This window comes from Strongylocentrotus purpuratus, unplaced genomic scaffold (genome assembly GCF_000002235.5).
Source record: "Strongylocentrotus purpuratus isolate Spur 01 unplaced genomic scaffold, Spur_5.0 spur5_scaffold_20, whole genome shotgun sequence".
NCBI classification, from domain to species: Eukaryota; Metazoa; Echinodermata; class Echinoidea; order Camarodonta; family Strongylocentrotidae; genus Strongylocentrotus; species Strongylocentrotus purpuratus.
The window spans coordinates 38,683,019-38,827,197 of NW_022145606.1; the positions used below are offsets into that span (position 1 = coordinate 38,683,019).

The 144,179-nt window shown below is 37.8% G+C and overlaps 2 protein-coding genes across 2 annotated transcripts; both read right to left on the bottom strand.

The window, feature by feature from the left end:
* Positions 1-30,838: 30,838 nt before the first annotated feature.
* LOC115927718 lies at positions 30,839-61,405 on the bottom strand. Its single transcript, XM_030993927.1, has 3 exons — positions 61,064-61,405; positions 58,805-58,853; positions 30,839-30,895 (listed from the first exon to the last, which is right to left on the bottom strand). Exons 1-3 carry the CDS (start codon positions 61,357-61,359, stop codon positions 30,839-30,841), a joined length of 402 nt encoding a protein of 133 aa, XP_030849787.1. The 5' UTR covers positions 61,360-61,405.
* Positions 61,406-61,447: 42 nt separating this feature from the next.
* Positions 61,448-76,770, bottom strand: LOC115927719 (protein NLRC5-like). The gene is made up of 4 exons (XM_030993928.1): positions 76,707-76,770; positions 72,979-73,284; positions 62,118-63,706; positions 61,448-61,558 (listed from the first exon to the last, which is right to left on the bottom strand). The coding sequence occupies exons 1-4, from the start codon at positions 76,768-76,770 to the stop codon at positions 61,448-61,450; spliced, it is 2,070 nt and encodes a 689-aa protein (XP_030849788.1).
* Between the last annotated feature and the right edge of the window lie 67,409 nt (positions 76,771-144,179).

Here is a 144,179-nt window from a genome sequence, read left to right on the forward strand (position 1 = left end):
GAGAGAGGGGGGGGGGGAGAAACAAAAGTAGAAGAGAGAATGATATACCTTTCAAATCAAAAGTTATTTCCCGGAGAAATTCTCGTTTTGAAAGGGGATGGAGAAACTTTATCGGGAGAAAGGCAGAAAACTTATTCGGAGAACTCCTCCAACTCTGGACTGTACAAAGATAATTCCGGAGAAACTGTTGATGTGAACGCTAAACGGAGAAGGTATTCGGATAAACATTAGTCGATGCAATGATCATTTTCGCCCATCACAGAGATTGAGAGAGAAACATATAAAGAAATATATGAGAAATGAGAACCGGAAAGATAGATACAAACCCTGGGGATACAACAAATAAAGAATAACATAAAGACATCTGACGACGGATAATCAACCTATTCGAAACGTCGAGCCCCCCCCCCCCCCTCCGGCGCTAAAGTTATCTGTTTTAGAACTACGGGAACAAGAAAGATAACCAACAGTCCTTTTCAGGACAACACACACTCAAGAAAGATTATCACCAGTCCTTTCCAGGACTCCTCAATCTCCCCGCTCCCACATGTTGTAACCGTAAATCTACTGTATAACATAAAGAAAGTTATAACAAAATGATGAAAGGAGGTTTAAAACAAAAAAATAAAATAAGGAAAGATGGAAATGGAAGAAAAAAGAAGGCTAAAAAAAGAATAATTTATATTTACAACATCTTTCCTACCTCAAATATAATTAAAGGTCAAATCAACAAAGTTCATATTTTCCCGGCTCTTCATTATGTGTAGCCATACACATGCATAGGCATGTATCAAACGAAATAATTACTAGGCAAGCTTGCCTAGTACCGCTTTGATCAAACGACATGGCGAACTTTTAAGAACACTAAAATTGTTAAAAACACTTTTAAAAAACGGATTCACGATACTTCATTGTGGAGAGGTACGTGTTCCAAATTTGGTGGTGGAGTAACGTCTTTAACAGAGGCTGTATTTGTCAAGGACAACATCACAATAGACGTTCGTAATGCAGACATGCATGTATTTGCTTATTTATAAATCATTATCAAAAGTATCAAGCCTAATAATGCGCTATGAATCATAAACAGGCAACCCAGACCAGGCGCGGATCCAGGATTTTAAGGGGGGGGGGTGGCAAATTTGAAATCATGCGAGTCAAAATTGGTACGTAATGGTGACCAGTGGCGTATCTGGCACTTGGTCTCGTTTGGGGGGGGGGGGGCACAAAATCATATCCCACGCCTGTCATATCGAACCATAACATCGACATCTGGTTTAGAACGTGGGAAGGGGAGGGCTTTCACCAGGCTTTCACTCCCGCTGGAAGAACATTCTGAGATTTTTAAGTCCATACAAAGCATTACAAGCCATAATGGCTAAAGTTTCTAAATTCCGAAAGAAAATGTATATTTACACCTATGGTGTCGAGGGGCTCCTTCTTCATGTTTTGTTCGGTAATGAATAAGGTTTCTGTGGGTGTCATCATGGTCATGTACGCTAACTCCCTCGAAACCCACCCTAAACACTGAGTTTTGTGAATCCTTATCAGCATACGTCGGCTCTTACAAGAGCCGTATAGGGCTCATTGTTCCTCGGCGATCATATCAAATAGTTATTTATCTGAGAAGGCTAGATACTGTAAACCAATAACCATTTTTAATACAATCAATAACCATTTTCAATAGAATCAGCCTAAATATTTTATGCGTGAAAACCAGTCATTGTCGTACGTGATAATAAAGATGTCGGACTCGGTATTAAGTTCCAAGGAGTAGACTTTATCGACCTGTAATATGATAACTATAATGTGATTACAAGTTGTGTTTTATACCCTTCAGAACCAGAGTGAAAAGGTTGTTTTACTTATATCACTTTTACAGATTTATACGTAGCAGGTTCTTTGAAACAAACATGCCAATAAAGACAGCTTGTAGTTTTTGTACTACTAAAGTTGTATAGGTGGATACTCAATCCACCCTCTCATACAAAATATAGCCTGCAAAGAACAACAACATGAAAATGGAAAGACACCTCAGGCCTTGGCCTGAGACACCTACGTTCGTTTCGTGAGAGGCTGAAGTATCCGGGCCAGCAATTAATACTATTTTATTGAGTAAGTTTTGAAGAAGAACAAAAACAAGTACTCACTCTCAAATCGTGTTGGTTATTGGGGAATTTGGAATGTCATCAAATATGTTTTTTTCTTCTTTTAAGACAATAATTGTTTTGCCACTCAGGCCTGACTAAATGTATATAGGCCTACGTTTTCGTAAGGCAACCGACAAGTTATTTTGTCATATAACTGATTAACATTTGAAGATTTCCTACACTAGTGCCTGGCCGTGCGTGTCCCATATTATTTTGATCATGTTTAGAAAGGTTGTGGTTGACATGATTAAAAACAAAACTGGTCGGCTTGGACATATCTGTATTACTGTATAAAAGGTTAAGCAAAAATAAACGAGTATTCGAGTATTCGACAAGCGGTCAACACAGTAAATTGCACCTGAAATTACGAATCCATGACACATGCTCCGCCGACATTTACTCCGCAAAACGCGACAATTGCTCCGCGACATTTGCTCCGCGACATTTGCTCCGACGTCATATGCTCCGCCGACATTTGCTCCGCCGACAGTTGCTCCGCCCAAAAAGTTCACTGGATATTCTTACTCGGAACATGCCTATGCTCTCTTTGAATTGATTTTTTAAGAGAAGATATGACATATTGTTTGCCGGATATTTCAAAACCTTTCTTAAGATGCCTGAAAATGTCTGTTCTGGAGATGCCGTTCAGTAATGTTATCCGGCTAACCAGTTGTTTAATACCTCCATATAGCCATTTGCAATATCAGTATATTTGTACTATAGTAGTGCATGTGATGCTGTATAATCCCTTGCTGTAGGTATGTTATACCCCCAAAATATGAAGAGTTTTGTTGCAAAAGGACCTAAATCCACTTTAGCTATTTTGGAGTAAATCCACTTGTCACCTTCTGCCCCTCTTTGCGGGATAGTACACCCTGCCCCGTGCATTGTACCCCTCCTGTGGATTTTTGAGCTCCTTGCCCCCTTTAGGGTAATCCACCATATACCCCCTTCTTTGGTTAATTTTATCCCTGCCCACCTTGCCCCGAGCCCTCCCCCCACCACCACCCCCCAAACACCCAAACAGCTGTGAACTCTATCCAATACTAAACACAACTTGGAGAATTAGGGCCTTTTGAAAGAACATTAATTTCATATATATTTTGTCCAAACTTCCTGAAACTTTTTTTGGATTGAATAGTCAGTTTGATACACATGGTGCAAGTCTATTTAGCAGTGTAAAAAATTCAAAATGATTTTTTTTTTAATGGATTTAGGGCCTTTTGCATGTAAGCTCTTTTGTATAATTCATAATTGCATGCTTGCCTGATCCAATTCACCTCGGGTTTTTTAAACAAAAATAACAGAAATAAGATTCTTTAAAGGGAAACAAATTATAACACTTTCAAAATGCAATCATTTTCTTCCTTAGGAATGTTATGAAACACCATATTTGTGAGGCCTTCATGTAAATCAGATCATTATCTAGAAGGTCAAGAGAAAGAAAATTTAGACATGTTTCAGAACATTAAAGTAATGTACATATTCCCTCCGGGAGGAGATATTACTTGATTGATGATTCACAGCATGATAGTCAAAGCCAGGAAGCTGGAAATATGTGGGGAATAATCAAGAAAAATGAAATGGGTATGCATTCTTACTTTGTAAACAAATTACCCAAAACATCTTTCCAATTTGTTTTCTCATCCACCCCGTTCAACGGTGCCTATTTATTTGTAAAGCTTATTTTTCAATCTTTCTATTTCAGAGCAGTTTGACACATGTATCATACGTTTCCTGTTTAAGCTGTAATTGCTTTCTAGATTTGTATTGTTATTAAGGATATTTAACATCCAACAATTGATAAGTAGGATTGTTTTTATGTTATAATGCTGCCTGTTGCATCACCATTTGAGAGTGTTTTGACTATTGTTCGGTTAGCAGGAGTAAGAGAATGGTTTCCAATCCTTTTTATACATATTTTGCAATATCAGCATAGATTCTTTGATATGTTAATAATTGTATGGTGCTCAATCCTATTGTTTTCGAGTTTGGTTTTTAAAAGATTCTTTGATCAATATCTCGGATGTCTGTTCTTTTTGTGTGTTGCCTAGTTTTTGAGACAATTCTGAATGACGCATAAATAGGCCTACTTTGTACTTGCATGATTATGCATATCCACAAACTGGTTAAAGACAACCTTAAGTCCTGGGAAAAGTATTTTTTGTGTGTGTTTTCGTATTTTTTCCCTTCTCAGTTACGAAGAATGTTATAACTTTTTAAAAGGTTCCCTGAAAGGTGTTGCTCGTCAAAGGCCTTTATAATTTATATTAGTAATGACAAGAAATAGCTGAAGTGTTCGGGCTGAACATTCATGCCAGAATTAATTGAGTTTGGTCCCATAAACTACTACTCGTTTCTGCATGCAGCGCAAGCAGTCGCGGATCCAGGGGAGGGGGCCGAGCGGGCCTTGCCCCCCCCCCCGCAAAAAAAGAGAGAGAGAGAAGGAAAAGAAGGGAAAGGGAAAGAGGAGAGAAAGGGGAAAAAAGAAGAGGAAGAAAAAAGAAAGGGGGGAAGAAGGAGATCGGGAGGGGGCCGAAAAGGCCTTGCCTCCCATGCTGTTACCCCCCCCCCCCCCCCATCAAAACAAATAAGAGAGAAGGAAGGAAAGGGAAAGAAAAAAGTAAAAGAGGAGATAAAGGGAAGGAAAAAAGAGGAAGAAGAAAAGAAAAGGGTAAAAAGAAGGGGAGATCAGCTGCGATTAATCCAGCCAACAACGTGTGAATCGGGGGGAGCCGAAAGGCCCTTGCCTCCCCCTCCCCCCCCCCCCGAAAACCTAAAAGAGAGAGAAGGAAGGGAAGGGAAAGGGAAATAGGTGAGAAAGGGAAAGAAAAAAAAAAGAGAAAGAAGAAAGGTAAGGGAGATCAGTTGCGATTTTTCCCGCCAACAAGGAGTAGATCGGGGGGGGGGGGGCACTGGCGTACTGATGGGGGCAGTTCCCCCCCCCCCCCAATATGATTCGAAAGTGATTTATTTCTATAATTCGATACCGTTGATTTACAAATGTTGCTGAATTGACATAATTTTCCGAGATTTTTCCTCACTTTTTAGTAAATTGTACTTTTTTATGCGTTTTTTGGAAAATGACAAATTCCTAAATTTACAGTCAGGCAAGAAATATGCTTATCTAGAGGCCTACATGTCATGGCCTGCGGAACGGCGGGGCTTCTTTTATCAAATATACAGCATGTATCCTGTGCTTTTCACTTCCAAAACATTCTCTAATATAGTTTCTATGGATAATAAACTGAGCAAAGTTTAAAATAAGATTGACAAGATTCATTTCTCTTTTCTCTATTTCATAACCTATTAAAAGAATTTTTCGTTCAAAAAAAATCTTAAATTAAACAAAGTATCAATTAATTTGGATACAATCTTCCAAAAAAGCGAAACCTTCTTACAAGTCAAGAGAAGGTGGTTAGTTGTATCTGTAGAAAATGATATTAGCATCATGGAAATTAGGCCTATACAGTTTGTAAAAGAATTAGGTTGAAACATAATGAAGATAACTGTGAAAACAGTTCTTTCAGAAAAGGATGGTAACTTATGATATAATATATTTGCATCATGGATTTTTTGGTTGAATATAATTATGATGTCATTTTTTGTAATTATTATTTGAAAAGGTAAGAATAAAGAAAATGAATAACACTGTTATTTTATTATCTTCATGGTTTAGTTCTTAACCTTACTGCTTATTCCCATTTTCACAAATCATTTTGTTGCAGTTTGATGTTAGTTCTTCATCCCTTAAAGTCATTGAAAACAAAATACTCGAATGAGACGGGGTGCTTTACTCACTAATATATATATATATACATAGTAAAGCTACAAACACTTAAATGAAGAAAATAAATCTTTAGAGAACGGACTGGATATTGTTGAAAAATCCAATCTAAACAAGAATGTACTACATGTACTACATTATGTTACAATTTCATGAGAGAAATAGAACTCGAGTGGAGGAGAAGAGAGAGACAAGAAAAGGGTGTAAGACAAGAAAAGGGTGTAAAAAGGAAAAGGAGGAGCAAGAGAGAGAGAGAAGAGAGAGAGAGAGAGTTTTGAGCTTTGAATCAGCTAATGTGCAATACATGAAACAGACTTTTAGCGGAGTAATTATCTTTCGGTGAAGAACTTGCATAAGGAGCTATAACTTGATTTTTTTAAATTAAACATTATGGAGTAGAGCAATAAACGACTGAGCGTTTGTCTTCTGTAAGGCACTTTTTAGGCAAAACAAATGACGGCAGAGCAATTTATTGTACTAATTGCCAGAGGAGCATTCATGTCTTCCACGAGGCACATTTGGATCAGAGAGCAATTTTATTGTCGGAGCATTTGTCTTTTACGGGGCACTCCTGATACGTCGGCGGAGCATTTGTCTTCAACGGGGTACTTTTGGGGGAGCAATAATTGTCGTAGTAGCATTTGTATTTCACGGGGCACTTTTTGGGCAGAGCAAATGTCGTCGGAGCAAATGTCACCGGAGCAAATGTCGCTTCATGCGGAGCAATTGTCGGCGGAGCATGTGTCGGGTTACCAAAATTACATCATGTGCATTATAAGTTCCAAAAGCTTGAATGCATACTATTTCACGAGATGTAATAAAACAATATGAATAATTCTAATGATACACTAACATACCAATGCATGATCATTTTTGCGTTTCTTTCTGCCTGCAAAAAACTAATATCCATGCTAAAGTTTATTGGTAACATGGATATTTTGAAGAGATGCTAGAATTTGAATTTCCCCTCTCTGTTGAAAATAGGGAGCCCTTTTATTAACAGTATCTAAACGTTATTTTGATTCATTCATGATATTTATTAACAGTGTCATGAACAGGTCATAACCGTCATTAATAGTTAACAGAATCATTCATGATCATCTAAATGTTTGATACATTCAATGTATAAATTCTATATTACGGTATAAGAAATATGCAACAACATTTCCTTAAAAAAAAATATATATCGCAACTCAACTTTCTCCCTATTCCCTTTCTTCTTCCGGGCCTGTCTTCTTCCTCTGTTTTCTATCACTTTTTTCTCTCTCTTTTTTTCTTTTTTCACTTCCCTTTCCTTTCCCTTCCTTTTCTCTCTTTTTTGTTAGTGGCGAGGGGGGAGGGGGGAGGGGTAATGACCACTCGCCCCCCCCCGATCCGCACCAGCGCACCTTGTTGGCGGGAAAAAAATCGCAACTGATCTTCCCCCTCTTTTCTTTTCTTCTTCTTCCTCTTCTTTCCTTCCCTTTCTGTCGTCTTTCCCTTTCCCTTCTTTTCCTTCACTCTCTCTCTCCCTCTCTCTCTCTCTCTTTTGGCGGGGGGGGGGGGGGGGGGAGCTCCCTCAGCCCCCCTGGATCCGCGCATGACCCAGGCCGACCAGAGCGGTCCACCGTATACTATCCAGTATCCCCATGAGTAAAGAGGAAAATGCAAGGCATGTTTGCCTCGATCCTGTATACTTGTCATCAAAATTGTAAAGAATACACCTTATTGTAGTTTCGAATTAATTTTGGTTTCCCATTGTAGAGCTATATTTTGAACAGGACATTGTACTGTAGCATGTATGAAAGCATCCTTTCTTCCCATATGTCTATTTGCATTCTTCTATCATCAAACTCCATTTTGCTCTTTCCATCACATTTAATCACCGTCACCATTCCCTCTACATGCTCTTGTGCTTTATTCACTCTCCCCAATTTTAGTCTCTTTTATTACTCCTTCCACGTTTATCCTTTCATGTTCATCCTTTGGTTTATTGTTCTTTACAGTATGAATGTATTGAATATTCATAGCAGCTCATTGATATGCACGGAAATCTATGGATATTCATGTATGCTCTGTTATTTGAATATTTATTAGTTACAGTTGCCATACAATGTACATGTAAATCTATGTAGATATATGTAGATATATGCAAATAAACCCATGAGGTTGCAAGCATGCATAATCCCAGGCAGATCCCCACATGCAAGCATGGAGTGAAGATGTGTTTGTTGTTCTCTGCAAATTAGAGCCCCGCCGCGCCTTACCTTACCCGTATAGGCCACCCTACACCATGTTATGATTTAAATGTTTATTAATAGCGATAGAAATTTGGCTGAGTTGATAAAAATCCTCTGGACGGCCATGCATTATGGCTCAAGGCATGGGCACACAGATTTTTTTTTTTAGGCATCGGGGTTAAATGCAATAAATTATTGAAAATGTATTGCATTTTCTGTTGTTTTTTTAATTTATGGAAACTGCCCCCTACCCTAGCCCCCGCTGCGTACAGTCATGGTTCAGTGACAAAGCAATAGCCTCGTAACTGTGAGGTCCCAGGATCAAAACCGTGTCGATGTGCTATATTAGTGCCCTTTTGTGTGGCATTAATCCTCATTACTGTCATTTATGACTTAAGGGCATAGGTCCCCTAGTTGATAAGCATAGTAGCATACACATGCTTTAGCAGTCACGCAAAAAACACATTGGCAAATTATTTTTCAATAAAATCTGAGAATGTATACTATTATCTAGATCTATTATTTTTAAATTATTTTTAAAATAATTCCATAAATTGGAATAAGAAAAAAATATTCCAACTTTATGAGCGACAGTGTAGAACCAAATTAGACGCATTTTCAGGCACTTCCTGGAGTAATATGACGTAAGATTGCTTTCTCCTACCCCTTCAAAGAGTAGGGGTCTTTTGCAATTCGGAGAACCACATTTGGCGCATTAATGTCCACCGGCCCTTCATGGAAAAAAAGAGGCCTTCTGAATGGAAGTTAGAGAAAAGTGATCTGTCACGTCATGAGACATTGATTAAATTATGCTTTGATGCTGCACAATGCACAAAGACGGTGGTCCGGTACTTCACCAGTAGTACTTGCAAAAATTATCTCGAGTGTATAAACTGTGTCGTCATCAGGGGCGTCGCTAGATCTTTTTCAGTGGGGGAGGTGGGGGGGGGAGGTTTAGAGGCCGCCGATTACCGACAAAACGAGCCACCAATATTATTACCGACAAATATAAAAATGCCAATGTCCAAATGTCCAAAAGCCAGGAACTAAGTTATTTTTCAGTTTTTCTCCCTCCCGGCGAAGCGCGGAAGCTTTGACACTTCATTAAATTATTAGAAAAAGAAGACGATCCGTTGTACTGTTCTTGACTCTTAAAGCTTGTTTCGCCCCTCCCGCGCAAAGCGCGGAAGCTAAGACGTTTCATTTAATTATTAAAGAAAGAAGACGATTCATTGTACCGGCCCGACTCTTAATCCTTGTCTGAATTCAGTTCCCCCCTTCCCGCACTAAGCGCGGAAGCTTTGACGTTTCAATACATTATTACTCTTAATCCTTGTCTGAATTCATTTTCGCTCATCCCGCGTGAAGCGCTGAAGCTTTCATGTGTCATTAAATTATTAGAGAAAGAAGACGATTCGTTGTATCGTGTTCTTGTCTAAATTAAGTTTGCCCCCCTCCCGCGCAAGGCGCGGAAGCCTTGACACTTCATTAAACTATTAGAGAAAGAAGACGATCCGTTGTACCGTTCTCGATTCTTAATTCTTGTTTCGCCCCTCCCGCGCGAAGCGCGGAAGCTATGACGTTTTATTTAATTATTATAGAAATATTACGATTCATTATACCGGTCTCGACTCTTAATCCTTGTCTGAATTCAGTCCCCCTCCCCCGCCCGCGCGAAATGTGGAAGCTTTGACGTTTCAATAAATTATTACTATTAGTCCTTGTCTGAATTCATTTTCGCGGAATTATTAGAGAAAGAAGACGAATCGTTTTATTGTGTCTTTGTCTGAATTCAGTCCCCCCCCCCCCCTCCCACGCGAAGCGCGAAAGCTATTTCGTTTCATTTAATTATTACTACTAATCCTATGTCTGAAATCAGTTTCGCGTTTCATTAAATTCATAGAGAAAGAAGACGATTCATTTTAGCCTACTGTTGAACCGTTCTCGACTCTTAATCCTTGTCTGAATTCCGCCCCCCCCCCTTCGCGCAAAGCGCGGAAGCTTTGACGTTTCAATAAATTATTACTATTAGTCCTTATCTGAATTCATTTTCGCCCTTCCCGCGCGAAACGCGCGGATTCTTTCAAGTTTCATTAAATTATTAGAGAAAGAAGACGAATCGTTTTATTGTGTCTTTGTCTGAATTCAGTCCCCCCCCCCCCCCTCCCAGGCGAAGCGCGGAAGCTTTTTCGTTTCATTTAATTATTACTTTTAATCCTATGTCTGAAATCATTTTCGCGTTTCATTAATTATTAGAGAAAGATTAAGACGATTCGTTGTACCGTTCTCGACTCTTAATCCTAGTCTGAAATTAGTTGCCCCTCCCGCTAAACGCTGAAGCTTTGCCGTTTCATTTAATTATTAGAGAAAGAAGACGATTCGTTGTACCGTTCTCTACTCTTAATCTTGTCTGAATTCAATTTCCCCCAATGGGCCCCTTAACGGTATATGTGCAGTGTTACATGATGTAAGTATGGAACGCTCGTTCGCAAATCTGTCCATTCTCAGCCCGAGTGGTGGGTAGCATGTTATCTCCCGGCAGTGCTTTGCACAGTAGCTTCTGGAAAGGAATTAGTGTTACTGTTCGTGGCCACTATAAGGCCCTTAGTGACTATAAAAAAACATATGCTCTTCCTGGCTATTTGGGAATAGGTCAGTTTGCAAGAAATAATGGAGAAATTAGCATTTTGTTGAAAATCATGTGATATCACGAACATTTATACATTACTTGTGAAAATAAGTCATGGTTCAATTTTATTTGGGGGGGGGGGGGGCTGGCGCCCCCCCCCCCCCAAGTCCTCTCTTTTCTCATACTCTTCTTCCTTCTCCCTCATCTTTTTCTTCTTTTCTCTTCTGTAGTTTTTTTATTTTATATTTTTGAGCACATATAAGGGGCGGTCGCGCCCTGCCCCTCCCATGTAGTGCCGCCCTGGTTTTGTTCAATGAACCTTAAGTTGCAGAGTATTTCCCCGTAAAATTGGGGATATCAAAATATTGTGTGAGAACTTTACCGTGTAATCGGGGATATTAAACATGTGTGAGAACTTTACCAAGTAATCGGGGATATCAAACATGTGCGAGAACTTTACCACGTAATCAGGGATATCAAAGATGTGCGAGGACTTTACCGTGTAATCGGGGATATCAAACATATGTGTGAGAACTTTACCACGTAATCGGGGATATCAAACATGTGCGAGAACTTTACCACGTAATCGGGGATATCAAACATGTGCGAGAACTTTACCACGTAATCGGGGATATCAAACATGTGCGAGAACTTTACCACGTAATCGGGGATATCAAACATGTGCGAGAACTTTACCACGTAATCGGGGATATCAAACATGTGCGAGAACTTTACCACGTAATCGGGGATATCAAATATGTGCGTAATTTTTTTAGCAAAGGTACCCTTACACAAAAGTGTTAAGGCAATGCGTATCAGAAATAGAAATGGGGGACTTTTTCCAAAAGACCAGAACAAGAGATGGCAGTATTATTTAATTATTTTTAAGCGTTTCTAAAAGCATTTCAAACGATTTGGAAATCGGGGATATCCCCGATTTACCAAATATCCCCGATTGGAAGGTGTGTTACGCACGATTGTCCCCGATTTACACCCGTCGCGAGAGCACACACGCGCACACACAATACACACAGCACACACGGTAACAATAATTACCCCTTTTCTGATTGAGCTTTGATTTTTATCAAGATCGCTGAATGTTTAAGTGGCATAACCCTAAAAACCTTTCCCTTTTGTAAACATTCACTACCACCATCATGTCATCATCATCATTATCATTGTCATCATTTTAATCTTCATCATCATCAACATCATCATTATCATCATCATGAAGCACAACATCCGCCAATACGCACCAAGAGTACAGCGGCCACTCAACTTTTCTTACGATAACAAGAATTCCCGACAAAAAGTAACAGTTTGGGTGGGCCTTGTCGGGAATGTAATGCTCATTTGTGTGCGTGTGCCTGTGCATGTGCATGTGCTTGTGTGTTTGTGTATGTGTGTGTGTGTGTGCGCGCGCGTGTTTGACTGCCTTTGTTCAATGCACTGTGTTATTTCTTACCCAGAAACTTGGAGCAAGTGAGATCTGACAGTCTTGTAAAGATTGTCTGATATTCAATTTCAATTCAATTTCAATTTAGTATTTATTGTCCATTTCTGGATATTTGATTCAGTGATGCATGCACAGATTCAAATAAAAATGGTACCTAAATGTACTGGGAGGATAACTCTATCAAGATATATCATGAAACCCATGATTAAATATTCATACTTCAAAGAATACAACTTTTAAAAAGTGGGACATTTTTTCTGACTCGCTCTGTAGTTCAGTGCACCGCACTGCACCCGGCCGGGCGCCTTGAAAACCCCGGCCGGGCCCCGGCAGGGCACCTTCCGGGAGCCATCGGTACACCTGCCCATCGGACGGAGCCCGTAAGGTTACCGGTCGGCACTCGGCCGGCACCCTGCCGGCACCCTTACGGGCGCCTTGCATTTCCCTCGACCAATTTTCTCCGGGCACCTCCCGGGCGCCGCAGAATATGTGACCACATATGCCGTAGAAATGAAAATCGGACGGTTCCCGTACGGTCTCTAAATCCACGCAAGCCGCCGGGTAGGGACAATCCTACGGGGCCCGGTTTATATGTGACCTAGGCATCAGGCGACGCCCGAATTTTAACTCCGCGCTAAAACTTCAGCAGCGACCGGGCGATGCCTTAAAAACGAGCGGTGCCTGGGCGGCCGCCACTCGGTGGCCGCGCAAAATTGGGAAAAAAAACTCGCCGCTCGGTCGCCGAGCAGGCTACTTTTGGGTAATGTGACCATAGCATAACCCTACAAGTCATTCAATGGGTAGGGTAATTTGACCACCAGTCTGCAACCAATCATCAACATGTGCATTGATGTGTGGGACTGATTGGGCATCCTTTCTCCAACCCCTCACCACCCAGTCGCCAGGTAAAATTTATTTTAAATTTAGTCCTCAGTAGTTGTCGATGTTTACAGCTTTTTTCAGTCGTCGCTGTTTAGTGACCAGTTTACGTACGATGTGGCCGAGGCTAAGGAACAAAATGATCACGACTCACTTGCTTTTGAGCATCTTGGGCATCTTCTTCGCGTGGTGCTTTATCACTCAGCTCCAAGTGTAGCGGGATAACAAGAATGTAAAGAGACCGCCACGACAGAAAAAGCTATACAGACAATACATGGAGAGAGTAGTTGAAAATGCTTGACCATCTATAGATACATGTATATGTGTGTCATATATTTATATAATAAATGTAAGATATACCACACCATGGTAGCACACCTTCAAAGTTCTCCATTACTGTCATCCCTTTTTGGACATTTTTCCAAGAATTAACAAGTCTCCACCAGGAATCGAACCCGGAATAGAACGCAAATGTCTTAACCACTAGACCCCGGAGATGGGCCTGTGGTTTGGGCCGCACCAGATTCCACTGACCGATTATTTGGCAAATCTTCAACTTTCAATTAATACCATTGTCCGTGGGCAAGCGAATTTTAAATATACATACATTACATTATAAATGCATTTCTGTTCAAAGAATTTTGAATTGTTATTCTGACGAATATTCAACTAGCCAACACCTGCATCTCTCCAAGATTTTCTACGACACATGCTCTTGTGATATTTGCTTCACATTGATTTTACTTCTCTCAGAGTTTGCGCATGTAGTCTTGATTTTGATAATGCATTTATTGATGCATTTGTATTTTGCATGTTTGTAAACATGAAAAAGACTAATGGGCGAACAATTGTTACACCGTGTATTTTTGTGTGTGTGTGTTGAGTCTCTCGTCCGTCGCAACGATACCCCCCCCCCCCAACTCCGACCTCTATAACAGGCCCATGGACTTACTGGATGTGTGATGTAGTAAATTTCTTGTCCTCCAAAGTCCCACATGCTGTAGGTTATGTTAAGTGCAGACGACCTCACCTTTGTGACCTCTTCACGAGTAATACCTTGTGAAATTTTAGCAATTGTAGGCAAAACGTTTACGCTACTTTTGTCTTTGGCTGCTTCAGACACATTTCCTTCGCCTGGTTTTGATCCGTTGCTGTCTGATTTGACAAAGCAATAAATAAAATAAAATGTAATTGTTGTTATATAAATAATGCATTGTACAAATACATATAATAATATTAGATTCTTATATAGCGCACGTATCGACCTTGTAAGGTCCTCAAGGCGCTCCAACATTACCCGGCTATGCTAGGCTGCCGATTTCGACGCTCACAGCATTTCAAGGAATTCCTTCCTACCGGTACACATTTAACACCTGGGTGGAGAGTGGGAAGTGTAGATCAATGTCTTGCCAAAGGACATTAGTGCCGCGGCGGGACTTTCAACTGTATGTGATTAACGAGGCAAAAAACAAGTATAAATGGAATATATTACCGACAATCAATTAACTGAGAAGTAAAAGTAGAACAAAACAGATAGGTATGGCAATGAAGTTGATTTAAAATTCCCCACGTCTGAAAGCACTTCACCAGCAATTAGGGCCAAAATTCAGCAAATGTGTCGTAAGTACCATTTTAGTGTGTGATTCGAAGTGAAACTTATCGCTAATTCTTTTGCAACTTTGTGTCTCCAGCTAGTCGTGAGTTGTCATAGCCCAGTGACATACTAGCTTTAGTGTCCATGATTATTCAGATACGTGGTGTAACGAATCATCGTATAACCGAAGGAGGCATACAGACTAGACAACAACATCGGATAAACATGTTGTTGCAACAGTTATACCAAATAACGTAGACAAGAAGTATCTAGCATGCAAATCGTAATGTTACCTGCATTACCCATAAAGATTTTACTTTACCTGTGTCTTGAAGCCTCTCCGATTCTCTTAGTTCGGACTCTGCAATCTGTGGGGATAAAAAACTCACTGACGCAAATTTGCATACTACAACATAGTGAATGGCAAATAATATTTCAACCAAGAACATGTATAAAAATACACAAATATAAGGTCTTCGTGATAAACATGTACGATACAAACATGATATATATACATGTATATATAGAGGAAGAGAGGGAGAGTAAAGAAGAGATATAATGAATTACGTAGAGAAATTGCTATTGCCTCAGATCAGGAAGAAATGTATAGGTTTTTATCTTTCTAATGGGACTAAATAAATAAATGTTTTGCTATTTATTCTAAAAACTTAGGAGATAGATCATAATAACAGGTCAAATCGTATCAAACACATATTATTAAAGTTAGCACTTACATGTCTATGATCCGGTGTCGAGGCCACATTTTCTACAAAGAAAAAGGAATACAATAAAGACTTTCTACAAAAAAGTAAAGGTCACAGCCTACCAACACGTACACCGACTCGTATCTTTGATCTTTAAAAATAATGGTGCAGATTGGTTGAAAGGTGTCGTTGAAATGGAATAGTGTAGACAATTAAAGCGGCGTATAACATTTCACCATTGATGATATTTACCTTGAACTGTGTTTTTATTTTCCACCTTCAAGTAAACAATTGCTTCAATCACATTTGCACTTGCACTGGTGCTTAAAACCGTTTAATATTTTTAATGAATCTATAAAATATAATGACAATGTATTATTAGAAAATATTATATAAGATTTTTCAGAATACCTTCAGTCATCTGTTGTTGTGATGAAGTAGAGGGTGTTTCTAGGGTCTATATCGTGATACATAAAATAGAAAAAGAGAGACAAACATCATAATATGGAGTGCAGTCTGGAGATCACCGGCCAGCTAAAGTTGTAACCGTGAACGAAAAATCAGTAGCCGATATTTGTTTTAAACCTGTATAACGCACCCTGCGCGGAACTGTGATTGACTGATTACTACATTTTCAACATAATACAAAGTAATATACAAACTAGGTACATATATTTTATCAACAAAAGTTAAAATACATATATAATAATATCATGATATAAATAAATTAAATAATTATACTTTTAAAAAGGAAAAACAGTTGACAAATTCCCCCCCCCCCAAAAAAAGGGATACTTTTGAAACTAGATGGATCTTCGTCTGCGTGAAGTCGAAAATGATGCCTCCGCCATATAACGATTTTAGATACCAGAACGGAAGAAATTTTTACAATTCAAGTTTGATTGTAATCCATTAATGTTCTCAGAATATCGTGATAACAAGCTATTTTTCAAATACATGTATAACCCTTTGATCTGTGACCTCATGACCCTAAAATCTAATCAGTTCATTGGCTCTAGATAACGCGATCACGAGAACGGGACGTCCAGATGTACGGACAACCCGAAAACATAAAGATATCCCATTCTATAATGTAAATATTATAGCTTATATACAGAGATGGAGTGAAAGAGGAGGTAGTTGTAAGCTTAACAGATTAGTATCATATTTGCAGTTAAGAAGGAAAGTATCACCATATTTAAAATGTTGAACCATGCTTGATTGCTTTCATTCTTCATTCTTAAAATCCAAGTTAACTGCTATGCTGAGATTGACATCTACCATGTTGAGACCTCTTTTCTCAACTTTATTGTATTATAACATTGCGTCTAACATTGTTCTTCCGTTTCCATAGAAAAGTATAAAATATAGTTGCAATTTTTTTCACAAACCAGCTGGGTATAAGAATTGATGAAAATAGGTAAATAAACTTAAATTTCTTTGTTTCCAAACATTTATTTCTCGCCTAAGTGATAACAGCATATCCCATAGTTTTTGTTCCTGATGATCATTAGCATTGAGTACCCAACTTCTGCTCCTAAGATTTTGATATCATCCATGATTCGAGCAGCTCAATGTTTTCCAATTTTCTTTTTTTCTTTGTTAAAAGTCAAGACTAGAACATCCATCGAATTGCTTTAGCACATTGAATAATACTTCAACTAAATTGCAATCTAAACAAAATGCACAACAATCATCTCCAATATAATGATGATTTAGATCCACTTGAGCCAAATTAATACCTCTAATTTATCTCGATTTTCTTTAACGAGAGGCTAACATTTCAATTGCAATCAGAAAAAGGTACACGGATAAAGGATTCCCTTGTCTTACTCCCCTGGAGATAAAATACCTGGAGAAGTGCCATTATTGAGTACTCATCATTAAATATTGCAAGAGAGTGTTTGAACTCATTTAATACATTTTGGACTCCAGTGCTTTACACATAACTTCATAGTCTATTGAATAGAAGGCTTTTCCAAAAAATCAATTGATACGATAAAAATATCCTTGTTTTCAGTATTTAAGTAATGAAACATATCCTGTACATTTCTAGTAGCTTCTGCAATATTTCTACCCTTGATGAATAATTAAATATATCAATTTTTAAGTGTGTTGCAAGAACCTTTGAGCAGATGGTTTTGTGGCGTTCATTCACATTGAATATATACGCCATAAATATCTTCAATTTTATAAGAAAATCAGTTATATTCTTCATAAGAAAAATGAGAATAAAGATTTGTAATGAAATAATTAATTAATCAAAAACGCAATTTAATAGGAGTCTCTGGATGGTTTGCAACTTCGTGTTTCTGCTTTTTTAAAGTTTAATCTGGTCAGCCCGGTTTCGATTGCATGGAAACTAGCTTTGCCCGATTTGAAACAGGCTTCTCGGCTACTCGGCGTGCGTGCGCATTGATCTTTTTATTTTGTAACGCACGGTGCCTAGACCACTCAGAAGCACAGAAACACTAAATTGAGACAATTTTCAATTTTTTGAAGGTGTAATCGCCGAGTGTGTCGATATGGATGGAATAATACTTAAATCTGATACAAAACCATGACACTCTGTTGGAATAACTAGTTAACCAACCTACTCTGGCTGTTTGCATCTTTCCTTTGCAAAGTTTATTTGGATCCAGGATTTTGGTGGCGCCACATATCAATCAAATCAATTATAATGTACAATAAATCATTTCTACTTGCTTGGTAGGAGTCAGTGGTATTTCCTAGTCTAACTAAGTGAGGTTTGAGACAAATATTACAGTCTCCCCCGATAATAGAACTGAATCCTGGATATTCTCAATGATTTGTAATTTGTCCTGTACATGAGACCAAATTTCCTTTGCTCTGAAATAATGTTTGGTGCATAAATATATACCAAAATAAATGGCTTCTCCTCTTATTCAATCTGAACAAGAACATATCGACCATGTGGATCCAAAACTGATTCTTTTAGAACATAATCAAAACCATCTAGAATGGAAATTCATGTTCCCTGTCCACAGTTTGATCCATGTCAAAAGTAAAAATCTCCTTTCATTTGATTTCTCCAAAATAACTAAACCTAATGTGTGCTATGTGTGTCTTGTAGGCACAGTACACAAACCTTGTTATTACGTAAGTACTTAAATATTTTCTTCTGTTTAACGTAATATCTTAAATCACATATTGTATATACACTGAGCGATAAAAGCTTAATTCTCATCTTATCTCGTATTTTTCAAACTTAGGGAAGAATGAGACAAGTTTTAATTCTAACTTTCACACAAACTAAGATTTGCATTAGTGTTAATGGTTAAAACCGTACCCACCATGCTTATGAACTTAATTGGCACGCGGGAAGCGCTGAGATCTAAGCGAGTACATCCAATTGCTATTAAAATGTATGACTAAATGCTTAGATTGGCCGGGAAAACTTACATCACGTATATATTCACCCAAAATTCACAATATGTTAATTTTACCAAAAGCTAGAAGCATATTGTAAAACAGAAGGGCATATAGCTCCGTTTAGTCTCATTTCACAACGCCCCCTATCGTCAGAGTCAGCAGCCTAACATGTTAGCCTATGGAATTTTACCAACAAAAATCGTTAAAAATTCAGTTTTTGTTTAAACGAAAAGCACATCCACCCCGACGTACGTTATCACTAGCTCTTTCATTGGAACCCTCATGTCCCACTGACTTTAGAAAGTTCACCCACCATAATTTGATCAAAATACGTTGCAAGCTCGTCATTGCCTAAAATAACACATGTGAAACAAGTCGAACTTTGGATTCAGTTTGCCAAGCGATTTTAAGATTATAGGTCAAGCACACGAAGGATAAGAAGCATGAATTAACATAGATCACTTCTGCTTGGTTCATTATGTCCATTTCATCAAACCCCCCACCGTCATTTTTCTATTTAGTAAAAGCAAACATTTTGCCGAGGTAAGCAAAAACATGAATATTCATGAACGGTCAGACAATGCAGCCTTTTAGTACGTAACATATAGTGAATGGGAATGGGCGATGATCCGTCCAGGAGGTAGAGGTCAATGGTTTGTGCTGGCAATGTTCCAGCGAGCGAAAATGAGATAACCGGAGCAATATGAGAACCATTATTCTTAAAATAGTTGAAAATGTATTACTTACATGAGGACTTTCGATGGTTTTTGTGCCTATGTACAAGTTGAAGAAAAAGGAAAAAAAACTTAGGAAAATATATTATATAAAAGCCTACAGATATTATCGTGTGCGTTGAATTCGCTTATGTTTGATAAGTACTGTGTTTTTTAATCATTTCTGATGTCTTTTATGAATATCTACAAATTATTATTTGGTCTTATACATTTTTGTTTTCGCTTTTATTCATGCTCCATGCAAAATTAACCAAGCATAGTACATTTTACATAACATGAACATTTCTTTCAGTAATATGGAGAAACAAATGTATCGTGGATCATACTACTGAATAACATGATCAATTTTTTCTTTAAATCATTAAAATAATATGGAAATCAAACATTGAATCTAGTTAAAAGCTAGACTTGTTGCGTATAGGTTCTCTCAATTAAAATACTTAATTACATATGCAGGAAAACAAAACACACACACTAGACCGAGACAAAAAGAGAAATAAAACAAAATAAAACACCATGGCTAAAAGTGAAAGAGGTAGAAAAGAAGAGGGGAAAGGATAGAAAGATAGATTTATAGTAGGGTATATGGATAGAAAGAGAGAGGGGGTATGGGCAGAGAGATAAGTAAAACGAAGGAGAAAGATAATAGTAGTATAGAGTAAGATGGGACTGATAAATTCTCAAGACATGCTAGGCATGGGTGAGAGATGAAAAAAGCGAACAGCAATAAATTGACAAAAATAATCATTACAAAGAGCTGTCTAATTCCTAAGCATTTTGTTGTAAGAACCCTTTCACTAAGAGTGTTATCAAGAATAGCTTTCCCAGGTAAATTATCTATTATGTTATTATATATAAAATATATTAATATTGTGTTTTTATGTGTCTATAGATAAGAAGCTAATATCTAATTCTAAGAATTCTCTGAAACAGTGAAAGTATGTTTACTGGTTGTCATTAGGGACTTTTAGATTGAGTGGACGAGAACACGACGAACGCCGGCTGATCTTGCGTGTCAACGTACTCAACTGCCCATGTTGACTACAATTAGAAATCTTTTAGATTGCACTCGATGATATACATACATGCAGGTAGTAACACTATGAACATGGCGGACAAAGAAAGAGGACAAAATATACAGTTCCTCATTCTACCCTCAACAATTGCTTTGTAGACGAAAGAACATCCCTTCACTGCTATTATGTAAAAATGTGTAGAACAGGTGCATGTGACACCTGTTCTACACATGCATTTTTACATAATAGCAGGGAAGGGATGTCCCTTTGTCTACCCGAGGAACTGTATATTTTATGCGCACATATACTAGTAACGTACTAGATTTAGGAAAATCAAGGTTGACGCATTCTCGATCGCCGACTGAGACGACGTGACGCATGCGCAGTGCCTTAAAATGACGTCACACGTTGCAGTCAAAACTGTCGACGTGCAAATCTAAAAGTCCCTATTATGACGGTTAGGTTACCTTGACTGTTTGATCTCCCTGCCACTTTCGAAACGGAGTCCACTGACTATAAAGGAAAACATATATATATACATAAATTAATACAATTGCGCCCTGGTATGGGATTGAATATTACCTCTTGTATTACCTCTAGCGAAAGCTATCACACATTTGTTAAGTCTTCATTCGCAAATGCCTCAACGACATACACAATAATACAATGGTGACGTACATACTATACTCAGCACACACACAATTGGACACTCATTATTGTTCAAAAATCTTCATTGAAACCGTCAATAAAATATCATTTAATATTTATCAAATTAAAGAAGAAATAATACACTACTAAGATAAATTTAGATCAAATTTAGATCAAAATTATCAACATGTATATATATATATATATAATGTAAAAATAAAAGGTTCTGCGTCGGTGCATAAAATGAATAGGACACAAGGTAGATAAATAAAAACACCGGAGAAGTGAATATTCCACTGACGTTTCGGGCATAGCCCTTTATCGAAGTGATTCAAGCATGAACAACAATATACAAAAACAAAAATATAGGCGACGCTTGGTAGTCAAGATGCAAAGGCGCGTGAGAGTACGCGAAAGAAGAGAAAAAGAGATAGAGAAACGTCACAAAGCTCAAAAGTTGGACCATTGTGACGTGAGAAAATAGGAGAAAATTAGAAATATAGGGAGCGTTAGAAGAGCGTATCTCCAGGGGAGATACGCGGAAAGCAAAAGAAAAGGAAAAGAAGAGGCGCACAGAAAGAAAAATAAGCAATTGAAAAAGCATTATGACGTAATAAAGATATTCAAGTTCAACAAAGTTCAGTGTGAGTTAGGGAAAGATCTGAAAGTGGCGTTCATCCCGTCCGGGTGGAGAGTGCCAAGTTTGAAGATTATCCTCTCCTCCATCAGCTTCCTTTCTTTCTCATCTCGGCAAGATTTCAGCACACATACTTGAAGGTCATCAGCATTATGATCTCCGATGTTGAAGTGGTGAGCTACAGGTAGTCCGGCTGTCTTCAGGCGTATGGAACGCAGATGCTCCGTGATTCTATCGGCTAGGCGTCTCTTTGTCTCCCCGATGTACACCATGGAACAGCGGGTACATGTCAATCCGTAAATGACATTAGTGGTGGTACATGTGAATTCTCCTCTGATATGCCAAGTTCCTCTGGGGCCCACCACATCATGGGATGAGACATGGGCGCAGGTCTTGCAACGAGGACGCTTACACCGAGTGGTACCAGGATTAGTGATGCTGTGGGGTATCTGACTGGGAAGTCTTGAGCAGACAAGTTCTCCTATTTTCTCACGTCACAATGGTCCAACTTTTGAGCTTTGTGACGTTTCTATATCTCTTTTTCTCTTCTTTCGCGTACTCTCACGCGCCTTTGCATCTTGACTACCAAGCGTCGCCTATATTTTTGTTTTTGTATATTGTTGTTCATGCTTGAATCACTTCGATAAAGGGCTATGCCCGAAACGTCAGTGGAATATTCATTTCTCCGGTGTTTTTATTTATCTACCTTGTGTCCTATATATATATATATATATCGTATATAAATATGAACTTACAGTCACTTTGTCATGTTGAAGCTCAACTCCTTTCCTCTCTGTTGACGATAAAACCCAAAACAGTTTATTGTGAAACAATCTAACATGATAAAGCATGAAGCAGACATGATACATAACAAAATTGATTACTCCTACAGTCATGTATCCATAAAAGCTGACGCAGTACCGTTACACAAATGTTCCTTTTTAAGTGCAATCACTTCTACTTATAACAAGAAATCTTTGAATAATACCAGAAATTAATGAAAACATAGTACTATTGTATAAGTTCCTACCTAATACTTTCGTACAGTGGGCCTGATATATTGTAACATTTATGTTTTTTTTAAGGGAATTGAACGAAGCCATGCTTATCCAACCACGACATGTCAAACTCTGAATCTGTATAAAATGTGTAGTTTCGAGCATATGGTGTATTTTCATTTATCAATCTGACATGTTTCATACAGTTCTTTAAAAAAGTGAATTAATAGGTTGCATTACAGACTATTATTATGATTTTATCATGAAATGAAAACCATCGTCATGAAAAAGATAAAAAGGAAAATAAAGGAAAACAGTTTAAAAAATGAAGATAGAAAGATAATGGCGAAGGAAGTAGGAAATGCACAAAAAAAGGATGGGATTTGGCAAGGGTAATGTAAAGGCAGGGGAAAAGTATCTTTTTCACAAATAAGAGCAGAAGTCATCTTTTTAAAATCTATTTCTCAGGTGGCTGCCCTGCAAGAACAAAGAGTGATTTCTGACTCTTCTGAATCCGGGCTATAGAGTGGTTAATCAGATATGATAATGTCCTTCATGACTCACACTTTTGATAGTACGCTATATTTTTGTGAAAAAACATTACACATTTTATTGAAATTAAATGAAACCAAATGTAAGTGGTAATTTCATATAACAGCCAGTATCATAATTATGTAACAATGAATAGATTGTATTTATCATTTGAACTGACATTTGTTCTTTTCACCAGGATGCTGCAGCAGGGAAATAAATTGATATCAATAAAACGCCACAGGATAACATGATTAATTAAATTAAGAGTACATCATAGCTTCCGTTTTCCCCCTCTGTCTCTCTCTTCTTTCATTGGAAAATAATAAAACAAAATAAATTCATAAACAAGCAGTCGAAGGAACAACACAATTTTTGAAGTTTCTAAAGTTAAATTCCATGCTGGTTGTCGACGGTCGGCTAACATTTTGATATAAATCAGCAACTGAACGTATATCACTCGTCGATCAGCTGTCACCCTTTTTTTAACCACATACAGCCAGGTAATATTCGGCAAGCTCTGGTGATCTGTCAGCGATCGTCGGCGATCCTTGATAGACCTTGAGAGACCAAGAAATGCATTTCTATGACCAGTTTTGTTGACAAAAGGTTTTTCATGCAGTAGCGTAAACCTCCAAGCGATCAAAATGATCCGGATACCAATCACAGATCACTGAAAAAAACATTTAAAGACTGCCACAACTAACTTCCGACCAGTGGTTGTCAAGAGTCGGTGACCGGTTGTAGCTCTAGTTTTATTTTAATAGGCTTGAGCTTTCTAAAGTTTCAAACGTTACTCATGATATAGCTATTGGAAACTAATTATCGCATTGCATTTTGAATTGCACTTTGGAAAAATCGAAACTTTGAAAGTGTCATCATGTATTTAGTGTCCTGAAGAACAAAAAAACAATGACCGTAATAAACGTACCTGTGATTGCTGTATCACTTTGGTTTGCTTCCCCTCTTGAAGAACACTACAAAAAAAAAAGATTTGATGGTTATCAAGCAATTTTTTATTGTGATTAATACTGTCTAAAAGTTATTGGGAAAGGTTTATTTCATGTAATTTATACAAATCACTGTGCATTGTGGAAAATGATTGTATCTGAGATTATACACACATATGGTTTTCAATATAAAATGAAATTGGAAATGTAAGAAAATTCGGAGAGCAAACATTATTATCTTTTGTACTATGACTGTCAATGTATATATAAGTTGTTGCTCTTCTGGCGTGAAGTTTTCGCATTAAGGAAATATATAGATTTCTCAAATGCTATGTTCTGGTAGTGTTAAATCAACAAGTTACAATTGTTCCCCTGATATGTATTTATCACCAAATAGACTTTTCATTTGTTCAGGTATGGTGTTCCCGTATTGTAAAGTAAAGGTTTTGTTATTGAATTAAAAGTCTTTCCAACTAAAGTTTGTCATCTTTTTTGTAGTCACATTATGTTTCTCTTATTTGATATCAATCAACATTCAATTCTTCAAACGGGGATATCTCACAATAGAACCCACCATGATAATATTGTCACTATCTGAAACTAATAACGCTCACATGGGGAATATTGATTTCGAACAAGTCAGATTACTTGTACTAGTTGTTTGAATCATTCAATTCGATTCAAACTTTTAGTTCAAATATTGCGCGCTTACCGGTCTTTTGTTCTCGAAGTTTGGGTCCGTTGCTATGCATTGTAATATGACTTCTTTGGCTACAAACATAAAGCAAGAGAAAATGTACCTATCATTAATAACCAAGCCTTAGTATTTTTATAAATACATTTATAAGTTTTAATGTATTTTGTAAAGTAGACATCCATTGAACATTAAACAGGAGGGCCAATAATTCATCTCTGGAAACCAGGAAGCTGGCAGGTAGCAATCTTAAAAGTTTAAGGTTAAAATAAAAAAATAAAAAAATAAAAGCACCTCTCAGGATCTGATATATATGAGCACTTCGCCATGAAATTTAGCGGGGTTTTTATGATGTAACGTCATCTTGAGTAAGCAGACGACGTCCTATAACTAATGAACATAATTATTTGTATTGCAATTATTTCTCAATTATTAGAGTTCGATTCATTTAGAATATATATGACTGTATTTCACATCATTCTTAAAGGTAGTGTATCCCTTTTGCAGCTATCATCAATTTCTGTAGAACTTTGCAGGAATTATGAAATTTAAACGTTAGCACTAGCAGTGTCCTAGTAATCAAATTATGCAAGGAAACCCGTTTACTTTCTAGACTTCACTGCCAGACATATGGTGGCTCCTAAAGGACACGCACACGCAAGATTTGACGTATACCTATGCAACAAATTTTTAGTTTTTTACGTCCAAGACGTGAAAATCCACAAAATTGACGTATACCTTTGCTTGGTAATTTTTTCGTTTTTCTGTACTCATTGGCCCGCAGACATGAAAATCTGCGTCCGATATTCACGTCTGCGTCCGATATTCACGTCTGCGTCTCCCAAAAGGGACACGCAGATTTTTTTTCTTTACGTCTTGGACGTAAAAAGACAATAAAAACCTTGCATAGGTATACGTCAATTATTGACGTCTGCGTCGGCCCAAAAGGGACACGCAGACGCGAATATTGGACGCGAATTTTTGTTCAGTAAGCTGAGCGCCAGGAAGATAAGCGCACATGGGTTTGTCTGCCCCTAGTTACTGATAAAGGGATTACCAGCTGGTATCGAATACTCTGTCCAGATTCACAGTCTTCTAATTGCAGACCCTACACCTATACTTATTCAGTGTAGTTTGCAGGCACAAACCCTGGTCTGTCGTAAAAGAGAGTCTGCACTATAAGACTACCTTAGGCCATGTACTATAGCTGCTTCTGACACAACCAGTAGGTAGCTGGGCTAGGCTTCTCTCAAGGCACAATGATTTTTTGATAAAGTGTCAAATTAGGGTCTGTGCTTGCAGACTATTTTCAGTGTGTCTAAAGACCTACTTGTTATTGTTTTCAGCAAGAAGAGGACATTGATGCGCTTAATGGCAATGGAATTCTACAGGTTGCAATGTACATGTCATTCATTATCAGTATTATTGTTTGAGGACAATCAGATGACTAATAGAGGTAGTTCTGAAAGAGTAACAATCAAAATTGGTACCATGTGGACTTAATTTATTTCATTGATTTAGTTACCAACAGCAAATAAATACGGTAGGCCTACAATTTTTTTTTTATAAAACCATTTTCATGACGAAATCGATTGTCCTCAAACAATAATACTGATAATCAGCACAATCAGTGTCATAATATTATCAAATACAAGATGCATATCCTGTTCGAAATTCATCAAAAAATTTCCGCTGGAGTCCCATTTACCTGTTTGATCGTCATTAACTAATTCCCAGCTGCAAACTGCGCTCTTGGTCACAACGTTCTGTTCCGCTCCTTTAGTACTTTTTTCCTCCGGATTAAACCTGTAATGAATATAAAACGCATTCTCACACAAATTATTTATATACCAAAAACTATTAAAGCTGTAAGGTTATCATCCCAACATTTTCTTAAAAGCTCTAAAATGTGGAAGGCACTGTTTCCACAGCTCCTTTCCATGACCCTCTTTTTTCCGGTATGTGGACCTTACACAGGCGACCCCTTTGTTTGGCTCCTCCAATACCTTCTTTCACTATTTTGTTGAGGTTTTAATTTCCGAGGTTTTTGTGTTGATTCTTGTGATACTAGGCTGGCATTCAGAGATTCATGTTATCTTAGATCGTATCTGACGGATAAATTAATCAAATGGATTTTTGTTTAAATTATTTACATTCCTAGCTAAATTAAGCAACTGTAAACAAATTGTTCAAGAGACAGCAGCCCCCTTAGTGTTTTGTTGCCTTTATTTTATTGATGTCACGTTATGTAATGTTGCAATTAAAAGGATCATTATTTAAGTTTTGTGGGGATATATGATTTAAAGACACATAGTAGTAATAGCTCTCATATGGGATTCAACACCGTTCGAGTGTTTACCCAATAAATGCTGTCAATCACCAGAATTAGCCTTCAGTTTTATGACCAGCAGGCCTTATGTAATGTACTGCATTTTCCGCCCATTATCTCACTTTTCCCTCACCCGAAGACTCCCTTTCAAACTGGCCTGATTTTCATCGGATGCATCCGGACGCATCCGAAAAAAAATGCAAGTATGAATGCTACAGAGGAGAAAAAGCTGATAGAATAGCCGAAAGAAAAAAAAGAAGAGAAATAGGCGATTAAATTTTCCTGCTCAAGAGCAGAAGAAATTTTCATTTTAACGGTGTGACACCGATGAAAAAGCCACTGTGAATGCGTTCGGGAGAAAACAGCGATTAAAACACCGATTAAAATGGTCAAAGGTCGCAGTGTACGCGCGCGTTATCGTAACCAGCTATGTTTGTAGACTTATAGTTGAACATGCTGCATGTTAGCTAGATGGAGCGCGGGCTTAATAATTGCGCAATAATTCTTCACTTCCGGCATTTTTTTTTTCACGGGCAGTATGAAAGCGACAGCAGGGAAAACGGCGGTTTCACATTTGTTTACATAAGGAAAATTTAATCGGTATTTTCATCGGTGTGACTCCGATAGAAGCCAGTTTGAAAGCGGTATTTTCTGGGTTGGCCTACGGGTTTGCTGTGTGCAGACCTAATACCTGTACACACGTTGATGATTTTCATCCACCAAGTCTGGTGTCAACGAAATATGGCCTTCTGCCCATGAAAACTGACGGGTGACCCCCTAAACAAGTCAACGCAAACCGAAGCGTCCCCTTACATGGTACAAATTACCTCCATTAGACTATACTATTATATTACTAGGCAAGGAAGTTAACCACATTTTCGCAATAATTATAATTAGGTATTTTCACATTTTTAACGAGCTATGACCTTTCACCTTTGACCTACATACTCCGAAATCGAACTTAGGCTGTGTTTTGATACCATGTACCTTCATGTCAACTTGCATAATTACATCCGCCAAACGTTACTACAGGTTTCGAACGGAAACGAGATTCGCATTATTAATGAGCAATGACCTTTGACCTACATACTCCTAAATCGAATGTATAAAATACGGTAAATTCATTATGCTCAAAAAATGGTGTGTAAACGTGCTGTCTGAAAACAAACAAAAAGAAGAAATCAACACACACAAAATAAATACAAACAGATAGTAAACAACAATTAAATCTGTGATTTATGCCTCAATCAATTTTTCATAACGTCTTCCTTTCTTCTTCTTCTTCTTGTAATAACTTGTTAAACGTTGGACAAATTATGTATCTCATGATAGATATTTTAAGTGATTACATTTAAAGAAAAAGTACAATCGTTAGTCCAACATTTCACTAATACCCCGTTCTCACTCATTCCTAGAACGATCCAGGCTAGACCGATCCAGTGGATCGCTCCAGATGTTCGCTTCGTTTTGTGTACACACTCATGAGCTAGACCGCTTTTGTTGCTATAGTATAGCGCGAATGAGCTAGACCGCTCCCATTGCTGGGGGTTGCAAAGATCAGCGATTCAAATGTTTTGCGTGCCATACACATAATTTCCCGCGTAACACACACACCGACAAAAACGTACTTCCGGTTGAAGATCGCTTCCTGGCACGGTTTGTGTACACAGTACACAAGCTAGATCGGTCTGGGGCGATCTAGGAAGGGAACCGCTTGTCTGTACACACTCGCAGTTAGACCGATCAAGCCTATATCGATCTAGCCTGGATCGGTCTAGGAATCAGTGAGAACGGGGTCTGAGGCTGTTCACACCGGCAGAGATAGCGCGGTCTAGCGCGCGCTAGACCGCGCTATCTCTGCGGTGTGGATGGTACAACGTCGTTTCGGTGCGCCCAACAGCGAGCCTTGGCGAGCCAAAACGGCGTGCCACTGGAGCAACCTCTTGGGGTGGTCTATGAGGCTGTTCACACCGGCAGATATAGCGCGCGCTAGACCGCGCTATCTCTGCGGTTTGGAAGGTACAACGTCGTTTCGGTACACCCAACAGCGAGCCACGGCAAGCCAAAACGTAGTCCAGCCTCTGTACCGTTTTCGTTTAGCGCACCCAATCAGCTGATAAAATAACACACCCTCAACGTTGAAAGTAGACCTAGCCATTCCTATAAACCCCAGAGCTTACGGGGGCTCCGCCCCCGGACCCCACCAAGGGACCTAAGGTGGGCCCCTGGATGCTCATCTGACCGTAATTAAATACCTAAAACCCCTGAGCTTCCGGGGGCTCTGCCCCCTGGACGCCAACAAAGGGCCCTGAGGTGGGCCCCTGGATGCTCATCTGACCGTAATTAAATACCTAAAACCCCTGAGCTTCCGGAAGCTCTGCCACCTGGAACCCCACCAAGGGCCCTAAGGCGGGCCCCTGGATGCTCATCTAACCGTAATTAAATACCTAAAACCCCTGAGCTTCCCGGGGCTCAGCCCCTTGACCCCCTGCCGAGGCTCTTGCCCTGGACCCCACGCCAATTTACGTTCTACCTGATCGATAATACTCCACTTTGAAAAACGTTCTGCGGGACCTGCATGTAACGTGTAAGACTGGTTGTGATGCAGATTTTTCGTCAGCCCCCCCCCCCCTTCCGAACTTTTTTCTCATTACGTCACTGCCCCTGGAATGTGAGCCACCTGGAATGTTTGCCCCCCCCCCCCCCATCCCTAACTGCTTCCGGCGCGCCTGCTTGGGGGTGGTCCACGAGAAATAGCGCGGTCTAGCGCGCGCTAGAAAAAAGAGGGTGCTACGATAGACCGCGCTATCTCATTGCGGTGTGAACAGCCTCCATGAGAGATAGCGGTGGCTATCTCTGCCGGTGTGAACCCGAGCTACGATAGCACGTCGGAAGTCATCGTTCTACACGCGGGGAATGTTATACTCATTCTATTTGGTGCGATCTGAATCTGAATCGGTACAACTCAACACTCCTAGTTCGTAATAGCGCGCGAAATCTTTGACCGCTCTGACCTCATGACGTCACGCGTCATGGCAACAGGACCTCTCAAAAAATGGGGGTGCTACGATAGACCGCGCTATCTCACTGCGGTGTGGATCCGGCGAATGCCAATGGCGGACCCCCCTTGCGGTGTGAAAACGCCCTTACTTACTTCTGTCCTGTGAGTCGACGGATTAGGCTTGTCTTGCCAACACCTGCAGGACCAATGACCATTATTCGAGATCTGTTCCACGGGGCCGCTCCACTCCTAATCGCTTCTTGAATGACTGTGTCAATAACCGCTGATACTAAAATTAAAGGAAAAGGATGAAAGTTAAAGCATTAAAACTACCCCGAAAAGGAAAGAGTGGTGGTGGTCTCTGTGTAATTTTTTGTGAAATTCCTTCTCTCCAAAAATGAAGCCACGTGTGTTTGACACATTTGAATGCCTTGAGGTAACTCTACGCTCTGGGCAATCCAATAATCAAAGAATTCTTTCACTCTTCGTAATCTATAGACCTCCATCATGCTCAGGGGGCCAGGCCAGACCTGTTCCATTGTCGGGCAACTGGAAGGGGGAAAAAAGACCCATCAAAAGGGCAAAGGAACTCTTCGAGTCAACGGCCAGCTAGCTACAGATGGTGTCTCGATAAAAACACCCTGGAATGAACTGACCACCCACCATCAAATTGGTCGAGTTTGTCATCATGAGAATACACCATAGAAAGAGCAAGTAAGGATAGTCTCCAACGGTGAAACCTGCAGACTGAAGGATTCTTCAAATTTTAATGTGAAAGCGTAAGGTAAAACTTGTTCTTTTCAAATTTTCGTAGCGATTACGATCATTTAATGTTCGCAACTTCATTACCTTCTTTCCACTATATATTTATACATATATCAGGGTTGATCTTATTTTTTTCCCTTCTTTACATGGTCCAATATACCGTTCAGCCTGCACCACACTGAGTTGTCATATTTGATGGTGGGAATATTCTTTTGTGGGCAATTTTTGAAATATGTTTAAAAACTTGTCAGAAATACAGACGGGACTACAAAACAGGGTTTGTTGGCTCGTTTGCTGACCAGCGGACATTCTACGTTTTGGTGGGGTACTGGTATTATAAAATTAAGTCCTTCACTTTCTTGAAGTTTCAAGAAGGGCTTTCAATCTGGTAGTCGATATGATTTGGAATATCTTTCTCTTGTTTTTCGTGCTGCCGTCACAAATATTTAGGAGCCTAGAAATAGCTTTCGGAGCGTACGTACGTACGTACATTGAGCATGTGAATAATATATGTACAGCGCGCACGCCGCTGTACACCAGAATTATGTTAGTACTGGCAGTGGCTTGAAATTTGGTCCATGAGGCTACATCCCGGCATTCTGTGTTAACAAATTGTTCAATTCTCATAAAATAGAGATACTTAAAACAAGTATTTTGTTCCCTTTGTTTGCCTTTTCTCTTCCATCTCACTTTCATGACGGGTTGCTGTCCAAAGTATATATTTACTCTAAAGAAAACAAAGTATTACTTTTATCATTAAATATGTCTCCTTTCCTATATTTCCCATTCACCATGAAACACCTTGTTTCTTGGGACTTGTGACTTTTAAGATAAATCATTAACTTAAAGAAGAAAACATGTAAATTCTAGGATGTCTTCCTGTCGCAGTAATCAATAATTCCAACACTATCCGGACAAAAACGGGAAGATAATGGGGGCAGTGTCATATATCTAGCACTGCGTTATAGCTAGTGTAGCTCGGCCGTCAAGGACCAGGAAAAAATGAGAAGGGGCTGCAAAGATAGATTTAGGAAACCCTGTCTTGGGAGGATACCACCCACTACATTGATCAATTTCTGGTTATTCCACTAGGGGTGTGTACAGCTAGGTATAAGGTTAGAGATCAAATGATTGTTCAAATGAATTATTGATACTTAACAGAAAACATGTAATAAACTGCCTGATTTGCAGGTTGATCCAATCTAAGGTTCTAAAAAAAAAAATCGCATTTGTTTTCTTTTTTTAATTAGTCTGTGCTCACTCAAACGTAAAGTATATATGTATATATATATATATTTTTTTGTTGTATTTTTTGTTGTGTGTCTTCAGATTTTAAAGACCCTCGCCAAAAATGTCAGTAGAAACATTATGCAGATATCATGACATTTTTATTCTGGAGGAGATTTTTTAAAGTGTGTTCAAGTACAACTAAATATTACAGTGACCTAAATAATTATAACTTAAATATTATTTGATGTTGAATGCCAAAGAGCATCATAAATAACTTGTAAAACAAAAACAAAGCATCAACTTACTAGATAACACTTCCTCTGTCCTTCTTGCGATCCCTTCAGGTATCTTCTCATGCTCATATCTCGTAAAGTAAAGACACTGCGATACAGAAAGATGAAAAAAGAATGGTTTATTATGGTAGGTGTCGAGGTAGAGGTGTCATGGTCGACTGGATACGTCATCGAACTGTAGATCAAAAAGTCCGCAGTTCGAGTCCCGCCGCGGCACTAATGTCCTTTTATTTGGCAAGTTATTAGTCTACATTTGCCTTACTTGACCCGGGTAATGGATACCTGGCAGGATATTATTCCTTAAAATGCTAGAGCGCCGTAATGGCAGTGTGCGGTGTGCATAATATGGGGTCCCTCTTGCCAGGCGTGTAGGAGAAAGGGAAACAAATGAAAGAGAATTAAACAACGATAAAAGAGAGGGAGAGGTGCGAGAGCATAATGAATTGCATTTCTTCTAAGGCGAGGCGTCAAAAATATCGATACCAGCTGGCTACCGCCTCACGTATTGGCGGATCGAGGCTGCAATTCCGCCTGAAGCCTGGCTGGGGCAATTAATTTTCACTAATTAGCCCAGCCGGCTTGCACCAGGCTGGGATCTGAGTTTTTAATCGGCCCATCCACCTCCCGCCTGGCGGCACGTCTATAATTGGCTCAGCCGGCCTCCGCCAAAAATAGGTTGTTAAAGTTGCAACTTTAAAGTTTCCAGTTGGCGGCCGCCGTACGGAGATGCTTAAAGTTTTAGTGGCGGCAGCCAGGCGGAGATGCTTGTAATCCAGAATCTGCACGGTCCTTGTTAATTTCCCCACACTTGATCCAAGCCGTCGAAGATGGCGTTATCAACAGACTCATAATTATGCTCACCAGCCCAGCCTGAGTTTCGCCGGGCGTCTCAATTTAATGATCACGCCATCATCGGCTGGTAGCAAGTAAGTAGGAAGAGGTAGCGTTGGTGCGGTGGAGATCAAAATTAAATAGGCCAGATTCTGGACTAAGATGCTTGAAGTTACAACTTGTTGAAACGTGTAACTGAGCTTACCCTAAAAAATGGCGCTCATTTTCCGATTGTGACGTCATTTCAAGCTATGTTTACATTTCTATTCACGCCGGCCTTTGCGTACAAAAAGGGATGGACGTGAAGCAACGAGGGGAAGGATACCGTGATAGACCTTGACAAAAACTTAGCAACACCCAACAAATCTTTAATACAGAATGTTTCAGGCAAACGTGGCTGCCGTGATGCCGGGAACATAGTTTAGACGTAGCTTTGAGGGCGATTGTTATCGCGCCTGTTCACAGCGAAACGCACCTGTTTTTAAATTGCTTGGATTACCAAGTGTGCGCTTGTAAAAATGACGCTTGGCTGGAATGCTCCCCCAGGGAGTATGTGTGCGGCAAAGCCTGAATCCGATGACCGGGGTAATAATATATATAATTGTGAAGCGCTTCGAGAAGGCCTTCGGTCCTGAAAAGCGCTATTATAATAATATAAGAACTAGCTATTATCATAATTATTGTTTACAATTTAAGTGTATAATTTCAAATATTTAATGTAATTTTATGTCTTTATATCCACTATCTTACACCATTTAAATTTGGTGTCCACTCAGGGGCGTCTCCAAAGGGGGGGGGGGTGCGGGTGCGATCTGTCAGGATATTGTCGGTAAATTGGCTGCCGTCGGGAAAAAAGAGAAAAGGGGGAGGGAAAAAAAGAGAGGGAAAGGGAAAGAAAAGAAAAAAGAAAAAGAAAAGAAAAAAAGGAAAAGAAAAGAAAGAGAAAAAAGAAAGAGAAAAAAGAAAAAGAGGGAGGAAAGGAAAGAAAGAAAAAAGAAGAAAAAAGAGAAAAGGGAAACAAAAGAAACGGGGGAGGAAAGAGAGAAGAGAGAGGGGAGGTAAGGGTCTGAGAGAGGAGGAGTGGGAGTAAAAGAGAGAGGGGGGTTGTTGGGTGGAGTCGTCTCGTCGAGGGAGCAAGAAAGACACGGGTAAAATATATTGCTGTGTCGGGTCAGCTGTGTCGGTATGCTTGCTCGATCCTCGTGTACTATACCAATGCAGAAGTTTGAGGTCGGTGAGATGTATATTGTCGGTCGGCCGGCAAGTTTTTTTTCCCTACGAGCTGTGACTTTTTATCCGCTGGCCTTCTTTTAGTTTAGTCTTTTGGTTAGTGATCGCGAGGAGGCGCGATAGCTCAGTCGATAGAGCATTGGTCTCGTTATCCGGTGACCCGGGTTCGAAACCAAGTCGATGTGCTAGTGCCCTTTGGTTAGGCTTAATCCTCATTACCAGGTCCCTCGGAGAGGACTTAAAGCCGTCGGTCTTCTGTTTGCTTACTAACAAGCATTTATTGCTTTCTTAGCTGTCAGGTAAAATTACCACCACTATCACCTATCACAACCCCCCTCCACTGAGCGAAAATAACGGTCTGCGCGATTTTCAAATTTCCGGCGGCAAAAATAAAACAAAAATTATACTACTACCACTACTAATAATAGTAATATTGCTGCTGTTGCTACTACTAGTCTACCACTGCTGCTATAAGGCCTACTACTATTACTACTACTACTACTTTACTGTTACTGCTATTTCTACTGCTGCTGTTGTTACTACTACTACTACTACTACTAGGCGCGGTCCAGAATTAATTCTTAAGGGGGGCCCACATTTGAAATTATGCGAGCCAAATATTGGTACGTAATGGTGACACCGGCACACAGTGGGCCAGGGAGGAACCAAAGTGCGCCAAAACTAAGTTTGGGTGATTTTTTTTTTTCAATTTTTTTCTTGCCCAGTTGAAAGGTAATACATAGAGGAATACCTCAGTGAAATATTTAATTCCGTTATGCACAATAAGGGTATAAATTTACTACTTCAAACAGCAAAATCCTACATATTCACAGTTTTAATGCAAAAGTGACTTATTTTATAAATCTTTCAATTCAACATGAAGTTTTTAAGTTATTGATATGAAATTGCTCTCACATATTCCTGATAGTTCATTTCGTTGAATGAATGGGTTAAAATTAATAGAAACACAATCTTCATGATATATTATAGGGTAATTCACTGAAAAATGGACTAATTATCCTTGTTTTTTTATAAATCCAGAAGAAATGTTTAGATCTCCGCAGTGTACCGCCTATATTTTAATACCACCATTTCCTCTGATGTCTAAGCTTTAAGTTGATACCAAATTTGGCTGCCCGATCTTGCCCGTTGTTATGTTAGAGCCGATTTCCCTTGCCACATTGCCCCGAAAAATGTGGGTTTTGGGGGTCCGCGGCGGAATCATGAAGGATTCGTGGTCATAAATCACGGCGCGAGGGGGCGCGTGACACTTATTCTGACACCGCGGACCGAAATGAACACATTTTCGGGGCAATGTTGCAAGGAAAACGGCTCTAACATAATAACGGGCAGAATCGGGCAGCCAAATCTGGTATCAACTTAAAGCTTAGACATCAGAAAAAATGTTGGTAATAAAATTTTAGCGAAAATCCCTGGAAATCCAAACATTTCCTCTGGATTTATAAAAAATAAATCCCCAAACATGAGTTTTGGCGCACTTTGGTTCCTCCCTGGCCCACTGTGCGGCAGTGGCAAAAACTTTTTTTTTTTTTTTTTTGGGGGGGGGGGGTAGACAAAAAATGCCTATCACCCCACTCTAACATGTAGGCCCCGCCGTTGAACGTTTCTCAGCGGGGGTCAAGGGGTGGAGCCCCCAGAAGCTCAGGGGGTATAGGCATTTAATTACTGTCAGATGAGCATATTTTGATACCTTATTTGTGACACTGGCAGGTCATAAATTTGTTTTGGGTCCAGAGGGCGGAGCCCCCAGAAGCTCAGGGGTTTTATACATTAAATTATCGTCAGATGAGCATAATTTTATACCTTATTTGTGACACTGGCAGGTCACGAATTGACGTGAGGACCAGGGGCGGAGCCCCTGGAAGCTCAGGGATTTGGGGCAATAAATTACGATCAGATGAGCATATTTTGATACCTCATTTGTGACACTGGCAGGACACAAATTGGTGTTGTGTCCAGGTGGTGAAGCCATCAGAAGCTAAAGGGTTTTATAAATCAAATCATCGTCGGATGAGCATAATTTTATACCTTTTTTGTGACACTGGCAGGTCACGAATTTGCGTGGGGTTCCGGGGGCGGAGCCCCCAGAAGCTCTGGGGTTTTGGGCAATAATTTACGGTCAGATGAGCATATTTGTATACCTTATTTGTGACACTGGCAGGACATAAATTGGTGTTGGGTCCAGGGGGCGGAGCCTTAGGGCCCTAGGTGGGGTCCAGGGGGCAGACCCATCGGATGTCAAGGGGTTTTAGGCATTTAATTACGGTAAGATGAGCATATTAGCAAATTGAATGACGCAATTAGCTTTTTGAATGTTGATCTACATAGTCATTCAATTTCGCACGAACTTTAATGAACGTAACATTAATTGGAATGCTTAGCTAGTTTACGAAGTTTGGCCGGAAAACCTATAGTATCATTATCATTGAGATTTAGATATTTTTTTAATTACTATAGTTTACACAAAAATTATATTTCTGTAAATGTAAATGGGTTTGTAATTGCAAAAACCAGAGAGTCCGAAATAATATGTAAACAGTTTCTTAATTCCGAATATGAAATGGACCGGGCTATTTATTATTGACATTTCGTTCTCATTTTCTTTATCACACGTTTTGTAATCTTGACACAGTTCATTCTTTCCTAATCGCTTTTTAAAACACCAATTTAGATTGGCCGCTTTTCAAAGACATGAACAAATTATTATGACGTGCGCTTACCAGCCAATAATTGATTTGTGTTCTTTCTTTTTGTTTATCCACGCACTGTAGTCCTGTAGTCTCTTTCTATTCTTTACGCGTTTTAGAAGAGGAAAAAGACGAAAAAACACACCTGAAAACAATGTGTTTATTTAACACCTTCTCGTTCTCTCAAATTTTCTCAATGTCTAGCCATGATAACTCCAACAATAATAACGCCAATATAAAGATCCTCTAATGCCCCATTGTACTACTTGTAGCTACTCCCTTATAAAAAAAACCATGGTAACCATGGTAAAACCATGGTAAAACCATGGTACCATCATGGTACCTGTGGTACTCGTCTCTAACCATGGTACTACCATCAAAGAACCATAGTATTACCATGGTTATATGACAAGTACCATCGTATATCATGGTACTTCCAAAATTGTACCATGGTACTCTATGGTACCTGTGGTACTCGTCTCTAACCATGGTACTACCACGCAAGAACCATGGTATTACCACGGTCATATGACAAGTACCATGGTATACCATGGTACTTCCGAATTTGTACAAACAAAAATTGTTAAAAAAATTGATAATAATCAGAAGAATCATAAAAAACATAATTATTATGATTAATTTTGTTAAATAATTATTATTATAATTTATAATATTAAGAAATGCATTTATGTAGTTTAAGACTTGTGCAATTTTTATTACGGGAAAACAGGAGAGGAAAAGTCAACTTTCATTTGGCCATTTATCAATTGTGTGTAAATGTAGAAATTGTGCAACAGCTTGAAATATCATAAAGGACTGCACAAGTCAAGACTATATACCTACAACTACAAGCCCCAACCCCATACAGCTAGCGCACACAGCTACTGTCTATACACACAACCAGCCCTTGCAGCGCACTGTGAGCATTCCCGCATTTATGAATGGTTTTGGCAATGTGCCGAAGGGATCGCTGTATCATACTACAGTGCAGTGCAGTGTATACTGTGGACATGCAGCTACATGTAGCTACATGTATAGTAGGCCTACGCACTATTCACAATCCAGCTTCATGATCGTGTGTTTCTTGGTGTTTTAGATCTGCAAAATCATGCTGAATTCTTTTTTTACCGGCTATTCTACAACAGTATGGGTAAGTTTAAGAATCATCTTCTTTATTTACAATATGTAGATAGATCTAGTCGATGTCTAGATAGTTATTTATGACATTGTCAACTGGGACTTCAAACAGCTTCGACAGGATAACAGTTAAGACTGAACATGTATGATCCCATGTACGTAATTTGTTGTAGTATCCTGATGGGTTTATGGGGCATATCATTCAAAGCAAAGTTTGTCCATTTACATACACATTGTCATTCACTCTACTGTTAGTATGTAGTGTCATTGTTCGCAGGATTGAATGTTTTATTCTTTTTAGAAAATAAATATAATACTGCATAAAAATCCAGCAAATTAACGAACTAAGCTAACCGATGTCATGTCTGCCTCTGCTCTGTGACTGCATGTGTGATTTCATGTTGACAGTTGTTGATATTCATATTTGTTTTTGTTATAGACTCTAATTCAAACTTATCTTTTTTAAATTACAGATATATACGCAACATGATAAATGACTAGTTTCCATATCGACGTTCTTTATCATCATCTTGACCAAAACACCAACGCCACCATCACGTCTTCGTCGTTGACCTCCGTTTTGGGGTTTGAACTTTGAAGTTTGTTGCGAACTCTAATAATGAATTGGACATTGGCATTATCAATTTTTGTTCTGTCTTTGAACACAGTCAACGTCGAACTTTGATTGAAGGTAAGAACCTCCTTTTTACCTTCTTCGTCTTCGATTTGCGTTTCGTCGTTTGCAAGTCTGATCCTGACTCCGGCTAATGATGAATTTATAAACTTTCGATCTGTCTTCGATCACCGCCGACGTCAAACTCTATACCAAGTTTCACCATCACCATATAATACATGGACTTCGCATCCGATCGACATTGCCGACTCTTGGCTTTCATTCATCATTCATTTTTGAACTGTATTATGATTACCGACGTCATCTAGCTACCATAGCAAGTAGGCCTAGCTACCAATTTTTTCTTCAAACTAAATTCGGGTACGACATCATCAACGAATCTCGCACCTCCGCTGGAAGGATAGTTTGTAAAATGTACTATGTAATTTGAATATGAGCGGCAGTCTTTCGCTATAGAAATAGACTAACAACTTTACTTATAATATTGCTGTGTGCTGAAAGTGTCATGTATAATGTAATGTATAATGTAACAAGCGGCAGTCTTTCGCTATAGAAATAGACTACAGTTTTCGACTATAAATTGTTTTATATATTTTACGCGAGCTAGATTTTAGCTCGGTTGAATAAACGCCTTTAAAAAAGTAAACATACTGTTTCCATTGTTTGATGTTTGATACGTCATATGATCATTTGACATTAATGATCAAAATTATTGTGATGTCTTTTGTTCACAGATCATGTTTACGAGAGTAGTGGCTGAACCTTGAGAAAATGGATAATTGTGCTGAAAGTGGATTTCATGCCAGCTCCTGTCATTTTTGTGTCTACATTGCAGACCAGCATGTTATTTCAAAGATAAATGATCAAGGGCTGGCAGATATTATGAGGAATACTGTGTTGAAAGTGCTTAATGTATGTAGTAGATTTGTAAATGATAACAAAAAACCAATCATGCAATGTAATCAATGCTTTCTTTTTATTAAGCTACATGCAGAATGGAAAGGCGACTGGGTACGTGCAGTAACATTATAGTACAAGTACCATGGTAACAGGAGAACAATGGTAACGAAAGGTATGGGAGAACCATGGTAACCATGGTACAGAGAACCATGGTAACCGAGAACCATGGTAACCATGGTTCTTATGGTGGATGGTAATTTGGACAAAGAACCATGGTAACCATGGTACTGAAAATCATGGTACTGAAAACCATAGTACTGAAAACCATGGTAACCATGGTACTGAGAACCATGGTACACGGAACCATGGTTACCATGGTTTTCAGTACCATGTTTTTAGTACCATGGTTTCCAGTACCATGGTTACCATGGTTCTATGTCCAAATTACCATCCACCATGAGAACCATGGTAACCATGGTACTGAATCCATGGTTTTTACATGGTACATTTTTGTAAGGGCTTGCTCCCTCTGTATAGAAGACAAGCCTATAATAAATCGGTGACCATTGGTCCCCATGATCCTCTCTTCTTATGTTAATCGAGAGCTGAGTTAATGAGATAGCCATCTGTCAGTGAGCACCCTGGGCGGTCTATTCACTCCTAGCCAAACTAGTACAGTCGGTCTTTAAAGACAACATTACATCTATGCCTAGGAAATGAAGGCCTATTTATTATCCGCTACTTTACTACGCCTCTGCAAGTATCCTGATGGTCCTTTGCCATTTGGGTCCGATCGTTCACGAGACCCCCATCCTCACACACACATGCCTTGCCGAGACATCAACATGGTATCAAATGTACACCTATTCTACTGACCAAATATTTAATTGGGCGATTCCCAAATCCTTAATCCCCAACCCGAACGATATAATCTGGCAAACCGCAAATCTGGACAAAAGCGATCGAACAATAACGTTGAGTCGCTGAGCGCCCGACTACATAGTAAAAGCTATATGACAATAGATGCTTAGAGCTCGCCGTTGACTTGTTTGTAAAATAGGGACTTTTAGATTTGCGTGGACTGATACGTGTGACGTCCATTCAAGGCAGTGCATTAAAAGGACGTCGACCGTAGCAATCCACATTGTCTTCGTGCAAAATTAAAAGTCCCTAATAACCGATAAAGGTGTACGTTAGATATAGTATTTGATCGTGAATCCTAACTTTTCCTTTTCTTTTCGTATATGTCTGTTTAACTTTATGTTTTCTATTTGTTTCCATGACGCACCGCCCCACGAAAAAGCAAGAACAACAACATAGTCAGGAGTAAACAGGTACTATATACAAAAGAAAAAGAAAATGAGAATGATAATGAAGAGAATGAATGTACACATATTTGAGAACATTACAGTTAACTTTAAAAACATTACGGAAAAAAAAAGTGCAATGCGATGCTGGTGTATCGCATTGTGCATTGTCTGCCTTCAGAGGGTTAACAGAACATACATGTATATGCTTTAGTTTTTATGTACGTTCTGTGATTTTATGATTCTTCAATACCAACATTCTGAAGATTACAAACTTAGTCGTAATGAAAGTCATATCTTAAAATGGGGGATTTGGAAAAAGAGCGACGTTTAATAGAGCAGATACAATAACAACACATTCTGGCTTTGCAATGCATATTGTCTTCTAGGACTATACAAAGTTTGTTTGTGCAGTTGCATATAGGCTACATTTTTCTATGTACGGTGTTTGTTACTTTATAACCAAGGCTTGGCTAATTCCAGAACCTTGGAGTACACACCAATACGTATTTGTTACATGATCAACCTAAACTAACTTTGCGCCCCCTAAGTTTCAGAACAATTTGCGGCACCTCAATAAAATATAAATTTCTGCACCCTAAGTTTCAGTTCAAATTTGCGCCCCCTTAGTTTCAGTTCAATTGTGCGCCCCCCTCAATAACATATCAACGTCCCCCCCCCCCCCCCCCCCCCAAGTTTCAGATCAATGTGGCGCGGGCCCTTCAATGTAATATATACATTTTGCGCCCCCTACGTTTCAGAACAAGTTGCGGCACCTCAATAAAATATAAATTTCTGCACCCTAAGTTTCAGATCAAATTTGCGCCCGCTTAGTTTCAGACCAGTTTTGCGCCCCCTTAAAATATAAACGTCCTACCCCCTTAGTTTCAGATCAATTTGGCGCCGCCTCAATAAAATATAAATTCCTGCCCCAAAGGTTTTAGACTCAATTGTGCACCCCCTCAATGAAAGATCCATTTTGTGCCTACCTTAGTTTCAAATCAATTTTGCGCCCCCTCTTTAGTCTAAGATAGATGTTGCGCCCCCGAAGGTTAAGATAAATTTTGCGCTACCTCAATCGAATATAAAAATGCCGCCCCCTTAGTTTCAGATCAATTTTGCGACCCTCCCCCCACCCGAAGTTTCAGATCAATTTTTCGCCATCTCAGTAAAAGACAAATTTTGCGCCCCCGGTCAATAATGTATATATTTTCCGCCACCTAATTTTCAGATCAATTTGCAACTCCTCAATTAATCAGCACTGTCATTTTTCTGTTCTTTTTTCCAAGTTTAATATTTTTCGTTATATACTTTCAATTATTTCGCTCTATATCTAACACCATCACTTTAATACGGCACATAACATGTGAACGCAACGTTGTCATATGATGGAAGGCACGTTTGAAAGGGAGAGAAGAAGAGAGAGAGAGAGAGAGAGAGAGGGGGGGGGGGGTTGTTACACCCTCAAATGTAATAACTCCCACAAATGTAATAACACTTTACCCACAAATGTAACAACACCCACAAATGTAATAACACTTTACCCACAAATGTAATAATTTCACCCACAAATGTAATAATGACTTTACCCACAAATGTAATAAATTTTAAGTGATATTTTGAATCACCCACAAATGTAATAATGACTTTACCCACAAATGTAATAAATTTGAAGGGATATTTTGTCGAATTTAAAACTATAACCCTGTAATAAAGCATGGGTATAGCGCGCAGTCTTTGCTCCAGACCCGGTTATTTCAAAAAAAATAAAAAATCTTCAAAACTAAGACCACACCATCTTCCAAACTAAGACCCGGTAATAAAGCATGGGTTTAGAGCGTAGTTTTTCTTCCAGACCCGGTTATTTCAAAACTTTTGAAAAATCTTCAAAACTAAGACCCCATCATCTTATTCCTATGGAAGAACATAAGTATTGAGCGTAGTCTTTCTTCCAGACCGGTTTTTCAAAAGTTAAAAAGCAAACAAAAAACAAAACAAAACAAATCAAAACAACAAAAAAACCTTTTAAACTAAGACCCCTCTATCTTCCAAATTAAGACCCGGTAATAAAGCATGGGATTAGAACGTAGTCTTTACTTCAGACTCGGTTATTTAAAAAAAAAAATCTTCAAACTTAGACCTCACCATCTCATTCCTGTGGAATAACATGGGTATAGAGCGTAGTCTTTCCTCCAGACCCGGTTATTTCAAAGGAAATAGAAATTTAAACAAATCTTCGAAACTAAGCCCATCATCTTATTCCTCTTTTTTTTCATTTAAAAAATAAATTACATTATTACATATGTGGATACAACACGTCACAAATAAATGATTGGTCGGCGGTCACACGAACTGACGAATCAGTCAAAATGGTCCATATATATAACACAAAGAGGAGGGACCGATTCGATGGTTCGTTGACCGTCGACGATTTCTTAATCATGTAAATATTCTATTGTAAACAAACAAAAGGGTATCAACTGGGTTAGGGGAGCCTTCCAAAGTTGCGACTGTGCCCGGACGCGTCGGGGCGCGATGAATAGAACAGTCGCGTCCCAAGAGACGCATTGAGGCGCAAAGGGGCGCGAAGGGGCGCAATAGTCACCCTCACCTGATTCTTGCATATGAAAAGAAACCGTCTATTGTTAGTATAAACCCGCTCTATTCTTCTTGCGCCCTTTTGCGCCCCACCAGGCGATGGAAGATTATCTCTCCCGTCATTGTTCTCGCTCGTGATGCGCGGTACAGCTTAAACTTGATATACAGAAAGTATTTGTCGGCCAAAGCCTGACTTCCCCTCCTCCGGTTTTCGTTCTGATAAACTTTCCATTGTTTGTACAAAAATGATGTATTCTTCTCGCGTCGCGATCTATTCTTCTCGCGCCGTTTTGCGTCGTAACGGGCGGGGTATTACCTTTCCAATCATTGTGGCGAAGCTTTGCGATGTACATTACTACAGCACAGCATGAACTTCTCTGGTGGGATCGTCTTTTTTTTTTGGGGGGGGGGGGCAATCAACACACTCGTTCATCTTGATCAGAATACATTATGATTTATTTTTGTTGGGTTTAATACGCCTCCTTTTAATTTTTGTGACGACTGTATGAAATGTGAAATAAAGATGACTATGTACGATTAATGGTTGTTTAATTGCGAGCTTAATTGTCCCCAACAACAAAAAATAAAAGACGAATGATGTGAATGACCACATGTATGCGGTTATAGTCGGCAAATTGATTACTGTTTGGGTCGCTTGTGTATGTTTTTAATTTGAATGATTATCAACATATTTGTATAATTCCCACATCGCGATATGATTCTAGCGTCGTATAATGGACAAAGGAATTATCTTTCTCTCCCGTCATTAATATTCACGCTACGCGTTGCACATCGCCACAGCCTGAGCTTGGAAGAATTTATATTTTGTCAGTCAAATCCTTTTTTTTTTCTCCTCCCATGACTTGGTTCTAATAAATTGAAGGTTTGCTTATTAGGGATAAGAAGGATAACATCAAACAAACGATTTACTCAAGATGACGCTCTTTTCATTTCACCTCGCTGTTTGATAAAGTAGAGTTTTACGGAGCGAATACAAAAGAAAAGTTCGCTCTAAGGCCAAATAAAAAAATGATTTATTAGTGTCCTGTTTTTTCGAAAACTAGGAAGGAGGAGGCCCTCTCTTTTCTTTTTTTTTCTTTCAAAATGGCCGCTCAAAATGGCCGCTCGGTACATTTTCCCTGACAGTCGGGCTATTTTTCAAGATGGCCGCCGAAATCTTTTAACTTTTTAAAAAAATCAGTAATAGATCCATTTTAGTATTGTTTTTCATGTTTTTTTTTCAATTTTTTTTCAATTTTTTTTAATTAAATAAAAAAAAAAATTAAAACAAATTTCCCCAAAAATAAAAAATAGGAGGCGGCCCCCAAAAAGGAAGCAGGCGGGGACGCTAAACATGTATATTTTGTTAAGTGGCCTCAGGGAAAAAAAACACATAAAATGCCATGGCAGGATTTCACGCCCGAGATTTGCCTTCGAAAATTGCCCGTCCAAAAGGCGTTTTAAATCATAATAATTCCATAGCTCTTTTTAAAAGTGCAATAAATAGAAAAAAGAGTCCGGGAACTATATCGAGATTATAAAACACGTGTGTCATGAAGATGTAAACAAAAAAGCGAAGCCTGATGGTGATAAAGTTGAGCAGCAATTGGAAATGCAATACAAAACATTAATCAGTTCATGATGATAATTAATCATTCGACACAAATGCAAACATTGATTTCTGCTCTAACATTCGAATCATTTATTCGTAGATTTGTATAATTAAGTGGCGAAAGTGAAATTTTGAAATCTTAATGCACAGATACAAAAAACATACCAAACATGTTTTGATTCTTATCCTAAAAAAAAAAAAAAAGGGCAAATTTTAAAAGATCTTTTTAAAAGGAGGGAGGCGCTATAGCCCAGTGGTAGAGCAGAGCAGCTCGTAACCGGGAGCTCCCTGGTTAGAAACCAAGTCGATATGCTATTGTAAGGCATAACTCAACATTACATTTCGTTCGGAGAGGATCTTAAACCCGCCGGTCCCCTATTTGCCTAATTCAGAGCATACACATGCTTCATATAGCAGTCAGGAAAAAAAGCGAACGGTACAGGAAGCTACCTTTTATGGATAGGCCTAAATTGAAGGTTTGGCTTTACTAGGGAGAAGAAGGATAACATCAAACAATAGATCTACTCATGATGACGCTCTTTTCATTTCACCTCGCTGTAAGATAAAGTAGAGTTCTATGGAGCGAATACAAAAGAAAAGTTCGCTCTAAAGGTAAAAACATAGAATGCCGTGGCAGGATTTCACGCGGCCGAGCAAGACTATTGTTTGATCGCTATAATTGTCCGACTTGCTATAGATTCTTGTTTAGCTACACATTAAGGTTGCTCGCTAGTTATAAGGACCGCTATTCATTGGACAACTATTCATGAAGACCGCTATTCGTAATTTGAGAACATGGTCATTATGTATAAGGGTCATGAATTCGTAATACGACATCCCCCTCCCCAAAACTAAATAAATAAATAGAAAACATGAATAGATTAATAAACTTAACTAATGATACAATAACAAATAATGCCCGGTAATTGGGAATAGCCGCCTATGAGCGCAACAACTATTAGCTGCTCAAAGAGCTGTCTTTTGTCATTGCGTTGCAAAAACAAAGTGCTTTTAAAAGTTACATGTACTATAATATCCGTATGTTATATAACACCCAATGTGAACATGACGTGTTCAGGCCTTATAACTATATACAGTGCACGTTAAAACAAAAGACTTTACTAGCGCTAACTAACAAATATGCAACGTCAAAACGTCACGAACATTGAAGATAACAAATTGTTAAAGGTGAAATTCAAAGAAAATCACAAATATGTCAACTAATGTATTACTAGAAACTGGTAAGCTAACAGATGGCCATCGTACAAGTTTGAGGTCAGCTACATATCGGGTGATTTGTAAAAATAAAAATACAACCACCTCCATAGCAGCTGGGATATACGAGAGATTCGCCAGAAAAATAACGATGTTTTAATGACGTCACAACAGGGACCAATACTGCCCAAGCAGACGACATCCCATAAAGGATGAACATAATTGCAAAGCTATTATTTGTCAAATTATAATGAGTTTAGTGTATATATGTACTGGCACGTCAAACCGATCAAAAGGGGACATGACCCGATTCTGATAACTCAAATCTTTTGCTTGTAAATACACAGGATAGGGGTTAATTAACAATCAAAGAAACCAGACTTTCAAATTGAAAAGCCCCCGGATTGATATTAAGGACGGCATTTGTTCCCTCTTAAAACGCCGAACATACCGCGGTGTCTGCAGCTGAATATACAATGGCGTCTTATTTTGTTTACAAGCGACAGATTCCTTTATTTTTGTATCGCTGCATTTGTCATCAAAATAAAACCATGCGCGGGGTTTAGAGTGAGGCAATAGATTACACATTTAGCCTGACGGTAGTGAAGTAAGAGAAAGAACTCAAGAGAAGATGAAAACACAGGCACTGAAAATGTGTGAGATGTCATGGGACATCGTCTGCTTGTGCAAATCATGTCCCTGCTGTGATCTCACACATCTCAGCAGCATTCGGAGAGCTATTCAGGTGCTATGCCGGGGCTGTATTTAAGCGTTTTGTAATTTATAATAATCATTACTTCGAATGTTTCCAAGCATTGAATTTTGATAACCTTGTCGAATCAAAGTTTCAACTTTGCAATAAAGAAAATAAAGCTAGATTTAAAATCAATAAATATCTACTTTAAGACAAATGACACCACCAATAAAGTTTCTTCGCGAAGAAATATTCGATCGAATTTCATGTTTGGAACAGATAGGCGATTTCGAATTGTTCCATCTACCGAAACGTTTTGATGATGCAGGCTCCCGACAATACGACTATCATTTTTGTAATATCTTTAATTTGCAGATGTTTGTTTGTTTTGTATGACATATTTATAAACGCCCTATAATCTTATTTCAAGCAGAATCTTTGAATCTCTTTGATTATAAGTATCATTTTTTAAATCACGGGTATTTAAATACAATAGCTGATTTTGCGAAGATTTAGAGAACCTACGTTTCTATTCTTTAAATCGATCTTGCATGAGAAAGAACAGAGTGATGATATAGATATATGACCTATTTTGATCGGATGACAGAACAAAATAAATGTAATATGAACCAAATAATGTGTCAAAACATACAGAAGGAATACAATTATACATATCGTTTTTGTTTTGTTCGTGAAGAAATTAATATAATACAAGTATATATTGAACACATTAATGAACAGAAATGAACAATCATAACAACGTCAACGCCTACACAACTTCGATGTTTGGGAGGAATATAACAATCAGAACAACAATCTAAATCAATGTCTTGTACGTAAAATAATAATAAAACATATCAGTAGCCAACGTGAAAATTTTAGAGTCAAATCTTTCAAGACGAGAGCGGACACACACGCGAGGATTACATGAATAACTAATGCGTAGGAATGGGCGCGAAAGCTTTTCAAATTCACAAATTCACAATTCACAAAAAGCGCTTCGCCTTTAAGCGCACCCCCCCCCCCCCACCCCGAATGAGTGTTATGTAGGGTACGCATATGCATTTTCCCTCCTTTTGAAAACAGTCCCCTAAGTCCGGTGTGTAAAGTCAATACGGGCCGGATTTGTGTGTACTAGACGAGCCGGACTTTGGTGCGTGAAAAGTACCCCTTTACCAGACAGTAACAATGAGTCTCCAAACAATAGCCAGATTTGATATTCATATTGTGAGCATGTGCTTAGTTATATCGGGATTCCCTGGTTATATTGAAGACGTGGGCTAATATCTGTTTGCCCAGTATTTCTCGCTGATTGTTTGACCAACATTAAATTGCTATTGTCCAGCTGACTTTTCTAAAGGCTTTTCTACCCTCGGCGCTAAAGGGATTGCGGAAAATTTCAACACTATTTGTGTTTCTTGATGACCCAGTAGAAGAAGAATAAGGGCTCCCTGCCCCCCCCCCCCCCCCCCCCGAAAAAAAAATGTCCCAAAACAACGCAATCATTATTAATTCCGTTTACTACTTGATACCAACACGTGCATGATGGATCCCCCGGATGGATCCTTATTTAGACGGTGAGACAGTTCTGTTACGAGAAGCAATTCAACGAATTGCCATGGCTTGTATTTGTTCTAGAACGCACTACGCTCTTTCGATAACACGTGGCCCCTATTCAGCACAATATATACGTATTTTAGTTATTCTTAACAATGACCTAGATCTAAAACTGGCCGCGGATGTAACCCCCCCCCCCCCCCCCTTCGTCGCAAAGAAATATTCGATAAAATTCTTTGATACGGGCACAGTGTATTTAATTTTGTTCGTAACATTAGTGTTTTGCAAAGAAAGAACATTCTGAAAATGAGCGTCTTCCTTCTAACGAAACATATTGATGATGTTCCCGACAATACGGATATCATTTGCATTAAAAAAACATCGTAATACAGATAAAACGCTTTTTAAATCCAATTCATGGAGAAACTACGACATTCTGGATTAAGTATCATTTTCAACATCACGGATTTAAAAATACGTTCTCTAATTTTAAGAAGATTCAAAGGATCTATGAAATAACAGACTGATGATATAATTATATGATTTATAATGATCATACGACAGAACTGTTTACAAGATGCAACAAAAATTGTTTAAAAACAGAAAAGAAAATCGAAACATGCGATAACATCGCTATAAGGAAATATAAAATTACAATTAAAGTGTCAAAACATGCACGAGGAAAACAATGTCAGAGAGAGTGGGGTAAGTATAAAATAAATTTGTTTTTTTCGTGAACAAATCAATTTGTATTAAAATTGATACAGTATATTGAACACAATCATGAACAGAACAGGAGGAGATGAAAAAATGAAAAATCATGCCAACGTTAACGCCTACAGAACTCCGTTTTTGAGAGGAAAATAAACAATCAGAACAAACATTGTAACCAATGTCATGTATGTAAAATAATATTAAAACAAATCAGTAGCCAAAGTAATGCTTTTCAGAGTCAAATCTCGCAAGACGAGAGCGACACACAAGCGGGCACTACATGAATAACTAATGCGCCGGACCGGGCGCGAAAGGGCGCGAAAGCTATTCAAAGTTTAAGCTCCATTCACAAATGTCAAGTGCTTCACCGGGGCGCGCCCGGCGGGGTAATTTCGTAACAATGAGACTCCAAACAATAGCCAGATTTTAATGAGCTGGCAACCAACTGAAGTCCTCTCCTATCCGACGCAAAAAGGCGCTAATGGGCGCATAAAGGCGCCTCCTTTGTTCTCATATCCTGCTCTGCGCCCCGACGCGTCGCGGCACAGTCGCAACTTTGGAAGGCTCCCCTTAAAGAGCTTCCCTCTTATACAAAACTCCTAAACGAGGACCCGAAAAAGGTCCTTGGATGGCAATCTCCTTTCGAGATTTTCTTTAGTAGGAAACCAGAACAAAATTATATCTCCCGTCAAAAAACAAACTATACTATCCATGGTTGGGAAAAGAATGTACAAGCTGTTCGAAGAAAGGCTTACAAGGCTTTGCAGCGTGTAAAAAAAAGAACGATTAGATCCCAGGAAAAAAAACTTAATGTACCAAACATACCAGATCAGGTAAAGGTTGTTAATATTCTTTATCTCATTGTATAATTAAAATAATTATTTCCTTTTGATCAGTCATACTTCATTTCAACTCCGTCTACTCTTAAAGCATCTGAAAAGTATTACTGAAAAACTTTTGGAGTTGTACGTGTTAAGTAGTTTTATATGGACGAATACTAAGTTACAGAAAGCCAGGTACATTTAGTATTTCGGCATCTTGTTCTCTTGTTTTTCCTAGCTTAGAAGAATTGTCACGTGTTAGGTTGTTTGCGTTTTATATCAAGTTCAGTTGATGTTATCAGGTTCAATATTGCCCAAATTATAACCTTGTTTGCTTGTAAAAGACATGTGAGTTACTCCACCTTTTTATACGTAATAATTATTTTGGTTCTGTTACCGTCTGTATATTAATGAAACAACCTCTTCATTCGTTTGGAATAAAATAATCTTACAAAATCTATGTATCCATCATTGCATTTAATACTATAAAACCATAACCTCTGCAATTTACTCACATTGATTGAGAGAGTATATAGATATTTTATCAGTCAAAGGGTTCTGCAACCGTTCATCCAAAACATGCAAATATGTTTCGCGCGATCTCGTTATACAGCGATTTGTTATATGAAAGTATGCGTTGTTATTTGCTTGTTAACCGATTATCATCCCCCCAAAAAGAAAAAACAGGGTCATAGTACATAATAAATATAAGGTATAATGTGTAAATCATCAGGGATAATTATGTTATAATAATTAATCTCAAGGAAGATATGCTGCCGGCGAAGAAGCAAATGGAGGAATAGAAAACATTATAAAAAAAGCTGAAGATGGAAAACGACATTGCCAGATAGACAGAGAGACAGACAGGGAGAGGGAAAGAGAGAGAGAAAGAGAAAAAGGGGGGGGGGGGGAGGGGGCGGGAGAGATAGAAAGTTGGACGTAGTCCGTACTGTATTTATTTATATGATTTTTGTCTCTCCGATCAACGGTCAACGAACCATCGAATCGGTCCCTCCTCTGTGTGTTATATATACCATTTTGACTGATTCGTCAGTTCGTGTGACCGCCGACCAATCATTTATTTGTGACGTGTTGTATCCACATATGTAATAATGTAATTTATTTTTAAATGAAAAAAAAGAGGAATAAGATGGTGGGTCTTAGTTTCGAAGATTTGTTTAAATTTCTATTTCATTTGAAATAACCGGGTCTGGAAGAAAGACTACGCTCTATACCCATGTTATTCCACAGGAATGAGATGGTGAGGTCTTAGTTTGAAGATTTTTTTTGTTAAATAACCGAGTCTGAAGTAAAGACTACGTTCTAATCCCATGCTTTATTACCGGGTCTTAATTTGGAAGATAGAGGGGTCTTAGTTTAAAAGGTTTTTTTTGTTGTTTTGTTTTGTTTTGTTTTGTTTTTTGTTTGTTTTTTAACTTTTGAAAAACCGGGTCTGGAGGAAAGACTACGCTCAATACTTATATATGTTCTTCCACAGGAATAAGATGATGGGGTCTTAGTTTTGAAGATTTTTAAAAAGTTTTGAAATAACCGGGTCTGGAAGAAAAACTACGCTCTAAACCCATGCTTTATTACCGGGTCTTAGTTTGGAAGATGGTTGGGTCTTAGTTTTGAAGACTTTTTTTTTTTTTTTAAATAACCGGGTCTGGAGCAAAGACTGCGCGCTATACCCAGCTTTATTACAGGGTTTTAGTTTTAAATTCGACAAAATATCCCTTCAAATTTATTACATTTGTGGGTAAAGTCATTATTACATTTGTGGGTGATTCAAAATATCACTTCAAATTTATTACGTTTGTGGGTAAAGTCATTATTACATTTGTGGGTGATTAAAAATTATTACATTTGTGGGTAAAGTGGTTATTACATTTGTGGGTGAAATTATTACATTTGTGGGTAAAGTGTTATTACATTTGTGGGTGTTGTTACATTTGTGGGTAAAGTGTTATTACATTTGTGGGCGTTATTACATTTGTGGGAGTTATTACATTTGAGGGTGTAACAGGGGTGTCGAAGACCAAAAGAGAACCTTTGACCCATGTATTGTTCGTGAAATGCATGCAATACTGTTTAATGCACCCATAGGCTTGCAGGGATGGGGCATAAATAGTACCCTTTAATATACAAAGAGTTGCGACACGAAGCGCCCGTTTTGTTGCGTTTTGTTGGAAACAGATATGGCGTTTGAATTATAATTTGGACATGCATGAAGTAATCAGTTGATTGAGTGAAACAAGTCCGGATGCGTGTGGCATGGAAAATTAAGGCATGCAATTAATGGCGTGCGACCTATGCCTTGGACGTGTCGGGCAGCATGCTAAGACATTTTCGACGTCATGCTTTACTCAATATATTTACAGAACATTCATCAAACATTGAACATTAGACAAATCTAACATTATTAAAAAAGAATCACCCCTCACTCCACACACATAGCCTATACCATGCCGATACTTTGGGTAATTCAAGTTAGGCAGCCTTAATCCGTGCCAGAACAATAGAATCTGGCAAGCCGGACAAAAGCGATCAAACTAGTGTTGAGTCACCGAGCGCGCGACTACGTATAGTAAAAAGCTACTAGTATATGACAACAGATGCTTATAGTTGTTGAGCTTGCCGTTGACTTGTTGTTTATTATTTATATTCATATACAGTCCCCAAATAACCGATAAAGGTGTACGTTAGATAGAGTATTTGATCGTGAATCCTAACTTTTCCTTTTCTTTTCATACAGTATATATTCAGACAAATGTCTGTTTAACTTATTTTGTTCTATTTGTTTCCATGACGCACCGCCTCACGAACAAGTTACAACAACAGCATAAGGCAATTAACAAAAATATATATGTTTAGCGTCCCCGCCCGCTCCTTTTTTTGGGGCCCCCTCCTTTTTGTTTTCTTTTTTAAAGTAAAAAAAAAACATAAAACACTGTTAAAGGTACTATGTCCCATTTGCAGGCCAAAAAATGAAAAGGTTAAATTCCAACGGCATTTGAAAGACAATGCTAATTTAGAACTTCCCTAAAAAATGGGAGCTTGAAAATGTCTTTAAGTGGGAAAATAAAGACTATTAGTCGTCGAATCGACTTAGGAGCTATAGAGCCAGTAAGTAATAGTCTGATTTTCAGACCATTGTACCGAATGGTCGTACGTTTTATGCTTCGCAAAGATTCAATTAGTTTAATTTTGGCCATTACAAGAAGTGGGTTATTGATGTAGACAAATGCTCATGTACCCTTTACAGCTCACTTATTATATATGTTATTACCAAAGATGAAAACAGCCAGTCAGTCACCCAATAGTGTCTGACAGTGAAGTCAAGCAAGTAAACCGGTTTCATTGCATAATTTGAATATTAGGACACTGCTCAAGTTTAAATTTCACAGATAGGACATACATAACATATTCATAAGATAACATTTTGGCAGGCATATTTAAAAACAGTTCATTTTGGCAGGCACAGTTAAAATCACGACTTCACTTTCAACCAATCAGATGGCAGGATTAGGAAAGATTCTTAAAGTAAGGTATATAATAGGATTTATATCATTGAAGCATAACAAAAATAAACACAAAGATATGATTTGGATTCAGACAAGGATTAAGAGTCGAGAATGGCACAATGAATCGTCTTCTTTCTCTAATAATTAAATGAAACGTCAAAGCTTCCGTGCTTCGCGCGGGAGGGGGGGGGGGGACTGAAATAAGACAAGGATTAAGAGTTGAGCTAAGGCGGACCCCTGAATGCTTATCTGACCGTTATAAAATGACTCAAATCCCTGAATTGTATGGGGCTCAGCCCCCTTGACCCTCTACGCCAATTAATAAACCGCATGAAAGAGAATGGGGTGATGCCGATTTATGTCTGCCACCCAGGTGTTTTTTCTTATTACGTTGTTGCTGGCCACCATTACATCCGAAAATTTGGCTCGGAAATTTGCCCCCCCCCCCCCTCTAAGAACTCCTGGATCCGCGCCTGTCGCTGAGGCTCTACAGCCTGCTCGACTTCTCTACCGAGACCGAGCAGGCTACTAATCGGTTGGTCGCCGCTCTGAGTTGTGACCATAGCTTAAGGTAAAGCGTTTGTGTATGATTCTTATATTTATAATAATACTTGATCAATGAACAGTGCAATGTTTGTATTCTACCAGACCGTCGAATGAAACTGTAATAATCCACTAGGCTGCTCTTTAAGAAAATTCCCCTTGACATATCTCTATCTATATTTATCTACACATTTCAGAAATCATATACGTATTGATTACATTTTGTGTGTATTTCACGTTAACAAATCAAGATTTCAATTTTATCTTGATATCGAGGATTCAGTTATTTCTTACTATCCCCGGTTACTATCTCCTGTATATTCCTGTCACTCTCTTTTTCTCTATTTTATCCTTCTCTCTTTCTTTTTCTATTTTCTTTTTTTATCTCTATGTGTCCTTCTTTCACTATCTCTTTCTCTATATCTCTCTCTTATCTATCCATCTCAATCTTTCTCAACACTCGCGTCTTTTCTTCTCTCTTCATGTCTCTTTAAAAAAAAAAAAATCCCTTTTCATTGCCGTTTGTTTCTCCTCGCTCTCCCTCTCCCCTTCATCCTTGTTGTATATTTACTTTTCCCTCTATCGTCATATTTTACCTTATTTCGTTCAACATGTCTCATTGATTTGATGCCTTTTTTGTTCTTTCTATGCGGTTGCTTTATTCATGATACTTCAATAATGCATTTTTATTGCCAATGTCCCTCTTGAAATGTCCATCTTGTAAATCTTCGCGGCCGCGAGGAAAGTATTAGAGTAAACTATTTTCAATGAATGAATGAGAAAAAGGCCCATTATGAAATTGGAAATGGATTCTAAATTGCGAAATTAAGAAAGAGTTCATAATTATGATCGAATAAAAATGTAAACGTTCATGATTTTTACGGTCCATAATTTAGAAAACGAAATAGTCCGGGCTATTTATTATTGATAGTTTTTCTCACTTCCTTCAGACACGTTTTGTAATCTTGATAGAGTTCATCTTCTCTTTCTTTAAAGGCAGGCTTTACTACTTCAACCAGAAGGGATTAGACCGCCCAGCGAGCCAGCGAGGTCACTGTGACAGGTGGCTATCTCATTAACTCAGCTCTAATTTAACGTAAGAAAAAGAGGATCATTGTGGACCAACGGGCACCGATTGGGGAAGTTTTCTATATAGAGGGAGCTTTGAATTTGGCCGCTTTTTAAAGACAGATAATTAAGACGTGCGCTGGCCGGACAATTATTGATATTTCTATCTTTCCTTCTAAATCACGCACTTGTGTTCTCGACATAGCTTTTGTTTTCTTTTTCTTTTTAATAGAGCTATAGAATTTCTATTTTAAACGAAAAAAATACACTCGAAGAAAAACTGTTTATACTTTCTACCCTTTTCTATTATCGACCTATTTACTCAATATATTTACAGAAAATTCATTTAATAAAAAGCTATATGACAATATATGCTTCATTGCCTTGCTTGCCGTTGACATGTTTGTTTTTATTATCTATTCAGTCCCCAAATAACTCATAGAGATGTACGTTAGATTTATATTTTCTAAATTCTTCGAAAAACAAAGTACCCCTGATTTCTAGACTGAACTCTATCTTTCAAACGCAACTCATCAGAACATGACGGCGGCATATTATAATATAATATAAATATTGTCTGTCTCGCCTCGACTTGACAAAGATAATATTATCTCCCTCACCTCGACTTGACAAAGATAACATTTTGGCAGGCATATTTAAAAACAGATCATTCTGGCGGGCATAGTTAAAATCACGACTTCACTTTCAATTAACCAATCAGATGGCAGGATTAGGAAAGATTCTTAAAGTAAGGTATATAATAGGATTTATATCATTGAAGCATAACAAAAATAAACACAAATATATCATTTGGGTATTATAAACAATAGGCGAGCCAGTAATTGAAAATAGCAAATCTTATGTTGTTACCAAAAAAAAAAAATTGAAAAGGAAAATACAAGGCATCTAATCCATTTACAGGCAGGATGCATCTATATGAAGTGAGCCAACATATATCCACGGTACGACTGGTCTCTTTATTGAAAAAGGCATATCAGAAAAGAATGACCACATATTTGTCTCTAGTGACAAGTTGTTATTGTTGTTTTGGGGTTTATAAGGCTGTCCAATCTGAAAAGATTATTTTCGCAAGGCTATACTGTTTTTTCGAGTTATTTATCAGTGATGATAAGATGGCGCTGTTTCTTTTGCTCTGACAAATTAGATTCTGCTTTATGAAGATATCGTTTGGCAGGATGTGGCGGTGAACCAGGCGGCGGGTGGCTGGTTCAATTAGGCCGGCGGGGGCCCAGGCGACCTCATTAAGAAGAGGCTCGGCTTCCATGCGAGAGGCTGGAGTTTGGCGGCATATGTCAGGAGCAGCTACAGTACATGGCCTATGGTAGTCTTATAGTGCAGACTCACTTTTACGACTGACCAGGGTATGTGCTTGCAGACTAGCATATCCCTGTCCTCCCGTCGGCGGCAGCCAGGCTGAGCTCATGTTTTCTAGCTTTTTCCGAGGCTCGGGTTCCATTCGATAGGCGGCAGCCGGCGCATGCTTTTAGATGCCATTTCCTACCGCCTGCGCTAGCCGGCTGAGCTAATTTAAAAAATGCAGCCGAGACGCATAATTGCAGTTAGCTGCCGCCGGCTGGTATATTTATTTTTGACGCCTCGCCTAAACTAATAATGGGATAACAACCAGGGTGGTCGCTAAAGGGGGTCGTGGGGTGCGACACCCCCCCCCCCCCCCACCTGTCAGGATATTGGCGGTAAATTTGCGCTGCTGTCGGAAAACCTGAGAGAAGAGGGGTGGGAGTAAGAGAGAGGGGGAAATGTTAAGTGGAGTCACCACGTCGAGAGGGCAAGAAAGATACGCATAGATAATTATGTTGGTGTGGCTGGTCCGCTATGTCGTTATTCTTGCTCAATCGTCGTGTACTATATCAATGCGGAAGTTTGAAGTCGTGAAATGCAATATGTCGGTCGGCCGGCAATGTTTTTTTTCCCCTTCGAACTGTGACTTTGTATCGAAAAAAGGGAAAGAAAAAAATACATATTCAGACAATGATTGAGAGTCGGTACAACGAATCGTCTTATTTCTCTAATAATTTAATGGAACATCAAAGCTTCCGCGCGAGGGGGGGGGGGGGGACTGAATTCAAACAAGCATTACGAAAAGAAAACAGTACATAGAATCGTATTCTTTCTCTAATAATTTAATGAAACGTCATATCGGGAGAGGGGAAACTAAATTCAGACAAGGATTAAGAGACGAGAACGATACAACGAATCGTCTTCTTTCTGTAATACATGTAATTAAATGAAACGTCATAGCTTCTGGGATGAGCGGGAGGGGCGAAACAAGAAGTAAGAGTCTGAACGGTACAACGAATCGTCTTCTTTCCCTTATAATTTAATGAAGTGTCAAAGATTCGACGCTTCGAACGGGAGGGGGAACTGAAGGAAAAAAAATGGCCCTGGTTCCTGGCCCCGGAGTTATAGGGTTAAATTTGTAGACATTGGGACAATTGCATTAACATATTTGTCGGTAATTGGTGGCTAGTTTTGTCGGTAATTGGTGGCCTCTACACCCCCCCCCCCCCCCCCCACTGAAAAAGTTCTAGCGACGCCCCTGATAATAACACAGTTCATACACGTGAGATAATTTTTGCAAGTACTACTGGTGAAGTACCAGACCACCGTCGTTGTGCATTGTGCAGCAACGAAGCATATACACAGATCACTTTTCTCTAACCTCTAACCAATCAGCAGGCCATGCTTTTTTCAGGAAGTGCCGGTGGACATTAATGCGTCAAATGTGGTTCTCAAATTTCTAAAGATCCCTACCTTTGGAGGGGGTAGGAGTAAGCAATTTTGCGTCATATTACTCCAGGAAGTGCCTGAAAATGCGCCTAATGTGGTTCTAAAGTTGCAAATGCTTCCTACTCAGGGAGACCCACCGCCGCTTGGTCGCTCCGCTCCCTCAACGCTGACGACTCGCTCTATCTTTTTTCATATATTTTACTCCATGAGATTTTGTGGCCCCTCTACCCCCCGGTAAAAAATTCCTGGGTCCGTCACTGATATTATATGTATTATATTATTACTTGTCATTTAATATATTTCCTTACCTGAACATCCGACTGTCTATCGTAGCCGAAAGACTCATCATCAGTAGACCTATATTATTTATAAAAGACATTTGAGTGCAAAAGAAAATTTAAAAAAGACATGGGAAATATTTATGCTTTAAACGGGTAACATTCATGCCGTAACATTGATATCCGTTCCTGCTAGTTAGTAAGCAAATAATTACCGTTGATGAAGGTGATGGGACACATTATCACTTCCGAGGCGATCTGGTTGTAGCTATCTTTCCGAAGCGAAACTGAGGAAAGATAACATATACCTTCAAATCGCCGAGGAAGTGATAGTTTACCATCGCCTGAAACCAAAAGGTGATTATTTGCTTTATATTCCACATCGGAAACATTTCACTTCTTCCGTCATTTTAGAGCAACAAATCATCAATCAACAGCTATGAAACGATGTACGATAAGTGCATGCAGTGCTTACGTTCGTACGTACGTATACGCAACGTATACAAGAAAGTGCGTTGTACTGTGTAGATAGTACACTGTCGCTCATAAAGGTGGAATATTTTAGTTTTATCCCAATTTATGGAATTATTTTAAAAATAATTTTAAAATAATAGATCTAAATAATAGTATACATTCTCAAATTGTATTGAACAATAATTTGCCAATGTGTGTTTTGCGTGACTGCTAAAGCATGGGTATGCTACTATGCTTATCAACTAGGGGACTTATGCCCTTAAGTCATAAATGACAGTAATGAGGATTAATGCCCCACAAAAGGGCACTAATATAGCACATCAAAACGGTTTTGATCCTGGGGCCCCACAGTTACGAGGCCATTGCTTTGTCACTGAACCATGAATGTACGCAACGGGGGCTAGGGTAGGGGGCAGTTTCCATAAATTAAAAAAAACATAGAAAACGCAATAAATTTTCAATAATTTATTGCATTTTACCCCGGTTCCCGACATAAACAAATCTTCTGTGTGCCCATGCCTTGAGCCATAATGCATGGCCGTCCAGAGGATTTGTTTATGTTGGGGACCGGGGTAAAATGCAATAAATTATTGAAAATTTATTGCATTTTCTGTATTTTTTTATATTTATGAAAACTGCCCCCTATCTAGCCCCCGCTGCGTACAGTCATGGTTCAGTGACAAAACAATGGCCTCGTAACTGTGAGGCCCCAGGATCAAAACCGTGTCGATGTGCTATAGTAAGTGTTAGGCGCTATATAAGCACTGTAATTATTATTATTATTATCATAGTAGTGCCCTTTTGTGAAACATTAATCCTCATTACTGTCATTTATGACTTAAGGGCATAGGTCCCCTAGTTATTAAGCATAGTAGCATACACATGCTTAAGCAGTCCCGCAAACCACACATTGGCAAATTATTATTCAATACAATCTGGGAATGTATACTATTATCTAGATCTATTATTTTTAAATTATTTATAAAATAATTCCATAAATTAGGGTACAACTAAAATATTCCACCTTTATGAGCGACAGTGTATTTCTCTTATCAGTGAAAATGAGTTGCACTGTGTAGATAGTATTTCTCTTATCAGTGAAAATGCGTTGCACTGTGTAGATAGAAGTACTATCTACACAGTGCAACAAAATTTTCTTCTCCCATAAATGATGGGCGAACTATCTTTCATCACGTGATTTACTTTTGACCAATCGTAGCGCAAGAATATTTGTATGTGGAATATAATAGCGCATAATGCAGAAAGTCCTGGTAGCTCCTAGTTACATGCATGTTTCAAATTTCAATAATATTTTGGGTATTTAAAATGACAAGCCTTACAAGCCTAATACAGTTTCAATTTGAAAGCTTCTAAATTATACACTTTCGGTAAGGGATTATATGATTAGGGTTATAGAAAAATGATGTAATGATAATGACACCCCTCCTGCGATAACATGAAGAGCTGGCGGCTGGAGGTAGAGTCAAATGATATCCGTGGGAGCCTTATAACGTTGACTCTTCTATGTTTCTCACCCCATCAATGTCCTTGAATCAATTCCAATGTTTCTTGCTTGCAGTTTATATTTCACACACATTACTAATCTGTAATTCATATTTTCTAATGACACATAAAATTAAATTAAAAAACAGAACCGTCAGTTTGGAGTAAGAAGGGTGTTAAGTAATATACTTTAACACACAGGCAAAGCCCTTTTGGATTCTGATAACCATCACTTTTTTTGTTTCTTTTTTGTCGATTTCGCATTTAAGATAATTCTTTACTTTGGTTTATTTTCATTACATCCAAACTCACTTGAAACGCAGACTATCCGATGCTTTAAAATCTGTTGAAGACTCGACAAGTTCAACAAAGTCTTCTCCATCCAAGGACTTCATCCCGGACAGACCTAGCCACTGTAGGTTCTTGGTTTGTTTTCTAATCAGAAGGCCCAGTCCTCTCATCGTCTCTCTCGATACACAGCTCTTCTCTGATGGGAGCGATGGTGGTGCTACAAGTATGATGTGTGTGAGCTGCTGTCCTCCGGTCCGACGAAGACCAGCCGTGATCTGAGGTATGTCTCTCTCTGCATCATCGATAGTGATATCCATATCTCTCAAGCCAGGAAGCGATGAGAGCAGACCTTCGTAGCTTTGTGACGTCACTCTCCAGGCTGATAGCTTTGTGACGGATGGAAGCTCAGGAGCAGATGGGGGGAAACTGAGAGAGGAGTCTGAGATGGTGAGAGCATGTAGCATCGAAAATGATTTGAGGCATGACCATAGTCCACTCGTCACGTCGGTAGTTAGACTAGATCCCTCAAACAGTACAATCCTCACCTGGTGTTAAGATAGAGAGAGAGAGAGTGAGTGAATTAAAGACAGATTATACAAATAAAATTAATAAGATCTTGCTTTTTGCGGTAACCAATAAAGAAATCAAGGCTGTGTAGCCTGACCTTATCTCAGAATAATATCCAGGAGGTAATGGGAGCTCTCTCCCCTACTCCTTAACATTAATAAGTAATATATTTATTTTCTTCCATGTTAAATATACAGCTCTTTTGTTTTATATAGGCTTCATGCTTATATTGACTGCCCCTTCGTCAAAAATGATTTTTTTTCTTTTGTTATGGAGTACCTTGATTGAGGCCGCAGTTGGGCAAACATAGAACAATAATGAATATGAATCATTATGATCATTATATCATGCAGTGTGGTTTATCAAGATGCGGTTAATTATGAATAAGAATAAATTGAAAACACCAATTAGCTCTTTGACTTATAGTTACAGCAGAGTAATGAAAACTTAAACAATCTTTATGAACTCATTATTATACACACATTTTGTCAACTGAAAATGTGCATACCTGACGTTTAAGTTGCTTTGGAAGATTTTGCATCCCAACGACGGTGTAGACAGTCGGTGACTTTAGAAAAATACTCTGTGCAGTTACACATCTTTGAACCAACGAAGACACATTTCCTTCAGTACCCCTGGTCTCCGATGAGCAGTTAAGGAGAATGCGATAGCGCTCGCTCTCATTCAAAAAGCTGTTTGTAAGGAGCACCTCCATTATTCGTACAAAGATGTTGTTGTCTGTGCCAGCAGCGAATCGGATGAGATTCTCGTAGTCACCAATGTTTTCTTTGATCTTGCGCAGTACTATGTCTAACTTAGAAATCTTCAAACGTAACTGAAAGTTATTTGTTTGATCAGCGAGATATTTCCCAGCCGAGTGTTCTTGTGCGAGTTTGTGATAAAACTCAATGGTAGTGGACGTGGTCATGTGAGATCGTGGGAGCCATGTCGTTGCAATAGTTGTCTTGAATACTATCCCAAGTTCACAGGCTTTATCAAGGATTGCGGGAATTTTACGGAAATCATGTGACGTGAAGACCAGTTTTTTAGCATCGTCAAGCAGACCAGTAAGGGCAACTTCGCCTAATTGAGAAACGATTGTCCTTAACTGTTTGGGCGTAATTTTCATTATTGACTTTTGGCGTGCGTTTGCATGGTGCACCAGAAAGACGTTAACGCTGTCCAGCAATTCTGTTTGAGTTGTAGTATCAATGTTCAGTAGGCCCTCACTCCATAAGTGACAGATCATGAGACAAAATAGAGGCGTTTCAACAAGTTCATTAATAAGTGGTTGGTCATCAAGGTAAACCTTCAGACCACGCCCACTACCAGGACTCAAAGTCAAGGCAAAGAACTTGTCGATGTACTCTCGTGAGCTCTCTTGCGAGAAGCCTTCGATCCACAGTTTTGTGTATACTCTTGAAAGTTCCGCTTGGTCGAAGAAGTTCTCTAGGTGAGGGCGTGTTGTTACAAGAACTCTACACTCTGGAAATTCCTCCCAGCGGATGACACTGACAATGTTGCTCCCTAGGCTTCGGTTTGAAGAAGAAATACCGGCATACTCATCTAGCCCGTCTAGTATGATGTGACAGATTCCCTGATTCTTTCTGATGAAACTCTCCAGACCCTCTGGTGTGAGATCATGAACATCACTCAAAAGCTGCGATTTGATGGCTTCTCCGATCGATGTCAGCTGATTTGTGTTACTGAATTTCAAAACAAACAGAAGTGGCAGAAGTTCTAATGCTGACCCTTTTTCTCTGTTAACCCAGTCGTAAGCCATCTTAGCAACAGCCGTGGTCTTCCCTCGTCCAGCTGGGGCCGAAACGAGGATTCGAGCTGGCAGTCTTCCGTTTACTTTCGTTGAAAATATTCCAGCAACAGAACCCTTGAGTATTTCCTTCTTTTTCGTGTCCTTTCCATGAGCGTCCTTCTTCACCACTGTGACAACCGTGTGCAAATCTTTGAACTCGACATAATCACTTCGATCCCAAGGTTTTATTTGAACTTTGCACAGTTGATTTCGGTACTTGTTCTCCAACTTTTCGCGACATCGCAGAACAGTCAAGGATTCCGAGATCTTCTCACTGTAAATATCTGAAACGATACAAGCAAACAAGACATATTTCTTATCACTTTCCCACAATCTCAGCTCTTTCCCACTCCGACCCAATTGGTTTCGGTGAGTAATTGTTTCTTGTTAAAAAAAAATTAAGTTTCATTGTCCCTACCTATTTCCTCTTCCCCGTGAGACAAAAAAGCTAAATAAAATAGACAAACGGACAAACAATAAGAGCTTGTTTTAGTTTCTAAAAATCGCAACTACTGTGTGTACATTATGAGGTAAGAGCTTGTCCAAATTGGCCAAATCGGTAATGCTATAATGCTGTATAATGATTGACAACTCTTCCATTTGATCCGACACACGGACAAAATGTCAATTTGTTGAAATGTGTTACTTAGGATATTCCCTTTTTTTAAAGGAGATATATTTAAATGCTATTCTTAATACATTGCGAGTATTGCCACTAGGGAGAAGGTGAGGTTGTAGGACATTTACCCCCTGAAAAAAAACCTCCGAAAAATTACCTCCAAGGACACCCCCCCCCCCCCCCAAAGACAATTACCCCCGGAAAATTACCCCCTTAAAACAACCGCCCCCTCCCCCAGGAAAATTACCCACTACGATAATCAACCCAAATGTGTGTATGTGTGTTTGTGGGTTTGTAAGACGTATGAAGTGGGGATAATCAAATAGTATACATAACTTCCTTTTTTTTTAACTCTCTTTTTTGCTAATTTTGGTAAAAGTTAACCGAGAGGAGCCTACTACCCATTGCCTGCAAGAGTTTCAAGACATCCACATTTTCATAGTAAGACGCCACATTTTCGAGCGCTACTTTGTGTATCATCTGAGTTTTTAAAATTCTGATAAATGAACAGCGCCTAGTAAAAGCTCTTACATAAAAATAGGAGGCTAAGCCATGTTATTCTTTGACAAAATGTAATTGTATTCATTTTTCTGGCCGCCAGATAAATGAATGAATTTAGATAGATAGATAGATAAATGGTATTTATTGATTCATTACCATGTATCACAGTAAAAAGTAACTGAATTGCACATGAGTAAATTGTTGGAAAAAAGCAAGTATACATTTCAAGATGTCACACTACAATCTACATAATTATGCACATCAACGATTTACCCTTAGTACTAAAAAAGTGTAAAATAAATATGTATGCTGATGACACTATTTTATATTATGCTAGTAATGACTTTTCTGAACTGGAAAACAAAGTAAACGAAGATTTAGTAAATGTGAAAAAATGGCTTGATGTCAATAAGTTAAGTTTAAATATAAATAAAACAGAATACATTGTACTAGGAACAAACAATCGTCTTAAACTAGCACGTAATACAAATTTGAATATTAACATAGATGGAACCCCTCTGAAAAGAGTTACTACATGCAAGCATTTGGGAGTGATTGTGGATGAAACTTTATCATGGACAGACCATATTACATCTGTACAAAAGAAATGTAGTAGTGGATTGTATATGTTAAAATCAATACGTAATATTGTTGGTAAAGATACATTGAAATTAGTATATAATGCATTGATTTTATCCCACCTCTCCTATTGTGATGTAATATGGGGAAACTGTGGAAAGTGCCTTCAAAATGATCTCCAGAAACTTCAAAATCGGGCAGCTCGAATAATAAATGATACCCCTTGGGATTCATCGGGAAGCTACAACCTTAATAAACTTGGATGGGATACGCTTGAACAGAAAAGGAAGGAAAATATCGCTTTAATGACTTTCAATATACTTAATAAAAAAGCCCCTTCTTATTTAATTGATAAATTTTCGTTCAGAGACAGACCACATAATACGAGAAGTGGCAATCTATGTATTAAGACAATCCAGCCTAAAACGGATAGTACCAAACGCACATTTGTGTACAGAGGCGCTTGCCTATGGAACTCACTACCACACGAAGTGCAAGCTGCACAAACCAAGTACAGTTTTACAACAGGTCTTAAAAGAATAACCAATTTATAATAATATACAATATACTATGCTCAAATATGTCTATGAACTTTCGAATGTTTCCTTTTTATTTTTGATGTATCCATGTTTGTGTTGTTTGAATTTATATTGTTGTGTATGCATCTACTCGGGTATTTTTAAATTTCCATATGATGTAATAATTATAGTTTCATTTCATTTTATCCGAAAATGATCAAATAATATAGTTTTATCTGCTGTGCATGTTATTCTAATTCACTTTTAAGTGTTCCTTTACTGACTTGAATAAAATAAAATTGTAATCATATCCTTATTTGTAATAATGCAGTATCTTGACCAGCCACATTTGATTTTATTTTTTTAATATATCATTTCTGGCAGTTTATATGCACTAGTAACAATTTGTATTACCTATTTTAATGTGAAGTATATTTACAGTACTCTTGTTTGGACACTCATGCTTATTGTTATCCACATACATATACTTTTTCGGCAGTACTATTCTATCGTTAAATTGTTAGATATTTATCTTGATTATTTATTGTTTGTTTTAAATATGTCATTGATGTACCATTATCATTTTTATGTTAATTCGATGTATTTACATTGTGTCACACGGCCCCAATAGAAATCAGTCTTGTAACTGTTTGGGCTTTTTTAACCGTGTATAAATAAAGATATCAATTCAATTCAATTCAATTCAATAATTATGAAGAGCGTGTATATACTATATACCATTAATCTTATACAATATTTCAATTTAAAAATTTGAGTTAAAAAGAAAGAGAGATGGGAAAGCAGGAGAGAGAGAAAGAAAGAGAGAAAGAGAGAGAGAGAGAGAAAGAGAGAGAGAGAGAGAGGGGAGAAGGGGGACAGATGGACAGAGAGGGAAAACAATTATGTACATGTTGATAAAATACAAAGATACATTGCAAGACAAATATGAATATTATAAGGTGAACATTAGAGATATTAAAATATAAATATAGATATGCATCGCATTCTTCATGTCATAAAAAATACATTGACTAACTTGGTAAAAAAAATCAGACCTCAAATTTATGAATTAATTATATACTAAGGAATATGAAATTGTAATTTGTTTCAGAGTATATTAAATACAATCATAACAAACTTTTGTTATACAAACGGATCAAATCTGGGATTGGGCTATTCTACATACGTTTAGTTTTGCACCTGGATTCAGGGATCTTGTTAGTTCTTCGCAAAGTTCTATTGTGTGCTCTTTGGGGTATAAATTGTTTGAACTGGTCTGTGCATGAAAGAGTTTTTTAAGAAGGTAACACATAAGTCATTTCGACGACTTTTCAATGTTTGTAATTTCGATTTAGTAAGAGCGTTTGCGTAACTATGATAATCCTTTCCAAAGGTAATCCTCAATGCACGTTTTTGTAATCTTTCTATGCGTTGTTTTTGTGCACTAGTGAGACCTCCGCTCCAAAAAAAAATAGTAATCAGATCTTCATGTGAAAGACCGAACTTCCCCAAGGAACGGAGCATATATAGTTTCGCATTCGCTCTTTTTTCAATATCTCTGACATGGGCTTCCCACTTCAAGTCGTTTTGTATCGTGACACCAAGTAATTTCACCTGTGAAACAGTTGAAAGAACACAATTTTCGAGAATAATGGAAGACTGATTGACTGGTACTCTTGAAAAACAAATGTCCATTTTAATACACTTTGTAGGATTCAATTGCATTTTATTAATATCAGCCCACAAAGATAGACATTCTACAGCTTCTTGCATGTTTGAAATTTGGTTTGTTTTACGACACTCAACTAGGGTTAGATCATCGACATATTTAAACATATGTATACTTTCAGAAGATTTGAAATCATTTATCATCACAAGAAAAATTAGGGGCCCAAGTTTAGTACCCTGGGGCACACCTGCATTTATTTGACACCATTCTGAGAGATCGCTGTGATAGCGAACTCTTTGTTTACGTTCAGAAAGAAAATCAGTTATCCAGTAAACTACCGCTGGTCGTACACCGATTTCAGTTGACTTTATGATGGCAACTGTATGATCTATTCTATCAAACGCTTTTTGAAAATCTGTGAGAAGTATCTTCGATGACGTTTTTGGTACCTCAGCATTTAAAAAAACATAATGAAGAATATTAATCAAACAGTGTGAGGTCGATAAACATTTCTGGTTTCCAAACTGACAGGGGTCAATATGTTGGGCAATGTCCTGATACATCCACTTTGCGATGAAACCTTCAATGACTTTAGCAAAGTGATCTGTTAATGATATAGGTCTGAGTTTGTCAATACGTGCAGGATTCACCTTTGGGATCGGTACTACAATAGCACATTTCCAGAAGGCCGGAACTTTTCCTTGACTAAAAGAAGCATTAATTATATAGGTTAAAGGTCCCGAGAGTTCAACAGAAAAAAGACGGATTAGGCGTGCTGAAATAGTATCTGGGCCATTCGCCGTCGAGCATTTGATTTTAGAAAGAACTTTATTAACCTGCCAAGGATAAACCTCGGGTAAACTTCTAAAAGGTAAGTATTCAGGTAAAGCTGCTAAATTTAGTGGTTGTAAATCAGAAGAGACAGATATGAGATGTTCGTTTATCGCATTCGCAATTTTATCTCTCTCACTTATATCAACACCATCAACTGGGATATTGAGTGATTGACGATTTCCCTTTGTGAGGATGCGTATTTCTTGATACCATCGTGAAGGATTACTTTTCTTAAGTTTCTGAATACGTGACCTGTAATATTTAACTTTTGCTTTCTGAATTGATGAATTTACTTTGTTTCTTAAACGTTTCCACAAAATTCCCTTACCCTGATGAAATGCAATTTGTCTCTCATGAATCAGAGATTTAATTTCACCTGTCATCCAGGGCTTATCTCTAAAGTGCAATAATACCTTACGAACTGGAAAATAAATGTTAATTGCATTATTTAAAGTACTATAAAAAGAACCACATCGAACATTTACATCAACATCTTGAGTCACTTCTGGCCAATCATAAAAATATATCCACTGTCCAAGCGCCCTTATTGCACTATCTGTCATGGGTCTGTTGAATACATAACGAGTAGTATTTTGTAATTTAGGTTTGATTTTAAGAGGAAACCACATAATTGAATTGTGGTCAGACATTCCAATAGGAGAACAAATCTGTGGTTTATCATAAAACTGATGAATATTAGTGATAATCTTATCTAAAATGTGAGCCCCTCTAGTAAGGCAATCAACGACTTGACGAAATGATTGGGTTAAAAGCACCGGATCAATATTCATTCGATTAAAATCTCCCAATATTACAAAACCTGCATCCGTATGATTAGACAAAATAACATCAATAGTTGTTTCCAAATGATCTATGAGTTCTGTCTCAAGTTCAACATCAGGCTGAGGGTAATATACGACTGCACAGTAAATGCAGGAGATGGATCTTGGAAGACGAGGAGGGTGTATCTTCACCCAAGTCACTTCAAGGTTTATAGAGACTTGGACATCGGCTGGAGAAGGATTAAAAAGTTCTCCCACGTAGATAGCTACTCCACCGCCTATACGATTAGTACGTAATTTAGTGCAGAGATAATAACCTGATATAGAGAAGTTATCGAGTGGGCAGTCATTCCTAAACCAGGTCTCGGTAATAGCTGCAATGTCTACATGAAGATACGAGATGACAGCCGATAGCTCATCAAACTTATTGCATGCTGATCTGACATTGCTTAAAAGAAAAGAAGGCAAATCGCACCCAGCCTGAGGGGCGACTGGGACAGAAGTCAAGCATCTTCGGCGAGGGAACCTAGGGTATTTCTTAGGGAGCTTGGTATGGGCCGTAGGTAGAATAATCGGAATGGGATGCTCGAAATGTTTCAATTTTCGAACACCAGCTCTGCAGCCGCGATGGGTTTTAAACTCTTTTCCAATTTCGAGCTCGGATAGTGTTTTCCATGTCTGGACTGGTAGTCGTAAGCTTTTCCCACAAGAATTTGAGTTAATATTAACCAATTCACCTCGCGTATATTTATATCGTTTATTTGTATTGCATGATGTCAACTCGAACGGACCTGGGTTAGATTCCACGTCACCGCAACAAATGATAGGTAAAGTGAAAGTTGCACTTGCATTAGCGTTATACTTAATTGGTGTTTTGTGATATCCGCTACGATGAAACTGTTTATGAGCTCGGCTAGGAGCACGAACGGGAACAAACGCAGTTTCATGTTTAGAGTAACTCGAATGTCCACGGAGGCCGATAATTATACATAGGGCAATGTAGAAAAGAACGTATACTTTGTAAGTATCCATCAGTGCGTATCAAGACTATTCATTGTATGTAGATAAATGAAACACCACGGATAGGCAAATCAGTCACACACGAACGACGTTCACACATCCATGCAGTATAGTACATATGTGTAACAGCCCAGTGTAAAATGGCTTTACTTGCATGTACTGTGTACACATCCGTTGAATCAGAATTTAGAAAAACAGTTTCCAGTATCTAATATATAAATACATCACCTCAAAAATGGCATGCAGTGTCACAAGTACATAAGATGACAGTTGATCAACAATAAAACAGCATACACTCAGATTATCAGTGGTAAAACACGGTAAAATTCAGAGCAAAAACAGAGACGGCTGCCTGCTAGGCGCACGTATGCATGCATTTTGTGAAAGAAAGAGAATCTTTATAAAAAAAAACACCTCAAATTCCAATATTCCCATTGTCATAGTTAAAAATAGTTAAAGATAAATATCCTCAGTTGGCACGTTTTACCTGTATGTGTGTTTGTGTATGTGTGTGTGTGTGCGTGTGTGTGTGCGTGTGTTTGTGTATCTTGTATCTGGGGTGTGTGTGTGTATGTGTGTGGGGTGGGGGTGGTCTGTCCTTCAGGTTGATTTTCCGGGGGTGATTATCAAGGGGGTAATTGTCCAGAAACGAGAAGGTGCTTATGGGAATAACATGAATATTGTGTTCTATATTTTGATAGGACAAACGGAAAGGTTGTCATTGACTACGTCACAATTCACTGAAAAAATTGCCAATTTAATCTTCAAATATATATATATTTTATATATAGTGATGACATGATTCAAGCATTCAAAACTTTCTTGATTTTGGTCTGATTTTTTCAAAAGTTTTGCCATTTATTCTGTGTAATTTTTTTCCCTTTCACACAAATGAACTATTACAAAGGTTGAAATGTTCTCAATCGGAAAAATCGTTTCAATGATGGAAAGTGGGCTCCTGGTCTCCTGGGATGACCCCGTACTTAGGGATGACGCAAGAGGGATGGGGAGGGTTTATTGGAGTATTACACCCCCACTCATAATGTTTTGGGGCAAATGTGCAACCTATTTCGGAAAAAAAGTGTAGGAGAAAAGGACGAAAGAGGGGGAAATGAAGAGAAAGAGAAGACAAAGGAAATAAGATAAAGAAAAAAGGATAGCTTAAGATGCTAAAAAAAGAAACGTAACGAAAAGGAGGAGGATAAAATGGATGGGAGGTGAGAGATTAAAAATATTTAAAAATAATAGATCTAGATAAAAGTATACATTCTCAGATTTTATTGAATAATAATTTACCAATGTATGTTTTGCGTGACTGCTAGAGCATGTGTATGCTACTATGCTTATCAACTAGGGGACCTACACCCTTAAGTAATAAATGACAGTAATGAGGATTAATGCCCCACAAAAGGGCACTAATATAGCACATCGACACGGTTTTGATCCTGGGGCCTCACAGTTAAGAGGCCATTGCTTTGTCACTGAACCATGACTGTATGCAGCGGGGGCTAGGTTAGGGGGCAGTTTCCATAAATTAAAAAAAAAAGGAAATGCAATTAAATTTTCAATAATTTATTGCCTTTTACCCCGGTTCCCAACATAAACAAATTATCTGTGTGTCCATGCCTTGAGCCATAATGCATGGCCGTCTAGAGGAATCGGTAATGTTACTGTGATGTATAGTACATCTTTCCCATTTTTTCTAACACACGAATGACTAAAATTTCAATTTGTCGAAATGTCTTACTCAGGAAGATTGTTAATTTTTAAAAGGACATATAATATATATGCTATCCATAGTATATTTTGAATAGTACCCCAAGGTAGATAGTGCTTATGAGAAAAACAGAAATTAATGTTGTTATTTGTTTCACGACAAACGGGAGAGTTGTCGTTATCTCCGCCACAATCCACTGACCAAATGGCCAACGTGAGCTTCGCAAATATATGTATATAGTGATGACATAATTCAAAGATTCAAAATGTTCTTGTTGTTGGAAAAGGAAAATTAATATCAAATATCTTTTGGATTGGATTGGATTGGATTGGTTCAAATTACAATTTTCGCTTTTCATATTCTCATATTTTATTCTGCTTCCACACAAGTTAACTCATTACAAAAGGGTTAAATGCCCTTAGTCGGGAAGTATTTCTTCAAATTGATATGAAAATTTGAGAAATGTTAAGATCCTTGAACTTCATTTGACTACCATATATATTCAAAAGTGTATTGCTTTGTACAAAATACAATTTAAAAGTATTTTGTTTTTATTGAAGCCGGGTGCCTTTTTCCCTAACTGTTTACAATTTGAAATTCTGAATATTTATTAGTTTTACGTGTTCTTGATAGAAAGATAAAAGGATAAGCAAATATTAGTACACGTTCGACACGGCTTTTCCAGGAGTCAAATTATGATCAGATGAACACAGTAAATAGCATCAATACATCATCTGCCCGCCCTAACGTGCTGCAAGAGACTCCTCTAAATAGAGGTGACGGAAAGACAGAGGATGAAGCAACTTGAAATGAACCGATCCTGTCCTTTAACAACCTCATAAATTTCGTATTAAAAAATTATGCGCAACTTTGGTAGCTTCTGAATAAAATTCATTACATATTTGACCTTGACTCATATAAAATGGTAAATGGTAACTACCGCGGATGATTCAGCAGCAGGCTTTTCAAAAAGTATTGTCAAAATCCTCATGTACCACGTTTTGACTGAGGCAATGAATGTGGGTCAAAAGTTAGATACCATAAGACATGAATAAGTTAGTAGACCGAAGAAGCGCATTGAATATGGTCTGACCTACATTTGATATATCAGCCCAAACTTGGTACAAGGTGATTTTGACAACACTTGTTAAAGATTCTGGTGCTCGGTTACCCGTGGGAGAGGATCTTTGGACAGAAACAAGTTACTTTACATCATAAATTAGATTTCATTGAAATGTTCTAAGTTCATGTTCTCAAAACAATGTACATGTACATGCATAAGCAGTGATCGTATTCATCTGGCACGTATAGACCCACCTTGAATACTTGGTGTCCCCTTGAGATATGTATCAGCAAGCGTGACCAGCTCAGCGTCAATGAGAGCTTGTTTCAGTTTGAGATGCTGGTCGCAAGGCACCACAGTCTGTCTCCAGTCAAACAGCATGTCACGTGTTCCCTTACAAGTCACCCGTCCTTCTATCCTATTGGTTTCTGTGTATCTATTGATGTCTGCGACCCTGAATCCGAGTGTTCGTCCTAAGGCCTCCATCTGCTCACCTGTCTCGATGTCTTCAGCCAGCTTGGAGAGAAGATCATCGGCAATACCTTTATGAGCCGCCATATCTTTGGGGAAAATAAACAAAAGTAAAGATTTTGAAGCCTAAAATGAACATAGCTTCTTTATAGTGGAACAGTAAATCAATGTTGCATACCAGCAGGTCTGCAGTCATCATGGTATTGTGGCAATTTTCTTTCTCAGTGTGTGTGCGGGGGGTAAGGCTTCAAAATGTTAAGAGTTTCTTTTTTGTGCTTTATGCTATGGTCACATTACCCAAAAGTAGCCTGCTCGGCGGCCGAGCGGCGAGTTTTTAACCAATTCTGCCCGGCGGCCGCCCAGGCACCGCTCGTTTTTAGGGCATCGCTCGGTCGCCGCTGAAGTTTTTGCGCGGCGTTAAAATTTGGGCGGCGCCTGCCCACTTTTCACACTATATTTTTTCTCTGCATTCCTTTAAGAATTAAAGAAAATGAAAACTGTTCAATGAGATGCCCGAATATACTACAGTTAATAATAAGGATAGTTATCTAATAATAATAATAATAATAATAATAATAATAATAATAATAATAATGACATTTTTACCAAAGAAAGTCTAATGAGTATACCTATCATATTTTCTTTTTGATTTTCATTTTTAAATTGTATATTACTTGTATTTTTATTTTTTTGTGTGTTGGTAATTTGTTTAAACAATTATTTGTAACTAGTATCAATAATATTCTCTGTTATGTTGTCTTCGTTTGCACACGTACATGCTGAAGGCAGGTTTCTTATCATCGTTCCGAAATCATTTTGAATTGATATGTGAATGTCAAATTGGCGAATTCGTTATTCGAAATGGACATTAAAATTATAATTAATATTCCTTTCTCTTCGAAAAAACGTAGGAACTATGCTAAAGGTATCTTCTAGTTGTCATGTTTTTCTATAAGCCCCCTTCCACTTCAACGGAAAAGAATCACTGTTGTAATGCAATCATACCTGAGCTACTTTTCAATGGAGTTGCCTCTTCTTCATGTGGGTCCTGCTGCTTTTGGAGATATTCACCTACAGGAAATGTATACATAGTAATTTCTGTTGTTATTTATGCATCCATGGAGCGAGAGGATAGAAAATCTACATAATCTACATAATATGATTTTTTCAATTTTTTGAAAAATTAAGAACTAGTATAATGCCACAGTAATGAGGAGATACACTATCGATATAAAGTGAACAGAGAAAACCGTTCTCGACTAGGACTTGTGCTAACTTTTGGTTTTCATTTAGCAACAACTTAACATTTTGTAGAAATATGTTTTATGTAAGCATTAATTAAGCTTTTGCAGTTATTCATTGTTGTGTACATTATGTACAGTTTGTATTAGATTGTTTTACTCTGCATACTTTGTTTAATGATGTACATACATTCTGTTATTTAAACATATTTGTGGCTTACACCCAGTAAATAAGATCGATTGATCGAAATGTATTGGAAAACAAGTCAGAACAAATCTTGGAACCTGACTTGTGACTTGTTTTTCAAATACAGATCGATCAATCGATCTTATTCAATGGGTGTATAAAGCCACAAATATTTTTAAATAATTGAAATTTCTCCAAGGAAGCAGTACATTAATAAAATACATTTTGTTGTTGTTAATAAACTTCAAACTTAAAATAAAACAAAAATTCTGATTTTTTTCCCCAATTTTGTACTTGTTTGTTTATTGTAAGAATGCCTTGAAAAATCTATATAATGATATAAATTAATGGCGTCAAGGGGGGTAAATATCCATAACTTGATGAAATATAATCGGACTTGGTAACGATTGAACGGAACAGAACAATGCCAACAGGATGACCCTTTGTTTTGTGAGAAACTAATTACAAATATTGTATTTCTAAGTGAGACACGTTTATCGTACAGTAAATACATCTCATATTATATAAAAAGGATATAAATTATTCAATCTGTCGGTCAAACGAACCTAGCAGAATGTATGGAGGATTAGGAGTCCTTGTTAATGGGGCTTTCACATATACACAATCCGGGGCCCGTACGGCGAAAAAAAAAGTTCCTACGGGCGCCGGGACAGTTTTTAAGCCGTACGAGCGCCGTGGTGCTGAGTTGGCTGCTCCCAATTCTCCCGGCCTTTTTATCTGACCGTTGGGCCGTAGAAAGCCTGTAAAGGGCCCGTAGGGCACCTTACGGATCCCAAGCGGGCTCCGGACGGTGCCCGGACGGGCCCCTCACGATTTTGGGGGTCAATTGTCATGAAAAATCTCTACGGGCGCCTTGTGGTGCTCAAGGGTTCCGTACGTGTACCCTACCTCAAGAGCCCCGGGTGATATGCACAACAACAGGCGTCTGCCGTCCGGGGGCCATTTAAAATGAATATTGCCCGTGCGGGCCCCTCACGGCGGCATCTCTAAATATACAACTCAGTTTTAAATACAGGAGGTGCGGATACCAGAGGACACATACAGAGTAAGTCAGAAAAAATGTCCCACTCTTTAAAAGCTCCCGGAAGGTACCCTGCCGTGGCCCGGCCGGGGTCCTCAAGGCGCCCGGCCAGCCGGGTGTCGTGCGGTGCACTGAACTACAGAGTGCGTCAGAAAAAAATGTCCCTTTTTTAAAAGTTGTATTGTTTGAAGTATGATTATTTGATCATGGGTTTCAAGATATATCTTGAAAGAGTTATCCTCCCAGTACATTTAGGTACCATTTTCCTTTGAATCTCTGCATGCATGAATGAACATAAGACAATCTGTATAAGACTGCCAGATCTCACTTGCGCCAAGTTGCTAGGTGAGGAATAAAATAATGTTTTGAACAAAGATAGCCAGTTTTTTTCAATTATCAAATTAGCCAGACAGACATGCAGACAACTCCAATTCCATTCCCTACAAAGCCCACCCAAACTGTTACTTTTTGTCGGGGATTCTTCTTATCGTACGTAAAGTTGAGTGGCCGCTGTCCTCTTGGTGCGTATTGGCGGATGTTGTGCTTCATAATGATGATGGTGATGATAATGATGATGATGATGATGAAGATTAAGATGATGACAATGATGATGATGATGACATGATTTTTGTAGTGAATGTGTACAAAAGGGATTTCTTTTTTTAGGGTTATGCCACTTAAACATTCAGCGATCGTGATAAAAATCAATGCTCAATCAGAAAAGGGGTAATTATACAAAAATAGTCACCGTGTGTGTTGTTTGTGCGTGTGTGTGTATGTGTGTGTGTGTGGGGGTGTGCGTGCGCGTGCGCGTGTGTGACTGTCTTTGTGCAATGCACTGTTTTATTTCTCACCCAGTAACTTGGCGCAAGTTGTAAATATTGTCTGATATTCAGTGATGCATGCAGAGATTGAAATGAAAATGGTACCTAAATGTACTGGGAGGATAACTCTATTAAGATATATTATGAAACCCATGATTAAATAATCATACTTCAAACAATACAACTTTTAAAAAATGAGACATTTTTTCTGACTCACTCTGTAGTTCAGTGCACTGCACGACACCCGGCTGGGCCACGACAGGGCACCTTCCGGGAGCCATCGTTACACCTGCTCATCGGACGGAGCCCGTAAGGTTACCGGTCGGCACTCGGACGGCACCCTTACGGGCGCCTTGCATTTCACTTGACCAATTTTTTTAAATTGATATGAAGATCCAAACTACGACTGATAAGGAAACTATGTAAATATCTGAGAAAAAAACACCGTCGAATACAATATTACGGCTAAAAGTTACATGTGAACAAAAACTCCTTCGGAGAATAACACGTACATACAGTCACAGAGTTTAAAAAATATATGTTTGTAAATTAATCTTCCTAAATAACAGAGACTCTTCATCTTTTTTTAGACTTATGGACAGAATGAAAGAAAAAGACAAAGATAATGCGTCCATAAATATACTAGTATATACTATTATAATCGCTTCAAAAAGATGATGAACAAAGGTTACAAACTTAACTTTGAGACTAAAAAGACCCAAAACACACAACCGTTGAAACACAAACACCTAATTCCACTATCGCAGTCAAAGAAGTCTTATATGCGATTAAACTCTCAAAATAAGGAAATCGGGCGGTATTGATAATTTCTTAAATGATATGATTATATCCTCAGGGAATGTCATCGTTAAAACATATGTCGATATATCTAAAGCTATGTGAAAAACGGGAATATACCCAGATATTTAAAATTTAAAATTTCATGAAACCAATATTCAAAGAAAGAGACAGTAAGGACCCCTAAAATTATAAAGGGATAGTCTTGGCAAGCTCCCGTGCAAAACTTTTTTCTAGAATACTCTACAATACACCTAAACATACATTGAAGAAAAGAACAGAATAACCGCTAATCAGATAGGCTTTAGAAAAAGTTGCAGGACTACTGATCATATATTCACTCTGAGAACACTGGTAGAATCTATAGAAATAATAAATATGTATACGTGTGCTTTGGATCTCAGCAAAGCGTTTGATTATGTGAACAAAAACGCTCTTCTCTTAAAAAAACAAACAAACAATATAACCGATCCATTCCATTATCATCGAAAATATTTATGAAGATGTACGATTTGCTGTTAAACTGCAAAACAAAATAATTCAATATTTCCCCACTTCGATAGGCGTAAACAAATGTTGTGTATTATTAAAAAGCAATCACTTTTTTTCTATCTAAATGATATTAGTTTCATTTGGAAATAATTTTCCCCCAGTAACAGTACGTTTAGGAGAAGAACATAAATTATGTTATATTCATATCACCTGTAGATAGTATCCTAAAAGGAGTGTGTACTTCAAACAGCATTAAACAACTTAAATGAATATTCTGTGAAGTGGAATTTATAAATTACTACGAGAAAGACTAAGACAAAGATTTTTAGTAAGGCAGGAAGAATGTTTAATAGAAAATAATTTACATTTGATAACACCCGAAAAGAAACAACGAACTAATACAAATATTTAGGAATTATCATCAAACCATTAAGCACGTTTACACGCGCAATAAAAACCTTAGCAACAAAGCCTTAAAGGTACTATGTCCCATTTGTAGGCCAAACAAATGAAAAGGTGAAATTCTAACGGCATTTGAAAGATAATACTAATTTAGAAATTACCTAAAAAAAAGGGGGGGGGGCTTGAACATGTCTTTAAGTGGGAAAATAACGACAACTGTTGTCGAATGGACTTAAGAGCTATAGACCCAGTAAGTAATAGTCTGATTTTCAGAACATTGTACCGAATGGTCGTACATTTTATGCTGCGCAAAGATTCAATCAGTTTAATTTTGGCCATTACAAGAAGTGGGATATTGATGTAGACAAATGCTCATGTACCCTTTAGAGCTCATGTTTATGTATGTTATTACCAAAGAAGAAAAAAGCCAGTCAGTCACTCAATATACAGCCTTTTCACACACAGCTAAAATTCATCGTATCTAGAGATAATTGGTATAAACGTGTTTAACTCAACAGTTTTAAACATGTTTATAGAAAATATTCCTAGTGTGAACGTCGTTTATACGATGTACGGATAGATAGGAAGTCGCGATTCATACGCCCCTAAAAGCAGGCTGCATATACGAAGTTCGTATCTAGAGAGCTTGACATCTTGTGTGTGAAAGGCTATTCGTGTTTAAACGTGTTTAAACTGGATGGAGCGTGAGCTTTGTTTGATATGAAATGACCTTCAATGCGCAATGAGACTACTGCGCATTTTAAGAGCAGTAGTTAATCACGAAACGATTAACGATCGCACCGAAATGTCTGTGTGTGAATGATGTCATATGTACAGATGATTAGTTTTAAGCCCTTTAAAATAATCATGTTTATAGAATTTTAGCTGTGTGTGAAAAGGCTGAGTGTCCAGTGGCGGATACAGGGGGGCGGGGCCGGGGGAAAAAATGTGTATTTTTACATTTGTTAACGTTAATTTTACCTCTTTTTTTGGAGATGCCCCCACCCCCCCCTGGTGCTCAAGGGGGGGGGGTGCAAATTCTTAAATTGCCTAAAGACTAGATATCCATAACACCATATAAAACCAATCCTACTTTATAATTTTGAAAATGGGGGCTTGAATGCTTGATCAAAAATACGAAAAAAGAGAAAAATGCTACAAAACATTCCTACGCCTATCCCTGCAATTGATTGTTATAAAGCTCTCATTGTACCAACAGACCAGCAATGAATAGCGCCATCCTAGCGGAAACCGAACGATTCTCCCTCGCACTAACAGCATGAATCAATATTGTTTGCTGCTGGCATCAGATGATTAAATCCTCCAAACAAAATTAGTAAAACAATCTTACGTTGAGGGCAAATCCATTAACATCAAATATTGCATACACATGAAATCCTTGTTATTACTCATTTGTTGGCAAAATCATAATACACGATATGTTAGTAGATTAAAGATAGCTATTTTAAAGCCTGTAAAGACAGTCCATCCAAATGAAATAATATTGAATACTCTACCAAATTTGAAACATAAAATCCTAAAAAGAAATTACAAATTGGAAAACTATGTAGTACTCGATATTGACGAAGAAAGTCAGAATAAGCAATAGTAACCGCATGATCGAGGGAGGTTGGTACTAACAAATTACACTAATATATAAGATATGCCCCCTTTTAAAACTGATATAGATAATGAAATACACTTCCTAACAAAATGTGGAAACTTAAAAGATCCGAGATTAAAAAAATACTCTAAACTTTACAATATACTATAGGACTTTCAAAACCTAAACGACGATTAGAAATTTAAACTAATGATGTCCAATAGCGGAACCGACATACACGCAATAATATAAGCGAAATGTACGACAAACTAATAGACCTAATGAAAAACAATAAATTTACATACAAATACACATAACACCCCCCCCCCCGTAATAAAGAAATATATATATATATATATATAAAGTTCACGTCTTGTGTGCCTAACCTCGTATTTTCTTACCTTTGCTCATTTACAACCCTGTTTATCTTTATACTATTTGGACTTTGCGATGTCAGGTCTATTATAAGATAGAGATTAGACCATAAATGAGATAAGTAAATCACTGAATGCTTTATCGTTGCTGTTAGTTTTTCCCCTGTGTATTCATATGGAATATTAATTGTTACCATATTGATAATCTCGTCGACATTTAGAATTGTAAAAGGCATTATTTAGTGTCACCCCCATGCCCACTGTCTCCCACGTGGTTGGATTTGAGAAAAGGGTAATATCGTTGGGAGGGGTTAGTTCACATGAATACAATATAAATTGTTTTACTAACATGTTTTTATTTTGTTTTAATTGCTTGGATACGATATGAAACAAAAATACACTCATTTGACCGAGTCGTCAATATCACATCGAAAAATACCGGGAGTTACATTAAGATCCTCTTAATCGATTTTACGTGACGCGCTTCGGACCAATCACAACTTGTATCTATAAGAGCTATCTAATATACTCTACTGTGCTGTGATGAAAAATCGCAACAGCGCTACTTTACGGATACAACATAATAAACTACTGAAAATGTTCTTTAAAAACAAATCGGTCTTCGACAAAGCTTTGAAGACGGCAACAGATGAGGATTTACTTTGATTGATAAAGTATATCCTTTGGCAAGATATTAACCTGCATTTGCTACTCTCCACCCAGGTGATAGGTACCCGGTAGGATGCGACCGTCATTGTTGGTCAAACAGTTTTTGAGCGTCATGTAACGCCTGGCTCCCCGGGGAGTGGAGATTGTGCACACATTGTGTGCGGGCAAGCACTGAATTCAATGACCGGGGTAATAGTATATTTGTAAAGCGCTTAGAGAGACATTTGTATTAAGCGTTACATACAAATTAAATATTATTATTATTATTATTTATGAGTATTGATGTGATCAAAATATAATAATTCACACAAATTGAGTTGAGGGGTGATGTACTTTTATCTATATGATTATGTATTTCCAACTGTCGTTTACATGGTGTCTGCTTTTGCGGTCATATACAAAAAAGCCTTATCTAGATTCAAAGAATTGTAGTCGTTTGTGTAGTATAAAAGTACCCTATTTCTACCACCAAGACGATAGAAGCCAAGCAAGCATAATGCCATTAATTTCAAAAGTACAAACTGTGCCCCTTTTAGAATATAATAGTCTTTGTTTGCAACGCTATCAAATATTCTTTCTATACATCAGTAACTTTAATATAAGAATTATATTTTTTTCAAACTCGAGGCATCTGCATTTACATTACCAAGAGGCATAACTATTATACTTGCTATTATAACGTGTTTTCATCACCCCTCAACTCCCCTGAAACAGGTCAAGTTTTTGTTTCGAATTTCCCCAAATATTGCTAGCTACGCACACTTGCATTTAAGATAGTCATATCTCATTAAGTATTGATTTTTTTTAAAGGTAAATTAAAAAGAAAAAAGTTTTAAAGCCCAAGTCCAATCCAAAAATAATTTACTTTCAAAAGAACCAGAAAAATCAGACAAACCAATCAAAACAAGTTTGAGCAAAATCGGATAACTAATAAGAAAGATATGAATTTTTAATGACATGAAAAACTTTGAAAATCACTACAAAAATTGGCAACTCACTCACAAGTCTGTGACGTATGGTCCTCACTATCCACTAATTATTTTCTTAATATTGATAATATAAATGTCCTATTTTCACCCTAAGAATCTTATTTCTTCACACCAGCATCCAAGTTAGATCGTGAGTAATATGTTTTTGTGCGGATGGACAAATAAAGAGTAATTTTTGTCCAGTTAAATCATGACAAATTGAATTTTGATAAACTATTCATATAAAAAATCAATCATTATGAAATACAATCTTCAGAAAATAGTATAAATTCTTCAAAATTCATTTGAAAAAATGGGAAATGTCATGCACGCAATATGATACATATCATATAACCTAGGCAAAGGCATGGGAAAATCAAGTTTTCTGGGATAAGAAGGGAAATTAATGGGATTACACTATATAAAGCAATTGATAAGTTGTGAGGACATGACGTCACACCATCTTGGCAATTTGTGTTGTGATTATCATCGTTCCATAGTTTTACATACTTTTTCAAAAATTCATAACTTTCTCATTATAGTTATCCGATTTTGCTCAAAATTTTTTTGATCGGTTTGTCTGGATTTTCTGCTTTTATTAAAAGTATTTTTTTTTTTTGGAGTGGACTTGCCCTTTAAGTTTAACTAACAGGAACAAGAACGCAGGGGTTGTCCGAGGGGGGATGTGCCCCCCTCAGAAAATGAAGATTTGTTTTTGAATTTGATGCACAATAACTCGATTTGGTGTTTACTTTTTGCCAAATTAAAAATAAAACAGTCTTAAAGGTACTATGTCCCATTTGCAGGCCCCAAAAATAAAGAGGTTAAATTCCAACTGCATTTGAAAGTAAATACTAATCTAGAACTTCCCTACAAAAAAAAGGGGTGGGGGCTTGAAAATGTCTGTAAGTGGGAAAATAACGAATATTAGTTTTCGATTTGGCTTAAGAGCCAGAAAGTAATAGTCTGATTTTCAGACCATTGTACCTAATGGTCGTACGTTTTATGCTGTGCAAAGATTCAATCAGTTTCATTTTGGTCATTACATGAAGTGGGTTATTGATGTAGACATATGCTCGTGTACCCGTTACAGCTCGTGTTATGTATGTCATAACCAAAGAAGGAAAAATCCAGTTGGAACTCAATAGTGTCTGACAGTGAAATCTAGCGAGTAAACGGGTTTCCTTGCATAATTTGAATATTAGGACACTGCTAATGCTTACATTGCAGAGATAGGACATACATGACATATTCATAATTCCTGGAAAGTTCTACATAATTTGATGTTGGCTGCAAAAGGGACATAGTATCTTTAAGTTCAACGAACAAGAACAAGAACGCAGAGGGGGGGGGGGGGGTGTCACCATATTTTTCAGAAGGGTTCGTTTCCATTGAACAATCAGCCATAAGGTTTAGGAAATACATGTACAAGGGAATAATTTGATATTTTTCTTCAGTTGGCGAAAGGTTTTTCATCGTAAACCATTGTTTGAACTTCCGTTATAGAATGTAATAATGAAGCGTCTATTAATAAAATCTGATCGCCTGATTTGCCTTGCTTTTTCTCTATCTTTATTTGCTCACCCTCTCCCCCGCCCTCAATTACGTCATAATTTTTACATTTTATAGTTTTCTTTCTCCTGGACCTCCTCCTTCTCGTCCCCTTCTTTTTCGTTTCTTCTCCTTCGTTTAGTTTCATTTTTCTCGTTCTCCTTTTCCTCTTTTTCCTTCCCTTCCTCTTCCCTTTTTTTTTAAATGATAGGAGGCGGCTCTACCCCCTGCCCCCCCCCCTCCCTGTGGCGCCGCCCCTGATCTGGCTCGAGTTATACCTGGTTATTTGGCATGGATAATTAACATTTCAACAAATAACCTGTTTACATGATCTAAATATTTCTTTTTCATCCTAATTTTTAATGTTTTCTGACTATTTTCAATATATATTTGTTGTCGATCATAGTCTTGTTGCTTGTTAATTAGTACGACTATGACATGCAGTACATTACTCTTTCATGACTCAGGATAAATTTGTTTTACAGTTGATTGCACTCGGTTAATTCTATTATTCAGATGATTTAGCAGAAAGATAAAAGTGAACATTCTCACGATTAACGATGTTGTATGATATTTGTTCTTATTTGTTCATCTTCATTTCAATGCTGTTTGAATAATTTGATGGCAATAAACGACAAAGTGGTACTATTTTTATGTAGCGTTACATGACAGTCACATGGATTTGTTTCCCTTCTCTAGCTTCCTGCTTACCACACAGTATGTGTTGTGTCTGTGTATACCGCGATCACAGAGAACACAATCACTTATTTTGCTAAAATATAATGTTGTCTTCCATTTTTTTAATTTGTATCCTCTTCTTCTTCTTCTTCTTTCTAATAGTTGGTAGTAGTAACAACAGCACTGTCATAATTATCATCAATATTTTGTGTTATAGTTGTTGTTGATAGTATGGTTATTATTGCAATTATTATTATTATTATCTTTATTAATACAATCATTATTACTATTCGAATATCTATATAATATTTTTCTTCATTATCATTAGTAGTATTATTAATATTATTATTGTTGTTATAATAATAACAATAATAACGATGACCATGATAATAATACAAAGAATCATAATTGTTAGTTATTATTATTGCTTTGTATTATTATCATTATTTGCAATATTATTGTTATCATTATATTTGTTATAATCATTATTGTTATTATCATTTGTATTATACTCTATTCTATCTAATTGTTTGACTTCTGGAAACAAATGATTTTTTCTTTCCTCTAAAATATGATAATGTATATTATACTCACGTCATGTGCATAATCTATATAGGCCTGTAAGTGCAGGTCAATGGCGTCATCCACCGCCTTTAGTCGTCTTTAGTTGAGTTGTTTCGATGCATAGTAATTAAGGGTTATTTCATTTTAAACTGCTGGTGAACACGTTTAACGATATAGTCCTGTACGTGTAGTGCTCACATTTGTGTATACTGCGATAGTGGCGAAACTTTAAATACGAATCTTTTGAATAACAATTCCAGCCGAATTCTTGACTGTCCGGCTCTGATTACATTGACCTTACCTAATTTGCAAAATCCGATAAAACTTGCTTGAGTTGGGAAAGTAGGAAAGTTCTCAAATGTCGACTCCCCCCTTCATATATACGGCACGACAAGAGCGTACGAAGAAGTAATAACACACACCGTCAGGAGTTCCAGGTGAACGCGATCAAATTGTGTACGAACAAATAAAAAATAAAGAATGCCTCGCATGATCGCACGCATAGTTAAATATTGATACGTATTTGTGATGGGTTTCATTACTGCAAGTGGGGTCTTTCAATTGTATTTTGTTATTAGTTTAAAAAAAAAATGATTTCGATCCATCCAGCCACAAAGAGGGAGGTAGAGAGAGAGAGAGAGAGAGAACACGAGAGAATAAGTTAGTGGGGGGGGGGGGGTTGAGGAGAGAGATAGGAATTGGATTAGTGATCAAGAGCAACATTTTTAATGCCAAAGTACGCGTGCTCTTCAGATTCTAAGCAGTGATGTTTGAAACACAGTCATGTGGCCAGTCATGTGATATTTTCAAAAAGTATTTCTTTCCTATCAACCTGATCTCTTATCAAGAACCGCATGGAGCTACAATAGCTCCGGTGATATTTGCTCCGACGACATTTGCTCCGCCCCCAAAGTGCCCCGTGAAATACAAATGCTTCGCCGACAATATTATTTTATATTTTTCAGTCCCAGATAATGTACACGAAGAAATCATTACATGTTAGGGGAAGTAAAAGCTTATCTTGCAATCATTTTATTTTAGAGCAGTTTGACACATTTATCATACGTTTCCTGTTTGAGCTGTAATTGCAGTAACAATTATCTTTATATTTGTTCAACCTAATTCTTCTTCAAACTGTATAGCCCTAATTTCCATGATCCTTACCTCATTTTCTACTGGGTTTATCTTCTTCTTATCTAAATCCCATTCAAATTTCCATTGGAGTTTTGGTCATTCAAATACATTTCGAAATAAACAGTTTCAAAGCATTGTGAAATTAGATTAGGTGTACATAAACAAGATTTAGGGATTATCGAATCGAAAAATGTTCACACGAAAGTCCCCCTCATGTACCTGCGCTGCATGCATAAACAAGTAGTAGTATATGGGACCAAACTCAATTTATTATGGTATGAATGTTCAGCCCAAACACTTCAGCTATTTCTTGCCATTACTAATATAAATTATAAAGGCCTTTGACGAGCAACCCCTTTCGGGGAACCTTTTAAAAAGTTATAACATTCTTCCTAACTGGGAAGGAAACAAAATGCGAAAACAGACACAAAAATACTTTTCCCAGAACTTAAGTTCACCAGTTTTTGGATATGCATGCAAGTACAAAGTAAACCTATTTATGCGTCGTTCCTAATTGTTTTAAAAACTAGGCAACACACACAAAGAACACACATCCAAGATATTGATCATAGAATTTAAAACAAAAAAATCGAAAAACAAGAGGATTGAGCACTATAGTTATTAACATGTCAAAGAATCTATGCTGATGTTGTAAAATAGGTAAAAAGGGATTGAAACCATTTTCGTATTCCTTCTAACCGAACAATAGCCGAAACACTCTCAAATGGTGATGCAACAGGCAGCATAATAACATAAAACGATCCTACATAACCTTAATAACAATACAATGTAGAAAGTAACTATAGCTCAAACAGGAAACGTATGATACATGTGTCAAACTACTCTGAAATTGAAAGATTGCAAAATATGATTTTCCTTTCCCTGACATGCAATGATTGCTTTTGCTTTTTAGTGTACATTATCTTGGACGCTCAGTGATTGATAAGAAGTTATTTCAGCATTTTCGAAATGACTTTTAGGCAACTCCTTTTTCTCCCACATCATCAACATTCATTCATTTCCTTTCATCTACATTATTTCATGTATTGCATTCAGAAAACGAAAACAAAATAAGAAATACAAAAGAAAAAAAAAACCTTGAATAAAAAATATTGGCCGCGAAGCATTTATTTTGTTGTAGTAGGCCTACAAGTAACATTTGTATTTTACGGGGCATTTTTGGGGCGGAGCAAATGTCGGCGGAGCAATTATCGTCGGAGCAACTGTCGTCGGAGCAACTGTCGGTCGAGGAGCATTTGTCAATGGAGCATTTATCTCTTCATGCGGAGCAATTGTCGGCGGAGCAATTGTCGTCGGAGCAACTGTCGGCGGAGCAATTGTCGGCGGAGCAAATGTCGGAGGAGCAATTTTCGGCGGAGCAAATGTCGGCGGAGCATTTGACGTCGGAGCAAATGTCGCGGAGCAAATGTCGCGGAGCAACTGTCGCATTTTGCGGAGTAAATGTCGGCGGAGCAATCGTCGGCGGAGCATGTGTCTTGGGTTCGACTTGATAGAGTTTGGTGATCTTGTTTACTTAATCGTTTCATGGATTAAAAAGGTGTGACTGAAATATCCCCGATAAATCTCTTTCATTCGTATTTATTTCGAATGATGATTTCGTTAATAGATGTTAATTGCATAGCTTGATGGTGGTGTAAACAAATTTATCATGATTTGTTTTTGATAAAGATCCAGAGTCTATACAATTCAAACAAGTTATGCCATAAGTAAACATGCCATATTGATTTAAGCATACAACACTTAACCATATCTCTCTCTCTCTAAGTGCCATATCGTTTGACTTTGGCGATCATGCTGTTCCACAACCCTCGGCTCCTAGCCTTCTGTATTAGTACCACTCCCAGTTCTTTCACTCCTCTCTCTTCTAACAATTTCTGCAGACTGTCCATCCAAAGTATCCTCCTTCTTCCCCTACTCCTTCTTCCCACAATTTTCCCTGTCAAAGCAAGGTTCTCTAAGCCTTCTTTACGTGTAATGTGACCCATGAACTTCAACTGCCTAATCAACATCTCACGTATCATTTTCCTTTGCACTCCAGCTCGTGTAAGAACTTCCTCATTACTAACTTTGTCAGTCCAGGGGATTTTCATCATTCTTCTTATAAACCACATTTCGCAACTTTCCAAACGCTTTTTAGTATCAGAGGCTAAAGTCCATGTTTCACTACCATACATAAGTACTGGGTAGATGTAACAATTCAATACCCTTATTCTGGTCCTCATACACATTGTTCGATTTGTCAGAATTTTGCCTAACTTTGAAAATGCAGATTTAGCGAGAGCTATCCTTCTCTTGATCTCTGTCTCGCATCTGGCATCTTCGGTAATCATGCTGCCGAGGTAGTTAAATGAGGAGACTTGTTTAATAGTCTGTTCTTTCAGTTTCAAGTTACATTTTGGACTGCTCTTCTTGGATACCACCAGGCACTTTGTCTTGGTATAGTTGATCCCTAGTCCCATTCTCTCACTTTCTTTTACAACTACATTCAGGAGTCTTTGGAGATCTTTCTCTGATTCAGAAAATAAAACAGTGTCATCAGCATATCTAATATTTGTGATTGAATGACCACCCACTTGTATCCCATTTTCATCTTCCAATTCTCTTAGAATGATTTCACTATACATATTGAACAGGTCTGGCGACATAACACAACCCTGTCTGACTCCCCGTCTGATGTTGATATATTCACTACACTCTCCTTCTACCCTGATGCATGCAAACTGATTCCAATATAGACTTTGTAGCAGTCTTAGATCTTTCCTATATATATCAAGCTTTCTCAGCTCTTCAAAAAGTTCTGAATGTCTTACTTTATCAAAAGCCTTTGAATAATCAATAAAACACATGTACACATCCTTTTGCATTTCGACTGCTCTCTCCGTTATATTTCTAACCACAAATATTGCATTTCTTGTGCCCGCATCCTTTACAAAACCAAATTGTTCCCTTCCGATCATGGGAGTTATGCTTCTTCTTGCTCTCAAAAGCAGAATCCTCAAAATAATCTTAGTGATATGGCAAATAAGGCTGATTGACCTATATTGCTCACAATCCACGGCTCCCGGTTTCTTTGGGAGAGTAATGAAAATGGATCTGCCCAATTCATCTGGAAATGTTCCGTCATCATATATTTTGTTGATAATTTTTGTTAATCTATCAACACCATATTCCTCTAATGCTTCAAACATTTCAGTGACCACACCATCTGGTCCAGCTGCTTTGTTCTTCTTCATCTTTGACATTGCCCAACGGACTTCAGATTTAAGAATTTTCTCCCCTTTGACTTCATCTGCAAAACTCGGCATTGCTTCCCTACTATCCTCAAAAAGTTCGCCAATGTATTGCGTCCACCTACTCATTTTGTCCTTCATTTCAAACAGGATTGACCCATCTTTTCCTTTGATACAGCCAGGGTTTGAACAACCAGACTTTTTACCTGAAATCTCGTTTATTCTTTGGTAAACATTACTATTCTTATCGAATTTATTTTCAATTTCTACACATTGTTCGTTTAGCCAGTTCTCTTTTGCCTCATTACATTTTTGCCTAATTTGTTTGTCTAGGTCCCTATATTTCTTGCATTGTCTATTTCCAATTTTCTGTCTATCTTTCATCATTAAAAGAATCTCCTCTGTCATCCATTTGTTCCTTCTTTTTCTCTCTTTCGTCGGCACATACTCTTCCGCTGTTTCTACCAGAATATTTCTCATCGTCTCCCACGTGTTTTCTTCACCTTCATCTATGAGCAACTCAAACCTATTCTTTACTTGTACAGTAAATTCTTGACGTATGTCCGGTTTACTCAACTGTTTAAAATCCAATATGTTCACAACTTTTGGTCTCTTGAGTTTCTTTAATTTGCACTGAAGTGTACATATCACCGGCACATGATCACTTCCGCAGTCAGCCCCTGGATATGTTTTTGATTGTTTCACTGCTCTTTTAAATCTACTATTTATGGCAATATAGTCTATCTGGTTTCTGACGATGTCGCCAGGACTCTTCCAAGTATATACTCGTCTAGGGTGTTCTTTGAACCAAGTATTAGTGATGACCATGTTCTCCCCCTCACACCACTGAACCCATCTGTCCCCTCGTTCATTCCTCTCACCAATTCCATGCGGACCTACTGCTTTGCCCTCTATACCTTGACCGACTTTAGCGTTCAGGTCTCCCAGGACAATGACAATGTCATTCGATTTGCACTGAGATTTAGCTTTATCTAAGGAATCATAAAAGGTGTCAATAACTTCGTCAGCACTATCTGCCGTTGGTGCATAAACCACTATGATTGAGATGTTAAAAGGGTGTCCCTGTAATTTCACTAGGAGCACCCTATCACTTACACACCAGTGTCCCAACACACTCTTTGAGATATCTGGATCCAGCAGTAACCCCACACCTCTTTCATGCTTTTCACCTCCTGCATAAATCAATCTGTACTCATCTATCACAAACTCGCCGTTATTCAGCCATCTTGTTTCATTTAGTCCTAATATGTTGACATTTAGCCTCATCATCTCTTGTTTAACATTTTCCAGCTTGCCGCTCTGATACAGTGTTCTCACATTCCATGTTCCAACTCTGATGGTATTCCTATTGCGAACAGTAGCTGGCTGACGGTCGGGGCCCACCTGTCGCCCATGGGACACCCTACCGGGCGAGGTGCTTGTACCTTGAGGTAGACGAGCCCCCTTCACGCCTTTGGCTTTTGCTTTAGAGTTGTGGTTCATCATGATTGTTCTTGGAAGAAAATAGTGAAGTGGTTTTCCGTGTATAACCATATCATAATAACTTTTACAAGAAATTCAAGGGGAATTGAATATAGGCCTTGAGTAAAGACAACCTAAGATATTCTTATATCTTTGTTATCATGTGTATAAATCAGGCGCGGATCCAGGATTTCTTAGGGGGGGGGCCCACTTTTTTTTTTGGGGGGGGGGGGGTCCGAAAAAATCGTAACGACTCAGCCAGCCGCTAAATAAGCGGGGGGGGGGGGGGAAGAGGACACTTTTTTTTTTTTGGTCTCGAAATTTGAAAATTTGACATTTTGTTCCGTTGGGGGGGGGGGGTGAGGTCACCTTTTTTAGGTCAGCCATTGGCATATTTTTTATATTTTTTTCTTTAAATTAAAAAAAAAAAAATCACAGAAAAGGGGGAGGGTCAACCCCTAACCCCCTTCCGTACGTGCCTACTCGTCTGAAAATAGTTTTTCCCCTCCCGCGCGAAGCGCGGAAGCTTTTACGTTTCATTAAATCATTAGAAAAAGAAGACGATTCGTTGTACAGTTTTTTACTCTTAATCCTCGTCTTAATTCATCCCCCTCTCCCGCGCAAAGCTCGGAAGCTTTTACGTTTCATTAAATCATTAGAGAAAGAAGACGATTCCTTGTACCGTTCTCGACTCTTAATCCTCATCTGAATTCAGTTTTCCCCTCCTCCCTCCCTCGCAAAGCGCGGAAGCTTGTACGTTTCATTAAATCATTAGAGAAAGAAGACGATTCGTTGTACCGTTTTCGAAAATAATCCTCGGCTGAATACAGCTTTTACGTTTCATTAAACCATTAGCGAAATAAGACGATTCGTTGTACCGTTATGACTTTTAATCCTTGTCTAAATTCAGTTTTCCCCCTCCCACGCAAAGCGCGGAAGCTTTTACGTTTCATAAAATCATTAAAGAAAGAAGACGATTCGTTGTTCCGTTCTCGACTCTTAATACTTGTCTAAATTCAGTTTCCCCCCCGCTTCGACGTTTCATTAAATTTTTAGAGAATGAAGACGATTCGTTGTTCCGCTCTCGAAAATAATTTAGTTTTCACCACCCGCGCGAAGCGCGGAAGCTTTTACTTTTCATTAAATCATTAGAGAAAGAGGAAGATTCGTCGTACTGTTCTCGACTCTTAATCCTTGTCTAAATCAATTCTCCCCCCCTTCCACGCGAAGCGCGGAAGCTTCGACGTTTCATTAAATTATTATAGACAGAAAACGATTCGTTGTACCGTTCCCGAAAATTATCCTCGTCTGAATTAAGTTCCCCCTGCCCTCCCCCGCGGGTAGCGCGGAAGCTTTGACGTTTCATTAATTCATTAGAGAAAGAAGACGATTCGTTGTACCGTTCTCGACTGTTAATCCTTGTCTGAATTTCAAATATGTTCTTTGTCTATTCCCTTTTCTTCCTACGTCCTCTTCCTTTACACTCCTCTCTTTTTTGGCCGGCGTTTATGGGGGGACCACCCCACCGCCCCTGGCTACGCGCCTGCTGTCAGATGAACATATGTTGATACCTTGTCCGCCCCGGAAGCTCAGGGGTTTAAGGTTTTAATTTACGGTCAGATTAGCATTCAGGGGTCCGCCTTAGCGCCCTAGACGGGGTCCAGGGGGCAGAGCCCCGGAAGTTGAGGAGTTTAGGCATTTAATTACGGTCAGATGAGCATTATTTTGATACCTAATAGTTACAATGGCAGGTCAATAATTGGCTTGGGGTTCAGGGGGCGGAGCCCCGGAATCTCAAGGGTTTTAGGCACTCAATTACGGTCAGATGAGTATCGAGGGGCCCGCCTAAGGGCTCTTGGTTGGGTCCAGGGGGCAGAGCCCTAAGAAGCTCAGGGGGTTTAGGCGTTTAATTACGGTCAGATGAGCATTTTTGATACCTTATCATTTGTGACACTAGCAGGACACTAATTGGCGTGGGGTCCAGGGGGCAGAGCCCCCAGAAATCAGGGGTTTTAGGCATTAAATGACCGTCATATGAGCATCTAAGGGCCCGCCTCAGAGCCCTAGGTGGAATCCAGGGGGCAGAGCCCTTAGGATTTTAGGCATTAATTTTAATCATGGTCAGATGAGCATATTTTGATACCCCATTATAATGTGACACTGGCAGTTAACTATTTTTTCTTTCTCGCTCTCTTTCTTTCTATTTCTCTTTAATATACTTTTTCAAAGAAAGTGTGGGGGAGGGGCTCGAGGATCCCGATCCCCGCCGTTCCGCGGTCCCTGATGTGTAAGCATCTCAAGAAGCATTTTCTTGCCTGGCTGTAAATTTAGGAATTTGTCATTTCCAACAAACGCATGAAGTGAGGAAAATTATCTCATTTCAGCATTATTTGTTAACCACCGATATGGAATTATAAATAAACCACGTTTGAATTCTATTTCTCCAACCCCCCCCCCCTCCCCTATCAGTATGCCAGTGCCCCCCCCCCCCCCCTCCGATCTACACCTTGTTGGCGGGAAAATTGCAACTGATATCCCTTACCTTTCTTCATTATCTTTTTTTCCTTTCCCTTTCTCTCCTCTTTCACTTTCCCTTCCCTTCCTTATCTCTCTTTTAGGTTTGCTGGGGGGGGGGGGGGGGGGGAGGGGCACGGTCATTTTGGTCCCCAACCCGCTCCACACATTGTTGGCGGGATTAACCGCAACTGATCTCCGCTTCTTTTCTCCTTTTTCTTTTTTTCTTCCTCTTTTTGTTCCCTTTTAGCTCTCCTCCTTTCCTTTTCCTTCCTTCTCTCTTTTTTTTTGCGGGGACGGGGGGGGGGGGGGGGGGGGGGGGGAGGCAAGTCCTCCCCCCCCCCCCGATCTCCTTCTTTCCCCTTTTCTTTTCTTCTTCCTCTTCTTTTTTTCCCTTTCTCTCTTCTTTCCCTTCTTTTCCTTCTCTCTCTCTCCTTTTTTTTTTTTTTTTTGCGGGGGGGGGGGGCCAAGGCACGCTCGGCCCCCCCCCTGGATCCGCGCCTGGTATAAATATAGTATGCCCCATAAATTACTAATATCAGACTACCTAGCGCCACAAGGAAAATAGGTAGGAGATAACCAAACACAAAGTTAAAATGGGAGCAGGGAGGGAAGCAGTGGTGTAGATAATTTACTTTTTACCACCTCATAGCCAGATACTAACAACCTCACTGTGAGGCCATATCGAATTAGATATACATGTACCTATTTGTTTACTGCATGACAATATACAAGGCCTCTTAATGGTCAACATTGCAGAAATGGAAATGTATTAGTGAATGCTGGGCAGTTTAGCGAAAAATATTGGCCGATGATAGTATAGATAAATTGACTGCTATGAGAGTCGTGGCTGTTTATATAGGCTCAAGGGGACGTTACATCCTGATATGACCCCGAGGCGCGCCGCGACGGGCGGCAAGCCTATAGCTCATAGCAGGATGTAACTTCACTGAGAGTCTAGAAACAGCTATGTCTCGAATATTAAAGCAGCCCATATATCTATTATTACGCAAATTACGGAAGTGACTGAGAGTAGGCATTGTAGCACGAAACAGACACATGAAGATAATTATATTGTTTAACTAACCTATATATTTCATGCTGTTATTTGTGTTGTACTGGCCCTTTCTCAAACGTGAGGAATCGGTACCAGACGTGTAATCCCTGTATAATCTTTATGCTCTCGTAAAGTGATACTGCTTCAAAGTTGAGGGAACAAAATCATAGGCAAACAAACCATATTGATATAAATCGGAGACTTCCTGCAAAAAGACCGTTCCTGCCGTTGACAACAGCTCTTACGGCCTTTTAGCAAGTTTAATGATCTTTTAGTTCAATTGAGAAAGAAAGAGGGGTGCGGGTGGGGCTATGCCTGGACATGCTTTCATTCAAATACGTCTCTGGTATAGTTCTTGAGAATATACCCATATATTGAAAAAAATCACATTGATTTGCAGGTTCAGATTAACACAAACTGATCTAGGGGTGATAACTACATTAAATGAAATCTGTCAAATGCGTATGATAGTAAGAAAAACATAGAGATTTTATGGCATTAGGTCATTAGGGCATGAAATATAATTTGCACGATTTAGGAGAGTTTCTGTTTGCTTTATGATTTGCTCTATCCGAGGAGAAACCTATTCCTACGGGCTTTGTATGTAGCCACAAAACCAGACAATTGAATACATATCCCGTGCCCAGTGAGATGGAGAAAGCTTTATGTTGAAAATCATACATTTGTAATGGCAGGGCCGGTAACAGAGTGTCTTTCAAAGTTGGAGGGGGGGGGGCACCACAAAATGAGGCAATTCCTGAAAATTTTCTTTACATGGTCTAAGACATTGCTTCAGTACCATGCTTTGCTGTTGTGTGTAACATTCTTAACCCGTTGACTCCTGAATTGTATAGGTCCCATAGCCTTAGCACGGGGACCACCAGGTTCCCGTAAGCAAAGGGTTAATACTCATTTGCGAGAGAGCAAACAAATATAGCTCACATTGCATCCGCTAATTTTCATGAAATAATTACCGATCCTGATTAATAGGTCGTTAAGCACAACTCTCATAATGTAAAGATTAATAATACTTCAATGTGATTCTAAATGAGATAAACTACAAATTTAAGGCAATTCAATACAAAATTGTCCTCATTCACTTAAATTGGGGGTACATGTTAGGGACAGTATGATACGTTTATTGTTTCCGGGGACATGAGGGGTGATAATATTGTCTTGTCATAGTACGTATGGTAATTATTTGTCAGTCTTTTTTGTATAACTTGGATGACATTTGGAAATGGAAATGCATTTGCCTTGAGTTTAAAAACTTCTGCAATCTTTAAACCTTTATATTCTTTAACAAAGGGTGGTTAATTACCTTGGTATTCTATGAAGTTCAAAAGGGCATTGGGTTGAAAGATACCTCTTTCAATAGTCGAATAGAATATGTGTACAAATGCAGACATCTACTAAAGAAGAAGCACTTTTAAAGAAGGAAAAATTGGCACTTATAAGAAGGTAAAAGGGGCATTTATTACAAAGGAAAAGGGGCAGAATCATGTCAAAATGTCACCTATCATATCTGAATAGGGGCACTTATCAGTGGTGTAGAAGGGGACTTATGAGAACGGGGAAGGGGCACTTATTCGAAAAAAGGCACTTATCTGAAGTAAAAAGTGGCGGATTTGGGGTACTTCGAATGGTGAGCATGGGGCTATGAGCCCCTCTTGGCCACCCTCTTTACCCCCAGAGTGCCGCCTTTGCCCCAGAGCATGTTAGATGATCGTTTAATGCACCTTTTATAACATATTATGATAAATAAAAACCACTATGTTATTAGGTGTGGAGTAAAGCCACTCAAGTATACTTCCCGCTTGAATAATAGTGAATAAGACCAGTGTAATAGGCATACAGATGACAAGAGCATCTCCATCAAATATGGCCCTCACAGATTTAAAAACCTCCCAAAACTCCTGATCCTCTATTTATAATGTTGTTGATGAATATCATTACAAATTTGGAGTTCTGGGTTGTGAGAATTATATTCTTCTTTTTACAAACTAAGATTAAATTGATAATAGTTCAAGCAATACTGATAGTGATGATGTCGATTATGATAATGATAATACAGAATGCCCCTCATTGCTTGTGAATTCCATTATTTCACATGTCTTGCCTCATCAAATAAAATGTTTCATTTAAGACTTATCATTAGTGATTCACATACATATCATTGTCTTTGAAGATGGTCTTTGAGCAATCTATCTCCATTATGTTACCTGTTTGTATGTTCCTCTTCCTTTTTTTTTTTTTTTTTTTTTTTTTTTTACTTTTGAATAACCGGGTCTGGAGGAAAGACTACGCTCGATTCTCATGTTATTCCACAGGAAAAGAATTACGGGGTCTTAGTTTTGAAGATTTTTTTAAATTTTTGAAAAAACCGGGTCTTGAGTAAAGAAACAATTCGACAAAATATCACTTCAAATTTATAACATTTGTGGGTGATTCAAAAGTCACGTCACAATATTATCTTGACTTTATTCGGTGAGCAATCTCAATTATAGCCCTAAAGAGTAAAGTAATTCTGATTTATCAGGCATATGCACATATTGAAATGAACAGGATCGTTGACACTTCATTGGACGTATGCGAATGGCAGGAAGAACTTTTGCCCCAATGGAATCCCATTTCTGGACCATTTAGCTTCCATGGCAATCACATGCGTACCGTCAAGGAAAAGGCTTGACCAACCCTGCTCTACAATACTGATATTATCCATATTATTCATCCATAATTATGATAATCACACTAATAGTATTACCACCTAGAATTGCTTTGTTCCTGAACTGGTTAGCAATTTACCCCAAAAATTCATCCATAATATGTAATTAGCAAGATTGATATTAAAGAAAAAGTTTGGCTTTTATTTAGGTTTTATCTATGCTCAAAAGCACTGGCGTACTGGTGGGGGGGGGGGGCTTAGGAGGTGCCAGCCCCCCCCCCCCCAAAAAAAAAAAAAAATAAATAAATAAATACAAAAAAAAAAAAATAAATAAATAAATATTAAATAAAAAAAAAAAATAAATAAATAAAATAAAAATAAATAAAAAAAAAAAAAAAAATTGAACCATGACTTATTTTCACAAGTAATGTATAAATGTTCGTGATATCACATGATTTTCAAGAAAATGCTAGTTTCTCCATTATTTCTTGTACTGATCCATTCCCAAATAGCCAGGAAGAGCATTATGTTTGTGTTATAGTCACTGATGGCCTTATAGTGGCAACTAACAGTAACACTAATTTATTTCCAGAAGCTACTGTGCAAAGCACTGCCGGGAGATAACAAGCTACCCACCATTCGGGGTGAGTATGCACAGATTTGCGAACGAGCGTTTCATACTTACATCATGTAACACTGCACACAAGGGTGTCTATTTGTATCCGTGGTTGGGGGGGGGGGATGATAGGTGCCAAAATATTTTCGGCAATGGATCAAGGCAACCAAGAGGTAGAAGCGTGTGGCAGGTTGCACCCCCTCCCCAAGCGCGTAGCCAGGAGTTCATTTTAGGGGGCGGAGGTGAGCATGCAAAGCGCGCTCCCTAGGGCGAAGCGCGGAAGCTTTGACGTTTCATTAAATTATTAGAGAAAGAAGACGATTCGTTGGACCGTACTCGCCTCTTAATCCTTGTTTGAATCAAGTTCCCCTTCCTCCGCGCTTAGCGCGGAAGCTCTGATGTTTCATTAAATTATTAAAGAAAGAAGACCATTCGTTGTACCATTCTCGACTCTTAATCCTTGTCTGAATTCAGTTCCCCCCCCCCCCCCGCTCCCGCGCAAAGCGCGGAAGCTTTTATCCTTGTCTCCGATCTCGTCACGAATTCGTCACAGAGTTCATCTATGTTTACACTGTCCAGGATTGTCTGATGTGCATTGCAGATTGCTAGTTTTGCGCTTCGCGCTTAACATTTAGCTCGTTGCTTTTAAACGCTGCGTCTTTGCATTTGGCGCACTGCATTTCTATGATGCTGTTGATTGAATAAATTCATCAATTCCTGATGAAGCCGTATGAGCGAGAATTCAATTTATTCTTGTCTCATACGGCTGTCTCATTTACTTCGTATGTATGTATGTATTATGACAATGATATAGCAATATGTGTATAGTGATGGTCATCTTGCGAGTAATAACCATTAACTACTCTCATCGGGCTCTCATCATTAATTTTTCTCTTTTTTTTCTTCATTTTTTTCATGGTGAATTATTGGGGGGATGATTGTACAGGCCATCCCCCCACCTGAAATATTGGGAGGGGGGGTGGGTCTATCCCCCACCCCCCCCCCCCCCCCCCACGGGATCGACACCCATGACTGCACATATACCGTTAAGGGGCCCAGTGGGGGGGGGGGGGATTGAATTCAGACAAGATTAAGAGTAGAGAACGGTACAACGAATCGTCTTCTTTCTCTAATAATTTAATGAAACGGCAAAGCTTCAGGGGGGGGGGGAACTAATTTCAGACTAGGATTAAGAGTCGAGAACGGTACAACGAATCGTCTTAATCTTTCTCCAATACTTAATTAAACACGAAAATGATTTCAGACAAGGATAAGGAGTAATAATTAAATGAACCGACAAAGCTTTCGCGCTTCGCGTCAGAGGGGGGGGGGGGAGAACTGAATTCAGACAAAGACACAATAAAACGATTCGTCTTCTTTCTCAAATAATTTATTGTAACGTCAAAGCTTCCGCGCTTTGCGCTAAGGGGGGGGGGGCGGAATTCAGACAAGGATTTAGAGTCAAGAACGGTTCATTGGTACAATGAATCGTCTTCTTTCTCTATAAATTTAATGAAACGTGAAGCTTCCGCGCTTCGCGCAGGGTGGGCGAAAGTGAATTCAGACAAGGGTTAAGAGTAATAATTTATTGAAACGTCAAAGCTTCCACATTTCGCGCGGGCGGGGGAGGGGGACTGAATTCAGACAAGGATTAAGAGTCGAGACCGCTACAATGAATCGTCTTCTTTCTCTAATAAGTAAATGAACGTCATAGCTTCAGCGCTTCGCGCGGGAGGGGCGAAACAAGAATTAAAAATCGAAAACGGTACAACGGGTCGTCTTCTTTCTCTAATACATGTAGTTTAATGAAGTGTCAAGGCTTCCGCGCTTTGCGCGGGAGAGGGATGATTGTACAGGCCATCCCCCCACCTGAAATATTGGGGGGGGAACTAATTTTAGACTAGGATTAAGAGTCGAGAACGGTACAACGAATCGTCTTAATCTTTCTCCACTACTTAATGAAACACGAAAATGATTTCAGACAAGGATAAGGAGTAATAATTAAATGAAACGACAAAGCTTTCGCGCTTCGCGTGAGAGGGGGGGGGGGGACTGAATTCAGACAAAGACACAATAAAACGATTCGTCTTCTTTCTCTAATAATTTAATGAAACTTGAAAGCTTCCGCGTTTGTCGCGGGATGGGCGAAAATGAATTCATACAAGGATTAATAATAATAATTTATTGTAACGTCAAAGTTTCCGCGCTTTGCGCTAAGGGGGGGGGGGCGCAATTCAGACAAGGATTTAGAGTCAAGAACGGTTCATTGGTACAATGAATCATCTTCTTTCTCTATAAATTTAATGAAACATGAAGCTTCAGCGCTTCGCGCAGGGTGGGCGAAAGTGAATTCAGACAAGGGTTAAGAGTAATATTTTATTGAAACGTCAAAGCTTCCACATTTTGCGCGGGCGGGGGAGGGGGACTGAATTCAGACAAGGATTAAGAGTCGAGACCGCTACAATGAATCGTCTTCTTTCTCTTATATTTAAATGAACGTCATAGCTTCAGCGCTTCGCGCGGGAGGGGCGAAACAAGAATTAAAAATCGAGAAAGGTACAACGGGTCGTCTTCTTTCTCTAATAGTTTAATGAAGTGTCAAGGCTTCCGCGCTTTGCGCGGGAGGGGGGGGGGAAACTGAATTAAGACAAGAACACGATACAACGAATCGTCTTCTTTCTCTAATAATTTAATGAAACGTGAAAGCTTCAGCGCTTCGCACGGGAGGGGAAAAACTAAAAAATAACTTAGTTCCTGGTCCCGGGTTTATAGGGTTAAATTTGTAGACATTTGGACATTGGCATTTTTATATTTGTCGGTAATAATATTGGTGGCCCGTTTTGTCGGTAATCGGCTAGCCTGTACACCCTCCCCCCCCCCCCCCCCCCCTCCCCACTGAAAAAGATCTAGCGACGCCCCTGATAACGACACAGTTTATACACTCGAGATAATTTTTGCAAGTACTTCTGGTGAAGTACCGGACCACCGTATTTGTGCATTGTGCGGCATCAACGCATAGTGTATACAACGTCTCACGACGTGACAGATGACTTTTCTCTAACTTCTAACCATTCAGAAGGCCTCTTTTTTCCATGAAGGGCCGGTGGACATTAATGCGCCAAATGTGGTTCTCAAATTGCAAAATATCCCTACTCTAGGAAGGGGTAGGATAAAGAAATTTTACGTCTTATATTACTCCAGGAAGTGCCTGAAAATGCGTCTAATTTGTTTCTAAAATTGCAAATGCTTCTTACTCTGGGAGGGGGCAGTACCCCCTCCCAGACCAACCCCTTGCTTGGTCGCTCCGCTCCCTCGCCGTTAAAGCCTCGTTCTGTCGCTTCATCGTTTGACATATATTTCACCCAATTTTGTGCCCCCCCCCCCCGTAAGAAATTCCTGGATCCGCCACTGATGCCCATACCCCTTGAGTTTCGGGGGCTTCACCCCTTGAACCCCGCCAGGCGGTGCCTGCATGTTAGAGTGTTTTGTTTTTGTCAGCCCCCCCCCCCCCAAAAAAAAAAAAAAAAAAAAAAAAAAAAAAACGTTTTTGCTCATTACGCCACTGCTCAAAAGGCTGGAGTCATGAAAGCATGAGTTTGTTAGATTGTGTACGGGTCTGGTAGCGAGGCAACCAGACAATTGAATACATATCTCTTGACTAGTGAGACGGAGAAGGCAATATGTTTATCGCAATCAGACATTTGACAAGGGAATATTAGAGGAGTATTTATGATACTGGGGAGTGTATTAGAGGGTGTGCATGGTCATGAAAGTGTGAAAGAGTAGGTGTGTATGTGAGGGAGAGAGAGAAAGAGAGAGAGCGACATAGAGAGAGAGAGCAAAAAAGGAAAGGGTACAGTATTCGAGAGAAAGAGGAGAAAGAGAGATAGGAGTCAAAGAGAGAGAGATAGATAGAGAGAGATAGAGAGAAAGAGAGGTTTGGGCTCTGCCTTGAAATGCTTTCATTCCAAAAGGGTATCTGGTATAGTTCTTGAGCATGTGCCCAGGGATTAAAAGAAGTCACACTAATTTGTAGGTTTAGATCAATTGATAAAAAAATGTACTCTACAATTCCGAGGAAGAAAAATACATCGAATATGAAGAATTTCAACTAAATGAAATATGCCAAATGAGTATAGTAGAAAGGAAACAAAAAAGTAGATTTTATGGCAATAGGTTATTCGGGCATTAATTTTAATTCGCACGATTTAGGAGAGTTTCTGTTTTCTTTATGACTTGCTCTATCTGACGAGAAAAACATCATGTAGCCAGAATAACACATACATTACCACAAATTCATATGAGTGTAGCGAGCTAATTTTTTGAGAAATGTAACAAAAATAGCTCTCAATTACTTAAAGGTAATACAAAGTTTGGGGAAATTTTGAAAATTAGGTGGATAGTGATTCTTTACAATTTTGAAATATTTCGATTCCCCTGTGGATGTATTATAAGCACTAACAAATTTAGCCCCTAAAACACTTCTGCTTTCGAGAAAACTTGAATATAAAAATTGACCGGTGCTCCCGGTAAATGTTGATGAATTTCAAATAGCGCCTACGGCCGTACTATGGTCGTTGCGACCATGAAAATCTCAGAATATGCAGTTGTGATATATATTTCTAAATGGGAATAGCAAATCGGTCGATTTTAGTCAAGAAACATTGTTTTATAGCTAAATTAATATATTGACCTTGAGAGGGAGCTATACAACATAAAGAGTTTATCTTAATACAATTTCATAACTTTAGACTCGATTTCAACCGGGACAACGATCACTGAACATTGTAAAATCGCATATGCTTCCAATATGTTCATTTGAACCAAATTCATGACCCCATACCAACATTTTGTATTACCTTTAAACTTGGGTACATATTCCTCTTCCTTCATGTTTCATTTTTACTTGCTTACTTCACACACTCACACACTATTGCCTTCACTCCACCTTGGACAGCTACAAACGAAGCTTTTCAGGGTGCAAGAAATTCAAGTTTCAAGATTCTTTATTATTATGCCACAATGCTTGATCTTCAGAACGGCGTGTGGGACATTTAAGAGAGTTTTAAACGACTGTGAAACTTCGATCGTTTGTCCAGGGGTCCTGTACCTATATGATGGCAGTGAACCAGAACCGAGAGAGTGATTTTTCCTTTTGCCAGCTAGGTTTATCGGTAGATGCCAGTCAGCCGGTATTTCTACCAATTATCATCTAATAAAAGAGGGTGTGAGATTTCCCTCCCTGTGGATAGAAATGCATAGACGCCCCTTCCCTTTTTCCTCTCATCCCCATCTTTTTTTCATTTCACGACCTTCCCTCCCCCTTCCTACGTCACGTTACAATATTATCTTAACTTAATTCGGTGTTTTATCAAATTTCCATAAATACACAGCATTTGACACATATGTATATGAACATTTGACTATGACAATTGGATATTGAGCCATTTCAATTATAGCCCTTAAGAGTAAAGTAATTCTGATTGATGATATAAATGCACTTCTTTGAAATGAACAGAATTGTTGTCACTTCATTGGACGTATGCAAATGACTGGGAGAAACTTTTGCGCGAATGGCATCCAATGTTTCGGACCCTTTAGCCTAAATGGAAATCACATCCTTTCCGTACCGTCAAGGAAAAAGTTTTAGAACCGCTGCTCTACACTACCGATATCATTAATGGTATGAAAGCATAATCATGATAATCCCACTAAAGAGTAATGTAACATATGACACCGACTAGATTTTTAATGTTATTGAACGGGTTAGAAATAAAGAAAATGAACTCCACAATATGTATTTTGGAAGATTAATATAAAGAAAAAGGGTTTGGATTTTATTGATGGTTAATATATGCTCAAAGAGCTGGAGTCATGCGTTTGTTACTTTGTGTATTAGGGGCATGTTCCATTTGAAAATGAAACTATTATATGAGGGGCTTTGCCTTTAATGGTGGCCAGGCAACCAGACAATTGAATACGTATCTCTTGCCCAGTGAGACGGAGAAGGCATTGTGTTCATTGCAAATCATACATTTCGCATGGGAATATTAGAGGAGTATTTATGATACCGGGGAGTGTTCTAGAGAGGGACTGCATGGGCATAAAAGACAGTGTGAGAGAGTAGGAGTGTATGTATGTCTGAGGGAGAAAGAGAGATAGGAGCAATAAGAGAGAGAGAGAGAGAGAGAGAGAGAGAGAGAGAGAGGGGGAGAGTGGTTGGGGCTCTCCCTGGAAATGCTTTCATTGCAAAAGGTCTCTGGTATAGGTTTTGAGAGTATACCCATGAATTGAAAGAAGTCACACCGCCTTGCAGGTTTAGAGTAGCAAATAATGTAGTCTAGAATTCTGGGGATGAAAACTTCATCCAAAATAAGGAACTACAATTACTATTTTTCACGATTTGGGAGATTTTTCCCCCTCAATGATTTGCTCTCTCTCTCGAAAAACCCTTTCTTAGGGTTTTTGCATTTAGCCAGAAAACCAGACACTTAAACACATATCTCGTGCCCAGTGAGAGGGAGAAAGAATTATTTCAGTTGCAAATCATACATTTTGCATGTCAGAGATAACAGTGTCTTTCAAATGGGGGGGGGGGGGGTGGGGGGCTAAACAAAATTTTCGAGAAAAGAAGGGGCCCCTATAACAGATAATCTCACAGCTCAAAATCACAAGTTTTTATTAGATAAAGTAAATTTATACCTACGTTATCAGGGTCGATCTTCAAGATTGTCACTTTACGTGGTCCAAAATAATGCTTCAGCACGACGATACTTTGCAGTTGTGTTAAACGGTCTAAATGTTATTGTGATAACAATCTGTTGTCATAGCACGTATGATACTTACATCTCAGTCTTGTTTAAAACTTGAATGACATTTGGAAATGTAAATGCAGTTGCCTTGAGTTTGAAAATTTCTACATTATCTAAACCTTTATATTCTTGAACAGAGGGTGATTACCTTGGTATTTTATGAAGTTGAAAAGATCATGGGTTGACAGGTTGGAAGATACCTTTTTTTAGCAGTTGAATAGAATATGTGTAAACATGCGCAAATCTACTAGAGAAGAGGCACTTATTCAACGAAAACAATTGGCACTTATAACAAGGAAAAGGGGGCACATGTCAATGTTAAAGATTTTAATAGTGACACTTATCAGCGGTGTAAAAGGTGACTTATGAGAAGGGAAAGGGGGCATCTTTTCGAAGAAGGACACTTATCTGAATTAAAGAGTTGCAGATTTGGGAAACTTGGAAAATTGCGAGGTAGGGGAACTGTGCCCCTTCTGATATACCCGGAGCGCACGAGAGCATTTTCGATAATCGTTTAATGCATCTATTACAAAAGACTTTTGTACATAAAACCACTATGTATTTAGGTGTTAAATAAAGACACTCAATAATACTTCCTGCTTAAATGATATTAAATGTGATCGGTATTACAATAGGCATAAAGATGACATTAGCACCTCCATCATATTTGGTACTCTGAGATTCAAAATTTAATAAAAACCTCCCAACAGAAAACCCAAATTATGCATTTGTTTTATCTTAATTTGTCTTCAGACACATTTTTTCCCTTTATTCTTTGCAGGAATGCGTCTTAAATGACATCTTCTTTCAAATTATGATACTATTCAAGTGAAATTTTTCCATCAAACCTTTGGCGAATACACTTTAGAGGGGCTTTAATATTCTAAAGATATTATCATTTTTGTCGATCATAGTTTCATCTAGCTTTATGTCTCATTCTAATTTTATGGGGGAACAATTTAGTAAGCAACAATTGTTGCTGAAATTTTGTAACAATCTTTCGCCATTGCTGCTCTCAATGTTTCAGGATCGAATCATGATGAATAATTTTATAGTTGATTCCACTTGGTTTAATTCCACTGTTCGGTTGATTTAGCAGAGAGGGATAGAAGTAAATATTCTCACGGTTAACGACCAGACAACGCTTTTGAAATATTTTGATGGCAATACACGAAACTGTGGCACGATATTGATTTTACGTCACAAGGGGTGCATGCTGCTGTAATTGGTTAAGAATGCGAGGATGTTACAATATGAACGCTTTTGATAACATTTAGAATTATGAACTGCCCGGCCCTGTTTGGTTTAAATCTCCTCATTTGCTAAATCCGAGCTGAAACTTGCTCGAGTTGACAAAATAGGAAAGTTCTCTTAAAGGGATAGTTGAGTTTTGTTTTCAGACTGCAAATGCCTTCAAAGTGCATGGTTATCGCTCTTATTTTTATCTATGACATTTCTAGTGCCCTTTTATAACCTAAAATTGTTATGAAGGTAATTTTAGACCCCAAAATGTGTGAAATTCAGCCATTACGATCATACCAATTCAGCTCCGCTTATAAAAATATACGGTGACCGTTAATTAATCATTTAATTAAAAATAACAATACATGGGCCGGCTAGTTGTGCGTAATATAACCAACACGAAAAGGCCTACAAAATAGCCAACATCGGCATTGGCAGAAATACGACGAAAAAAGGCGCTATTTCATTTTTTCAACGGCTTTTTCAAATTATCTGATATTTGTGGTGGTACACAAGTACTAGAAATTGTTATATTTATGGATATTTCAGCCGTCTCTAAACAGATTTTGATCAACCAAAGATGACTTTGTAATTTAAATTGTATGTTCTTTCAAATTTGACACTCAGTTTTTCATTATCTCACCAAAAGAAATTGTGTGACGCCCTCTGCAACAGAACTCAACTATCCCTTTAAATCCAGAACATGCCGACATGAAGCACGTACGGAGAACTAATAACACACACCGTCAAGAGTTCCAGTTGAACGCGATCAATTTATGAAACGAAAACAAATGTGCAGGGGGGTCTTTCAGTTGTGCTTTCAAGTTTAGACATTTTTGTCGATTCATCCACAGGGAGAGAGAGAGAGAGAGAGAGAAAAAAAAAGAAGCGATATGGGGGGGGGGGGTTAAGGATAGAGAACAGGGTATAGTGTATTAGTTATCTAGAGCGATTAGGACTAAAATATAAATTACGTGCGCGCGTATGTGTGTGTGTGTGTATGTGTGAAAGAAAAATACAGTCAGTGAAAGAAAGAGAGAGATAGAGAGGAAGAGGGAGAAAGACAATGAGTGAGAGAAAGAGAGATAGAGAGAATGACTGAATAGAAGGCTGAAGGAAGGAGAGAGAGAGAGAGAGAGAGAAACTATTATTTATGCCAAAAGCAAAATATATTGAAATGTCAATATTGAGTGTCAATGTAAAGATTGTATCACTACCTTACTACACTACACAAGGAATCAATTATGCGTGAACCATTTGACGAGCTCTACCTTCAGGGGGTATTTCTGCTTTTGTATTCTTGCACGCTATAAAGCCAAGTAATTATTCCTAGTTTCTCATTCCCGCAAACATTCCTTTTCCGCCCTTCTCCCTTTTTCCCTTTCGGTAATCTTTGGTTTTTTTATATTTGTTATAAAGATAAACAAATAATTGAATCCATATCATTTTAGAAAATTGGCAAAATATTTCCTAGTTCATTTCAAATATAACAACGCGGTTAAAGTGTATTTAATGGGGAACTACATTAATATCCCAAAACATGCATGCATTTAATCACGATATAATCAGTGGTCAGTCCCACCTCTGTAAAATGGTGTAGTGGAAAGTAAATATTCTGACATTACTAACGGTTTCCAAACTGAATCCTTATTATAGGGGGTTAATTTTAGTCCTGAGTGTCGTTATATTAACCAAAAAATGATACCCCAAAAGGACTAGATACATGAACTTAATTTGCCTTAATTTCCTAAAAACTTAGTTGAAACAAGTTGTAGAATATAAGTGCTGCGTTGCCGACGACTCACCAGCTGCTTTAGCGATAGGGTGTGCGCAAGAGGGCCTTTTGTGTTCTTCGAGTCGTCCTAAATTCCGCGTCAAATGCACGTTGCTAGACTACGCAGTGCGTCCTAGAACTTAATCACAATTATGATTAATACATGACACATGTATGCAAGGCTGAGATCCTTTTTTTATTTGATGCACCTCCTTTGATGCAAATTTCACGCATGAGTGGTTAAAAACAATTTGAAGAAAGTGTTCCTAAAAGTCATTTGGCGGTCGGTATCTGAATTAAAAAAAAAAAAAATACATTTCCAAAAAGATCATTTTCTGCCCTCAATCAGAAAGATTGAGCTAAGAATAACAAAGTGCTGTTTGTTTAAAGTTATGGTTGCATTTCCATAATTTTATCAAACGAAATTTGTTTTCACTGGCTGCCTGCCGTAGAAACAAACAACAAACTCCGTTTCTTAGATGATCAGCCTTCTATGAAGTCTTCCGACTTCTTTGTTGTTAGGGTAGACAGCCAGTGAAAACGAATTCGTTTAATACAATTATGGAAATGCAAGCATAACTTTAAACAAACATGAGTTTGTTATTCCTGGCTCATTTTTCCTGATTGAGGTGTCATATGAAAGGGCAGAAAATGAACTTTGTGGAAATGTTATTTTCTCTTCGAAATTGATATACCGTTTTTTCTGGGACGCACTGTACAACGATGAGTATGCGCTAGTGCGGTCAGTGTTTCTTGGAAACGGTATTCAAAATTATATATATACTTATTTGACCGGATGGTCACGGTCAATATCACATCGAAAAAAGACCAGGGCCCCGTTGCATAAAACTTACCATTGATCGTAACCTTGCCATTAATGGCAATTACCATGTTAACAGGGCTCAACAGCCAATCAAAATTAAGGTTTTAATGGTAATTACCGTCGATGGCAAAGTAACCACCAATGGTAAGTTTTGTGTAACGGGGCCCAGGAGTTAAATATGCTGAATAACGATCCTCGTAATCGATTTTACAAGACGAGCTTCGGACCAATCACAACTTTTTATCAGTAAAAGCTATTTATAAATATACCCTACTGCTCTGTGATGAAGAAAAAATGAAGACAAAAATAACCTCTAAACAGCGCTACTTTACGGACACACATTAATGAATTACTGAAGAGCTTCTAAAAAGAAATTGGCCACAACAAAGCTTCGGAGACAGCAAAAGATGAGATGTCTAGTTGTAGGTTGTTTTAAAGTTGTGGAGCAGCACAACCGAGTTACTTTAATTTGAGGTATAGCTGTATACTTTACTTGGTAAGGTATGTAAATACGGATGTGAATAAAATATAATAATTCAGACAAATAATTTGGCGCTTGACTATTCAAAGGTTACTGAATATAAAGCAAAAGTAGCTAGAATGCAATTTATGCCTTATTAACAACCACTGTAACGCAGTGAAAGCGTATGTCATAATTATGGAAAATTGTGGGGAACTGGACATGAATCTTGAGGAAGTTTAATGAACACGCTGCAAATTCACTAGTTTGAAGTCTGGCAATCCAATCGTAGTAGTTAACAGCCATATTTTTGTTTGTTTTGGGGGCATACTTCATTTGATATTTGGCCCTGCGCCCCCGAAATCGAGAGATACTTGCGGCGGTCTCAGGGTCACCCTAGGGCGTATCCCTATCTTTACAGGCCTTACGGGTCGCCGTGGGATTTTAAAGCGGAATTATAACTGTTTTCATTTCTAGGTTCGCCGTAGCGATTAGACAAGCCGTAGCCATGCCGTAGAGCGGTTCCACGGCGACAATACGTCGGGCGTACAGTGGCCTTGCGTTTGCCATGCGGCTGCCCTAGGGTGTTATGAATTATAATTTAATTTTGCGGACCTCCAACAAATTGCGGTGATTGCATTAGACAAATTGCATTAAACAGAAAACAATTACTTGTTACCATGGCATAGATTTCAAAGTCACTTTATTTATGACCTTTTAATTATGAGCTTCTTAAGTTGGAAATACTCGCTCTCCCTAATATATCACTTACATACAATAACATTTCATATGATAGCGAATACTTGATTTCTGGTAAGTAGGCCCTTGCATTACAAAGGGCACCGACACTACTTTTTGTCTGGTCAGAAAAAACAATCATTTTGACACCCATTCTACAATAATATATCTTTATCATACGTTACGGCATAAACAATTGGCCTCTATTTGAACAAGATAGCATTAGTTTGTAAACTTTTGTATAATTGTGACGCCTTGAAATTACTAATCTAACATATTCGTTGAAATGATATTTGATGAAATATATCAATTTTAAACAAAACATCAGTACAGGAAAAATCTGCCATTACAAAAATGATAACAACCATTATGGGCCTAGAATTGATTTTGTATTGAACTGGTTAGCAGTTTACCCAAAAAATGCATTCATAATATGTAATTAGCAAGATTGATAAGAAAAAAGTTTGGCTTTTATTTAGGGTTTATCTATGCTCAGAAGCCGGAGTCATGAGAGCATGCGTGTGTTACTTTGTGTACGGGGCCTGTTCTATAGGCAAATGAAACTGTTATATTAGGTGATTTGCCTTTAATGGTAGCTTAGGCAACAAAACAATTGAATACATATCTCTTGCCTAGTGAGACGGAAAAGGCATTATGTTATGTTCATTGTAAATCATATATTTGGTATGGGAATATTGGAGGAGTACGTATTAGTACTGGAGAGCGTATGATATGGTGTGCATGGTCATGAAAGAAGCTGTGAGAGGTAGATGTGTGTGTGTCTGTGTGTGTTTGTCTGAGAGAGAGAGCGACAGAAAGAGAGAGAGCAAAAAAGGAAAGGGGGCAGTAATCGAGAGAAAGGGGAGAAAGAGAGATGGAGTAAAAGAGAGAGAGAGAAAGAGAGTGGTTGTGGCTATGCCTGGAAATGCTTTCATTACAAAAGGTCTCTGGTATAGGTTTTGAGAATTTACCCATGGATTGAAAGATGTCACACTTATTTGCAGGTTTAGGCTGAGGATGAAAACTACATCAAATGCTAGACCTGCTATCGTGTCACAACGATATGCGTGCAATGACGGGCAGTGTGGCACTAACGGTCGTCTATACTAACATAATCATAAACAGTATAATATGGTGTCTAAATTTCGCCCTTGACAAATTATGAAAACCATTTAAAAAAAAATAAAGATCGTTCTGGGGGCCAAAAGCGTGAACCCGATATTCCCTTATAGACAATGCGTGTAATGCATGGGCGGAAAACGTCCAGGATCTGTATTATGACCGGACTTAATATTTTTTTCTTCTCTCTCTGTATGTCTCTTTATGGGCCGTATTGGGTATCATTGGAAAGAGAATTTAAGGGTTGTTATTGTAAAACACTCTCTTTTTTTTTTTACTAACGAAACACATGATTTTAAATAGAGTTATAGGACAAAATGGCGTCTTAAATGCCCCCCTTGACTAATTTTAAAAATCCGGATTCGAGATGCCCTGCGTATTGCAACTCAGAATGTCACTGCAAATTTTCAAGGAAAAAAAAGGACGTTTAGGGGGCGAAAAGCAGTCTGAGAAAATTACGTCATAGCCGATATGTTATAATCGGGCGGAAACTCGACGGAATTCGTATAGTGACCTGTGTTCAAATGCCATTTACTCACAATTTTACTCACAATACCATACTTGGTATCATTCGAAAGGGCACTTCATAGCGGTCAGTTTGACTCCATTGTTATCTGCGCGCAATGTACTGCACGCTTTAAACGGGCTATTACGTAATGCATAGTAAATTCATCATTTTGGGCGATAACTTTGCGCTGACATGATAATCAAACTTGGCAGACAGTTGACACGTATATGGATACCTGTGTCTGCCAAGTTTCATTGACGTAGGCATAAGGATCGTAATTTTAAAGCAAGTTGAAGTTATTTCTCAATTTTCTTGAAAACTGCATATTTGGAGGGCATTTTTTCGCAAAGTCGGTCAGTGGTGGGGTATATATTTTTTTATTTGGTTGGAAAGGGCATATGTTCAAGTATCTAAATCGCAAAAAGGGTACGGGTTTGCCAAAACACAATAGCGATACGGCCACAGAAAGAAAGCCAATTCCCAATTTTTATTTTGTGCATAGCAATTAGAGCGTGAAATTTAGCATGGCTATGTGGAATTATGAGATAAAGATACTGTGAGATTTAAAAACAAAACGGAATTTATTTGTTAAAGTTATGGCAATTTTAGATTTTTAGGGGGCAATTTTTCAAGAATTTGAGAGATTTTTGACAGAGTCGGTTTCGGATTTGAATGTTGAGTACGAAGATGGCATTTTAAAGGTAAGGTTATGCGTCCCAGATGAAAGAACATCTCTTAGACTATCTAGAGGAATTTGTTAGAAGTTTGTAGGATCTACGATAGTGGAGATAGGAAAGAAGAAAGAAAGGCCTTAACATGGACGAGAAACGGACAAAATGGCACCTGGACGGTTATGCATGAGTGATTCCGAAAATCGAAGAATGTAGTGACCTTGATGATATGTTAGAGACTATGCCTATGAAATTTGAAAGGAAAAGGACATGAGGAAAGCACCTAGCTAGGAATAACAGGCACTATGTGCAAAACGAATGCGATTTCCTGACGATAAGGAAAAGGAAAAGGAAAAAAAGAAAATTAATGGGGCAGAATGTGAACGAAAACAAGGCAATGATAATATTCGTCATTGCAATGAGGAACTAAATGAAATCTGCCAAATGAGTATGGTAGAAAGGAAACACAAACGTAAATTGTATGGAATTAGGTTAATAGGGCATTAATTCTAATTCGAACGAATTAGGAGAGTTTCTTTTTTCTTCATGATTTGCTCTATATCTGTCGAGAAAAACATCATGAGGGGCTTTACATGTAGCCAGAATAACACATACAAAACTACAAATATAAGTGAGAGTAGCGAGCAAATTTTTTGTGAAATGTAGTAAAAATAGTTCTCAATTACTTTAATTTAGGTACATATTAGGGAGTGTATAATACATTAATGGGGACATGAGGGGTGATAAACATACCTTGTTAAAGCACGTATGGTTATTATTATTATTATTTTTAATTGAATGACATTTGGTTATGTAAGTGCAGTAGCCTTGAGTTTGAAAACTCTTGCAATCTCTAAACCGTTATATTCTTGAACAAAGGGTAATCGATTAGCTTGGTATTCTATGAAGTTCAAAGGGGCATGGGGTTTAAAGAATGATTGGTTGAAAGATACCTCTTTAACTAGTTGAATAGAATATGTGTAAAAACATACACACATCTACTATAGGAGAGGCACTTATTCAAGAATGAAAAATTGGCGCTTATAAAAAGGAAAAGGGGACCTTTATTACAAAGGAAAAGGGGCAGAATCGATGTCAATTTAAAAAAGGGCACCTATCAGATCTGAGTAGGGGCACTTATCAACGGTGTAAAAAAAGGGGCTTATAACAAGGGGGATGGGGCTCTTATTCGAAACTATTACAAACCGAGATTAAATAGATAATAGTTCAAGCAATACTGATAGTGATGATGCCGATTATGATAATGATAATACAGAATGCCCCCTCATCGCTTGTGTATTTCATTATATCACATGTCTTGCCTCATATAAAATGTTTCATTTTAATAAGACTTATCATTACTAATTCACAAGCATATCATTGTCTATGAAGATCATCTTTGAGCAATCTAACTCTATATGTTACCTGTTTGTTTGTTCCTCTTCCTTCATGTTTCCCTTCGGTCCACCCTTTTTTGTTGGGGAGGGGGGGGGGGGGGGCATTCGATTGAGGGAGACAAACCTCCTGGAGCTACGCGCCACTTAGAGAGGCTATGTACCACTCATTATGCACAAATGAAATGTGCGAAAATTGAATACTCACCAAAATTCCAAGACATGTTTTCTTTTTACTTGCTCACTTCACACACTCACACAATATTGTCTTCACTCCACCTTGGACAGCTACCAACGAAGCTTTTCAGGGTGCAACAAATTCAAGTTTCGAGATTCTGTATTATTACGCCACAATGCTTGGCCTTCAGATTGGTGTGTGGGACATTTAAGAGAGATTAGATCGACTATGAAAGGAAAACAAGAATATTAATGAGGCAGAATGTGAACGAAAACAAGGCAATGACGATATTCATCATTGCAATGAGGAACTAAATGAAATCTGCCAAATGAGTATGGTAGAAAGGAAACAAAAACGTAGATTTTATGGAATTAGGTTAATAGGGTATTAATTCTAAATCGAACGAATTAGGAGAGTTTCTTTTTTCTTCATGATTTGCTCTATATCTGTCGAGAAAAACGTCACGAGGGGCTTTACATGTAACCAGAATAATACATACAGAACTACAAATTCAAGTGAGTGTAGGGAGCAAATTTTCGAGAAATGTAGTAAAAATAGTTCTCAATTAATTAAAGTTGAGTACATATTAGGGAGTGTATAATACATTTATGGGGACATGAGGGGTAATAAACATACCTTGTTAAAGCACGTATAGTAATTATTATTATTATTTGTAAGTTGAATGACATTTGGAAATGTAAGTGCAGAAGCCTTGAGTTTGAAAACTCCTGTAATCTCTAAACCCTTATATTCTTCAACAAAGGGTGATTGATTAGCTTGGTATTCTATGAAGTTCAAACGGGCATTGGTTTAAAGAATGAGAGGTTGGAAGATACCTCTTTTAGCAGTTGAATAGAATATGTGTAAAACATACACACGTCTACTATAAAGAGAGGCATTTATTCAAGAATGAAAAATTGGCGCTCATAAAAAGGAAAGGGGGACCTTTATTACAAAAGAAAAGGGGCAGAATCGATGTCAATTTAAAAAAAAGGTTACCTATCAGATCTGACTAGGGGGAAGGGGCACTTATTCTAAACTATTACAAACCAAGATTAAATTGATAATAGTTCAAGCAATACTGATAGTGATGGTGCCGATTATGATATTGATAATACAAAATGCCCCCTCATTGCTGGTGAATTTCATTGTTTCAAATGTCTTGCGTCATCAAATGAAATGTTTCATTTAAGACTTATCATTACTGAATCACATAATTATCATTGTGTTTGAAAATCATCTTTGAGCAATCTATCTCCATTATTTTAACTGTTTGTATGTTCCTCTTCCTCCATGTCTCCCTTCGGTCCACCCTTTTTTGTTGGGGGGGGGGGCATTCGATTGAGGGAGACAAACCTCCTGGAGCTACGCGCCACTGTGAGAGGCTATGTATCACTCATTGTGTACAAGTGAATAATGTGCTAGAATTGAATACTCACCAGAATTCCTAGACATGTTTCCTTTTTACTTGCTCACTTTACACACTCAAACACTGTTACCTTCACTCCACCTTGGACAGCTACCAACGAAGCTTTTAGTGTGCAACATATTCAAGTTTCAAGATTCTCTATTATTACGCCACAATGCTTGATCTTCAGAATGGTGTATGAAATATATGTAAAAGTTTCAATTGACTGCGAAATTACCTCGATCGTTTGATCCAGGGTTCTAGTCTCTCTAAAAAACATGCTGTATCAGGGTATCAAAATCGAGAGAGTGATTTTTTATTTTGCCAGCTAGGTTTATCGGTAGATGCCAGTCAGCCAGTATTTCTACCAATTATCCTATAATAAACGAGGGTGTGAGATTTCCCTCCCTGTTGACAGAAGTGCATAGACCCCCCTCTCCTCTTCCTCTCATTTCCAATTTTTTCCCCTTTTAAAAAAAAACTTATAATGACACGTCACAATATTACCTTAACTTATTTCTTTCATCAAATTTTCATAAAAGCACAACATTTGATACAAATGTATATGAATATTTGATTATGACCACTGGATATTGAACCATTTCAATTATATCCCTAAAGAGTAAAGTAATTCTTATTGATGAGGTAAATGCACTTCTTTGAAATGAACATAATGGTTGACACTTCATTGGACGTATGCGAATGACCGGGAGAAACTTTTGCACGAATGTCACCCCATGTTTCGGACCCTTTAGCCTACAAGGAATTCACATCCGTTCCGTACCGTCAATGAACAAGTTTTAGAACCACTGCTCTACGCTTGCAATATCATTAATGGTATGAAAGCATAATCATGATAATTCCACTAAAGGTAACAAATGACACTGACCAGAATGTGTTTGTTATCGAACGGTTTAGAAATAAAGAAAATAAACTCCACAATATGTAATTTGAAAGATTAATTTTAGGGTGATCACCCCGCCTGTGCACACAGTCTGCCCCATGCACACACACACACACACACACACACACACACGCGTACACGCATACAACTGCAGTCAGTTGGTAGAAATAGCAATTTTCGTAAATTTATTTTAAAAAACCTGAAAAATATTTTTAATTTTTTATTTCACATATCTTTCAAGCATACCTTTAACTACAATTCTGTGTAGTTTCATTGCTATAAGCATGTGGGAAATATGTTAAATTATTAATTAGAATAATGTCTTTTTAGCCATGTGTGACATGGCCCGCTGATCGCCCATTGACTGTTATTCTGCGTGGTGAAAATGCACCTCAATGTACACTGTCGCTCATAAAGGTGGAATATTTTTGTTTTACCCAAATTTATGAAATTATTTTAAAAATAATTTAAAAATAATAGATCTAGATAATAGTATACATTCTCTGATTTCATTGATTGATATTTTGACAATGTGTGTTTTGCGTGACTGCTAAAGCATGTGTATGCTACTATGCTTATCAACTAGGGGACCTACGCCCTTAAGTCATAAATGACAGTAATGAGGATTAATGCCCCACAAAAGGGCACTAATATAGCACATCGACACGGTTTTGATAATGGGGCCTCACAGATACGAGGTCATTGCTTTGTCACTGAACCATGACTGTACGCAGCGGGGGCTAGGGTAGGGGGCAGTTTCCATAAATATAAAAAACAAAGAAAATGCAATATATTTTCAATAATTTATTGCATTTTACCCCGGTTCCCAACATAAACAAATCTTCTGTGTGTCCATGCCTTGAGCCATAGGCAAATGAAACTATTATATTAGGTGATTTGCCTTTAATGGTAGCTAAGCAACAAGACAATTGAATACATATCTCTTGCCTAGTGAGACGGAAAAGGCATTATGTTATGTTCATTGTTAATCATATATTTGGCATTGGAATATTGGAGGAGTACGTATAGTACTGGAGAGCGTATGAGAGGGTGTGCATGGTCATGAAAGAAGGTGTGAGAGGTAGATGTGTGTGTTTCTGTCTGTATTTGTCTGAGAGGAAGGGCGACAGAGAGAGAGTGGTTGTGGCTATGCCTGGAAATGCTGTCATTACAAAAGGTCTCTGGTATAGGTTTTGAGCATATACCCATGGATTGAAAGATGTCAGACTTATTTGCATGTTTTGGCTGAGGATAAAAACTACATAAAATACTAGACCTGCAATCGTGTCACAACGATATGCGTGCAATGACGGGCGATGTGGCACTAACGGTCGTCTATACTAACATAATCATAAACATTATAATATGGTGTCTAAATTGCCCCCTTGACGAATTATGAAAACCATTTCAAGAAAAATAAAGATCGTTCTGGGGGCCAAAAGCGTGAACCTGATATGCCCCATAGACAATGCGTGTAATTCATGGGCGGAAAACGTAAACGATCTGTATTATGACCGGACTTAATTTTGTTTCCTTCTCTCTCTGTATGTCTCTTTATGGGCCGTATTTGGTATCATTGGAAAGAGAATTTAAAGGTTGTTATTGTAAACCACGCTCTTTTTTTACTTACGAAACACGTGCTTTTAAATAGATTTACAGGCCAAATGGCGTCTTAAATGGCCCCCTTGACTAATTTTAAAAATCCGGATTCGAGGTGCCCTGCGTATTGCAACTCAAAATGTCACTGCAAATTTTCAAGGAAAAAAAAGGACGTTTAAGGGGCGAAAAGCAGTCTGAGAAAATGACGTCTTAGCCGATACGTGTTATAATCGGGCGGAAACTCGGTGGAATTCGTATAGTGACCTTTGTTCAAATGCCATTTACTCACAATTGTTTGTGTGAACATATACCATACTTGGTATCATTCGAAAGGGCACTTCATAGCGGTCAGTTTGATCCTATTGTTATCTGCGCGCAATGTACTGCACGCATTAAACGCGCTATTACGTAATGCATAGTAAATTCATCATTTTGGGCGATAACTTTGCGCTGACATGATTTTACCAAACTTGGCTGACAGTTGACACGTATATGGATACCTGTGTCTGCCAAGTTTCATTGACGTAGGCATAAGGATCGTAATTTTAAAGGAAGTTGAAGTTATTTCTCAATTTTCTTGAAAACTGCATATTTGGAGGGCATTTTTTTTTAGCAAAGTCGGTCAGCGGTAGAGTATATAATTTTGTATTTGGTTGGAAAGGGCATATGTTCAAGTATCTAAATCCCAAAAAGGGTACGGGTTTGCGAAGACACAATAGAGATACGGCCACAGAAAGAAAACCAATTCCCAGAACTTTAGAGGGCGCATTTTAATTTGCATAGCCATTAGAGCGTGAAATTTAGCAAGGCTATGTGGAATTATGAGATAAAGATACTGTGAGATTTAAAAACAAAACGGAATTTATTTGATAAAGTTATGGCAATTTTTGATTTTTAGGGGTCAATTTGTTTTCAAGAATTTGAGAGATTTTTGACGGAGTCGGTTTCGGATTTGAATTTTGAGTACGAAGATGGCAATTTGAAGGTCAAGTTATACGTCGCAGACGAAAGAACTTCTCTTAGGCTATCTAGAGGAATTTGTTAGAAGTTTGTAGGGTCTACGATAGTGGAGATAGGAAGGAAGAAAGAAAGGCCTAAAAATAGACGAGAAACGGACAAAATGGCACCTGGACCGTTATGAATGAGTGATTCCGAAAATCGAAGAATGTAGTGACCTTGATGATATGTAAGAGACTATGCCTATGAAATTTGAAAGGAAAAAGACTTGAGGAAAGCACCTAGCTAGGAATAACAAGCACTATGTGCAAAACGAATGCGATTTCCTGATGGTAAGGAAAAGGAAAAGGAAAACAAGAATATTCACTAAACCTGCAATCGTGGCACAACGATATGCGTGCAATGACGGGCGATGTGGCACAAACGGTCGTCTATACTAACTTAATCATAAACAGTATAATATGGGGTCTAAAATGCCCCCTTGACAAATTATAAAAAACATTTCAAGAAAAATATAGATCGTTCTTGGGGCCAAAAGCGTGAACCCGATTTGCCCCATAGTCAATGCGAGTAATGCATGGGCGGAAAACGTACAGGATCTGTATTATGACCGGATTTAAATTGTTTTGTTCTCTCACTCGTTATGTCTTTTCATGGGCCGTATTTGGTATTATTTAAAAGAGAATTTCATGGTGGTTATTGTAAACTACTTTATTTTTTGCTATGATAATCTTATCGAAACACGTGATGCAAACAAGATTTATAGGACAAAGTGGCGTCTTAAATGACCCTCTTGACCAATTTTACAAATCCGGCTTCAAGGTGCCCTGCGTATTGCAACTCGGAATGTCACTGCAAATTTTCAAGGAAAAAAGAGAACGTTTAGGGGGCGAAAAGCAGTCTGAAAAAATGACGTCACAGCCGATACGTGTTATAATCGGGCGGAAACTCGGCGGAAGTCGTATAGTGACCCTTGTTCAAATGCGATTTACTCACAATTTTCTGTATGAACATATATCATACTTGGTATCATTCGAAAGGGCATTTCATTGCGGTGAGGTTTACACCATTGTCATTGGCGCGCAATGTATTGCACGCATTAAACACGCTATTACGTAATGCATAGTAAATTCATCATTTTTAGCGATAACTTTGCGCTGACGTCATTAAAGATTACCAAACTTAGTGGACAGTTGTCACGTATATTGGTACATGTGTCTGCTACGTTTCATTGTTGTAGGTATAATGATCGCAATTTTATAGCAAGTTGAAGTTATTTCGGAATTTTCTTGAAAATGGCGAATTTGGAGGGCAATTTTCTCAAATTTGGTCAGTGTTAGGGTATATAATTTTGTATATGGCTGGAAAGGGCATATGTTCAAGTATCTAAATCCAAAAAAGGGTACGGGTCTGCCAAGCCATAATAAAGATACGGCCACATAAATAAAGCCTATTCCGAGAACTTTAGAGGGCGCTATTTATGTTTTGCATAGCCATTTGAGCATGAAATTTGGCATGGCTATGTGCAATTACGGGATAAGGACACTGTAAGACATAAATACAAAACGGAATTTATATGAGAAAGTTATGGCCGTTTTTAGATGTTTAGGGGTCCATTTTTCAAGAATTTGAGAGATTTTTGACGGAGTCGGTCTCAGATTTGAATTTTGAATACAAAGAAGGCATTTTGAAGGTCAGGTTATGCATCGTAGATGGAGGACAATCTCGTACACTATCTAAAGGATTTGTTAGAAGCTAGTAGGATCTAGGATAGTGGAGATAGGAAGGAAGATAGAAAGGCCTTAAAATGGACCAGAAACGGGCAAAATGGCGCCTGGACGGTTATGCATGAGTGATTTCGAAAATCGAAGAATGTAGTGACCTTAATGAGATGCTAGAGACTATGCCTATGAAATTTGAACGGAAATGGACTTGAGAAAAGCACCTAACTAGGAATAACAAGCACTATGTGCAAAACGAATGTGATTTTCTGAGAAAAAGAAGAATATTAATTGGGAAGAACGTGAACGAAAACAAGGCAATGACGATATTCGTCATTGCAATGAGGCAGAATGTGAACGAAAACAAGGCAATGACGATATTCGTCATTGCAATGAGGAACTAAATGAAATCTGCCAAATGAGTATGGTAGAAAGGAAACAAAAACGTAGATTTTATGGTATTAGGTTAATAGGGCATTAATTCTAATTCGAACGAATTAGGAGAGTTTCTTTTTTCTTTATGATTTGCTCTATATCTGTCGAGAAACAAATCATGAGGGGCTTTACATGTAGCCAGAATAACACATACAAAACAACAAATTCAAGTGAGTGTAGGGAGCACATTTTTGAGAAATGTAGTAATAATAGTTCTCAATTAATTAAAGTTGGGTACATATTAGGGAGTGTATAATACATTTATGGGGACATGAGGGGTAATAAACATACCTTGTTAAAGCACGTATGGTAATAATTATTATTAGTTGAATGACATTTGGAAATGTAAGTGCAGTATCCTTGAGTTTGAAAACTCCTGCAATCTCTAAACCCTTATATTCTTGAACAAAGGGTGATTGATTGGCTTGGTATTCTATGAAGTTCAAACGGGCATGGGGTTTAAAGAATGATAGGTTGGAAGATACCTCTTTTAGCAGTTGAATAGAATATGTGTAAAAACATACACACATCTACTATAGAGAGAGGCACTTATTCAAGAATGAGAAATTGGCGCTTATAAAGGAAAAGGGGACCTTAACTACAATTCTGTGTAGTTTCATTGCTATAAGCACGTGGGAAATATGTAAAATCATTAATTAGAATATTGTCTTTTCAGCCATGTGTGACATGGCCCGCTGATCGCCCATTGACTGTTATTCTGCGTGGTGAAAATGCAACTCAATGTACACTGTCGCTCATAAAGTTGGAATATTTTTGTTTTACCCCAATTTATAGAATTATTTTAAAATAATTTAAAAATAATAGATCTAGATAATAGTATACATTCTGTGATTTTATTGATTGATAATTTGACAATGTGTGTTTTGCGTGACTGCTAAAGCATGTGTATGCTACTATGCTTATCAACTAGGGGACCAAGCCCTTAAGTTATAAATGACAGTAATGAGGATTAATGCCCCACAAAAGGGCACTAATATAGCTCATCGACACGGTTTTGATCATGGGGCCTTACAGATACGAGGTCATTGCTTTGTCACTGAACCATGACTGTACGCAGCGGGGACTAGGGTAGGGGGCAGTTTCCATAAATATAAAAAACAAAGAAAATGCAATATATTTTCAATAATTTATTGCATTTTACCCCGGTTCCCAACAAAAACAAATCTTCTGTGTGTCTATGCCTTGAGCCATAATGCATGGCCGTCCAGAGGATTTTTATATGTCACATATCTTCTTAATATAAAGCCTATCTTCACTAGTCTGGCCAAGAGGGATAAGACTTCCCTGTGAGGTCACTGGAAGGTTGTTATCTCATCAAATCAGCTCTCAATTAACATGAGAAAAAGGGGACCATGGGGGATCGATCAACGGGTACCGCTGAAGCATCGTTGCCTGTATACAGGGCGCAAGTAGCTTCAAGTAAATGGAGTCCGCTTTAAGATTTGATTGTTTAATTTAACGAACTTAGATTTTTTGTTTTCTTTCTTCGTTTCTATATTACCCCAAATTTGTTGATGCAGACCCCTAAAATCAAATGTGGGGGTCTAGAAGTCCTCCAACAGGAACGCAAGTTAACTAGCCTAATAACATTTGGTTTTCCGGCGACCACCTTTAATAGCAACATGTCAAATAACATGGAAACGAATCCTCTTCATTTATGAAAAAATCCGGGCAAGAAACCAGGAGTCGTTTTTACATACCTAATAATAATAAACCAGATTTTTGAGGTTTTCAATGCATAACCTTTGTTCGAGTGCGTGCGAGTGCGCTCATCCCACGAATTCATATATCAGGAAAAAATGGTGTATATGCCATCGGTGTTCTTTTGTACATTTGACTATTATTACTATTATTGATACTACACGTCAATAGCTATTATACTATGACTCCTTGGTACGATGATTTGTCTTCCCAAATATAAAACAGTATGAACTACTCACGTTTTGTGTATAATCAATCAGTAGGCCTTTCAGTGCAGGTCAATTACCTCATTTAACGCCTTTAAATTAGGTGCATGATGGGTAGTGAGGCTCAAACTGGTGTAAACTGTGAGAATGAAGAAAACTTTAACACGAGTCCTTCGAATCACAATTCTAGCCAAATTCTCAAGTGACCGACTTATCTTGTATTGAAATCTTTTCATTCGCCAAATGCGATGTAGCTTGTTTGAGTTGAAAAACTACGAACATTCTCAAAAGTCGACTCCTGTTCCATAGAAACCGACATGCAGCAGCCCACATGTATATGAGGAAGTCTTAAAGCACAGCGTCAACAAGTCTAGTTGAACGCGATCACGTTGAGAAAATGAAAATAAACTTAACTGCCTCGCTGCCTCGCTCGCATGGATGAACATTAAAGATTCGTATTCGATTTGTATTCGTAATGGATTTCAATGGGCGTGTTCACACCGCAAGGGGGGACCGTGGGCGGACCGTGGATCGCGCTATCGTAGCGCGACCCACGGTCCGCCCATTGGCATTCGCCGGATCCACACTGCAGTGAGATAGCGCGGTCTATCGTAGCACCCCCTTTTTTGAGAGGTCCTGCTGCCATGACGCGTGACGTCATGAGGTCAGAGCGGTCAAAGATTTCGCGCGCTATTACGAACCCGGTGTGTTGAGTTGTACCGATTCTGATTCAGATCGCCCCAAAATAGAATGAGTATAAAAATTCCCCGCGTGTAGAACGATGACTTCCGGCGTGCTATCGTAGCTCGGGTTCACACCGGCAGAGATAGCGCGGTCTAGCGCGCGCTAGACCGCACTATCTCTCTTGGAGGCTGTTCACACCGGCAGAGATAGCGCGCGCTAGGCCGCGCTATCTCTCCGGTTTGGAAGGTACAACGTCGTTTCGGTCCGCCCAACAGCGAGCCACGGCGTGCCAAAACGGCGTGCAACTGGAGCACCTCTCGGGGGTGGTCCACGAGAGAAAGCGCGGTCTAGCGCGCGCTAGAAAAAAGGGGGTGCTACAATAGACCGCGCTATCTCATTGCGGTGTGAACAGCCTCTAAGACCACCCCAAGTGGTGCTCCAGTGCTGGCTCGCCGTGGGTCGCTGTTGGGCAGACCGAAACGACGTTGTACCTTCCACACCGCAGAGATAGCGTGGTCTAGCGCGCTAGACCACGCTATCTCTGCGGTGTGGAAGGTATCACGTCGTTCGGTCCGCCCTACAGCGAGCCACGGCGAGCCGAAACGGCGTGCCACCTCATGACGTCACGCGTCATGGCAACAGGACCTCTCAAAAAAGGGGGTGCTACGATAGACCGCGCTATTTCACTGCGTTGTGAACAGCCTCAATGATGCACCGCAGGAGTCCTTCAAAGTAGGGGTGCATTAACAAAAAAGGCACTTTATGGGAAAAGGGGGCATCTACAAATTACCTCAAAACGAAAAGAAAACAAATTTTAGACATTGGTACATTCCCCTACATTGTATCAGGGATCTTCAACATATTTTCCTGTTTACTGCTTTGGCACCATACTTTGCAGATTAGTAGAGTCTCATTGTGACCGATGAGGTTGTATAATTTAGATACAATCACCAATCCTAGTGGGGTTTTAAGCACATTCGTATGATAAGAGAATAAGTAATTATCTTTAAAATGTGACTATAATGAGATAGGTCTACCATAGCAAGCAAACTAAGCAAACAAGTTTTAGGAAAATTCGAGAAAACGTTGCTCTCAGTCGCTTACATAAGTGCCACGTGTCAAGGAGGTAATATGAGAAATATATCGTTTCGGGGGGAAAGAAGGGATTAAATGGCATTTGTGAGAACACGCCTATCCATACAATCCAATCTAATCCAAAAGATATTTGATATAGCGCCTTTTCCTTGCAGTTACAAAGCGCTGCACACATGATCGACAATGTTTGGGCCACTTTAAAAAAAAAGTTAGACACTTCTCAGAGATCAGTAAAGTATATGTAGGCTTGTAATAAAGTAATTTCTAGCAGAATAGATGTGACTTGAGTAGTTTCATGAACTGGTCAACAGATGAGGCCGTCTGCACAGCAGTAGGTAGTTGGTTCCACAGTCATACATTGACGAAAGGCCTCGTTATACAAACTCTCGTTATCTCGTTTTGTCGATGTCGATGTTGAAATTGTCGATGTGCTGCAGCTTTTTAATAAAATATCCGGTTACCTGCAACCGCCACTTGTATTTCACAAACAATACACCCGGCTATTCGGGAATTAGGATTCGATTATTAGTTTTTGTGACCGGAATACTCGTTGGAATACAGTAAGCAAAACAAATTTAATGTTAACCTTCATTTGTGTGAATCTTTACCTATTCTACTTGTTTACAATCACCAAATAATATGTTGATAGATTCGGAATAGGTAGAGGAAAATTGAATATGGAACTTTAGACTTCGGATTTAAAATAAGCAAACTGTTCCTTTTCAAAAGCCAATTATCCTTTGCTAAATTCAATGCCCAAAGTCATTTAGAAGCTGATAGGTTCAAGGAAACCTCACCCTAAATAATAAGTGTAGTTATGCTGAAAGTTAAGATGTATTGCAGCCTAGCTGTTGATATACAATATTACCTACGGAAATGCACAACAGATACATACAAGAAGATATTCTTGGCATGCTGTAATGCCTTTTAGTATGACTTGGACGCAGCCATTTTCTAAATAATGTACCGTACCAAGCGAACTTGTACATGAATCATGCACAAGTTTCTAACTGGAAAGACTATTTAATTCAATACCCGTACGGTGACAGATAATTGTATAACAGCCGGTAAATGAAATACATCACACACAAGTGGGAAGGAAGTATCTTTTAACTTGAATACATTTACTCAATAAACGGCTTCGTATAGTACGTCACGTATTCAAGAAAATGGCGATGCCTATGCCGTGCTGTTAAACTGTACACCGGACTGTACATTATGCTAAGAATATCTAGTTCTATACCTCACTCATACATTTTGGTGGGGAATCTTGTAGATTAATGGACATGCATGCAATACATCTCACTGAATAACTAAAGTTATTTCTTGGGGTGACGTCTCCTTTAAAGGTAATACAAAGTATTGGGAAATTTTGAAAAATGGGTGGATAGTAATTCTTTACAATTTTGATATATTTGGATGCCCCTGTGGATGTATTAAAAGCACTAGAAAATGTTAGCCCCTAAAACACTTCTGTTTTCGAGAAAAATTGAATATAAAGATTTACCGGTGCTCCCGGTAAATTTTGATGAATTTCAAATAACGCCTACGGCCGTACAATGCTATGTGCGACCATGGAAATCTCAGAATATTATGTAGTTGTGATATATAATTTACGAACGGGAATAGCTAAACGGTCGGTTTAGGAGGTTTTCTTAAAAATACACACATACAAATACCGAAGGGGGGGTTTAACCCCTCCCCCCCCCCCATGCGTACGCGCTTGCTACTACTACTACTTTAGACGGATTCGAGCAACTTCCATATAGCTCCGTTTAGTCTCATTTCACAACGCCCCCTATCGTCAGAGTCAGCAGCCTTACATGTTAGCCTATGGAAATTTACCCCAAAAAATCGTTACAAATTCATTTTTTGTTTAAACGAACAGCACATCCACCCCGACGTACGTTATCACTAGCTCTTTCATTGGAACCCTCATGTCCAATTGACTTTTGAAAGTTGACCCACCGTAATTTCATCAAAATAGGTTGGAAGCTCGCCATTGCCTATAATACACATGTGAAACAAGTCGAACTTTAGACTCAGTTTGCCAAGCGATTTTAAGATTATAGGTCAAGCACGAAGGATAAGAGGCATGAATTATCATAGATCACTTCTGCTTGGTTCATTATGTCCATTTCATCCAACCACCCAACGTCATTTTTCCATTTAGTAAAAGCAAACATTTTGCCGAGGTAAGCAAAAATATGAATATTCATGAACGGTCAGACAATACAGCCTTTTGATACGCAACGTATAGGAATGGGCGATGATCCGTCCAGGAGGTATAGGTCAGTGGTTTGTGCTGGCAATGTTCCAGCGAGCGAAAATGAGACAACCGGAGCAATATGTACTACAATTACTACTACTACTACTACCGCAGATGGATTCGGGCTACTACTACCATTACAATTACTACCGCTATTACTACTACTACCACTACTACTACTACCACCACAGATGGATTCGGGCAACTACTATAATTACTACTACTACTACTACTACTACTACCACTACTCCTACTACTAGCCTATTAATATTACTACTACTAATACTAATAATAATACTGCTACATCTCTTACTGCTGCTGCTACTAACACTACTACTCCTACTTCTATTACTACTACTTCTTCTTCTACTACTTCTACTATTTCTACTACTTCTAGTACTGGCACTACTACTTCTACAGCAACTACAATTACTACCGGGGCACTCGCGGCAAGTCTAGAACAAAGGCAGGCAGAGAATGGATAGATCTCTTTTCTCTAACGCCTATTATACATATTGAATTCTAGATATACGTATATTATAGGAGGGAAGATGATACCGGGTCGTTCAGTCATATTTATCTACGATTCGGTATTGCGAAATAATTTACAATTTGTACACCTGACAGAGCTAATGATACATATTATGTGACATTAAGTGACATGGTAAACAAAATGATTTGAAGAAAATCCTCAGTTCTTATCTTTCAGTTTTCTTTCTTTGATAGTCTTTCTTTCCTTTCATTTCAAAAGCCTTTCAGTTATGTAGTTTATTCATGCAAGGTAACAAAAGAAGGATTATAACACTGTAGAAATGTATATGAAGGGGTTTTCAGACTGTGCTCAGACTTTACATGAGAATAAAGTATATCCTGTTCTTAGTTCTGCTTAGCCATCAACCCAACGCACAGCTTACTCTGGTTACATTTATAGGATATAAAATGAGAGTAGTAGGCAGGGTGGTAAAGAAATTGAAACTAGCATTACAAATCCAAGATTGGACAAATACAGCCATACAAAACACTGTCAAAATATAATGGTTAGATGCATGGTGCTTCCACATTTTTGATAGAGGCGAAATTATAGTCTGTCAGGAAATGCTAAAACTAAAATTAGACTATGGGGACAAAAGATATATTTAAAGAATGATAGCTAATAATCTCACCAGGCGTTATTCCTTGGAAGTGTGCTGCCTGATGAATTGTCTTTTCTTTTTAAAACCCTAATCGTAGACTAGTTTTTCGAAAGCAAAGATCACAGTGAGAGGGCGCTCGACAACAATCACTTTTTAGTGCTGTTGACTATAGGACAGTTTGGCTAACCCGCATGGAGTTGGGCCGAATGTGACGAATACAGCTTTGTTGGGCTTGCACAAAACAAACGAATATAAGACATGTCGTATCCAATTGAAACCAAAGCGGTCGAACTCTGTGTATAGATAGCTTTGATCCTTCCTAAAGATCTTTATAATATTGGGAAGCCCATTTTGAATTGTATGCATTTTTAAATAATCATTAAATAGTCAATGTTGTGCTTTCTGGAAATAGCTGTTTTGCTCTCTTGAGAGAAATGCTTCCAGCTGTCTATCGCAGAATGGACCGTCGCAGTAGCAGTTTCTTCAATCCCAACCTCCCCTCCTCCTTTTTGACCCCTTCCCCATTTTTTTAAAGATTCACTCCTGACCTCTTCATGTGAATACTGATTTTATAACTGTCATGACCACATATTAGTTGTCATCTCTATGCGTTTTAACTAATGACCCTTTTTGTTTACCCATGCACAGATTGGATCTGCGGACTGGAACCCCCCCTCCCCATTATCATGCTCTTTGTTATGTCATCCCTACTACATTGGCAAGAAGAAGGGGGGGGGGAGGGCGATCCAATCCTCATTTTTATGACAGTAGAAAATAAAGAAATCTTAATGGTAGATGAGTTAAAATAAATCGGAAGAATAATGAAAGTGTTCTGAAAGTTCGAAATATGAGATCACTATAGCTATGCGAATCTCAAATTGCAATTTTAGTCAGTGGATCGTGACGTATATCGTCAAGAGTAACTTTCCCGTTTGTCGTGTACAAAATATATTTTATTATATTTTGTTCTCTTATGTGCCATCTTCCTCGGGGCACTAATATTCATGTATCATAGATAGCATATTATTACAAGTCATCTAAAAAGAAAATACTCCCCTAAGTAATCTACTTTTGGGGAAAACAAATTAATATTGTTGTGTTGGTACAAGTTTTACATAACATAACATTGCCATTACCGGTGTGTTCCAATTGATAACTGAGGGACGATAATAAATACACGAGTAACACATTGGCTATACCGGGTATCGACTGCACAGTATTTCATGTGGTTTATTACAAAGTCAGTCACAAGGTGGCGCTATAACAGGTTTCCCTTCTCAATGTAAGAGTAATCATTTGTTTTGGATATCTGTGTTGACATTCATATTTGCTTTACATATACATGTTAAATGCCACAATTTCTGGAATCAAGTACTAGATTGATAACTTGCATTTGTCACTGAAACCAATTGAAAACGTACACAGCATGGACAAAGTAAATAATAAGACCGCAAAGTTTAGATGCGTTTAATGATTTATCTAAATGTATATTGCCCCAAAACATAAGTACTTGTTTACATTGCCATCATAAATACAAAATAGTAACAACTCGATTTCGTTTCTATGCTGTTAGCTTCAAAATCGGTAACTAATCGGTAACTGATCTTAAGCTGGGGTATACGATGCATGACGAGTATGATTCGTTAGAGATTGAAAGGAACAATAAAGAACAAAATACAAAGAGATTTAAAATATATGAGCACAATAAAATATCAATTGGTTAGTTAATTACAATTCTTTTTTTTTTCTTTACCTTGTGTCTGCTAAATTTTTCTTTTTATTTCGGTATTTCTTCCCTCGGTCTTCAGTATACTTTTGGAGCGGACCTCGACAAGGGTTTGATCGAGCCACTTACGCATCACCTAACCGTACATAACATAGAGAAGAACTGTTGTGCCAAAGCAGTCTTAACACCAGTCACTTCAACACTAAAGAAATATGCAGACCAGGTTATTCCCATCAAAGATCCTGTATGATAAAGCCTACATTGGCAAGAAGATGTGTGACTCCAGGGATGATGGGGTCCTTATAACTGTCACTTCTAAAGTAAACAGACAATCTGACCAAGTTAATTCCACTATAAAGCTCCTGTACGATAAAGCCTACATGTGTAGAAAGATGTGTTACTCCAGTAATCTAAAGGTAGTCTTTATAACAGTCGATTCTACAGCAAAGAGACACTCAGACCAAGTTATTTCCACTAAAACTCCTGTACGATGTAGCCTGTATCTACAGGATGATTTGTGACTCCAGCAATACAGTAAGGAGACACTAGGACCAGTTAATTCCAATGAAAGGTCCTGCATTGCTTTTGAAAAATCGCATTTAAAACTTGCAAATAATCTAGATGTTTGCAGGTAAATTGCTTGCGAGTTTCCAATGTGATTTCAAAGTTTTTCAACTGGACCTCTGGCACTCCCTGTGCAGGTCACGTGAATGTTTGATTTGTACATAAATTTTTGCTGTTCCAAGCAGATTGCTAGTAGATCCAGTAGTAAACTGAGATCCTTTCAAAGAGATTTATCTACTTTTGCCTAGATCACTGTCTGTATTAATAATAATAATAATACTCAGTTTTTGTATAGAGCTTATTACAATTACGAAGCCCTTCCAAATTTGGAGGTTATTACCCGGCTGCCATTACGGCGCTCTAGCATTTAAAAGAATTAATTCCTGCCATGTACCCATTTACATCACCTAGGTTGAGTGTGGCAAATGTAGATCAATGTCTTGCCAAAGGACATTAGTGCCGCGACGGGTCTCGAACCGCGGACCTTAAGATCGTCAGTCCGGCGACTTAACCACTCGAGGACTACTTGAGATGCTATTTATGGCAGCCATGCTTATAATCATTTAGCGCCAGACAATCTGACAGACATGAGGGCTTTACAAGAACCCATTATTATTATTATTATTACAACATTATTATTATCATCATTGTTATTATCAATGGTGAAGTAATATAAAACATGGGGCATGGCTGAAATTAGCACCAGCACCTTGCTTTACGTGTACAGCTAAATTCAATCTTTTGGACAATGTCCATTTATCTGTAAAGCTTCCTTTTACCAGCTCCATTCCTGTTTCTATATTTATTCAAGGAATGATGAACAAACTGTATATGTGTCTGTTATCTTCGTGTATTTTATAGTCTCTGAGATTCTTGTGTGTTTGGGTTAAAGGGGACTCCCACCCTGAGAATAAGTTTGTTTTAATATTAGGAGAAAATGAGAAGAACAGATCAGTGAAAATTTGAGAAAAATGGGATAATAAATGAGAAAGTAGTGGATCTTTAAAATCCGAAGCTTTTCATGAAATACTTCAAATCTGTGAGTAAAATTCACTAAATATGATATCACCCCCTCGCAATTTATCCTTTGTTGAATGCAAGCAATGTCATTAATTATATTTTGATGAAAAGATATATTTGTTTGTGCCTATCTCGATCATGTATCATGGATAACATGTTCTTTCATGCATCCCCATATAAGATAGGTCTAATATTCCATTAACATTAAAAGAAATTTAGATTTTCGGTCACTCTGTCATTCAGATCAGTGGTGAAATTGTGAGGGGATGACATCACAACATTCTGACCGCATTGCCGATTTGTCTCACATGATTTTGACAGATTCATAACTTTCTTATTTGTTGTCCGGTTTTCTCAAACTTTCAGTGAATTGTTTCTCATATTTTTTCTGCTTCTATTAAAACCAATTTAATATCATGGTGAATTTCCCCTTATATACCTAAATATTGTGGGTAATTCTGTGCAATATTTCCCTTTAATACAACATATGACATCATTTTATTTCATCCTTTAATTAAAATTTCTAGTTATAACCGCTGACTAATAGTTATTTCTGATAACACTGGCGGTCATGTCAAGATCTTTTCATTTTTTTGAAGAAATAGATCGAAAAAGGCATATTTTGTAAGCCATGCATTGCACAGAATCACCCTTTAAAAGTTTCTGTTGTCTAACAGTACAGATATTGGAGTGCCACAATCGACTTTTGTCACACAAACAGTGTGTGTATAAATATATATATACATATACTCTAGACAATGTAGTAGCATGGGGTTTTGGTCTTTAGTATGTAAAGAATACATATTATTTGGTGTGCTGAGAGCCATAAAGGCATTAACTTTAAGGAAGCACGATGGCTCAGTGGTAGATCAGTGGTCTCAAAACCGGGAGGTCCCGGGTTCAAAACCAGGTCGATGCGCCAATGCCCTTTGGTAAGGCATCAATCCTTATTAACACATCCTTCAGAGAGGACTAAAAACCATCGGTCCCCTTGATTGAATACTTACAAGCATTCACATGCTTTCTTAGCATTTCAGGCAAAACAAACAAACAAGTCTGAAGTGTATAATTGGTAATGCCCTCCTGGCTCTCGGCAGACTATTTATTCCTGAAGAGCTTAAGATGGATTTTTTCTATATCATGTACTTGCTAAATATATATTTTATATATGCGTATGAAAATATTCCTATATAATGTGATGTTCATAACTGTTGAAATACCAAGTTCTTTCTGTACATATTATCTATTAAGAAAACAATGCATACTGTTGAATCGATTTGAATCTTATATGTGCCATTTAAAGGGAAAGTTGAGTTCTGTTGCAGAGGGCGCTACACAAAATATTTTTTTGTGAGAAAATGAAAAACTGAGTGTCAAATTTGAAAGAACAAATAATATTTAAATGACAAAATCATCTTTGTTTGATCAAAATCGGTTCAGAGACGGCTGAAATATAACGATTTCTAATACTTGTGTACCACCACAAATATTAGATATTTTGAAAAATTTGAAAAAAACGTTGAAAAAAACGAAATAACGACTTTTACGTCGTATTTCAGCCAATGCGATGTTGGCCTTTTTTGTTGGCATTTTCGTGTTGCTTATTTTACCCACAATTAACCAGCTCATGTTTTTTTTTTTTTTTAATTAAATAATTAATTAACGGTCACCGTGTTTTTGTTTTAAAGTGGAGCTGAATTGGTATGATCGTATTGGCTAAAATTCACACATTCTGGGGTCTAAAATTACCTTCATAGCAATTTTAGGTTCTAAAAGGGCACTATAAATGTCATAGATAAGAATAAGAGCAATAACCATGCACTTTGAAGACATTTGCGGTCTGAAAACAGAACTCAACTATCCCTTTAAAGGCTTGTTCAGATATGACGAGGTTAATAGGGGTGTTTAAAAAATTATTTGTATAACGTGTACGGTAAATGAATAAAAGATATGCGGGAAACCGATGCGAAAAGGCTACCACGTTGTTTTAAATGTAAATGGAAGGCAACTGTGTGCCACAAATTTCCCTCATGTATATGCACTGAGCTCTATGTCATAAGAAACAGAAATATGAAGCGTATAACACTTTACGCCGTAAAAAAAAAAACGCAATGGTATTTCCAGCTCATATCTAAACAAGGCAATATTAAAGTTCTAAGTGTACATGTATGTTTTCAGTTCAGTTGCGATAAGTTATATTACCTTTTACAGTGTCATTAGGTTTGACAAAAATTGTAACATGTTACCTTAAAGGTAAAGATCAGTTCTAGTCGTGCGATTGCATTGTGAAAAAAACGTTGTGGAAGCGATCAGAAAAGGTTGATCATCTAGCATATAAGTATTGGTGTGTACTGCAAGGTTCTGGAATCATCAAAATGATAAGAAATTGGCCCTGTCTTCGTAAAGTTACAAGCACTGTACACAGAAAGATGTATATGGGACTACGCGACACGTGCGTGACACGTACGCGATTTCTATCAGGTCCAAATAGATATAATAATTTACCAAATATATCAATAAGTAGGCAGTTTCCCTGCAAAATTTGGATCATCGTCTATTAGTCAAAACGTATTCTTTCGCATGTTTGGTAATAAGAGCTTCCATTTCGTTTTTTGAGAGGATGGCGTTTCCAAAACCGGTCTTTACCTTTAAATGAAATTGAGTAATTTTGAAGGGTTTACATTGTAAAAAAAAATTAAAAATTGTCTATTGGTAATTTTGAATAAGTTGATTGTGTATACCGTTACTTTGAAACATACTTATGATAGTAAACCCAATGTTGTAATTATGCCTTACCGCTAGAGGGGATTTTGCGTAAAGTTTCTATTACATTATGGCTTTAACGAAATATATACACAATGCATACAGTTATTGAAATGGAGTTATTTTTGTGAAAAAACACAATTATAATAGTAAATCTATTGTTGTAATTATGCCTTACCTGTACACGTGTGTAAACTGAATGTAAAAGAAACCTTGAAGCTTATAGTAATGAAATAAATCAATTACTTTGAAAAAAGATTTCTTTTTTTTTTAGGACTAGACCCATGGGTAACTATTATGAATAGATAATTAAAATAAATAAAAGATAAAAACACATGCAGGACATTGTAAAAGTATTTTATAATCAGCCTATATTTATATTCAAGATTCAAAATTCAAGTTTTATATTCCTTATATAATGAAACAGATTTTGTTTTCCCTTCGGCGTTTAAATCTTTGAATCGTTTTAATTTTGTACTGTAAATTTAAAAAAAAAGGGATCAGATCTTACTGAAAGTATGATTTTGATGTCGACAAAGAAATTTGTTTACATTTCATTATTTTATTTGTTCATCAATCAATAGATCACATAAGTTTGTAAATCTGTTTTATTTAAAATGTACTTTAAACGATGCACTGTTAACTAAGTTAATTACATCTATACATGTTAATCTATAAAGTCAGTACTATGCTTACCGTTACTTACTTTTTGTTTGTTTATGAATTTAGCATGCGCGCACAATACTTATGTATCTCTGTTTTTGTAACTTTCCGAATCTGGGTTGTATGCATAGTGGTCCAAACAGGGTATGTACATGCGACAGGTTTTTTCTACCCTTTTGTGTTGGGGGTTATTCAATAAAGAGGTGAGAATGAATAAACATGGACTATATTGATGATGATTGTCTAACTTGTAATGGTAAAGTGTTCCATAATTAGGGTGTAACATTATCCAAAGCCCCCCCCCCCCCCCCACATTAGGTTTTGAGTGTACATACTAACTGGAGCTGTGAACCTCAACGTAAATTCCATTGTGGGGTGCACAGTTTCAATATCTGAAAGAAGTAATAGGATCAAGAATAAAGAATTGTTTTTTAAATAGATTTTTTATTAAATTAAAAAAATGGACTATACCTAAATGTAAATTTGAATTATTCCAGGCATGCCCCCTTTGCGGCCTAAGACACTTTTTTGCAGAACCAAAATAAGCGTACACTGAATATAAAAGGATAATTTATTAATGAGTGTTTGAAAAAAATGAAACAACCGCAATGCTTCCCCAAGGAGTAGAGAGTGTGCACTGTAAATTGCAGGATAGAATTGAATCATGTGGGTAGTTAATGCTCAAACAGCTTTTGTAGCTGTCCTGGTACATATCTTTGTTAAAATGCTAAAAGATAATGCATGGCCATCCAAGTAATGTGAATGGTATTAAATGTACATGTTCACTTTCACTTTCAATTTTCAATTTGTTTATGTTTCCAACAAAACATTACAAAATAAATTATAAACATTTACAACAAATGTAGGAATACATGTACATAGTGGAATTAGAGGAGTCCACTCAAAAGCAATGGTTGTACAAGTGTGGACACCTCAAATGATACTTAGGAATAATGAGTAATTAAATTTAGCAAGTCCGTAACTACAACAGGAAGTACAAAATAGGGACATAAGGGGGTTGCCACATTATCGTTCGTCAAGCCCAACTGCTAATAGATGTATTATGCATTTCTAGTCATGCAAGTGCAATGTGAAACTGTGTGGAAGTGACTTGAAAGGTTGATCATGTTGCATACCAGTATTTGTGTATACTTTTAGGGTTTTGACCTTATCAAAATGATAGGAAATTGGACCAGTCACATACTCTGTACACATAAATGTGTACACAGGACTGCAAAATAAACAAGTATCTGGCAAAAAATTGTGGTCCAACCCTTTGATTTAATTTATCTTTTACTTGTCATAATTCGGAAATGAGGCCATTTGAACGTCTATCCCTTTTCGTGGACATTTTTTCTCTTTGTGACACTGTTTCACACTAACATAAACACAATGTAAAATCTCACAAATTATGTTTCACATTTCCAGTACTCATCCTCTTTAAGCGGTGAATCTACATGAACTTAGTTTTTAGTAGTTTTAGCTTGGCACCATGCACTTAGCAATGACAAAAATGTGACACAGGACCCATATAATTGCATTTGATTTATTCACTGGAATCAATTTATTGAATATGTAGATTTATCGAAACAAATAGCATTATTGAAATTCGGATTGAAGGCACATAATGGCAACGGGAAAATGGATATATTTAACAAGAATTAGCATAGCCTATAGGCCAATAATTCATCAACATACTCAACCCTGTGTAGTTGCAACAACTTGTTTACACTTTACATTACATGAAACGAAACCAAAAATATCTGAATGACTCTTGGGCCAAATACATATGTAGACTTATATGTATTCAGTTATGCGTTATTCTGAAAATGTGTACCCCGATAATACGCACGATAGTTTTCTGACATTCAAAAATATAATTGTATAGAATAATGGACACACATCCAATACAAAAAAGCCTACATGATGTCGAATGATACAATTACAACAGCAAATCATAAAGTGTGCAGACTCCTGCACAATAATGCAAATCCGGAGAGATCTAAACTTTACTACAAAGATACATCAAGATGTGGTGTGTACCCTGAAAGGATATGAATTTTCAACTGGTTGATATGGTATAGAACAAGAGTATTTACATTAACGGCTTCGCTTGAACATGTGAAGCACCATATTAACCGTCACGTCCACAATTCACGATGAAAATTCAAAATCATAGTTTTGTGTAGACATTTGTCATCTGTACAATTCTATATTAAGAATCAGTTAAATTAAAGTACAGGAGGAAATAAATGATGGAATTGCGTAAACGTTGGATATATATGATTTATTTGTAACAATACGAGCAAATGTGCAGAATTATGCACAACAATACAATCTCAATATGATATAATATGAAATACATATGCGATGGACATTCACCAGTCTAATGTATAGACTTATACACACAAATTAATTGTCAGTATGATATTAATATGAAATATATATACATCGAGCATTTAGCATCATGATGTATGATTTATGCACACAAATCCAGTCTGAGTATTATATCATATATATATATATATATGCATTGTAAATCGGAAAAATGATATGCAGACTCATACACACACAAATAATCCAATCTCAGTATGATATTACATGAAATGTGCATTGGACTTTCACTATTATACTTTGCAGACTTATGTTCAGTAATCTCAACTCAACCTCGACATCATATATTATATGAGGTGTAAATACACTACGCATTCAACATGTACATACTTTTACACACAAATCTAATATCAGTATAATATTATATATATATACATTTGATATTCACAATAATAATGTGCAGACTTATACACACAAATCTAATCTCAGTATGATAATACATAAAATATATATGCAATGGACATTCACCATTGTTATATGCACAAAATAATAATGTCAGTATGATACTACATACATTGGACATTCACCTTCATGATGTACGAATTATATACAAAGACCCAATCTCAGAATGATATATGAAATATAAATGCATTTGACTTTTACCATTAAGATATGCAGAATTTTGTACATATACAAAAATCCAACTCAGTATCATATCATATAACAAACAAATGCATTAGACTTTCACCATGTTACTTCGCAGACTAATTGCACACAAATCTAATCTCAGGATGATATCGTATCAAAAACATATATATGTAAACATTGCTAAACGTTGGACATTAAACATTATGGTATGCAGACTTATGCACAAAATTCCAAACTCAGTATGATATCATATGAAATATATACATACATGGGATACAATAAACATTATGATATGCAGACTTGTGCACAAAAAATCCAAACTCAGTTTGATATCATATGAAATATATATGCGATACAAATTCATCATTGTGATGTGCAGACTTATGCACACAAAATATAATCTCAGTATGATATCATATGAAACAAATACATACATTGGACATTAAACATTATGATATGCAGACTTGTGCACAAAAAATCCAAACTCAGTTTAATATCATATGATATATATATGCGATACAAATTCATCATTGTGATGTGCAGACTTATGCACACAAAATATAATCTCAGTATGATATCATATGAAACAAATACATACATTGGACATTAAACATTATGATATGCAGACTTGTGCACAAAAAATCCAAACTCAGTTTAATATCATATGATATATATATGCGATACAAATTCATCATTGTGATGTGCAGACTTATGCACACAAAATATAATCTCAGTATGATATCATATGAAACAAATACATACATTGGACATTAAACATTATGATATGCAGACTTGTGCACAAAAAATCCAAACTCAGTTTAATATCATATGAAATATATATGCGATACAAATTCATCATTGTGATGTGCAGACTTATGCACACAAAATATAATCTCAGTATGATATCATATGAAACAAATACATACATTGGACATTAAACATTATGATATGCAGACTTGTGCACAAAAAATCCAAACTCAGTTTAATATCATATGATATATATATGCGATACAAATTCATCATTGTGATGTGCAGGCTTATGCACACAAAATATAATCTCTGTATGATATCATATGAAATATATTCATACATGGGGTACAATAAACATTAGGAGGTGCAGACTTATGCACAAAAGTCCAAACTCATCATATGAGATATAAAAATAAACGTTGGATATGAAACGTGCTATGCCGACTTATGCACACAAAATGCAAACTTAGTATGAAATCATATGAAATATATACATACATTGGATACAATATACATTATGCGGTGCAGACTTATGCACAAAATTCCAAACTTAGTATGAAATCATATGAAATATATACATACATTGGATACATTAGACATCATGCGGTGCAGACTTATGCACACAAATCAAAACTCAGTATGATATCATATGAAATATAAATATAAACATTGGACATTAAACATTATGGTATGCAGACTTATGCACAAAATTCCAAACTCAGTATGATATCATATAACTTACAAATATAAACATGGGACATTAAACATTAGGGTATGCAGACTTATGCACACAATCAAAACTCAGTATGATATCGTATGAAATATAAATATAAACATTGGATATTAAACATTATGGTATGCTGACTTATGCACAAAATTCCAAACTTAGTATGAAATCATATGAAATATATACATACATTGGATACATTAAACATTATGCGGTGCAGACTTATGCACACAAATCAAAACTCAGTATGATATCATATGAAATATGAATATAGACGTTGGACATTAAACATGATATGCAGACTTATGCACACAAAATCCAAACTAAATATGATATACATACATTGGATACATTAAACATTATGAGGTGCAGACTTATGCACAACAATCAAAACTCAGTATGATATCATATGAAATATGAATATAAACATTGGACATTAAACATTATGGTATGCAGACTTATGCACAAAAATCAAAACTCAGTATGATATCATATGAAATATGAATATAAACATTGGACATTAAACATTATGGTATGCAGACTTATGTACACAGTCCAAACTCAGTATGATATCATATGAAATATGAATATAAACATTGCACATTAAACATTATGATATGCAGCCTTGTGCACACAAAATCCAAACTCAGTTTGATATCATATGAAATATATATGCGATACAAGTTCATTATTGTGATGTGCAGACTTATGCACACAAAATATAATCTCAGTATGATATCGTATAAAACATATACATACATGGTACAGTAAATATTATGATATGTAGACTTATGCACAAAATCCAAGCTCAGAATGATATCATATGAAATATATATATAAAAACATTGGACATTAAACATTATGGCATGCAGACTTAGGCCTTTGCAAAAAATTCCAAACTCAGTATGATATCATATGAAATATATATATATATATATATGCATGGTTAATTCATCATTGTGATGTGCAAACTTATGCACAAAAATCTAATCTCAGTATGGTATCACATGAAATATATATGGATTGGATATAAAACATCATAATCGCCAGGCTTGTGCATACTAATCTAAACAATTTAAGACATATACACAAGACAGACACAATTACATGTGTAGATCTTATGCACTGACAAAAATCAAATCTGTATAGTTAGCTGTGATTTTATATTAAATATATATTTATGTTATAATGCCAAGACTAATGTGGATGTAATGAAGATTAGGATTAACCCGGTAACGCTAAATTACACCCCTACTAACATGCTTGATTGGTTTGTTTCACTTGGCTGCTTGGAAAGCACTTGCAATTAATCAACCAGGAGACTGACTACATTAAATCCTTGCTCTCCGAGGGACTTGGTTTTGAGGATTATGGCTTATCGAAAGGTGCGAGCGCGTCGACTCGGTTTCGAATCTTGGATCTCTCGTTAAAGAGACCATGCTCTACCAATTAGCTTTTACATACTATACACTCTTAACTATCGGGCATTCAACGGGGTAACTTTAAGGATTTCACCATGTTTCTGGCCGTTGGACATGATGTTGAATATTTTGCTGAAAAGTATGCAGGGTTATTTTTACCAGCAACGGTGTCATTTGGGGGCATTTAGGGTAGATATGCAATTGGAAAATGGCAAGCACTTGACTGATCCATGTCCAGTGATCGGCATGTATTTTTCGCTATTCTCTACATGCAAAGTTATCTACATATTTTACGCGGACAGCATATGCTGCCCAGCAACAATGGCAGAAGACGACGTAGCACATATGCTTCTTAACCAGGTTGATGCGCCAGTGCCCTTTGGTAAGGCATCAATCCTTATTACCACGTCGAGAATGGAGATTTAAATATTGCATTAGTACCTTTCAAGGTAGGCAAGTATTCAAATTGCACATAATACATCTATGATGAAAGGTTTTAAAATATTATTTGTAAATTCTACAGTGATTGATGTTTAATTTGATAAGAAATTTGCGAATTTCATACTCTAATTATTGCTAGGTAGTACAAGCATTAATTATTGTCCTACCTAGCAACATGGAATATATGCAATTCGCTTTCTGACTATTGCAATGCAATTATTCGTAACAGGTAAATTAAATAATTTGTATCGAGGAAGTCAACAACAATTTATGTATTACATTTTACTACATTACACTCTAGCATATTCTAAAAAAAGGAAATTAAAATGAACAAAAATGGGACTCACATATAGACCAGGCAATTCGAAAAGAATGATAGTTGTGACTACTGTATATTCGAAACAAGTTTCCAAATTTTCAATTTGATGGCTACATCTACCATTAAATAAAACATCTTATAGGCGAAAGTGTGGGAATGGCATTAAGTTCGCCTTTATGTTTTGTTTGTAATAGTATAAAGAAGGCTGATTCGCATGAATTGTACAAAATTTAACTATAAATATATCAAAGGTTCAAATATTAGTTTGTCTATTTTCCTTGTTCATGCTAACTTGTCATATCGTCTTTCAGGAGGTCGTCTGCCAAACGATGGTGATTAATTGCGATAAGGGCTTTCTTCAATTGCTCATGTTCTTCGGACCTCTTAGTCTTGTGCCTCCAATCCCTAAGCATGTCAAGTGTTCCCATGTACGTGTTGTCTTGTTTGTTCTTTCGTATGTAACGTTTTATATCCGGGGGTTTAAAACCCAATTTTACGCCTAGATTGTCGATGTCACTTTCCTTATGAATCTGCTCAGCTACTGTCATGAGAATGTCGTCAAAATTCTGCTCCATAGATTCCACGGTAGGTCTTTATTTGTTTGGAGAAAATATGGAATGTTAATTTTTATATTAAAAATATCACTTGACAGATTTTTACAATGTATAGCCCAACAAGCAACTGGGAATGTAAGTAGATACAGTAGATACATAAACCATATTTCTTCTTGATTTATTTGTTTTTGTATTTCTTAATATATTGTGTTTTATATAATGTGCCTCATATACACCTACTCTGAAAAGATTTCCCGGATATTTCCGAGGCATAAGCATGGATTCTAATTCTTTTTATCTTTATTTTCTCTCTCATCTTCTCGTTAAAGGGAACCAAAACCTTCATACTTAGTTACTGTTATTGTAAAGTATAACAGATTTGAATAAAATCAGTAAAAATTGTACAAAAGGTATGGAGAGTTTTCCACAAATGATGTCATCAAATTGAATATCGCCCTCTAGTGACTAGTCATTTCAAAAAGCTCTAACTTCCTTATTCCTTGCCCGATTTTGTTCAAATGTTTACTGATTTTATTCAATTTTTTTTAAAACTTTACAATAAAAGTAACTTAGTATGAAGGTTTTGGTTTCTTTTAAACGCAATTACACAATTTTTCTAGCCAGATTTTACGGTTTAGCTCCTTTTGTGTAGTGTTGATGTCAGGAGTTAAAATATAAAAAAAATTGATGAGTGTCAGGAGAACGTAATTTTTTCAAATTCTTTTAAATTGTATTATTCTATTCTTTTTTTTTCTAACTCCGTTAAGTGAGATCCAGAAAAAATTCATCTATACAAATTTGTATATTTATAATGGACTTAGACGATGGCATTGCAAAATCATTAAATGAAAATTTTGAAACAGAACACAAACAATAATGACAATTCTCGCTTTTATCTTTTGATTTATGCTGGCTTAAAATAGATATTTATCTAAAACGATATCGGAATAGTATTGTGTAAGGTATTAATTATCCCATTAATGATATTGTAATCAATAATGATTAGCGGGTATCGACATTAGCGATTAGGAAAAAATTCTTACCTGGCTTTAGAAGTATAAACTTCACCGGCTGCTGCCGATGCGCCTTGAAGAGGAATGTCGACTGATGTGAGTGCCGATGGTCTCGGGGATGAACAATCTGTTTTTCCTGGTGATGTCTCGGTTATTCCTATTTTAAGAGTGGGAAATTGTGTTCACTTTGTAAAAATATATTTTTTATTACGTTCATGTTATTGTTCGTATAATCATGTTGCATTTCAAATTGAAGTACGGTAACTATTCAATTAGACAAATCATAATTTGTTGTTATCTGCGAACGATCAAATTACAATTCGTGTTGATGAGTTTAAGTTTAAATCTAATAAATTTGTATTGATTAAAATACAATGCATTACAATTAGAGGGGGAGGTAAATAGTAAGAAAAAATGTAGATTTAAGAAAATTAAAGGACAAAAAAGGATAAAAGCAAACTGTAGCTGTGTTTATATCTTAAAGAGGAAATTCATAGATTTTGTTTAAAACTTATGTCTGCCCATGACACTCATAAAGCCCGCCCATGACAAAGAGTTCCCCACCTCTGACAAAAGTTGGAGCTTGGTTTAAAATTCGATCGATGTGACAAAGAAATCAACTTCCTTCACTAATATTTGCAGTAGAAATAAACTGTTAATGTCATTTAGTTTAGATAAAATAGACAAATTAGAACCGAAGTTAATATTCCCGTTTCAATCTCATCCGTCAGTGGCACCGATCATTTCATGTATTCTATTTTTGGAGGTAACCATGGAAACCAAATGTTATCGAATTTCAACGTCTCCAGTGATAACTTTTTATTGAACTCTGTTCACTTCAATGCATTTGTTACCAAATTCAATAAAACAGTTTAGCATGCTTAATATAATAGTTACGATTGCGACTTAGAGTCAAAGTGAAACACAGAGCCTCCTTTGCTAGAATTAAACAAAACAAATAGGCCTAAGCTAATCTATTTTAAAACCCACCACGAGAAGCAAAGCGATGTGTTCTGAACTTTATATCCAACGGAAGCATTGACTGTTTCACTTTCAGCTTCACCAGTAGGTCATCTGCTCTCTCCTTAAAATCCAATTCGAAGTAGAAAGTATGCCTAATCTTTCGGATCACGCTTTCATCGACAATCTGTAATTGGATATAATTAAGCGTTAATATTAATAAAATTAGCAGAAAAAATTAGAAATAATATAAATGAATATAGTTGTAGGGGATTACGCATGAATTACATAAGATAACAGGTAACGATAATTTTACTTCATTTTAATTATAGAATACATGGCACTGGTAATATGGAAGTTAAGATCATAAATACTTTACAAATGGAGTTAAAGCTATGTGCTTGTCTTTGGAGAAGATTCTAAACCGCCACACCAAGCATGATAAATATTTGTCTCCTTTGCAGGATAAAACAATCATATAGCTCTCTTTAACATGACGAAGAGACATTTACAGAGCAGTACTATCGTATTATTAGCTTGTCGTACAGGTGATACCCCGAGCACCCTGGGGGGGGGGGGGGGGGGGGGGGGCCAACTTCCTAAAAAGGTAAACTTAACGTGTTTTTACACGTTTTTTTTTCCAGGATCCGCCACTGACCCCCCCCCCCCCCCCTAATTTCGGACATGATCTCGGTTTATCTGTGAAGACAAATATTTCAACGGAATCTAAGAGAGATAGCTACAAAACAAATCCTGCTTCTGGTCTAGCTGGGATTATATAGACAACCCACGAGACCAAGAATGTAGGTCTCTTGAACCCTGAGAAAAATTATCAGAAGGCCCGCAATACTGACATGCCAGCCATGTGATCCCTCAAGTATTTTTCAGAAGATCATGCAGAATGCTGGAGCGTTTATTTGGTGTAAACAATTTTCAGGTGGATGTCAAAGCTGAGCCAAATTTTTTTCTTTCCATTATTGAAGAAAAAACATATAAAAGAACAGCATTTTACATGTCAGAATTGCTCTTGAATGTTGATTTATACGGTCTTCCACCTTTTACAAATTATGTTTAGTTACATTAATATAGCTGATACAGTAATTCTCTAAAATTACAT

Excerpts from the sequence above, each read along its gene's own strand:
- LOC115927718 (XM_030993927.1), bottom strand. The coding sequence starts at position 61,359 with ATGGATATCACTATCGATGATGCAGAGAGAGACATACCTCAGATCACG. Across the intron at positions 58,854-61,063 it reads TCGGATAGTCTGCGTTTCAA|GTCTACTGATGATGAGTCTT; the intron begins GTGAGTTTGGAT and ends TAAATAATATAG. Across the intron at positions 30,896-58,804 it reads ATAGACAGTCGGATGTTCAG|TTGCCCGACAATGGAACAGG; the intron begins GTAAGGAAATAT and ends TCCCCCTTCCAG.
- LOC115927719 (XM_030993928.1), bottom strand. The coding sequence starts at position 76,770 with ATGGCTCCCGGAAGGTGCCCTGTCGTGGCCCAGCCGGGTGTCGTGCAG. Across the intron at positions 73,285-76,706 it reads GCAGTGCACTGAACTACAGA|ATATGGCGGCTCATAAAGGT; the intron begins GTGAGTCAGAAA and ends TTTTCCCCAAAG. Across the intron at positions 61,559-62,117 it reads CAAAGCAACTTAAACGTCAG|TCTAACTACCGACGTGACGA; the intron begins GTATGCACATTT and ends TGAGGGATCTAG.